The 144,179-nt window shown below is 42.4% G+C and overlaps 1 protein-coding gene across 3 annotated transcripts; it reads right to left on the bottom strand.

The window, feature by feature from the left end:
• Window positions 1-38,571: 38,571 nt before the first annotated feature.
• LOC126412220 (probable basic-leucine zipper transcription factor Q) lies at window positions 38,572-143,206 on the bottom strand. Of its 3 annotated transcripts, XM_050081708.1 has the most exons (6): window positions 142,874-143,206; window positions 142,158-142,276; window positions 141,829-142,066; window positions 141,155-141,798; window positions 81,065-81,274; window positions 38,572-44,842 (listed from the first exon to the last, which is right to left on the bottom strand). In XM_050081708.1, exons 1-6 carry the CDS (start codon window positions 142,905-142,907, stop codon window positions 44,615-44,617), a joined length of 1,473 nt encoding a protein of 490 aa, XP_049937665.1. In that variant the 5' UTR covers window positions 142,908-143,206; the 3' UTR covers window positions 38,572-44,614. The 3 variants fall into 3 exon arrangements, with proteins under 3 accessions (XP_049937665.1, XP_049937664.1, XP_049937666.1); XM_050081707.1 differs by having other exon boundaries at window positions 141,155-142,066; XM_050081709.1 differs by having other exon boundaries at window positions 141,155-142,066; window positions 142,158-142,272.
• Between the last annotated feature and the right edge of the window lie 973 nt (window positions 143,207-144,179).

The following is a 144,179-nucleotide window of genomic DNA, read 5'->3' as shown; positions in this document are numbered from 1 at the left end:
GAGACTGAATAGCTGGCCGAGGAAGAGAGACTGCAGCCTTGGCCGCTATATCGGCCGCCTCATTTCCACAGATACCAGCGTGTCCCGGGAGCCAGAGGAACGCCACTGAGACGCCCCCCAGGTGGAGCAAGCGCAGACAGTCCTGAATCTGGTGGACCAGAGGGTGCACAGGGTAAAGAGCTTGGAGACTTAGGAGAGAGCTGAGAGAATCGGAGCAGATTACGTACTGTATCCGCTGATGGCGGCGGATGTAGTGGACAGCCTGGAGAACAGCATAAAGCTCCGCAGTATAAACCGAACACTGGTCGGGAAGCCGAAAGTGATTTGGGGTGTCGCCAACAATATAGGCACTCCCTACACCTAACGATGTTTTCGAGCCATCGGTGTAAATAAATGTGGCTTCCGTCATTTGTGCACATAGCGCAGCAAATGCCCGACGGTAAACAAGTGTAGGGGTACCATCCTTGGGAAATTGACATAGGTCTCTGAGCAAGTCGATCCGGGGACGGAGCCAAGGCGGTGCTGTACCCCAAGTTGTCAAGAAGGTTTTAGGAAAGCGGAAGGAAAGAGAATGGAGCAGTTGACGGAAGCGGACTCCCGGGGGTAGTAGGGAGGAGGAGCGGCCTGCATACCCGACATCAAAGGAGGCGTCGAAAAAAAGTTCATGGGCTGGATTAGCAGGCTTGGAAGACAGATGGCTAGCATAACGACTCAGAAGGACTGCCCGCCGATTGGACAGCGGAGGTTCAGCAGTCTCAGCATAAAGGCTTTCCACAGGGCTGGTGTAAAAAGCTCCAGACACTAAACGTAATCCATGGTGGTGGATAGAGTCAAGACGCCGAAGAATAGACGGCCGAGCAGAGGAGTAGACTATGCTTCCATAATCCAATTTCGAGCGCACTAAGGCGCGATAGAGGCGGAGAAGGACCACTCGGTCCGCTCCCCAAGAGGTACCATTCAGGACACGGAGGGTGTTAAGGGAACGCAGACAGCGAGCCAAAAGATAGGAAACGTGGGAGGACCAGCACAGTTTTCTGTCAAACATAAGACCCAAGAATTTAGCGACGTCGGAAAACGGAAGGTTGACAGGACCTAGATGTAAGGAGGGCGGAAGAAACTCCTTACGTCGCCAAAAATTAACACAAACGGTCTTACTGGGTGAGAAACGGAAGCCGGTTTCGATGCTCCACGAGTGGAGGCGATCGAGACATCCTTGAAGACGTCTTTCAAGAAGGCTGGTCCGTTGAGAGCTGTAGTAGATCGCAAAATCGTCCACAAAGAGGGAGCCCGAGACATCAGGAAGGAGACAATCCATAATTGGATTAATGGCGATGGCAAACAGTACAACACTCAGCACGGAGCCCTGGGGTACCCCGTTTTCTTGGGAGAAAGTACGGGAGAGAGTAGTGTTCACCCGCACCCTAAATGTGCACTCTGCCATAAATTCGCGAAGAAAAAGGGGCAGCCGGCCTCGAAAGCCCCAAGAGAACAGTGTGCGGAGGATGCCTGTCCTCCAACAGGTATCGTATGCTCTCTCCAGATCAAAAAATATTGCTACGGTTTGGCGTTTCCGGAGGAAATTGTTCATGATATAAGTGGAGAGAGCAACAAGATGGTCAACGGCAGAACGATGCTTTCGGAATCCGCATTGGGCTGGTGTTAAAAGACTGCGGGATTCCAGCCACCAAGCTAAACGGTAATTCACCATACGCTCCAAAACCTTACAGACACTACTCGTGAGAGAAATGGGGCGATAGCTAGAGGGGAGATGTTTGTCCTTTCCAGGTTTCGGAACGGGAACGACAATAGCTTCCCGCCATCGCCTGGGGAAGGTACTGTCGGTCCAAATTCGATTATAAAGGCAAAGAAGGTAACGCAGGCTATGGGTTGATAAATGCAGCAACATTTGGACATGGATACCATCCGGTCCTGGGGCGGAGGAGCGAGAAGAAGAGAGTGCATGTTGGAGTTCGTGCATGGAGAAAACAGTATTGTAGCTTTCGCGATTTTGAGAGGAGAAAGCAAGATGTCGCACTTCCGCTGCACGTTTCTTCGGGAGAAACGCCGGCGGGTAATTTGAAGAGCTCGAAATCTCAGCAAAGTGCTGACCCAATGAGTTAGAAATTGCGACGGGGTCCACTAAGGTATCATGCGCGACAGTGAGCCCAGAGACCGGGGAGAAACTAGGCGCGCCTGAGAACCGTCGAAGCCGACTCCAAACTTCCGAGGAGGGAGTGAAGGTGTTAAATGAGCTAATAAAGAATTTCCAGCTTGCCTGCTTGCTATCGCGGATGACGCGACGGCATTGCGCACGGAGCTGCTTATATCGGATACAGTTGGCCAAAGTTGGATGGTGATGGAAAATGCGAAGAGCACGTCGCCGCTCACGTATTGCGTCACGGCATGCCTCGTTCCACCAAGGAACTGGGGGGCGCCGGGGCAATTCGGAGGTGCGTGGTATTGAACGTTCCGCAGCTGTGAGAATAACGTCGGTAAAATGTGTGACCTCATCGTCGACGCTGGGAAAGCGACGGTCATCGAATGTCGCTAGAGACGAAAAAAGTGTCCAATCGGCTTGGGCAAACTTCCAGCGTCGCGAGCGCATATATGGCAGTTGAGGCTGCAGTCGAAGAACACATGGAAAGTGGTCACTCGAGTGTGTATCATCAAGGGTGAACCATTCGAAGCGCCGAGCTAGCGGAACAGTACTGACCGCAAGGTCCAAATGAGATAAATTTGCCGTGGAGGCAGACAAAAATGTGGGGACCCCAGTGTTGAGGCAGACTAGATCCGCTTGGTGGAAGACGTCTAGCAATAGTGAGCCACGTGGACAAGGATGTGGAGATCCCCAAAGCGGGTGGTGGGCATTGAAGTCCCCAACCAGCAAATAGGGGGGTGGAAGCTGATCAAGAAGGTGAAGGAGATCAGCTCGTGCCATTGGTGTAGACGATGGAATGTATACCGTACAAAGAGAGAACGTGTATCCAGAAAGGGAAAGACGGACGGCGACAGCTTGGAAGGAAGTGTTTAAGGGGATTGGGTGATAATGGAGAGTATCATGGAGCAGAATCATGAGTCCTCCATGGGCTGGAGTGCCTTCAACAGAGGGGAGGTCATATCAGACGGACTGAAAATGAGGGAGAACAAAGCGGTCATGGGGACGCAGCTTTGTTTCCTGAAGACAGAAGATGACCGGCGAGTAGGATCGTAAGAGGATCGACAATTCATCCCGATTGGCGCGAATGCCACGGATATTCCAGTGGATAATGGACATAGGGTGAACAGAAAATGGAGGAATGTGACCAAGGGTGCTGTCAACTCAACGACTGCTCAGAGCTTGCGACCGACAGCATGGAGTGGCATTCAGTCGAAGGCAGAAGATCCTGATCCATAGGTTGGTCAGGAGCAGCTCCTGCCACCAACGATCGGCCAGTTGACCGGCCACCAGCAGTGCACCTCGGCGACACAGAAGATGGCCGAGGGCGATTTCCGCCAGGTGGTGCTGTAGATGGGACACGCCTTGGCGGAGAAGGAGAGGAACTGTGTTTCTTCGTAGCCTTCTTGGAGGTATGATGTTTAGATGAAGGAGGAACCGATGGTTGTGAAGTTGCAGTACGTAAAAACTCTTCACGAGAATGCTCTTTTTTCGAAGACTTGGTGTCTGACTTTTGGGCTCGAGATTTAGCAGAACCCGACGAAGGGTGAGCCATAGAGTGGGCAGGCGAAAGTGGTGAGGTTGAACGGGCGATCTTTGCGCTGGCCGATCTGACGACCGTGGTACTAAATGTGAGGTCGCAAGTCTGTGTGGCCGCCTCCTTTGTTGGCCGAGGAGAAGCAAGGACAGTGCTGTATTTTCCTTTCTGAGGCACGGTGGGCTGTCGACTGGCGAGTAACTTTCGAGCAGCAAAGGTCGACACCTTTTCTTTCACTCTTATTTCCTGGATGAGCTTTTCGTCCTTAAAAGGAAGCAGCGTGGTCACCCATACAGTTGATTCAGTGAGGGGATGGAGGTGGACAAGCACCCTCATGGGCATCCTTGCCACACGTAACACATTTGGCCGGATTGGAACAGGACTGGCTGGTGTGATTGAACCGCTGACATCGATAGCAACGCGTAGGGTTTGGGACATAAGGGCGAACGGAAATTATCTCATAGCCTGCTTTGATTTTTGATGGGAGTTGAACTTTGTCAAATGTCAAGAAGACAGTGCGGGTTGGAATGATGTTCGAGTCAACCCTTTTCATAACCCGATGAACAGCCGTGACGCCCTGGTCAGACAGGTAGTGCTGAATTTCTTCGTCAGACAATCCATCGAGGGAGCGTGTATAAACGACTCCATGCGAGGAATTTAAGGTACGGTGCGGTTCCACCCGGACAGGGAAGGTGTAGAGCAGAGAAGTACGCAGCAATTTTTGAGCCTGGAGGGCACTGTGTGTTTCTAACAACAGGGTGCCATTCCGTAATCTGGAACAAGACTTTACAGGACCCGCAATTGCGTCGACACCTTTCTGAATAATGAAAGGGTTGACCATGGAAAAGTCGTGACCTTCGTCAGACCGAGAAACAACAAGGAACTGTGGCAACGATGGAAGAACCATCTGTGGCTGAGACTCAGTGAACTTACGTTTGTGAGCAGACATAGTGGAAGGTGAGGAAACCATTGCGGAAGAATCCCCCATGATTACCGGCGTCTCCGATGGCGCGCTCCTCCCTTGTGGGGGCCCTCACCGAGGGCACACCCGCCTTAGGTGATTGTTCACACCTCAGGTCACACCTCCCGACAAACGGACGGAGGGACCAATCGGCACTTTCGGAAGGTATCAGCTCGGGTAATCACCCCTCCCTGGGCCTGGCCATTACCAGGGGGTACGTACGTGTCCTACCTGTCTACCCGGGGTGGGGAATTACGCGTTACCCCGTCACCGGCTACGCATGGAAGTGTGTGGGTCGGCCTTCAGACACGCACAGGGAGGAAAAAAGAGAAAGGGAAAGGAAAGAAAAGGGGGTCTCAAATGCCGCAGCGGAGAAAAGGGCAAGGAGAAGAGGGAAGGAAAAGAGAAGGACAGAGGAAGGACGAGGACTTGCAAGTGTAAAAGCAAGGAATTTGGAACAGTTTCGAGCGTCCGTCTCCGGACGTAGGCACAAACCATACTCCCAGAGGGGGAGAAAGGGAAGGAAAGAGCCAGAGGTGAGGGGGGGGGGGGGGGGCGAAGATGGGGTACGGGGAGGGATGCGGAAAGGGAAGGGAAGGTATGCAACCCGGAAAGGAAGGAGGGCCACATTAGCTCGGGGTCCCGTGCTCACTACGCACGTGTCCACAAAAGAGTTGTGGACCCCCTGGGGGAACACTGGTTGTGGTTGGGTAGTTGGTTATCTAGTTGTGGACAATATATTCTAATGCCTTGGATATTGCAGGAAGAATGTACATATGTTGGTAATCAGAGGGTGCTGTGGCAATGTCATTTTTAGGCAGTGGCTTAACTAGACCCTGTTTCCAGGCCTCAGAAAAAAAACACTTGTGGTTAAAGAGTGGTTGCAAATATCTGTTGTAGTGGACAATAGTAGGTCAATAATATGGTTCATGATTTGGACTGTGATGTCATTGTGTCCAGTAGATGCTGATCTGGTATGTGTGACAGCTTTTTTGACAGTATTGCACATAACATGCTGTTAATAACATTTTTCATGGCTATAGTTGTTTACTCCCATGATTTAATCAATGAGTCTCTGTTTAATTTGTGATCCAGCTGTGGTTGTAGGTAATATGAGGTACTAGTTCACTTCTTTCGTGAGGATGGTTGCATCAGTTGGAGTTTTTACTTTGCGTATACCAAGACCATGCAGGTTTTCTTGTAGGGCAGCTATTCTGTTTCTGTTGTCAGTTAATATACAGGCATGACTCAGAATACGATTTTCAGGCATGGGGTACAGTTTGTATGCCACATAAGATAGTTATCGTGTCAATGAAGAATGTGTATCAGAACAATTAAGATGGCTCTCAGGCTATAATTATTGCATGGGAAAATGGAACAACATCCCTCAGGTAAAAACTATAAGCTCATATTGTGGAGAACTGGATGAAAACAACTGAGCAATGTGGCGCAGTGGTCAGCACACTGGATTCGCATTTGGGAGGGTGACTGTTCAAATCTGCATTCAGCCATCCAGATTTAGATTTTCTATGATTTTCCTAAATCACTCCAGGTAAATGCTGGGATGATGCCTTGAAAAGGCATCGCCAATTTCCTTCCCCATCCTTGACCCAATCCAAGCCTGTGCTCCATCTCTACTGACCTCAATGATGATGGGATGTTAAATCCAATCTTCCTTCCTTCCTTCTGAATGAAACAGAAAAAATTGATGGTTTTGCAAACCAACTGTTGCTATCACAGATTTCTCATGATATTTATGTAAAGAGAGCAGTCAGTTTTGTATCTGAATGTGTCATTCTACAAAATTTTACTATTTCCAAAATCTAAGCAGAAAATTTAAAAAAATGTTGTGAACCTAAGAATTGTATGAACAGATAAAAGACAGAAATAATTCCCCATCACAAACTGTACCCAATAATATGTAAAGGGATAAATGACCTGTTGACCTTGATCAAAAATAGGGGAGGAGTTTTTCAATTTTTGGGGTCACAGGCTGTTGGTCCAAGTATGTGATGCTGTATCCTACTGATGTGGTAAATCCACGTATTATGACACAAAATGTTTTTATTAATCCAGCACTTGCACTTCTTTATACAGTTTCAGTTTTGTCTCAAAGCGTACCAAACACACCAGCCAATTCGGCAGCAAAGTAGGAGTCTCGAATACTTGGTGGAGTGCATGTGCTTCTACAATGCATATTCATCTGTTGATGCACCTACAAGCATGGCTCTCCTTGGATATGAGGCAAACATAAGCATACCTCTGAGAATCAAATCCAGCTCGAGGAGTATGTAAAATTTCTCAGTTTTTTGTCACATCAATTCAGGATAAAATCTTGAGCTTTCAACGATAACCTCCATCTTCATCATCATCATCATCATCATCATCATCATCATCATCGAGAGCAGCTGACTGTCTTCACTGCTGACGTGGTGGCCTTATATAGCCCTTGGATGGCTTCTGATTGGTTAGCTTGTAATTGGTCAGTGATTACGCACTGCTGTCACAGACAGTGTTAATGTCTGTGCTGGTGGCGTCACCACTTCCATGGGAATGCAAACACTGCAAGGAGTGTCTCTGCTGCTGCTCTGCATCGAGTGCTCATTTCTATGCACTGCTCAGATAACATCCGTTATCAAGGTTAAAGCTCTTCTCACTCATTCTTATTTCAACAGCCTCCTTAATAATATAATCCCAGTATGTGGAGACATGGGACAAAATTTTTGTTTCATTAAACAGTTTTGTTAGTGAAGCTGTGCGCTACAATTGCTGATTTCTCTAGTTCTCTATTTTTAATATGCCATTAGTATTCTGCATAGCAGTCAGAAATGGTAAAACTGGTCTGCCCTTTCACACTCACAGGAGATATTATAAATTCCAGGGACCCTGAGGCCAAGATTGTCCGTAACAGGGTGCATCATCTCCTTAATTTTCTTAGGAGGATGAAAAATCAGTCTTATCTCCTGCAGACCCAGGGCACTTCCTACTTTACTGGATGTAGCGCCACAAAAAGGATGAACCGCAATCAGTGGTTCATCCTGTATGTGCAGCATTTTCACGTTTCCTTTCCTTGGAGAATGCTGCCTTTATATCTCGTGCACCATAGTGATTCTTTCTGAACACGGACTTCAGATGGTTAATCTCAGACTTCAAGGGTCCTTGTCAGAAATAGTTTCCCCCCTATATACTAATGTGTCCAAAACAGCATTCTTCTGAACAGGGTGGTGGAAACACTGTACATTTAGATACAAATTGGTATGTGCTGGCTTGCATTACACAGAGTGGCCAAGATGCCCATCTACCTGTCGTTGTACTAAAACATCTAAGAATGGCAACCTTCATCCTTCTCCATCTCAACAGAGAACTGGATGTTCAGATGCGTGCCGTTCATGTGTTCCAAGAATTGTTTGAGAGCTTCTGCGCCATGTGGCCAGGCCATAAATGTATCGTCAACATAACGATAAAATAAGAATGGGTGGAGGGGAGCTAAATTTAATGCATGTTCCTAAAAATTCTCCACAAAAAAGTTAGCCAATGATTGAGACAATGGAGAGCCCATCCCCATACCGTCTGTCATTTCATAAAATTTACTACCATACAAGAAGTAGGTAGTTGTCATCACATGCCTGAACAACTTTATAGTTTCAGGAGGAAAAATATCCACCAGCATTTTCAAAGTGTCCTCCACAGGAACATTTGTGAACAGTGATACCACATCCAGACTGACTAAAATGTTATTTGGAGCAACTCTAATCTTTTGATTTTCTCAGTGAACATCTGGGAGTTTTTGATGTGATGTTCACAACGGCCAGCTATAGGGGTCACCAACTTTGTAGGTAGGAGAACCAATTGCACTGACGATAGGTCTGAAGGGAACATTATCCTTGTGGATCTTCAGTAGTCCATACAAGCAACACAGCATGCAGACACTGCACACTGGACCCCAACCTTCTGATCATGCAATGGTGTTTTGTGGAAGTTACGAGGGTTCTCCACTGCCCAGACCTTTGATTCCGACAACACTACATACAAAGTTTGCCACAGTAACCCCATTCTTGATGTCCAGGCGGAGCTTCAAGGAATCCTCAGAACCTTAGGCCCCCTACAAAACCTTTCACCTGCCTCCATCAACCTCCTGACCCCACCGACACCCCGCACCCCTACCTTCTACCTTCTTCCTAAAATTCACAAACCTAATCATCCCAGCCGCCCCATTGTAGCTGGTTACCAAGCCCCCACAGAACGTATCTCTGCCTACATAGATCAACACCTTCAACCCATTACATCCAGTCTCCCATCCTTCATCAAAGACACCAACCACTTTCTCGAATGCCTGGAATCCTTACCCAATCTGTTACCCCCAGAAACCATCCTTGTAACCATTGATGCCACTTCCTTATACACAAATATTCCTCACGTCCAGGGCCTCGCTGCGATGGAGCACTTCCTTTCACGCCGATCCCCTACCACCCTACCTAAAACCTCTTTCCTCATTACCTTAGCCAGCTTCATCCTGACTCACAACTTCTTCACTTTCGAAGGCCAGACATACCAACAATTAAAGGGAAAAGCCATGGGTACCAGGATGGCCCCCTTGCACGCCAACATATTTATGGGCCGCTTAGAGGAAGCCTTCTTGGTTACCCAGGCCTGCCAACCCAAAGTTTGGTACAGATTTATTGATGACATCTTCATGATCTGGACTCACAGTGAAGAAGACCTCCAGAATTTCCTCTCCAACCTCAACTCCTTTGGTTCCATCAGATTCACCTGGTCCTACTCCATATCCCATGCCACTTTCCTTGACATTGACCTCCATCTGTCCAATGGCCAGCTTCACACGTCCGTCCACATCAAACCCACCAACAAGCAACAGTAACTTCATTATGACAGCTGCCACCCATTCCACATCAAACGGTCCCTTCCCTACAGCCTAGGTCTTTGTGGCAAACGAATCTGCTCCATTCCGGAATCCCTGAGCCATTACACCAACAACCTGAAAACAGCTTTCGCATCCCGCAACTACCCTCCCGACTTGGTACAGAAGCAAATTACCAGAGCCACTTCCTCATCCCCTCAAACCCGGAACCTCCCACAGAAGAACCCCAAAAGTGCCCCACTTGTGACAGGATACTTTCCGGGACTGGATCAGACTCTGAATGTGGCTCTCCAGCAGGGATACGACTTCCTCAAATCCTGCCCTGAAATGAGATCCATCCTTCATGAAATCCTCCCCACTCCACCACGAGTGTCTTTCCGCTGTACACCTAACCTTCGTAACCTCTTGGTTCATCCCGATGAAATCCCCAAACCACCTTCCCTACCCTTTGGCACCTACCCTTGTAACTGCCCCCAGTATAAAAGCTGTCCCATGCACCCTCCCACCACCACCTACTCCAGTCCTGTAACCCGGAGGGTGTACACGATCAAAGGCAGAGCCACGTGTGAAAGCTCCCACGTGATTTACCAACTGACCTGCCTACACTGTGAAGCTTTTTATGTGGGAATGACCAGCAACAAACTGTCCATTCGCATGAATGGACACAGGCAGACAGTGTTTGTTGGTAATGAGGATCACTCTGTGGCTAAACAAGCCTTGGTGCATGGCCAGCACATCTTGGCACAGTGTTACACCGCCTGGGTTATCTGGATACTTCCCACTAACACCAACCTGTCAGAACTCCGGAGATGGGAACTTGCCCTTCAGTATATCCTCTCTTCTCGTTACCCACCAGGCCTCCATCTCTGCTAATTTCAAGTTGCCGCCGCTCATACCTCACCTGCCATTCAACAACATCTTTGCCTCTGTACTTGCGCCTCGACTGACATCTCTGCCCAAACTCTTTGCCTTTACAAATGTCTGCTTGTGTCTGTGTATGTGCGGATGGATATATCTGTGTGTCTGTGTGTGTGTGTGTGTGTGTGTGTGTGTGTGTGTGTGTGTACCTGTCCTTTTTTTCCCCTAAGGTAAGTCTTTCCGCTCCCGGGATTGGAATGACTCCTTACCCTCTCCCTTAAGCCCCACATCCTTTCGTCTTTCCCTCTCCTTCCCTCTTTCCTGACGAAGCAACCGTTGGTTGCGAAAGCTTGAGTTTTGTGTGTATGTTTGTATTTGACTGTGTGTCTATCGACATGCCAGTGCTTTCATTTGGTAAGTCACATCATCTTTGTTTTTAGATATATTTTTCCCACATGGAATGTTGCCTGAACCACCTGTTTCTTAGGCAAATATATCCTTTTAGAATGGGAAGAGTTACCCCAAAATATAATACCATATGACGTAAGCGAATGAAAATAAGCTTAGTAGACTAATTTTCGTGTCGAATGATCACTCACTTCAGATACCGTTCAAATAGTAAAAATGGCAGCATTAAGGCCCTGAACAAGATCCTGAATGTGGGCTTTCCATGACAGCTTACTATCTATCTGAACACCTACAAATTTGAACTGTTCAGTTTCAGTAATCATATGCCCATTCTGTGAAATTAAAACGTCAGGTTTTGTTGAATTGTCTGTTTATTTTCTACAAGCCATGAACTTAGGTCACAAACTGCTCTAATTGAAACTGAGCCAATGTTGCACACAACATCCTTTACTACCAAGCTAGTGTCATCAGCAAACAGAAATATTTTAGAGTTACCTGTAATACTAGAGGGTATATCATTAATATAAATAATGAATAGGAATGGCCCCAACACTGATCCCTGGGGCACCCCCCCCCCCCCCCCCCTTCCCCACGTGACCGTGCCCCATTCAGACCCCACATCACAACCATTATCAACATTGTGAATAAATAACCTTTTGCAGTCTGTTGCTAAAGAGGTGAACCAATTGTGAGCTACTCAATGTATTCCGTAATGGTCCAACTTCTGGAGCAATATTTTGCGATCAATACAATCAAACACGTTAGCTACATCAAAAAATATGCCTAGAGTTCGAAACTTTTTGTTTAACCCATCGAGTACCTCACAGAGAAAAGAGGATATAGCATTTTCAGTTGTTAAATGACTTCTAAAGCCGAACTGTACATTTGATAGCAAATCGTACGATATAAAATTATCAATTATCCTTACATACACAGCCTTTTCAATAACTTTAGCAAACACTGATGGCATATCCCTTTCTCCCTTTTTATAAAGCAGCTTTACTCCCGAGTACTTCAATTGTTCAGAAAACTGACCATTCCTAAAGGAAACATTACAAATATGGCTAAATACAGGGCTAACATGTGCAGCACAGTACTTTATTATTCTGCTAGGCACTCCATCATAGCCGTGAGAGTCCTTAGTCTTCTGTGATTTAATTATTGACTTAATCTCTCTCTTGTCTGTATCACAGATGGATATTTCAGACATTAGTCTTGGAAAGGCATTTGCCAAAAAAGTTATGTGATTCCCTGTAGAAACTAAATTTTTATTTAATTAACCAACAATGCTCAGAAAATGATTGTTAAATATTGTACATACATCTTATCAGTAACAGAAATATTTTTACTGTGAACTGACTTTATATTGTCGACCTTGTGCTGCTAACTAGACACTTCTTTCACAACTGACTATATGGTTTTTATTTTATCCTGTGAATTAGCTATTCTATTTGCATACCACATACTCTTTGCCATCCTAATAACCTTTTAAGCACCTTAATTATACTGTTTGTAATGGGCAACTGTAGCTTGATTGTGACTATTTCCAACATTTTGATATAATTCCCACTTTGTTCTACAAGATTTCCTTATCCCACTAGTCAGCCATCTGGGCTGCCTATTACTGCTAGTACCTCATTTAGAACTTTGTAATGGAAAGCAACTCTCAAAGAGCATGAGAAATGTGTTAATGAAAGCATTATATTTATCATCTATGTTATCAGCACTATAAACATCATGCCACTCTTGTTCCTTGACAAGGTTTAAAAAATCTCTCTATTGCTGTTGGATTAACTTTTCTACATAGTTTGTAATTAAATGTGACATTTGTTTGAATATTAAAGCCTTTTAGTGTTAAAATTTGTGCACTTGCCATTCACCCTTTTACTAACAGAATGCCCATCTAGTAACGAAGAATGAATGAAAATATTGTCTATTGCTGTGCTACTGTTCCCCTACACCCTAGTTGGAAAAAACACCATCTGTATCAGATCATATGAATTTATGAGATCTACCAACATCCTTTCCCTTGCATCATCATATACAAAATTTATATTGAAGTCGCAACATATAACTAATTTCTGGTACATCCTGCAAAGTGAAACAAGAACCCTCTCTAGCTTGAGCAGAAATGCTCTGAAGTTAGAGTTAGGGGACCTATAAACAACAACAATTAGAAGTTTAGTTTTACTAAATTCAATTGCCCTGCACAACATTCAAATATCTTTTCATTGCAGTGCTGTGATACCTCTATGGACTCAAATGGAATATGTTTTTTATGTACAGAGCCACTCCCCCTTGAAAAACAGCCAGCTAATCTGTATCCTGGTAAAGGAAGCCTCTGAATTGTCAAATTATTTAAGTGGTGCTCTGATATACCATTAATTTCAGAGTCAACATACATAAGCAGTTCAGTAACTTTAATACCTCTTATATTTTGATGAAATATGCTAATTCCTTCTATAATTGGAAACATTACATCCTCAGAAGGTGAGCCCTTAGTTAGAGGGACTTCCTTTAAGCAGATACACGTATCAGCTGACTTCAGTCTAAAAAAGGTGCAGCTCCAACACCAACTACTTTTCCATTAGTAATCCCACCCCCACCACCCATTACACTGTCACCTATAAACTTTGCCAGCCTCCCCTTCCCATACCTATTGAGGTGCAGGCCATACCTAGTGAATCCCAATCTACTGGCACCACTGAGATGTGACCCATTCCCTCTGCCGTCAGAACTCTCCCCAACCCCATGTTAATGCACCTGACAGCTGCATTAAGATGAGGCCGATCATGATGCTGAAACAGTTGCATGAAATGCGCATTAGCACCACGAGTTTGAGTAGCTATCTTTACCAGGTCACCACCTACATCATATTCACCGCTCCTATCAAGACTGTTCCCTGCTCCACCCACTATCACTACCTGATCCTCCTCCATAAAATTCCTACATTACTCCCCTATGCTGTCAGCCACCTGAACCAACCCTGCACTAGGTTTTGCTATGTTGGTGACCTGGTACTCACTTCCCAACACTTCCTGCAACTGCTAGCCCACACCTCTACCATGTGAACTACCTAGCAGCAGAACCTTCTTCTTTCTGTTAGACTTTGCAACTGACCTAGGTCTCCTAACTGCTGAGGACTGCTGCATGTTCCCTACATCTACAGCTACAAGAGGCTCCTCTCCATTCAACTCTGACATTTGGTCAAATCTATTGCATATACATGAAGTACAACTGTCTGAATACCTCGTCCTCCTAGTTGCCTTCTTGCCAACTGCCATTTCCCATTCCCAACCACCCTTCACCCTCCTCAACATATCTAGTTCCTTCTTTGCGCGTTGTAACTGCGCCTGAAGGGCACAGATCTTACGCTCCTGTTCCTCTAACAACTTATTTCTACTACAGATTCTGGATTCCCAGGAGAGGAATTCGCTAGAATCCCCACTGCATTCCCCCCCCCCCCCCCTCCAATTAAAATACTTTGAACAAATCTCACACCATGACAGAGCACACACTTCTCACTCATGGTAAAATTTTACAGTTTGCGAAAAAACTGTATGTCTACGTTACCGAAGTTCTGTTATACCAGTAGAACTATTTATAGAATTGACAATAGTGGTGTCGAAATTCTCTGTCTTCTAAGAAAGCAACTACTTATATTAATACTACTGCAACACAGCTAGTACCAATACCAACAAAACTTCACAAAATTATTATCTAAAACCAAAAATTCAAACAGCCACTGGAACACTCAACAAAGTTAAAACACTGAATGAAAATTTTACTGAAATATTTCACTTGAAACAATAAGAAACATCAGCTGAAAACTAAAGCACAAAATTTACTAAACGACTTCAATGCACAGAAAACTCAGAATTATTTTCCTACATTTATCACATGCCACCTGAAAACTGATCAGATAATCTCATGTATATAACCAGCCATCCAAGGCATAGATGGCCTGTGCCAGCTGAGCTACAGTCCTGGACATCGGCCATCTCTTCAAGCAGTCAAACTGTCATTGGCTGCAGCCACAGCACTGCCAACCACAGTCTCATAGGACTCTGCCATCAGCATGCTCCTCGAGCTGCCTCACCACTGCCTTGTGCCATCACCGCTTGCCACCAGCCACAGCCTCATTGGATTCCAGTTCTCTGGCGTATGCTCCACAAGTTACTACGCCACAGCTGTGTGCAGCCGCCATTTGTTACTGACCACGGCTTTGCTGGATACTACCTGCCATAAGTCTTCAAGCCACCCAGCCATCACCAGGTGCAGCCATTGCTCATCACTGACCACTGCCTTGTTGGCATTCAGCATTCATAGCCACTGTGAGAAATTCTTGTGATCAAATACAGATCCTGTGAAAACTTCCTATTGGTAGGATGCATTGGTAATCTTGCAGTGCATCTGTCCAATAGTGACACTATTTTCTTGTGTGGACAAACTCCATGTTAACAGTTGTTCATGTTCAAACAATGGAAAATCCAGGGTGGAATGTAACAATATTATGAAAAGGAAAGTAACTACTCGCCATATAGCAGAGATGCTGAGTCGCAGATAGGCACAACAAAAGGCTGTCACAAATATAGCTTTTGGCCATTAAGGCCTTCTTCAAAACTATCTCTCTCTCTCTCTCTCTCTCTCTCTCTCTCACACACACACACACACACACACACACACACACACACACACACACAGACTGCAGTATCTGGCAACTGAAGTCCAACTGAACAGCAGCACTAGTGCATGATGGGAGCAGTGACAGGGTGGGGTAAGGAGGAGGCTGGTGCACAGAGGGGGCATTGAAGTGCTGCTAGGGAGCAGGGCAGGGGAGAGGTGGGGGTGGGGTGGGGGGAGGTAGCGGAAAAGGAGGAGTAAACAACTGGGTACAATGGTGGAATGACAGCTGTGTAGTGCTGGAATGGGAACAGGGAAAGGGCTGGATGGGTGAGGACAATGACTACCAAAGATAATATTTCTGCTATCCCCCATTGAAATTTGACTATCTGACAATTTTATATAAAGACAAGGATTACCCTTTAAGTAATATCTGTAACCCTATTTTATTAGTCAATAAGAAACAATGGTCCTTTGTTCAACCATCAGAATAAATTGTTATTAATTGATTTTGGCAGTTTGACAACTGGGGCACTTTTGTTCATTTGTGCTAAAGGCCAGTTACAATGATTTCTTGTGCATGTGCTGTTGGCCTCCCACAGCACATAAAGGAGCTGCTGCACTTAAATTCAGTTCCATGAAGTTCATGCAACAGCATAATCACCTGAAGATGACAGCCAGGTGGACCACAGAAATATTGTGTCACTTTTATGAAAAGGATAGTTGCTACTCACCATATAGCGGAGATTCTGAGTTGCAGTTATGCACAACAAAAAGACTATCACAACATAAGCTTTTGGCCAACAAGGCCTTCGTTAGTCATTGTCCTCACCCATCTAGCCCCTTCCCTGTTTCCATTTCAGCACTACACAGCCCTCTATTCTACCAATGCACACAGTCTTTTCACTTCTCTCCTTTCCTGCTACCCTCCACCCCTCAACCTCTCCTCTGCCCTCCCTTTAACCTCCTGACTGCACCTAGGTGCCTTACCCTCTCCCAACCTCGTCCTTTCATGCTCTCCAGCAGCACATCAGCTTCCCCCACTCCTACCCTGCTATCCCTCCCCGTCCCCATCCCAACCTCCTCCTTCCCCACACTCAGTTGCTCTCCCACCATGCAATGCTGCTGCTGCTGCTGCTGCTCATAATGTGGCTTCAGCTGCCAGAGACTGTGGTCACGTGTGTGTAAGTTGGATTTGTGTGTGTGTGTGTGTGTGTGTGTGTGTGTGTGTGTGTGTGTGTATTTTTGACAAAGACCATATTGGCCAAAAGATCCTTTTTGTTATTCCTATCTGCAACTCAGCATCTCCATTATATGGTGAGTAGCAATTATCCTTTTCAAAATATTGTTACAGTCCTTCCTGGTTTTTCCATTGTTTGAAATATCGTGTCAAGATGACTTCACGATCCAGCTGCAGACCTGAGATGAATATCATTGGTTATTATGGTGGGGAAGCCTACATAGTGACAACATTGTGTGGTATTGACCAAAAATAATTAGATCTAGGAATTTTAAGTGCTACATATTAAATGTTTTGTTACTTGAATGGCTGTAAATGACACTTTGCAAAAAATACATTAAATAAATGCACCTAACGTGATTTTGTTGCACCTTTTTTCAGTGTAAGCAAGCTTTGCTGCAATTTTTCTTTATCTGCACCTTCAACTCATATGAGAGATTTTGTTTACTCTGTTTCTGAAATCAACTGCTGAGCCTAAAATAGCTGCTCTTCCTACGCATGTACTCAAAAGATGATGCATTATTTTCGTTTTTGAAAAATAGCAAAAAACAAATACATTCCACTGGACCTCAGGAGGAGTTCTTCTGAAAATTTGCATTATTTTATTCAGAATAATTAGTTTTTTTGGTCATTGTTAATGGTAAGCAAATACCACTAACATTTCATTGACAGATTTCCATACATCATTTACTCTTTTTTTTTCTTTTTTTGGAAGAATACTGTAAAGTGCAAACTTTGCCCGCCCCCCTCCTCCCCTTTTCCCTCACCCATTGTGAGTTGCTTTCCAGTTGAATACCTTTCTTCTAGATTATAACTTCGCATAAATTTTTCACACTATTGAGATTTGGTCTCCTTTTTAGCCTATTCATCTGAAGTGTTCATACATCCCTATCAGGAAACTTCAGCCTTATTAGATGCCCTGTTTAGCCCATCACGAAACATGTATTGTTGAAACTTTGCATCATGGTAACATGGTTTTCTCAAGAAATCATGGTAACAGTTGTGTGTTTTTCACCCATCCTCTGCTCAGGGGTCCCACTAAAACATTGAGTACATATCTGTTCTGTGCATCAATGCTATTTTCTAGGATAAAATACACTGCATCTGCATGTACTATTCAGTTGATTTGTGACATTTTTTCTTCATATACAGGCTGAAGACTCATCAAGAAGAGACTTTCGAACCCACTTCTTCAAATACAATTTCATAATGAAACAGTATAGCTTGGAAAGGGAAATACCATGCTGCAAATACCAACTCTATGTCATAAAAAATTTATTTCTACTCTTCAAACTTGGAGATTGAAGTGCCTCACCAATAAACTCCTGCCTCACGATACAGTTGCCATGTTGTACTTCCTTATTCTTGGCATGCTTTTCACATGCTGCTGAGCACAATTTTGTTACTGCTTCTTATAAATTCTCACTGAAATATTACAAATTATGCACCTTACTAAAGATAAGGCTAGAAACTTATCTGACATCTCCTTTTCACTCTCTTCCTAACTCATGCTCATTTCCAGAAAGAGAAAAATGTATTCAAGAATATTTTGCAGGAATATTTTTTACTCTAGACATATGCTGAAGAAAGAAATAGAATTTGGTAATACAAGACACTATAATGTCACATCATAATGAAGAACAAATCTGGGGGGGCGTGGGGGGAAAGCAACAGATTGAATAAGGTATGCAAGAGAAAATGAATGAATTCTAACTCTTCTTCTTCTTCTTCTTCTTCTATGAAGCAACAATGAATGAATGCCCACATATATTATTAATATGAATCAGTTTTAAAAATTATGAACATACCTGGCAAAGGCAGACTATTTAAGTACATCAGTTCTACAAATAGTTGCTATGCTGATTATTTTGCAGAGTGCCTGTCTCGTGACCACTCCTGAGCAGAAGCAATATGGGGCTCAGTACATTAAACACAGCAGTGAAGTAGTGAATATAGCTTGTGTGACTTTTAGTGCTCTTCTGTCTGTATGATTTTTGTAATTTGCCTACAAGATACCAAAATCCAAAATGGACACTGGGAAAATGAATGACACTGTTTAACAGTTTAGTAGTACAATCTTCAAGGGAATCAATCTGTTGTAAAGTGCATGTTTGTAACATCTCAATCACAATTTATAAAAAAAAAAGTTTTAATTGGATAGATAAAAGAATCTACTCACCAAGTGCCGGCAGAATGCACATGTACAAGACTGTTGTAATTGGCATGCTTTGGTAGCCAGTGGCTCCTCCTTCAGGCTGAAGGGTTGAAGGGGAAAGAAGAAGGGTGAAGGAAAAGGACTGGACAAGTCTAGGAAAAGGGGTACAGGGAAAGGGGTAGATTTTGGGAGGATAGATCTAGGAAAAGGAGTACAGGGAAAAGGATAGATTTTGGGAAAGTCAGCCAGACCCCAGGTCAGAGGAGACTTACCCTTTTCCTAGACCTCTCCAGTCCTTTTCCTTCACCCTTCTACCTGAAGGAAGGGCCACTGGTTCCAAAAGCTTGCCAATTACAACAGTCTTTTATATGTGTGTTCTGCCGCCGCTTGTTGAGTAGATTTTTTATCTATCCAATTACATAATTTTGGCAATTTATAACAAGCAACGATGAAGTCATATTCAGCAATATATGGAAATTGCAAAGAATGTGAAGAATAATTAACTACAGCATGACAACATTAGGGTGAGACAGAAGTTTATTGGCGAGACACTAGCATCTCCAAGTTCAAGTAGTAGAAATTAATTTTTGATACAGAGGCAGCTTTTATAATATGTGGTATTTCCCTTTCCAAGCTCTACAATTCTATTAAGAAATTATGTCTGGAAACGTAAACACTAAAGTCTGTTCTCAATGAGAGTACTTGAAAAAATACATACAGTGTGACTCACCTAAAACTTGCCCCACAAATATTGCAGAAATGGAAAGTGCTATCGTGTTACTGCTTTTGTTGACTGGATTGGTAGTCAGGGGCTCATACTGGTAGCCCATCAACAGACTGTAATAATGCTCAGAAAAGTACTTTTTTTGTAAACACACACTTTTTTTAAATGTAAAAAAGTCTATTGATATAAAAAAACTACAAGCAGGGTACAGTAGAATGTCAGTAGTATTTGTTGTAGGATTCTAGTACAAGTCGTTCACAAGATATATTTTGAAAAGTTCCCACACTGACGCTTGTACAATACCTGTGTTAGCACACACTAAAGAACAACTCAAGTGCATACACTAGTTATGTGAATTCTGACCAGTAACTAGACAACTGACCATAACAGCTTATGTTCAAAATGACCGCCGCCAGTGGAAATACACACTTCCAGTCTGGTATGGAATGACTGCTGCACACATGCTAGCATTTCAGGGGAGATATCTGAGCAAGCTGCACTAATACATTGATGTATATCATTGGGTTTAGTTGCTATGCCCACTTAGAGTGTGTCTTTCATCTTCACCCATAGAAAAAGATCTACAAGCATCAAATCCAGGAAACTGGCCAGCCAAGGTACATGTCCTCTGCATCCAATTCAACAATTTGGAAACAATTTGTGAAGATATGCTGTGGTACTTGATGCACCGTGGGCTGGACAGCCATCATGTTGGTACCACAGGTTCTTCCCAGTCTGCAGAGGAATGTCTTCTAGCATCCTTGAGAGGTGGTGTGTTAGGAGGCTGCGATATTTGTGCACTTTCAGTGTTCCACATGTGAAAAACAGATCTACGAGGTGATGGTCCACTACCCCACAGACTCCAAAGACACTGACATTCCACTTGACTAAGCCAAGGGAGATAGTCAACAGAACAATGGCGCATGTTTTGGCAGTTTACCTGGCCATGATTGGTAAATGTTGCTTCATCTCTAAACAAGATACACGATACATCTGGAGTATCCTGCCTTTAATGCTCATGTACAGAAGTTAACATGATTCTCATGATCGTTTCCATGCAGCTGTTGATGGAGAGAGATGTGAGAGAGATTTAACCATAGTCAATGGAGAATGCATTGGACACTTGCCTGACTCATGCCATTTCTGCAAGAGATTGTGCGGGTGCTAACATGCGGATCAATTGCAACAGTAGCAAAAACATTAATTTCCCCCTCTTCTGTCATCACCTCCCTACCTCTGTTACACCGTCTGTGTGTTACACTACCACTTTCACATAACTGGCTGAAGAGGTTGATAAATAATTACCAAGATGGTTGATATCTATTGAGAAATCTTGCCACATACAGCATACAAGAACGAACTGCATTCTTCTTATACTCGCACACACCATGAGCATACCAACTTTTTCTACAGTCGTAAATCCTATCATCCACTCACGACGTATGACTTGGACTGTTCCACACTAATTGACTAGCAAGTCACAATGCACTCAAGGAACACACAAGTACACTGTAAGTGAACATAACAACATCATTCCTAGCAACTAGGCAGATTGAATGACACAAACAAGTACTGACATGGAAATATTCCAAATACAATATTTCATAAACAACTCACTATAATCCTACAAAAACCACCAATGACATTTTAATTTATGTACTTTTAGTTTGCTAATGGCAATAGACATTCTTCCATTCAAACAAGTGTATGTTTGCACAGAAAATACACTTTCTAGTTATTATTACACTCTCTATTCGCAAACAAAACGAGCTCCTGACCATCAATCCATTCTGTGAAAACTGCATGTCAATAGCACTTTCCATTTATGAAATATTTATAGTGCAAGTTTTAGGCGATTCACCATGTATATTCAGCCCCTGTATGAAGAAAAACTGTCATAAATCACATGAACAGTAACTGGATATCCAGTATATTTTATTCGACATTTAACTATTGATAAAAGGGACAGATATCTATTGAATGTTTTAGTGGGACCACTGAATGGACAACAAGTGAAACCCACGCAATTATTAACTTGATTTCTTCAGTAAAAAAGAAAACATTACCACAACACAAAGTTTCAACAATGCACATCTTTGTGTTGTGAACATATGAAGTAAAATATCAAGTACGGTTAGTGATTAGAGATCAAGCTTCTTAGATGTTGCTTGCATTTTTGGAACTCAGGTCTATGTTCTGTAACCCAAAGTGCACAACGTTGCACCATGAACACCATTCATTGTGTTTGTGAGGCCTTAAAAGGAGTGTGCTCACATGTGAATGAATTTAGATCTTGCTTCAAGAAAATCTTGGAACAGCTCCTACTAAAATACGGAAGTACATACAAATTCCTGGACTCCTTTTATCGTCCTCTGTCTATCCTCACTAGAAGCCTCATTCAACTTGTTGAAGAGACTATTCCAGAAGCCACTGAGAGAATGGGTTGCACAAGCTGCAGATTGTGGCACACACAGAAATAAATGATACCTGTCGTCTGGGCCCCAAAGTCATACTTGGGTCATTCCAGCGACTGACAGAGAATGTTCAGAGGAACAGCTTCATGAATGGAGTTTCAGTGAAGCCCACAGTTTCCAGTATTGTCCCCAGAACTGATCATAGCCCATTGGTCCTCACTAAAGTGGAAGGAGTGAAACAGAGCCTTCGAAGGTTCTGAGACAAGCTAGGCTGTAACTTCCTGGACTTGTGCCATAGGATTGAGAACTGTAGAGTCCACCTAAATGGGTCAGGTGTGGTCTATACATCAGAGGCTGCTACTAAGGTAACTAACTGCATGAAAAATGAAATGATCATATGGCACTGTTGGCCGGGAGGCCCCATGCGGTAGAGTCTGGCCACCGTATTGGAAGTCCTTTTCAGTTGACACCACTTCAGCAACTTGCTAGTCAGTGATGATGAAATGATGATGAAGGACACACAACACCCAGTCATCTCGAGGTAGAGAAAATCCCTGACCCCACCGGGAATTAAACCTGGGACCCTGTGCACGGGAAGCGAAAACTCTACCGCAAGACCACGAGCTGCGGACACTAACTGCATGTAGTGTGCACACAAGGTTTTTGTTTTTTTTAGATCAAGTAACTTTCCATCTGATCCAGCTATAGGAAACCCAGAAATATCAGTGTAAGATTGAAAGAAATGCCTCCCATAGTTGAGAGTATTAAAATCCTGATGGTTAGCTGCTGAAATACTCGCAACGCCAGAGTTTGAAGCACTCACAGAAAGCAGTGAAGCTCACATAATACTAGGTTCAGAAAGCTGGTTGAAACCTGAAATTGATGGCAGTGAGATTTTGGGAAAAATTTAAGTGTATATCAAAAGGATAGGCAAATGTGAAATGGATGAGGCGTATTTGTCACAGCAGACAAGACACTCAAATCCACTGAGATTGAGGCTGTATGTGAGATTGTTTGGACAAGACTTTGTATCAAGGGTGGGTATAAAATAAGTGGATCCCTCTATTACTCACCAGACTTATCTCCGCATGGAACCGAAAACTTTAGAGAAAACCTCAGTTCGTTTGTAAGTTCCCCAATCTTACTGTACCCATCAGTGGAGACTTAAATCATCCAACAGTTAATTGGAACATTAGAGTTTTGTTAGTGGTGGGCATGATAAAGACATCCGGTGAAACATTGCTAAATGCCTCCTCTGAAAACTACCTAGTGACGATAGTTTGGAACCCCACTCATGGTGGAAATATATTGGATGTAACGGCAACAAATAGACCTGATGTCCTTGAGGATGTCCACATCGAAACTGGTACCAGTGACCATGACACTATGGTGGCAACAATGATTACTGAAGTACAAAGGTCAACTAAAACACGCAGAAAGGTTCAGTAAAATGTTCAGTAAACAAGATAAAAAGAATCAGTAGTGTCATATCTCAATGAGGAACTTGAAACTTTCAGCACAGGACAGGAGCATGTTGAGGAGCTATGGCTCAAGTTTAACAGAATAGCTGATCGTGCACTGGATGGATACATACCCAGTAGAACAACTCATAATGGGAGGAAACTTCCCTGGTATACAGCCGCTGTAAAGAAACAGAGGTTATTGCATAACAAGTGTAAAACGAAGTGTAGGGCTACAGATAGGGAGATGCTGAATGGAACACATAAATGATAATTCATAAAACCCAAAGAAATTCTGGTCACATGTAAAGGCTGTTAGTGGCACCAAAGTTAGCGTCCAGTCCCTAGTGAATGAGACAGGAACTGAAATTGAGGTTAGCAGAGCAAAAGCTGAAATGCTTAACTCAGTTTTCAAATGTTCCATTACAAAGAAAATCCCAAGAGAATTGCCCCAATTTAATCCTCATATCACTGAAAAGAAGAATGAAATTAGTATTAGTGTCAGTGGTGTTGATAAACAGCCGAAATCATTAACATTGGACAAAGCTCCAGGGCCTGATGGAATCCCCGTCACATTCTATACTAAATTTGTGGCTGAATCTCTCTTCTATCTGTAATCTATCATACAGCCCTAAAAAAAAAACCTGCTGTCCAGCATCCGTGATACTGATTTGTTGTGGAATCTTAGAACATATTCTGAGCTCAAACATAAAGAGGTTTCTTGAACAGTCTCAATGTCAACCAGCATGGATTCCAAAAACATTGATAATGTAAAACACAGCTTGCACTTTTCTCACATGATATACTGGAAACTATGGTTCAACTGGATTGAGGATTTTTTTGTATGGAGGAAGCCACATGTTATCTTAGAAGGAGAGTCATCAGCAGATACTGAAGTAACTTCATGTGTGCCCCAGGGAAGTGTGTTGGGACCCTTGCTCTTCATGTTGTATATTAATGACCTTGCAGGCAGTATTAATAGTAAAATGAGGTTTTTTTTGCAGATGATGCAGTTATCTAAAATGAAGTAATAACTGAAAGAAAGTGCATCAATATTCAGCCAGACATTGATAAGGTTTCAAAATGGTACAAAGATTGGTAACTTACTTTAAATCTTCATAAATGTAAAACTGTGCACTTTATAGAAAAAAAAACCATAGTATTCTATGACTGCAATATCAATGAGTCACTTTCGCGATCAACCAACTCATACAAATACCTGGGTGTAACAATTTGTAGGGATGTGAATGGAATGGTCACACAGGCTGAGTGGTGTGTACACCATGTGGCAGATTCGGTTTATTGGCAGAATACTGAGGAAATGTAATCAGTCTATGAAAGAGATTGCTTACGAATCACTCATGTGACCAGTTCTAGAATATTGCTCAAGTGCGTGGGACCCATACCAAATAGGACTGATAGGGGATATTGAGTGTATACAGAGAAGGGCAGCTACAACGGTCATGTTTATTTGATCTGTGGAGAGTGTTGCAGAGATACTGAAGGAATCGAACTGGAAGACTCTTTAACATAGACATGAAGTATCCTCAGAAAGTTTATTAATAAACAGATCAGGAATCGGCTTTAAATAATGACTCTAGGAATATCCTACAATCCTCTACATATCACTCACATAGAGTCATGAGGATAAGATCAGGATAATTACTGCATGCACAGAGGCATTGAACCAATCATTCTCCCCATGTTCCACATGTGAATGGAAGAGGGAGAAACCCTAATAAGTGGTACAATGGGACATAGCCTCTGCCACGCACTTCACAGTAATTTGCAGAGTATAGATGTAGATGTAGAAGCGATGTTTAAGTAAAAGCTGCAGTGCCTACCTGTATTAATTTCCACGCAGTATGCAGATTTTTAAATGCTCTGTCTGATGATATTTCAGCTCTAAGACAGGTTGAAAAACTATAACGTAAACAAAGTTTGCAACATGTATGTAAATGAATACACCTTCCTATCAACAGCAGTGAGGAAAATGAAGGAAGAAAAAAGACACAGTGGACCATTTTGACATATGTGAAGGTACTGAAATGTAAAAGCTACAGCAGAGGTTAGCCAAAAAGCTTCATGTGGAAAACATGGCAATAAACAAAATGTTTTTTACCATATGCACTTCTTCAGTCTATCAATATGGAACATTCCCGTTCAAATAACTTATGAGAAAGCAGCTGGGTGATGTCATCCACAGCCACAGATATTTGAACAGATGCACAACCTGTCATTTTCATGGCAAAACTGCAGCAAGTAGGGTAATGTTGGTAAAGCCCCATGGTTTTCATTTTTCCAATTATTGTGGCCAATGAGGAGTTGATTTTCCCACAATTTCAAAGTGAAGTCACAGCTTGGATTGTTACCTATAACCCATCCAAATTCGAACTCAATCTCACTACAAATTACAGAGAATTTACAATATAGCAAAAACGTAAATTGCGGGTTTCACACCACAAAATGGGGTGATAAACATTGATGACTGCATAATGAAAACATTTGAAATAACTCTTCGTAACATTACTGTACACAGTCAAGATATTCACCACAATATTGAACTGAAATGTCTCAAATTTGGACGTAGTGCTTAAAAATACTTGTAAATAAATTATACTTTCTCCTCCATGAAAGAAGTAGTTGTTGTGGTCTTCAGTCCTGAGACTGGTTTGATGCAGCTCTCCATGCTACTCTATCCTGTGCAAGCTTCTTCATTTCCCAGTACTTACTTCAACCCACATCCTTCTGAATCTGCTTAGTGTATTCATCTCTTGGTCTCCCTCTACGATTTTTACCCTCCACGCTCCCCTCCAATGCTAAATTTGTGATCCCGATGCCTCAGAACATGTCCTACCAACCGGTCCCTTCTTCTTGTCAAGTTGTGCCACAAACTCCTCTTCTCCCCAATTCTATTCAATACCTCCTCATTAGTTATATGATCTACCCATCTAATCTTCAGCATTCTTCTGTAGCACCACATTTCGAAAGCTTCTGTTCTCTTCTTGTCCAAACTATTTATCGTCCATATTTCACTTCCTACATGGCTACACTCCATACAAATACTTTCAGAAACGACTTCCTGACACTTAAATCTATACTCGATGTTAACAAATATCTCTTCTTCAGAAACACTTTCCTTGGCATTGCCAGTCTACATTTTATATCCTCTCTACTTTGACCATCATCAGTTATTTTGCTCCCCAAATATAAAACTCCTCTACCACTTTAAGTGTCTCATTTCCTAATCTAATTACCTCAGCATCGCCTGACTTAATTCGACTACATTCCATGATTCTCATTTTGCTTTTGTTGATGTTCATCTTATATCCTCCTTTCAAGACACCGTCCATTCCATTCAACTGCTCTTCCAAGTCCTTTGCTGTCTCTGACAGAATTACAATGTCATCGGCGAACCTCAAAGTTTTTATTTCTTCTCCATGGATTTTAATACCTACTCTGAATTTTTCTTGTGTTTCCTTCACTGCTTGCTCAATATAAAGATTGAATAACATCGGGGAGAGGCTACAATCCTGTCTCACTCCCTTCCCAACCACTGCTTCCCTTTCATGTCCCTCGACTCTTATAACTGCCATCTGGTTTCCGTACAAATTGTAAATAGCCTTTCGCTCCCTGCATTTTACCCCTGCTACCTTCAGAATTTGAAAGAGTATTCCAGTCAACATTGTCAAAAGCTTTCTCTAAGTCTACAAATGCTAGAAACATAGGTTTGACTTTCCTTAATCTAGCTTCTAAGATAAGTCATAGGGTCAGTATTGCCTCACATGTTCCAATATTTCTACGGAATCCAAACTGATTTTCCCCGAGGTCGGCTTCTACTAGTTTTTCCATTCGTCTGTAAAGAATTCGCGTTAGTATTTTGCAGCCGTGACTTATTAAACTGATAGTTCAGTAATTTTCACATCTGTCAACACCTGCTTTCTTTGGGATTGGAATTATTATATTCTTCTTGAAGTCTGAGGGTATTTCGCCTGTCTCATACATCTTGCTCACCAGATGGTAGAGTTTTGTCAGGACTGGCTCTCCCAAGGCTATCAGTAGTTCTAATGGAATGTTATCTACTCCCGGGGCCTTGTTTCGACTCACAGGGTGTATACGTGGACAAGGAAAAAAAATTCCCGGATTTTTCCCGGATCTCCCGGTTAAAAATACATTTTCTCCCGGGTGAAAATACACTTTTTCCGTGTTAAGTGAAAGTATACTTTCTCTCTGAACTGTAAAATTTATCCTTTGAACGGACATGGTTTTATACAGCAGCGTAGAATTTCCGGGCACTTAAGAAAACGAAACTCGGGGGAGAGGGGGGGGGGGGGGGGGGGCGGAAAAGATCTCTTATGTGCAACAACATGTACGCTGCATATTTTCGTATTACGAAAGTATAAATTCGAATTCCACCAACAGGAAAAGTTAATGGTTTAAATTAATATACATAGTGTTGCTATAGGAAAGGCAAAGCTTTCACATATAATATTTGTCTCAAAGATTAATAAGCTACAAGAGAAGCTAAGCTTTCACATATAATGTTGATCTGTTTAGCCCATGCTACATCACACAAATATGACAGTAAAATTTTTAATACCGACATAAATCTCTGACCTTCTGGGCTCGAAATTCTTCTAAATGGCTCGTCATCAAAGAGTAGATTTTTAATAGAGAGGAAAGGCTCTGTGATTTAAGAAATTCATCGTACATTCTCGCACCTAGTTCATCTTGCCTAAAAGGCAAATTTACTTTGAAAATAACGCTTTTCGAACAACAATTCGCAATATTCTCCCGCGACCTGTTAGAAATAGATTCATTTCAGTAGTTGCCAGAGAGCGCCAGGTAAAAGGCGTTACCGCGCTTGTGCAGCTTCGGTAATGTAGGGAGCCCGTATGTTTGTACGAGTAAAACATTAAAGGACCTCACATTATGTCATAAAAGAAACAAAACATCAGAGGATACTCCAAGAGCATCGGAATTTCGTGAACCATACTAAAATGCATAGTTCGCCTTATAGTGCACATTCGTATGTCCAGATTCCCAATCACGTAGGCCTTGACCTGATATGAAGCTTTTCAGTGTGGTTTTCGGGACGTAAATTTTCTTGGAGTACCAGTACTGTATTATCTCATGGTTGGTTCTTTATTATGTCATAATGCCATCCGTGCTAGAAGATGAAAACGTGCACTAGAAATGCAGCGAACAGTTGAAGCTAACCAATAGTGTGGAATTAAACACTTCGTTCCAAATAAATTGAGTGCCTCAGCAGGAAAGCTTACGAAAAGCCAAATTTCTTTAGCAAACCGACAAAAATAACTTTATTGTTCTGCAAGACGATTCATGCTTGACTGTCAGAAAGGTGGACGTCGAATCAAATCTAAATGGTTCAAATGGCTCTGAGCACTATGGGACTTAACATCTGAGGTCATCAGTCCCCTAGAACTTAGAACTACTTAAACCTAACTAACCTAAGGACATCACACACATCCATGCCCGAGGCAGGATTCGAACCTGCGACCGTAGTCGTCGCGCGGTTCCAGACTGAAGCGCCTAGAACCGCTCGGCCACCATGGCTGGCCAAATCTATAACTAGTAACATATTTTAGCCTTCCGTAATCACGCGAATGTATTTTAATTCACTTGATGTAAGACATTCAGCATCCTTCTATCGCACGTCATTGTACTTCGATCACTGGAATTCAAACATATAATATTTTGTATTGGATGCCATCAAACTATATTCAGGACAAAGGAAATTAAAATGTCATGTCATGTCTCTCCTGTTTCCAGTCAGCCAGTTTGACATCCAGCCTCCCTTTTTTTAAGGAAAAAAAAACAACCCCCACAATTAGGACTGGGTAGGATTATTTGTAACCAGGAGAGTTCTTGCTCTTCAGAAAATCTGGACTCTTTATTACCTTTTACCTAATAACTTGCTCTTCTGTGTGACATAAAATTAAATATAGGATACCTAAAACCAGTAAAGACAAGAGACAGACAAGACAACACACATTTCTTCAATCCTTAGGTCCTAGCGATTTTTCTCATTAATCTTGCTACAGCTTTACATGGCGTGCTTTCCTTTCAGCAAAAGAACTATCACCTTATCAAAGTTCGTCAAACGTTTTGCTACATGAAAAATAGAAATGTCGTTGTCTAATACCGAAAAAGCTGTTGATACAAATAGTACCCAAGACTGGTGTGGTTTCTCGATCTGATTATGTCTATTTTGTCAGTGTGTGCTGGATAAAACAAAATAGGCCTTTCTAATATTGCATCAATTGCAAAACACACCAAATAAGTGGCAATAATGATCATTTTTATAATACGACAGAATGTAATTCACTTAGTATCAGTACGAAATACCTATTTGGCCCACTACAAGCAAAAGGCTTTACCTTAGGAAATAGTTTCACATTTCATTCATACACTCCAGTTTCTCATGCACAAGACAGAAAAGTAGTAGGACGGAATTTTTGTATAAATTTGGAATCATCATATTCTTCCATAATTTGTGCAATGTCCCCGTTTCTTCTTCTTCCTCGTTCTAACAAAGTCTTGTCATCACTAATTCTGTAACGATTTCTACCACTGTCAAAACTCATTCTCCGGTTAACTTTATTAACCCTGCCACAATCATGGGTTTAGTTTTCCAGCGATTATTCTCCAGTTAGGCGTTATTACGTGTTCGTACAATGCGTTTCCCGCACTACTCTCAGAATGGAACTTCTGTGGCTGCTAGCTGGGGACTACAATTGGTCCTGTCTAGTGTAGCGATCTGGCCAAATATTTTCTGTCAAAATTTCACTTTCTTGTATACACCGAGAAGATAATACGTAATCTTTCTTACCTGTTATTCCTGTTAGTCATTTATTTCCACTCTGGTAATCTGAATCTAGGATTTCACTAGTAATTATAACGACCCTGAACATTCACAAACCGAATCAACCACATAAACAAGCAGCAGTTGGCATTCACCGGTTCGGCTTTATTCCGCTCAGCTCGCATAGCCCTGTCTCGTGTTTTCGGACGAGGATTCCACTGGCAGAGACATTACGTACACTATGCACGCATTTAAAAATCAACTTATAATTCATTCAGAAACCAACTTAGAATTTGTCCAAAAATCAGCATGGGTGCGTTCCAAAATCATATGAATAATCGATAGACAGACGTGCGCTGGATGCTAGGTGCTTAGTGAAACAAGGTTTTTTTTCCTCAAGAATATGAATTTGCCCCCTGCCACCGAAATTGCCGCCTGATTCAGATACCCCAGTTTTTACACAGCAGAATTAAATCTTCAGGTGGGATAATCTGACACAGTGTGTGCTGAATGTCATCTGTGTGTGTGTGTGTGTGGGGGGGGGGGGGGGGGGGCTACGGGGAGGATATCACTGAGAAATTATCATCCCATTGTTGGCACTGCTGCGAGGATTTCCCCAAAACACCTGCACTGACTTGCCGCATTTCACCCGTTCCTGACAAATGCACCATTGTTGATCGTGCAGACCAAGTGGAACAATTATTTCTGCACAAAAATGAAGTTTAAATCAGTAGCATCAAAAATGTGCAAATAAATCAGAAAAGTTACTTACAAATAGTAAGAAACAGTCTTACTCGGTTTTCTCACCCTTGGAGCAATGTACGAGTACGAAATTTCATGGAACAATAATTTACAATGATCAACTCTTGAATCAATGACAGTCAATTATATATATATGGGTGCAGCAGCATTAACTCTGTCTCCCCGTTTTATGACGAGGGAGATAGCAAGATTCCACGCAGAACTTAAACAAAAATCTCCATCTGTACTTAAAACATTACTTACTAATTGAATTTCAACTACTTCTTCAATAACACCATCACAATAGGTGGAAGTGTATGCCAGAATATCCATGTTGTTATATACTTTAGGGTGACTGATGCCAAGACAATGTTCTGCAATAGGAGGTTTGCACAGCTGTTGAAACGTGTGAAATTTATGCTCAGGACACTGATCCTCCACAGTCCTGATAGTCTAACTGATATATGGCATGCCATGACTGCAAGGAATATGGTAGACATCGACCTTACACAAACCAAGATCACTCCTTATGGGTCCTAATAGGGCCCTAATCTCAGACGGTATTAAAAAAAAAAACACATTTCACATCATATTTCTGAAAAAATATGACCAATGTTGTTAGAAATGCTTTCTGTGTAAGTAAAAAGGCCATAGATATTCGTGCCACCTCATTACTATCATCGCTCACCCAGTGCGTGGTTTGTCATTAGTGCAACTTGCGTCTGATCTGTCTTTTGCTATATATCCATTCTGACAAAAGGTGACCCAAAAAGGGCTAACTCAGCTGACATACTCTCAGAGTCCAAGCTGACATGGGCCCTGAGAACCAAGGTACGAAAGACCCCTTCACACTGAGTTGGATGGTGACAATTGTCAGCCTGTAGGTACAAGTCAGTGTGAGAGGACTTCTTGTAAATGGCGTGTCCCAAGTTATCATTATCTTTACTCCTGACCACCCATCAAGGAAGGGAAGGGAGCCATCCTTTCCCACCTCCACTGTGAAACAAATATCTAACTGAATTCAAGTGTTCTAAAAAGTTGTTCAAATTCTCACTGCCACGAGGCCAAACAATGAAAGTATCATACACAAATCTAAAGAAAACACGCTGGCATCAAAGCCACCAACTCCAATGCATGTTCCTCGATGTTTTCCACACATAAACTGGAAATAATAGGTAACAATAGGTTTTCCACTGCAACTCCATATGTCACTGAACAAAAAGCAAGCACAAGTCAACTCACGAGTACATAGATTCATTAATTCAAAGTCCAACCTAACCACAACGAATCAGACAGAGGAACACAAGTTAAGAGACAGACCACATCAAAACTTTCTAGAATATCAGAGTCATCCAGAAACATTCCCTCTAATCAAAATAATAAATCTTCCAATCTTAATGTGATGGTCACATTAATGTGTTTACATTGGCCAACATTTGGATTTCGTTTCCAGAGAACTGTTTTGGATTCATTTTAAAACTGCTTGAAAAATAACAGCTTTTTCTTGGAACTGGCTGGAAGGTGCCACATGGTCGCAGTCTGACAAGGAATTTCTGCAACTGCCTGGTATTTGAAAAGTTTCTGTGGTTTGAAATCTAGTACTATATCTCAACATTCTGCGATGAATCATGTGGAGAAAGCAGCTTTATCCATGCTAGGGAATGGTTCAAATTTTGAACTGATGCCCAAGAATTTGCCAGTGGTTGATTGTATTAGTTCTGTGGCAAAGGGTGTTTTTAAACTATCTTCTGATGTTGCAGAGGAGGCTAGGAGGGAGACATGTCATGAGTTGACTGGGACACATCCAGCCAAGAGTAATACAACAGCAGCTGAGGGAGCTGTTTTACATTCACTTAGAGTTAATCCAAATATTGTTATTTTATCTATGGACAAGGGCAATGCTACGGTTATTTTGATCAAGCAGGATTACATTAAAAGAAATGCAGTTTTTAGTGTATGATACAGTGTTTGGCAGCATTGGTGCTGACCCCCAAAAAAAGTGTACAGAGGAAAACAGGTTCCTGGAGAAAAGTACATTGTGGCAGGAGACGAGTAAGAGTCTTAATTATTTGAGAAACATGCACTGGAGTTGACTTTGAAATCTGTGTGCTTTTTTTTCAGATATGCATATGATGCTTTTGTTGTTTGGCCTCACGACAGGGAGCATTTGAACGACTTTTTAGAACACCAGAATTCAATCCAGCCGAATATTTGTTTCGTGACAGAATTGGAAAAGATAGCTCCCTTCCCTACCTTGATGTGTTGGTCAAGAGGAAGGATGATGCTACCTCGTACCATGCCATTTATAGGAAGCCTACTCACAGTGTATTTACAGGCTGCTACTTCTCACCACCCACCTCAATGTGAAGGGGTATTTCATACCTTGGCTCACAGGGCCCATGTCATCTCAGACTGTCAGAGTTTGTCACCTGAGTCAGCCAATCTTTAGTGAAAGACAGCTCAGACTGTGTAGCACTATTGACCAAACGTGCACTGAGTGAGTGGCACCAAATGTTATGTCCTCTTTACCTTACCTCAGAAGCATTTACAACAGAATTGGTCATATTTTGCAGAAATACGATGCAAAATGCATTTTTTAAATCATCTGAGTTTAGGGCCCTGTTAGGTTCCATAAAGAGTGATCTTGGTTTGTGTAATGTGAGTGTTTACCACATTCCTTGCAGTTGTGACATGTCATATATTGGTCAAACTATCAGGCAAGTGGAGGATCGATGTAAAGAGCAGTTTTCCCACATGCTTACAACAGCTAAATAAATGTGCTATTGCAGAATATTATCTTAGCATATGTCGTCCTATGGAATAAAACAACGCACACATTCTGGCATGCACTTTCAGCTGTGTGATAGTGTTATTAACAAAGTCATTGGAATTAAATTAACAAGTATTCTTATAAATATAGGTGGAGGTATTTGTTTAAATTCTGCATGGAATCCTGCTCTCTCCTTTGTCAGAAAACACACACAAGCATAAGAGTTAATGCTACGTCAGCTGTGGGTTATTAATTTTTCAGTATCAATAACTTCCGACGCTGATCTGTGGTTGTGTGACGGTGCTAGTGTTAGCAGAGACTGTGACTGTGTGTGTGTGTGTGTGTGTGTGTGTGTGTGTGTGTGTGTGTGTGTGCGCGTGTGCGCATCTTTTGGGAATTGCTTCGCAAACCAAGTTGTTACATTTCCTTGCATGGTTGTTACTTGCTGCAGTTTTCCTTTTAAAATGACACTGTGTGCGTTTGTCAAAATATCAGCAGTTGTCGATGATGTCCCCAGACTATATCCCCATAAGTTACTTAAACACTGTATATGCCAGGAGAAATTTGGGGAAAACATTCCTTCCTATACACAGATGTTTGCTGCTGACTGCAGAAGCAGCCCCACTCTTAAAAAAAAAAAAAATAATAATAATAATAATAATAATTAATTAAAAAAGAAAAACACTGAACTGTTGAATGTTGCTTGTTTCAATAGTTTTCTGAACGAATGACTTATATCAGTGTGTCCAATGCCCGAGTGAATTCTTTTGGGAGGCTTCTGATTTAATGACTCATATAAGCTTTCCATAACAAAATTTTCTTTTTCAATATTAGCATTTCTTCAAATGAGACATTATACCTTTTCGATAACATTTTTGTACCTAAAACTCCTAGGTTAAATAATAATATAACTATGATAATATTCACTTGCAAATAATTTGAGGAACAGCAAAACATTTAGCCCCCTCCTGCTAATAGTCTGCCATGCTGACAGATGAAAATAATCTGAAAACAGCAGCCTCTAAATTCAATAAACATTTCTTCCCTGTAGCTGAAAATATAGGAACACAAAACACCCACCCTCCTTTGGAAGCCAAAAAACAATTTAATCTTACTCAATACATACCAACAGCAGTGCACTTCAAATGAACCTAATGAAATTATATCATATGATCCCTAAAAAGAATCAGCTCTTCTGGCTACTGTTGAATATCAGATAGGACATTAAAATTATGTGGTGTCTTAATCAGCAACACAATATGCTATTTATGTAACCAGTTTCTGAAAACTGGGCTATTTCCTTATAGACTAAAACATGCTATAGTGATGCCAATACACTATGGTGATGAGAGACATGTTAATACCCAACTACCAGCTTACCACTCTGCTGCTAGTTCTTCCAAAAACATCTGAGAATGTTTACAACAGGCTACATGTACATCTAACACAACATGGCTCACTGACACCCTCCCTGTTTGATTTTCACAGTCAACTCCCCAGAAAGAACAATATTCACACTTTCACAAAAGAAATTCTAAGTAAATTAATTATAAAAGATATCCTATGAGTGTGTTTTGTGATCTCGAAGCTTCTGACGGTGTAAAAAACTTTCACACTATGGCATCAAAGACCAACATTAGCTTGGGTAGAATCCTACTTACATAACAGGAAACGATGAATTGACCAGACAGGTGAAAGTCAAATAATAAAATCAGAGTGGAGAACTATTAAATACAGTGTTCCTCAAGTCCCTAAACATGGAACACTATAATCTTCTTAGATAATACTAATGACCTACCAGCACTCGTAAACAAGGCAAATACAAGAATGTTTGCTAATGATATAACTGCCTTGATAAACAGTGTGAAATCCTCAAGACAAATTACAACTGAAACACCAGGTATACAAATGGTTCACAGAAAATAGTCTATCATTAAACCTCTCAAAAACAAATCTAATACAGTTTCGGACAGCAAATAACAAGCTACAAGGTTTCGGAGGATGTATCAATGGTCAAAAAATTCATGAAACTCCATCTATAAGATTTATAAGCTTACAAACGGATTATCAATTAAAATAGAATGTACATATTGATCAGTCAGCATGCTTTAAACTAAGAGATATTTTGCCCTATAGAGCCAGGAAAGTAATTTTTGTCATATTATGCTTATTTCCACTCTCTGATTTTCGTTTGGTGTAATATTCAGAGAAAATGCTGCAAATTGATCTGTGGTTGGACATCCTGTAGGCACCTATCCAAGACCCTTGGGCTACTGACTCACAAGTCAGTATATCTGCTCACTGATGATATTTGTAATTAATAACAAAATGCTTACCCAAACCAACTGTGACACTATCCCAAATTATTCGCTGAATGCGGATTTCATGACATCAGCTGCAATGAGTACAGATGTACTACCCAGTTGTGACATATGAAAAATTTTGTCAAACTGGGACTCAAACAGTTATCGGTTTAGGCTAGAATATGTGTTTGGATAGCCAAAGAGGTTAAGGCAACTGTTTGCAATAAGTGGGAAATCCAGGTTTGACTCCCAGTCTGGAAAAAGTTTTCATATGTCACAATTGGGGAATATATCTATACGAATTGTCATGAAATTCACATTCAGCGAATAATTTTGAATAACCCTCAGCCATAACACAAAGCAGAAGCAAAGCCTTCACAAAAGCTCAGTAACTCAATATAGTGCAAAAATAGTTATAAAGTCTTTAATATGGGTTTGCAATAAGCTTATACTGAATATAAAACGGGACATTGACAGGCCTTATACGCTCACGAGAAAACTGACAATTCCTCATAAACCATATTTAATTAAAATAAATTTCTAGAGCTGTAAGTTGTGTAAAACACATATCATTATAAATGATATTGTAATATTGTATGCCTTGTATGTAAATTGTTTGCCATATTGTTTTCATTCTCTTATTATCCATACAATATTGTATTCTCTGACTTCCCCTACATTACACGACAACCTTTGTCCAGAATATAATTTAAGATCATGAAGTAAAAATCAAATCAAGTTAAGAAATGGACCCTGTTGCAACTAAATTATTTGTACAAATTAAATGTCTTTTTTGTCCTGATCTCCAAGCAGAAGGAACATATTCCCTTCCCCAGTACATTTTAGTACTTCCTGAAAAGGCAGTGGCCATCAGACAAGCTCGTCACTTCATAAGGCCACTGGGAACAAGTTCCTGATCCTGTGTCATTAAGTGTATTATAGCATCAGCTCCCCAGCAAGCTGGAAAGGCAGCAAAGTTCATCTTATGAATATGATGCAGAAGGTTGTTGAGCCACACTAATATGGAACATGGGTGAACTTTCTCTGAGTACCTATGCAATGCAGCAAGGCATTCAAAAAAAAAAAAAAGTATGTGGACCTCCTCCCTAATGGATGCAACACACTTCACTTCAGACTTCTGATTAACCCTTATTTCAGTGCACCCGGCCGTTACCGTAACTTAAAGCATGGACATAATAATGCAAAGAAAGAAGAGTTGGAGAGAGGAAAAGAGAGGGGGAAACCACCAATGCTATAATTTACAACATATTTCCCCAAAAGAATGTGGGTTATGGAGTGGACATGAGCTGGATAGCACTTAACATACATTAGGAATACGTGATCCCATCATGGGAAATTTTCCAATCACCTCCACAGGATAAAAATGAATGACACTCAACTTTTTTGTCCAATTCAACTTCAGAAATTGGTAATTGGTTTAAATCACTTATTCTTGTAGTGTATGGTTTTTCCTCTTGAGAAAAGTGTTTTCTCACATATTACCAAAGCATCTAGTTTTGGTTAATTTAAATACTTGTGGTATGAATGCCAGCAGTTCTATTCACAGATTTTGAATTCTCAGTTTTTCCTCAAATTCTTCTATCCCCAAAAATGTCCTATGTGTTTCCATATAATTCTATCCATTTATTGTCAGAAGTACACTTCTTGTGTCTTCGAGTGTAACTAAATCAACAAAATCTTCTCCCTCATTCTTGAGAAGATAACATAAACTGCAACCTCTTACTTCCAGTCACCTTCCATCTATAGCTCACATGTAGAGAAAATTACATTTCGTAATCCGCAGATTGCTTCTGTTTTAATATTCTCTAAAATCAGTAATTACTGGTAGGTAAACTTAGTTATCCAATACACAAATACATATTCCAGTGTTTGTCTACAGCAACCCAAAGAAAATGTAGCAGAAGACAGGATTTCCAAATCTCCTCTCCCTTAATAAGAATGCAGTGACTCAATTACTGCATGACCATACTCAGGTCCATTATGTATAGGTATATTAATGTCTGATAATGTCTCCACCAAACCTAGAATCTAGCAGCCCCCTTTATTATTAATTAACACTATCATCTTACCTCATAAAATTCTGTACAGTGTGTTGGCTGAACACACAATGCTGGAATGCTGGGGTAGCTGTTTGGCAGGTCGACTTGGGTGAGTGGTTGAGTCAGACGGAGTAGAGTGGAGTGGAGTGAGGAAGAAAGAGGAGGTAAGCAGGATGAAGGGTGGGGGAGGGGTAGCTGGCACTTCAGATGGAGGCATCAGGTGGGTTGGTTAGGAATGCAGGAGAGAAGGTAACAAGTGCACGGGTCAGGAATGTGACAATACAGGCACTGGACCAATTGAAATTGTGCACTCAGCAAACACGATGACTCGAAGACATGGATTGGGATGCAATGATAGGACAGAGGAAGGAGAAAACATAAAACTGAACAACAACAATGGTGAAATGATGTGTATTGGGAAAACACAAAACTCTCAATGGAAGAGAAAACAGCCATGCACAATCTCATAACAGACCCAATTTAATCATCTTCCCTGCAGACAAAGTGTCCACCACTGTTGTGATGAATAGCAGTGCTCACCAGCAGAAGACTTCTGACTCCCTCACCTACAAGCTCTGCCATAGGTATACTAGAAGTCCAACATAACTTCCAAACACTGATCAAATCCCTAAGCCAATTCCAGAATCTCTCTCCTGAACCCATCTCTCTCATCACCCCAATGACATCCCTGCACACCCACCTTCTACATGCCTCCCAAAATCGACGAACTGAACAATGCTTGATGCCACATTGTACCTGGTTACTGAGCTCCCACTAAAAGAATCTCCACTCTTGTTGGCTTACAGCTCCAACCAACTGCCCATATATCGGTATCAAAGATACAACCCACTTCCTTCACTGACTTCCTGCTATCCCCACCCATTACCACACAGATCACTACTCATCTCTGTTGATGCCACTTCCCTATACACCAAGGTCTCTCATGTCCACGTCCTTCCTAATATCAAATGTCCTCTCTCCCAAAGTTCTTCTGACTCCAAACCTACTACCTCTTTCTTTATACACTCTATCAATTACATTCCCATATACTATTACTTCTCCTTTGGGTGAGTGGGGGGAGGGAATTATAAAGTGTGATTCACCTGGCTCTACCGCTGTCACTTTTGCAACCCACAATGTTATAATTGGCGTTCATAAACCACACTTGAGATTTTTGTATTCTCTCATTTCTATGCATTATTAGTCTTACAAAAAAATTAACAGGACCTTTTCATAGGAGTTTTAATGTATTTAAATTTTGTGTTGGGATACTTTTTCATCTGAGGCTATAGTTTTTGAGTTAATTCAAGAAAAACGTACAAAAATAACCAAAAACAACCCCATTATCACACACAGCCCACACCTGCCATGGCCTGTTGCTGTCACACACTTATTCCACACCATTAGAGACAGTACCAACTTGTCATATACCACTTATACCAGCTCTGCTACAATTATTGCACAGAATTTTATGTGGGCATGACCATCAACCAGCTGTCAACGTGAAAAAAAAGGCCACTGCCAAACTGTGGCCAAGAACAGAGTTGATCACCTAGTGGCAGAATGTGCTGCCAAGCACAACATGCCTTAATTCAATGACTGCTTCACAACCCATGGCATCTGACCCATTCCTCCAGTACCAGCTTTTCTGAACTACACAGATCAGAATGATCCTTGCAACACATCCTTCACTCCTGTAATTCTCCTACCTTCAATCTCCGCTAACCCACTGCATGCACAGCCTCTACTCAATGGAATCCTCCCCTCCAACCCACACATGCAATTCACATAATCTTCTTTGTGCACTGCATGAACTCACCAGTCTGATGCCCATGTGCCATATTCCTATTCCATATCACTGCTGTTTCTCCCTTCCTCATTCCTAACCCCTGCTCGTTTCCTCCCATCTGACAACTACCGCTTCCCAACCCCTCATCTCACTTCCTACCTCTACCATCCCAATCAACTCAACTCCTCACCCCAGACTGTCTGCTGAACTGCAACCCCGGCTTTGCATGTTCAGATGACACAACGTAACAGCATAGGTGTGTGGGGGTGGGGAGGTTGGGGGGGGGGGGGGGGGGGAGGAGCTGAGGATGGCATGGAAGCTAATTGGATAAGTATGGTGACATGGGTGATGTGCAAAAATTATAAGATGGAAAGTAAGTAAAGGAAAATCTAGTGCTGAAATAGAAGAGGGAGCAGGAGTTACTGTAGATGATGACTGAATGACTCTATTGAGACCTAAAAATCAGCAGCTATCCCACATAAAAAGTAATGCTTACTTAGTTCACCAAGTGATAAATATATATATATATATATATCTCTTTTTCAGATTACACATTTGCAGACATTCAAAGGCTCTGACAGAATCACAAGCATCAAGCAACTTTACAAAAGCCAACAAGTCTTTGCTATTCCATTACTTACAAGATAAACATAGATCCTTGATGGATTATTTACACTAATGAAGTCAGCTCAAGCTTTTATAGTTGGTTATCTGTACTGACATATATATACTCTAAGTATTGCCAGTTTTAACACACAGAGACAGAGAAACAGTCCAAAATCTGCATGGGATATGATGTATCCCATATGCCAGAATGACTTAAAGGAAGCTGTAAGAGAGGAAAAAATGTAATGACTCACAATAGTGCAAATTTTCTGCAGTTTCAAAATTCAGCATAACATTCTGACACAGATCTAATGACTGTTCCCCTATCATAATATATTTTAAACCAGGCTTATTTAGCCTTCCATTCAACTTATCAAAATAATACAATGTCCACAACAACACTTTAGCACATAAGCTATGGTAACATATTGTTACAGCAATGACAACTTCACCATTTATATAAAACTGTTTACAAAATTCTTATAAGTACACCGAATTCCATTTTCAGCATTAACTTAATGCCGACCACTATCTCCCATAGAAAATATCACAGCTGCAATTATGAATTGACTAACAACATTAAATTGTAACAAGAGATTACCTCTTGTACTGAACATCATCAAACTGTTCACTCAAAATTCCACAAGATAAATTGTGAATACATGCAATGAATACTATATGTTCTCTTTGATCCATTCCTGTTAGAATTTGTTGGTCATTCTTATTTTCACCATGTTTTTATTCATTCAGAAGAATATTTAAGATAAATTCTAAATGCAATCGTAATCGCTCAACATCTTTAACATGACAAAGTAACATATCAAACAGACTGTTACAAGTGCATCAGTGTCATGATGTCTACGCAGTCTTTTTGTCAGAAGCATTTTTTTCTGGACCAATAAATACTATTAATTTGCTAGTGCATCAGATTGCAGAAAGTGGAGTTATATACTAATCTGATGGTATGAACACAACATATAATCACACTTTACAGGAATGGATTAAACAGTAGGAACTTCTAATACAATGATGGTTATGCTTTTCACCATTTTTCAATTCTTTTTCATTCTATGTCCCACATACCATATATTACTAAAGAGAGAAACCTCTTGCGTACACACATTTAAGTTGCTTCAAATACTCTCTGCTGACTTAAAACATTAAATGAAATTTGGTCAGCTTATGAAACACAATTTTCACAAGATTAATGCTAAATTAAATAATGTTAAAATCATTACTTCATTTGTCTTTCTAAACTTTATGAGAAATAATTTCCTTTTCAGTGCACAAGTAACACAACCTGAGAATCAGTTCAGCAGTCTTACAAAGAGCAACATTATCAAACAAATATAGTTCATTCCACAGAGTAATAATACAGCAACTTTACTGATCATGCCTGAACCATGGCTGTTTAACAAAAATCAGAAGAGACTAATACCAAGTCACAAAGCAAAAACATGATATAACATTTTAACACTCTATAATGTCCTTTACAGAAAAGGACTGCAAAACAAAAGCAACATTCAGTAACAGTTTCTGAGTATTGCTACACCTACTTCATTACCTTTCCCTGAACATCCTTGTTTAACAAGAAAGCAACAAAAAGTTTCAAAACAGCAAGTAAAACAAAATGTTTGAAAATGACCATAATAAAAGACACAGTCTAAGAATATTAGATTTTTAAGCGTATCCAGAAGTGTTCGTGTGAGCACATGATCACTGACAAGGCAAGGAAGAAATAAAAGGAACAGTGAAAAAAGGTCTTATATGTTATAAAATGCCAGAATGTTAAGAACTGCACAATAAGCATTCTTATAGCAAGTCTTTTATATGAACAAAAATTTCATGTGATTTTTTTTTTTCTGTCCTTCATTTGGGTTCCCTCTCTTATGAGTGGTGTATCATCTTCAGTAAAATTAATTAAAACCAAACAACTGCATCCTATATTTCAGTAGAAGGGAAGGATAAGAAAAAGAAGGGAGTGGTGAAGAAAGGAAACAGAGAAAAGTCACAACCATCCTAAAACTAGATGTAACTAAGCAACTGGACATTTGCTTCAACAAAGCAAGAAAGAAATGCAAACACATCGAGCAATGAACTTCATAGGAGATGTGTAGTACGTATTTAGATAACAGACTTTTTTCCATCAGCTTTTACCTATTAATGCATGGAACTGCACAAACTGCTGACAAGTATCTCAACAATCTGCAAAAGCAAGTTAACACCACATTTCAAGCCAGGTGTCACTAGTTTTCGTGATTTCATCTTAGCAACAGAATACAAACCTACTTTATGAAAACAACCAAGCAACTAAACACAGATGAATACTACATACTGTGCTAATAGATTCCTTTTCACTCCAAGACCACCGGACAAGTAATTAAAGAATAAAATTATTTTATAGTTGGTGAAACTTATGTTCTGATATTTATATGGACTTAGATGTGGACACTACTCATCATGTAATAAGCCTTTATAATTCCTAGGTTCAGATGAAATTAAAATGCACTTTTAAACTTTGTAAGAGGGTGAAAGGCAATGACATGGAAAACAATGAAATTTGTCATATTAGTGTTCCACTCTAAAAAGGATCCAAAACAGATACAAAAATTGTTATTAACATGCCAACAGCTGGAACTACAGTCATGACATACAGATGAATGTAGCAAGATATTTGCCAAGATACGTACACTTCCTGCAAATCAAACACAATCAAATGAGTTTACGTGCCTCATCAAAAGGTAGGATTCAGTCCCAGTGGGTATCACATTATCCTCTGAAAAGGAATAAGCAGTACACGCTACAGACGTAGACGGGACAGTATAAGGTACCAACCTATATCCTTCTTACCGTTTTGCAATAATTCATTGCACAAAAAGAGATAATTAAACAATTTGTAAAAGCACATTTCAGATGATTATAAATACTGTCAGTTAAGTAGTACCAGTAGCAGATTCTGATCCCTTTTCAGAAAAGGGATGATAATAACAGTACTTAACTGTGAAGAAGAGCAGTGACACTAACATGACACATCTCTACCCTTTCTGTGATGATAACACCACCACTTGTTAAAACCGTAACCTATATAAATTAAATTTTCTGAAAAATATGAAAGGTATAAAATGTCACTGTGCAGCACAAATACTTTGATGCCTGTGTATTGAAAAATTAAATTGAAGTTAAATTGGTATAATTATACAGGAAGTAATATTAATATTGATCCAAAATGGCCAGTAGTTAAAATGTAGCCACAATCATAAAAAAGGATCCACATCAAGCCTCCTTTGCAACATGGATGTCAAACACAAGCAATCTGGATGTCAAATAATGAGGGCTGACTAGTATTTTTCTCTAAGGAAAGAAAAAAGATTAAATACATCAATAAAATATCATAACAAATTTTGTGTGTGTGTGTGTGTGTGTGTGTGTGTGTGTGTGTGTGTGTGTGTGTAGGAATATTGACATCAGACACTGGTTGTATGACAAACATTGACTATAATCGAAGGAGCAACCTTAACACTTCCAGTTGTTTCAGTGGTTATGAATACACATTGTACAATAAATTAAAAAATATGAAAATAATATTTCTAGAGAACAGGAAAACAGTGAAAGATCTTTACACACATATCAAGAAAGCAGTATAAATATTCATGCAAAGACTAAGTTTGCATAACACTATCACAAATATCTTCAGTGATACTGTGGTAATCATTTCAGATATTTACTTCATTTGTCACACCATTCTTCTGGCAATATCAGAGTACATCAACACTTCTTCTGCTGTATAGCTTATATGCATACTTTCACAAGGAACAAAAATTATTTGCAAAGGAACTAATGAACCTCTTAGGGACTGAAAGTCTTACTTCATATCTCAGATGTCTTTGGGTTCACTTCTAGTGATCTTGCCACTATACTACCATCATTTAGCAGTCCACTTATATAGTATGTGATTAAGTAAAACTTTTAAAAACAGAGTATCCACAAACGATTTGCCCCATTTATTATATACTCCAGTACCATTAAAGCAATTATGGAAGTGAAATACACAATGAGGTTGGCAGTAGCAACATTTCATTTCACCTGCAGGTTTTGGCTGTCTTTTTTATGAGATAAGATGTTCAAGTGCCTGATCTCTGTCATTGTTACAGTTTGCCAGAGCTTCGGCAACACGGTCCTCAGGAAATCCTAGGTCAAGAAGCTGTGTTGTGGCCTCCAAACAACGTTCAGCTTCTTTCAGATCACATTCATTCACCGTCAGTGCTCGTTCTGCCCTATCTCCTGGATACCCTCTCTCCTCCAGTGCTTGCACCAATAACAGGAACTCAACCATCTATAAAACAGAACTGCTGTTAGTGATGACTAACCAACTTAACCAACTAACAAATAAATAAATTAAATACTTCAAACCATGAGATATTATTGTAAGGTGTAATAATGACAGTCAACGTATGTATGAAGAATTATCTGTATAATTCTTTAATCTGCCTGTTCCAAAATACTGTTCACAGCCAGAGGATTTACCACTCAAATTGTGAATACAAATATTCTTCTGCAAAAAGCATAGTAGCATATGCAGAAAACCAACATACAGAGAACTAAGAAATAAAAATCTCCTTCAAATTAAATTTTTAGGTTTTTACTATCAAAAAGAGAAAATTTTGAGGAAGAAGCAAGTGATCTGAGACTGTTTTCAACCAGTTACAGATAGATCTCAGTTAAGTGTGCAACTTGGCATGCATCAGACGTACATACTTCAAACACTCTTGGAATGAACTGAAATTCCAACCTAGGATCATTACACTCTTTCCCATTTTCAATTGACTGTCTCATCAAACTTGTCATAAAATATAAATATTATAAAAGTAATTATTTTAATAAATATTTATTTAGAGATGGTGATCTTTTGGAGGGCTCACTACTTGCATACTTGTTTCTTTGAACACTAAACATATTTTGAGGATTATTCCCTGAGCAAAATACAATTTCTTGTTTTTCCTCTCTTTATCCTTACACGCTTTGGTTATATAACACAATCATGTTTACCACTACCACTGACTGTTCATGTTGCTTCCTGTCTTGCACAGATTGCCATCTGCAATTTTGTCGTTGGCGGTATTGGTTTTCAGATTGTCACAACTCTGTAAACCATATTCACAACACAAGAGTTTCAATGCTTTTTGGTTATCCAGTAGTCACGAAAGCACTCTGTGGTGGATGACAGAGAGTACATAAATTCAGAACAGCAGCAAATGTAGATGCACAGAAGTAATCTCCTTAATGCTTTACTTACAGAGCTAGCAACTGGTAACAGGAAAATCATTAGGCAGCAGTTCTGAAACCTCTCCGAGCTAAACATAGTCATGCACATAAGAACTAACACATGTTGTCTTCTTTCTTTTATGGCATCTTTTTCCAGCAGTCATAGCTATACAAATTGTCCATTAAACTGATTTTTGTGATTGTAAGAAAAGTCTTATTATGACCAAAGGTATTTCACTTTAAAATAAAGCATCTTCAGTGGTCACTGCAACAATATGGCCTTTCTTAGAAATTTGTTTGCTAGGATCATGAATAATTATTATGCTTTGGATATCGACTATAAACAGAATTAAGTAATTATTGTTACTCAAGCCCAAGCCCCCCTATACTTCTACACACGTTACGTAGATTTTAGCACACATCACTTTCACTAACACTAACAATAATAATTTAACACTGTTTATAGAAGACAGTGAAAGCATAAGAACTACTTGTGATCCTAGCAAACAAAATTGTAAGAAACAACACATTGTTGCAGTGACCACTGAATGGGCTTTAAAGTAAAGTGATACACATTTAATCATAAGAGACTTTTATTACAGTTGCAAAAGTCGGTGTTAACCTATATAACTCAAATAAGAATTAAGTTTTGATGAAATTCAAAATTTTCATACATATGTTGTGCTTCATACTTCTAACATACAATAAAATACTTTAGGTCTTTCCGCCAATCTCATGAAAAAGGAAACAGCCTAAGACATACATCATTTTAAAAATGTCACCTAAGGACAACAACCATTGTGTCTTGTAATACATAAACTATCTGAGACTCTCAATTACACTTTACTTTTCAACTTTATGAAAACTGGGGGGATCAAATGACGAATTTACAGTGGTAGAAGTTGGAAAAAGTTACAGCTATTGAAAATGGTTAAAGGGAAACCTCATTAATTCCTATTTCTACTTTGTTCAGAACAGTTCCTTGAATTATTGGTTTGATGTGGGCCGCCACAAATTCCTCTCCTGTGCCAACTTCTTCATCTCAGAGTAGCACTTGCAACCGATGTACTCAAATTATTTGTTGGATGTATTTCAATTTCTGTTTTCCTCTACAGTTTTTACCCTCTACAGCTCTCTCTGGTACCATGGAAGTTATTCCATGATGCTGTACCAGATGTCATACCATCCTGTCCCTTCTGCTTGTCAGCATTTTCCATATATTCCTCCTCACTCCTTACCTTATCAGCCTACCTAATTTTTGACAGTCTTCTGTAGCACCACATCTCAAATTCTTCATTTGTCTTCTGTGCCGGTTTTCCCACAGTCCATATTTCACTACCATAAAACGTTATGCTCGAAATGTACATTCTCAGAAATTTCTTCCTCAAATTAAGGCCTATGTTTTATACTAGTAGACTTCTCTTGGTCACAAATGCCTTTTTTGCCAAAGTTCATCTGCTTTTTATGTTCTCCTTGCTATGTCTGTCATAGGTTATTTTGCTGTCTAGGTAGCGTAATTCCTTAGCTTCATCTACTTCTTGATCATCAAACGTGATGTTAAGTTTCTTGCCATTCTTATTTCCAGTACTTCACATAACTTTCGTCTTTCTTCAATTTACTCTTAATCCACATGCTGTACTCATTTATACCATTCTACATCCTACATCTATACTCTGCAAACCACCATTAGGTGCATGGCAGAGAGTATATCCCGTTGTACCAGTTATAAGGGTTTCTTCCTGTTCCATTCATATATGGAGTGCGAAAGAATGACTGTTTGAATACCTCTTAGAGAACTGTAGTAGGTTCCTAGAGACACTAAAGCTAGTTCTGGAAACTTTGTTAATAGGCTTTTTCATGATAGTTTATGTCTATCTTCAAAAGGCTTCCAGTTCAGTTCCCTCAGTATCTCTGTTCCACTCTACCACAGATTAAACAAACCTGTGACCATTCATGCTGTTCTCCTCTGTGTACATTCAATATCCCCCATTAGTCCTCTCTGATACGGGCCCACACACTTGAGCAATATTCTAGAACTGGTCATCCCCCACCACTCCGCTTTATTTATTTATTTATTTATTTTTTGGTTGGTGCTTTAGGGTGTAAAACTGCTAAGATTGCAAGTGCCCATATCGTAAGAAAACACAAGCGATAAATAAAAACCTGAGGCGAAAAAGGCAAAAACCCAATCAAGCAACTTTAAAAGAGGAGCTGCTAAGGACAAAGACATCCCTACAGAAAATTTCTCAGAATATCGTGAAATGGCAGAGGTCCCCACCAGGGGGATCAAATTTGCTTTGCAATGCCACTGCGGAAAATAAAAAGTGAGACACGATCAACAAAACACACATCATCATCTGCTAAAACATCTGACAAAGTAGACACCAAGCATAGATGTGAACATAAATATTTAAAAAACAGGCACTGGGTCAGAAAGCGGTACACCATCAAAGGCAGAGAGCAGTACGCAGAGTGTGGGACATGGTCACCCCTTAACAAATGGCATTGACTAAAATGACAGTGTCAGACAGGAGCCGGGCTAGAATGACCTCCTCGTGATATGAGGGCCTAGGGGAAGTCGACCATACTATTGGGAGAGATTTAATGTCCCGGAGTTTGTTCCCCAGGAGAGAAGACCATTGTGCACTCCAAAAGGAACCTGTATCATGCCGACACACAGCAACACAAAGATCATTCATGGGAACAGAATGACTAGCAAGCTGAGGAAGAGAGCTGCAGCCTTTGCAGCAGCACCAGAAGCCTCATTCCCTGGCACGCCACCATGGCCAGGAATCCACACATACACCACGTTGGCTCCAAAGGGTGAACTGAGTACAGTATGCGACAGCTCTGATGAGTACTGAGAGAATCCAAACAAATGACTAAATTTTGAAGCCTGTGACGCCAGACGTACTGGTTGGCCTGATGAAGGTCATAGAGCTTTGTGGTAAAAAAAATCTAGCAATAGTCAAAATAGCATCACCAAGTACAAAGACACACCTAACACAATGGTTGGTCTTGGAACTGTTGGTGTAGACGAAAACACTGTCCCCAATCTGCATACGAAGTGCAAGAAACTCACTACAATACACCAGGCCAGGACTGGTGTCCTTAGGAAGCAAATGGAATCCAAAATGAACACATACCTTGTCAAGAAGCCAGGCCAGTGTAGAGCTCACACCCATGGGGAACGTGGCAGGAAGCGTAAAGATACGCAGTGAACTCCTGGAGTCAACAGAGACAACAGGCAAAGCCCATATGGTGGTCTAGAGAATGATCAAAAAGAGTATAGGATGGGTGACTGGGCACAGAAGACAGACAGCTCATGTGTCTGAGGAGAACATCCTGCTGGTAGGGCAACAGTAAGTCAGCAGTCTCAACATAAAGACTCTCAATGAGACTAGTACAGAGGGCACCAGTGGCTAAATGTATTCCGTTATGGTGGATGGCATTAAGACGACGTACGATAGACTGACATGCACATAAATATACAATACATCCACAATCCAGTTTCGAACGGACAAGGGACTGGTATAAATGGAGGAGGATGGTCCGATCTGCTCCCCACAAGGTACCACCAGAAGTTCATACAGACAGTGGAAAACCAGAAGCCATTGCTGATGCTCCATGAGTGAAGATGATCGAGACACCACTGATGACGCCGTTCATGTAGACAGGTTCATTCTGAGAGCTGCAATAGATCGCAAAGTCATCAATGAAAAGAGAGCTTGAGATACCTGGCGGGGAACAACCCATAATAGGGTTAATGGCACGGCAATTACGACCACGCCGAGCACAGAACTCTGATGCACCCAGTTCTCTTGAATAAAAGTATCTAAAAGAGTCAAGCTCACGTGTACCTTAAAAACAATGCTTGATTTGTGCATAATACTGAGGATACTGTCTCCAAATCAAAAAATGACCACAGTCTGGCACTTCCACAAAAAATTGTTCATAATATGACAAGATGACAAGAGGATCAACTGCAGTGTGGTGCCTACAGTATCTACATTGGGCATTAGTGAGGAGGTTCTGAGGCTCGAGCCACCACACCATTTGACTATTAATCATACGTTCCACCACCTTGCAGACGCTACTGGTGAGGGAAATTGGGTTGTAGTTTGAAGTAAAATGTTTGTCCTCACCAGGCATGGGAATGACAATGGCCTCACACCAGCGATTGGAAAATGTGTCATCTGTCCAACTGGGTTACATGTATGGAGGAGAATGCGTAGACCCTTAGGAGATAGGTGTTGCAACATCAGAATGTGAATGCCATCTGGTTCTGGAGCAGATGACTGGGACGAAGTTAGTGCATGTTTAAACTCCTTCATAATAAAAGCAGTATTATAACATTCACGATTCTGGGAGGAGAAAGATATTGTTCTTCTCTCCATTGCCCATTTCAGAGGGATGAAGGCAGGATGGTAGTGGGTGAAACTCAAAATATCTGCAAAATACAGACTCAAAGTGTCTGAGATACCATTGTTCACTATGGTCAGACCAGGAACCGGGAAATAAACTGTGGTTCCTGAAAGTCAATGCGTTTACCCCAAACAACTGAAGAGAGCGTAAAACTGTTAAAACAACTTTGAAAAGAAAGCCAACTAGGTTTTTCACTATCCCTGAAAATGCGGCAACACTGTGCATGTATCTGTTTATAACAGATACAGTTTGCCATTGTGGGATGGCATCTAAAAAAGTGCAGAGCTTGTCTCCACATGTGGATTGCATCGTCGTATGCCTCAGTCCACCAGGGGATGGGGGCATGTCACGGCGAGGAAGAGGTAAGAGGTATGGAAAATTCTGTGGCAGTAAGGACTGCATTTGTAAGGTCATCAATGCAGGGGAAATGGTGTTCACTGAAAGTAGCCAGTTAGGAGCAAAGCTGCCAGTCAGTTTTGTTAAGCTGCCCGTTGGTTGGATGCACAGATGGGATAGGCATTATCAAATGAATGAGGCAAGTGCAATTGTTACTCGGGTGTGTGTCGGAGAGAACAGACCACCCGAGATGATGAGCAAGCTGAGCAGTGCAGATCAAAAAGTCCAAATGGGAAAAGGAGTGTGTGGAATCAGAGAGAAATGTGGGTGTACCTGTGTTCAAACAGATTAGACTGAGCTGGCTAAAGATATCTACTAGTAGAGAGCCTCTCAGACAGGGGTGTTGAGATCCCCTAAGGGGACAGTGGGCGCTGAAGTCACCGAGCAACAAAAAGAGAGGAGGAAGTTGAGCAATAACTTGCAAAATGTCTGCCACAGTGACAGCAGAAGACAAGGTTGAGTAAACGTTGCAAAGAGAGAAGGTGAAACTGGGAAGGTAAAGATGGAGAGCAACAGCTTGAAGCTGGGTGTGCCAGGAAATGGTGTGACTACAGACATCATCTCGAATTAGCAATGTGACTCACCCACATGCCGGAGTCCCTGCCTCTGGGGGTAGGTCAAAATGGACTGGAGTGAACTGCCGGAGGTGAAAGTGATCATGAGAATGTAATTTTGTTTCCTGGAGGCAGAAAACTGCTGGACAGTATCTGATGCTGTGAATATTCCATTGGAGAATAAACATATCCAATGATAGACAGGAGGTGGTCAAATAAGGGGGCAGTAACTGTGGTGGCTGCCAAGTGCCAGAATTTGAACATGCACAATGACCAGGTTCAGAGGCTGGAGGATCTTCATCTATTAGTTTGACAGAAGTGTCTGTAATCACCTCCAGTTGGCCAGTGAACTAGTTGTTGGCAGTGCGTCCTGGTGAAATGAAGGTCAGCCAGGTGAGGGTATCGAATGGTGACACTGTTGATGAAGAACATCGAGGTGGGCAAATGGAAGATCGTTTGCCTTTGTTTGACTGGTTAAAACCTTAGTGTTTGTCAGGTGCAGACCCAGACATTGCCTGGCTAGATGTGCGCACAAAGTCATTGTACGGAACTACTAATTTTTTAATTTCCATGTTCCTGTTTGCGAGGCATGTAATTTCGCTGGTGCAGGCAGAGGTTTGTTGGTATGGTGTGCACCCATAGCAGGTGAAGACAAGGACGTGAGCTTGGAGCTGGACAATTTCAAAACTAGGCACTAAACTGGAAATCGCAAGTCTGCATAGCCATCTCCTTCATAGCTCGGAGTGTAGTTAGAACTGTGCTACAATTGCCAGTGGGTGGTGTACAATGTTTGTGGCTAGCCAATATTTTCTGTGTAATACGAATAGGAATCTTGTTCTTCACCTGGATCTCCTGAACGGCTCTCTCATTGAGGTAGATTGGACAGTCACATGAGGAAGCAGCATGATCACCCTTGTAGTTGATACAGTGAGGAGGAGGAAGAGGAGACACGCACCCTCATGAGCATCCATGCCACTGGTTATGGATTTGGCTGCATTTTCACAAGATTCATGGGTGTGGTTGTAGCACTGAGATTTATAGCAATGCGTGGGATTCAGGATATATGGTCTGACAGTAACGGCTTTGGAGCCACCATTAACTTTTGATGGAAGTACCACATGGTCAAATGTGAGGAAAAGAATATGGGTTGGCACTAATTCTTTATCAACTCTTTTCATGACACAGTGAACTGCAGTGACTCCCTGTCAGTGAGATAGGCTGTTATTTCAGCCTCGGTCAGGCCATCAAGTAGCCAAGTGTATATGACAACATGGGAGGAGTTCAGAGTGTGGTGGGCCTCTACTTCAACAGGAGAGCTGTGAAGATGTGTTGCATTAAGCAGTTTCTGTGCCTGAAAAGCTCTATCCATCGCCAAAAGCAAAGTCCCATAACTGCAATCTAAAGTACGTTTTCACAGGACCCCTTCTGTATAACAAACTGATTAACTGTTATGAAATTGTGACCGTCTTCCATGCGCAACACCACCGAGGTATTGGGGTGCAGGCGGGAGAGCTGTCTATTCTTTCATCTCAACCCATTTACGTTTGTGAGATGAGGGACTTACTGCAGAGAAATCCCCCATGATTTCCAGTGTTTCCAATGTCACACTCATTCCTGCTGCCCCCACCCCTCAAGGCAAGGGGAGGGGGGGGGGGGGGGGGAGGGGAGGCTCACCTGCCTTAGGTGATAGCCCACACTTCAGGTCACACCTCCCAGACTCCACAGAGGGTTCAATTGCCATAGAGGGAGGTTCCAGCTCAGGCAATCACCCCTCCCTGGGCCTGGCCTATACCAGGGGGAATGAACGGGTCCTACTTGTCGAACTGGGGCTGGGAATCATGTGTTGCCCAGTCACCTTTTATGCATCAAATGTTTGGGTTTGCCTTCTTGGACGCACATGAAGGAAGAAAAAAGTAAGGAAAAAAGAGACTACAAATGCCAAAGCAGAGAAAGGGTAAGAAAAGGATGGACTAGGAAAGAAAGATGGATGGACAGGATGAAACCATACACAGTTTTACCAAGAACTTTGGTTTCCTGAAGAAGGCACATGACTCATTCCCCAAGGGATGGGAAAGGAACAGGAGGGGGATAGACAATGCAGCACGGAAAGGGAAGTAGCACTGCAAAGGCTGGGGCCCTGTGGTAGCCAAGCACGTACTCACCAAAGAGTGGCGAGCCCCATGGGGTAGAACTGGTCGCATGAGTGATTTGTAAGCAATCTCCTTTGTAGGTTGATTGCACTTCCCCAATATTCTACCAATAAAGCGACATCTACCACATGCTTTACCCACGACTGAAACTATGTGCTCATTCCATTTCACACCCTCACAAAGTGTTACACACAGCTATGTGTACAAGTTGGCTGATTCCAACAGTGATTCAGTGATACTCTGCTTTTTCATTTTGTAAAGTGCCCAATTTTACATTTCTTAACATTTAAAGCAAGTTGTCAATCTCTGCAATACTTTGAAATCTTATCAAGATCTGACTGAATATTTATGCAACTTCTTTCTGATATTACTTCATTATACACAACTGCATCACCTGGAAAAGGTGTGATTTTACTATTAATATTGTCTGCGAGGCCACCACAACGTGAACAACAAGAGCCCCAAAACACTTCCCTCGGACACACGCGAAGCTATTTCTACATCTGAAAATGACTCTTCATCCTAGATAACATGCTGCATCCTCCCTTCCAAAATGTCCTCAATCCAGTCACAAATTTCCCTTGATACCCCATGTGATTGTACTTTTGACAATAATCATAGGTGTGGTATTGAGTCAAATGCTTTTCGGAAATCAAGAAATACAGCACCTACCTGACAGCCTTGATCCAAAGCTTTCAATACATAATGTGAGAAAAGTGCGAGTTGGTTTTCATATGGTCGATGTTTTAGAAATCCATGCTTGTTGGCACTGAGGAGATCATTCTGTTCAAGATACCTAATTATGTTTGAGCTCAGAATATGTTCTCAGATTATACAACAAATCGATGTCAAGGGTACTGAACAGCAGTTTTGTGGATCACTTCTACTACCCTTCTCATAGATGGGTGTGACCTACGCCTTTCTCCAAGAACTGGGCACGGTTTCTTGTTCAAAGGATCTAAGGCAGATTATAGTTAGAAGAAGGGTTAACTCAGCTGCAAATTCGGTATAGAATTTTACAGGGATTCCATCAGGCCCTGGAGCTCTGTTCAACTTTAACAATTTCAACTGTTTATCAACACCACTGACACTAACACTTATTTCATTCATCTTTTCAGTGGTACGAGGATTGAATTGGGGCAAGTCTCCTGGGTTTTCCTTTGTAAAGGCACATTTGAAAACCAAGTTAGCACTTCAGCTTTTGCTTTGCTACCCTCAATTTCAGTTCCTTTATCAATTGCTAGGGACTGAACACTACCTTTGGTGCCACTAACAGCCTTTACATACGACCAGAATTTCTTTGGGTTCTGTGGAAGATCATTTGACAATGTTCCGCTACAGTAGTCACTGAAGGCTCTCTTGACAGCCAAACATGTTTTATTTAGTGTGTCTCTATCTACAGCCCTACACTTTGTTTCACACCTATCATGCTGTAATCTCTGTTTCTTTACAACTTTCTTTTCAGTGCCTGTATACCATGGAGGTTCCCTGCCATTATGAGCTGTTATACTGGGTACATATCTATCCAGTGCATGGTCAACTATTCTTTTAAACTTGAGCCATAGTTCCTCTACATGCTCCTGGCCTGTGCTGAGATATGACACTACTGATTTTCATCTAGTTTACTGAACATCCAACAGATGCTGTAATTCTTCTTCACTTTCAATGAGGATAGCAATGTCATCAGTGAATCTTATAATCAATATCCTTGCACACTGAATTTTAATTCCATTCTTGAACCTTTCTTTTATTTCCATCGTTGCTTCTTCGATGTACAGATTGAACAGCAGGGGTGAAAGCCTACATCCCTGTCTTATACCCTTTTTAATCAGAGCACTTCATTCTTGGTCTTCCACTCTTATTGTTTCCTCTTGGTTCTTGTACATATTGTATATTAATCATATGTCCCTGTAGCTTGCACCATTTGATACTGTCTGACACTGTTTCCAGGTCAACAAGTCCTATGAACGCGTGTCTATTTTTCTTCAATCTTGCTTCCATTATCAACTGCAATGTCAGAACCGCCTATCTGGTGCCATTACCTTTTCTAAGGCAAAACTACTCAGGAGGACGTCGTTATCAGGAGAAAGAAAACTGGCATTCTACGGATCGGAGCGTGGAATGTCAGATTCCTTAATCGGGCAGGTAGGTTAGAAAATTTAAAAAGGGAAATGGATAGGTTAAAGTTAGATATAGTGGAAATTAGTGAAGTTCGGTGGCAGGAGGAACAAGACTTTTGGTCAGGTGATTACAGCGTTATAAATACAAAATCAAATAGGGGTAATGCAGGAGTAGGTTTAATAATGAATAAAAAAATAGGAGTGCGGGTTAGCTACTACAAACAGCATAGTGAATGCATTATTGTGGCCAAGATAGACACAAAGCCCATGCCTACTACAGTAGTACAAGTTTATATGCCAACTAGCTCTGCAGATGATGAAGAAATTGATGAAATGTATGATGAGATAAAAGAAATTATTCACGTAGTGAAGGGAGACGAAAATTTAATAGTCATGGGTGACTGGAATTCGTCAGTAGGAAAAGGGAGAGAAGGAAACATAGTAGGTGAATATGGATTGGGGGGAAGAAATGAAAGAGGAAGCCGCCTTGTAGAATTTTGCACAGAGCATAACTTAATCATAGCTAACACTTGGTTCAAGAATCATGAAAGAAGGTTGTATACCTGGAAGAACCCTGGAGATACTAGAAGGTATCAAATAGATTATATGACGGCAAGACAGAGAGTTAGGAACCAGGTTTTAAATTGTAAGACATTTCTAGGGACAGATGTGGACTCTGACCACAATCTATTGGTTATGAACTGCAGATTGAAACTGAAGAAACTGCAAAAAGGCAGGAACTTAAGGAGATGGGACCTGGATAAACTGAAAGAACCAGAGGTTGTGCAGAGTTTCAGGGAGAGCATAAGGGAACAATTGACAGGAATGGGGGAAAGAAATACAGTAGAAGAAGAATGGGTAGCTCTGAGGGATGAAGTAGTGAAGGCAGCAGAGGATCAAGTAGGTAAAAAGATGAGGGCTAATAGAAATCCTTGGGTAACAGAAGAAATATTGAATTTAATTGATGAAAGGAGAAAATATAAAAATGCAGTAAATGAAGCAGGCAAAAAGGAGAATACAAACGTCTCGAAAATGAGATCGACAGGAAGTGCAAAATGGCTAAGCAGGGATGGCTAGAGGACAAATGTAAGGATGTAGAGGCTTGTCTCACTAGGGGTAAGATAGATACTGCCTACAGGAAAATTAAAGAGACCTTTGGAGAGAAGAGAACCACTTCCATGAATATCAAGAGCTAAGATGGCAACCCAGTTCTAAGCAAAGAAGGGAAGGCAGAAAGGTGGAAGGAGTATATAGAGGGTTTATACAAGGGCGATGTACTTGAGGACAATATTATGGAAATGGAAGAGGAGAGACAGCAATGGACTTGGAAGAGCAGTTGATTGGAATGGACAGTGTCTTGAATGGAGGATATAAGATGAACATCAACAAAAGCAAAACGAGGATAATTGAATGTAGTCAATTACGTCAGGTGATGCTGAGGGAATTAGATTAGGAAATGAGACACTTAAAGTAGCAAAGGAGTTTTGCTATTTGGGGAGCAAAATAACTGATGATGGTCAAAGTAGAGAGGATATAAAATGTAGACTGGCAATGGCAAGGAAAGCGTTTCTGAAAAAGAGAAATTTGTTAACAGCAAGTATAGATTTAAGTGTCAGGAATTCATTTCTGAAAGTATTTGTATGGAGTGTAGCCATGTATGGAAGTGAAACATGGACGATAAATAGTTTGGACAAGAAGAGAATAGAAGCTTTTGAAATGTGGTGCTACAGAAGAATGCTGAAGATTAGATGGGTAGATCACGTAACTAATTAGGAAGTATTGAATAGGATTGGGGAGAAGAGAAGTTTGTGGCACAACTTGACCAGGAGAAGGGATCGGTTGACAGGACATGTTCTCAGGCATAAAGGGATCACCAATTTAGTATTGGAGGGGAGCGTGGAGGGTAAAAATCGTAGAGGGAGACCAAGAGATGAATACACTAAGCAGATTCAGAAGGATGTAGGTTGCAGTAGGTACTGGGAGATGAAGAAGCTTGCACAGGATAGAGTAGCATGGAGAGCTGCATCAAACCAGTCTCAGGACTGAAGACCACAACAACAACAACAACATACCAACATTGGTTCACCACCCCTCTCTCCAGCCCCTAAGCGCCTACTGGCATACAATAAGCAAGAGATAGCTCTCCTAGGGCAATTCACGGCTCAAGTCAAGTACAAATCGGTTCACCATCCACTCATGTTTCTGGTTGTAAACAATTCCTCCACAGCAGACTTATTTGGACTGGACGCCTTCTGCTTATTCGGATTTTCCATTGTGAACAATGTTCACCTAGTGTCTCAGCATGTTCCTTTTCCTGAAGTTGATGCACTCTGTAATGAATTCCTGGACCTGTTTTCACCGGGCATAGGCTGCGCCAAGGACTTTGAGGCTTCGCTCCAACTCCGTCCCACCGCCCGGCCCCGCTACTTCAGGGCACACCACGTACCAGTGGCGCTACAACAGCCACTCAAAGAAGAACTCCAACGTCTTCAAGATGAAGGGGTTCTCCAGCCCATGTGGTTCAGCTTGTGGTCCACACCTTTAGTCATCATGCAGAAGCCAGACCGCCGCCTTCGCCTCTGCGGTGACTAAGTCTACAGTCAACCCACAGCTTCTCGTTGACGACTATCCCCTTCCACGACTGGAAGATCTTTTTCACAAATTGGCAGGGGGCTCCTACTTTACCAAAATTGACCTAGCAGAAGCATATCTCCAAATTCCTCTTGATCTTTCATCCTGACGATACACTGTTATAAATACTCCTTTCGGCCTCTTCCAACTAAACCGACTAATGTTTGGTTTACCCAGTGCTCCTGCAATCTTTCAAAGATACCTTGAACAACTTCTCACTGATATTGCGGGCTGTATAAATTACTTAGACGACATTGTCGTCATGGTGTCCTCCTCCGAAGAGCACATAGCCAACCTCCGCCTCCTCTTCCTCCGCCTTCGAACTGCAGATCTGAAATGTAATATTTCTAATAATTCATTTTTCCAACAATCTATTTCCTATCTGGGTCACATCATTTCCCAGAATGTCATTTCTCCATCTTTCTCTTATATCGACACCATGAACAACCTGCCCCATCCCCGGGACCTTCATCAGTTGAAATCCTTCTTGGGCAAAATTTCGTATTACAGGAAATTTGTTCCTTCTGTAGCTTAAGTGGCAGCACCCCTGTACCCGTTCTGTTGGATCCCAGTCTGCGAGACCGCCTTCCATACCCTCAAACAGCATCTCCAATCCGCTGCATGTCTTATGATCCAAATCTTCCTTTGATACTTGCTACAGACGCCTCTGAGTATGGTGTGGGAGCTGTCCTGTCTCACAAATTGCCGGATGGCACAGAGCGTCCCATAGCATACGTCTCAAAAGCTCTCTCCACAGCACAAATCAAATATTCCCAAATCGAGAAAGAAGCACTTGCCATGGTTTTTGCCTGTTCCAAGTTCTATCCCTTTCTCTATGGCAAGTCCTTTCACATTATTACTGACCACAAACCGCTCCTCTCTTTATTTGCGCCTTCCGTGCAATTACCGACCAAAACATCCATCTCCAGCAGTGGCCATTGTTCCCATCCCAGTTTCGCTACACCATGCATTTCCGTACCACCTCCCAGCATGCGAACGCGGATGCCTTGTCGCATCTATCACAAGGTCGGGACCCTGCTTTTGACCATTTGGACCTCCTCGTTTTTCAGATTGATGATGACGTCCAAGAGGCCCTGAAGGCATTTCCCGTTACAGCTGTCAAAGTAACTGCACCCACCGCAGAAGATTCCCTCCTCCGTGTCGTCCGACACCGCGTTCTCCATGGTTGGCCATCCTCGCCGCATAATCAGGATCAACACCATCTCTGGTTGTACTATTCCATCCGACACCAGCTTTCGGTGGTGGATGGAGTCCTCCTCCGCTTAGCTTCAGCAGAACCGAGGGTCATCGTTCCGAGATCCCTGCAGCCGACAATCCTCCACGTTCTTCACCAACGGCATTGAGGGATTGTTTGCACCAAATCCCTCGCAAGAAGGCATGGTTTTTGGATCGGCCTCATGTCTGACATCACAGAGATGGTGCAGCGCTGTACCGTTGTGCCCAACAATTGCCCCGTCCCCCCCCCAAAAATTCCTTCTCTGGCCTATGCCGAACGGTCCCTGGGAACGCATCCACCTTGACTTCTTCAAAACAAACAGAACTTGCTAGAGACTAATGCGAACCTTTTTCTACAGAGGTTGCCTCACAGATACAGGGAAAGTTGGAGTACTCTGCCGGCCTCTGCGGGCTTTATAAGGCCAGCACAGCAGCAGTACAGCCAGTTTCTCACCGAGCTAGGACCAGCTCCGACGGACCTCACCGACGCTCTTGATGAATGGTCGTCTTACAAGTTAGATGTTTTTGTGTGTATATAGTGATTGTTTGAGAAGAGTAGTTCAGTTTCAATAAACGACATTATACCGAGTGTTCTACAATACTGAGTATTCTCCAGAGACGAACCTCTCGAAACCCTCCTGCTTCAGTCATTTGTTAAGGTAGCAAACACGGGCACGGAGCCATTTAAAATCTATGAGGTTCTCCAGGGAAGAATGCCGCTGTAGAGCTCACTGACGCTCCTTAATCGCTTCAGTGACTTCAGGCAACCACCGAGGGACTGCTTTACGCCTCGAGCACCCTAAAGAGCGAGGGATCGTGTTTTCTGCCACAGAAACAATTGTTGTTGTTACCCGCTCAACCATCACATCAATGTTACCATGTGGGGGAGATTCAACAGTGACAGCAGAGGTGAAAGTTTCCCAGTCCACCTTGTTTAAAGCCCATCCTGGCAGGTGTCCGTGAGCCTGATGCTGGGGCAGTGACAGGAAAATGGGGAAATGGTCACTACCACATAGGTCATCATGTGCTCTCCAGTGGATAGATGCATGAAGTCCTGGGCTGCAAATTGATAAATCAATGGCCGAGTAACTACCATGAGGTACATTGAAATGTGTGGTGGCCCCAGTGTTTAAGAGGCAGAGGACGAACTGAGACAGTAAATTTACGACATCTCTGCCTCGACCAGTAAGCATGGTACCACCCCACAAGGGGTTATGGGCATTAAAATCTCCCAGAAGTAGGAAAGGTTTAGGGAGTTGATCAATCAGTGCAGCTAATACATTCAGGGGTACTGCACCATCTGGAAGACGATATACATTGCAGACAGTTATTTCCTGGGTCATCCTTATTCTGACAGCCACAGCTTCAATAGGGGTTTAAAGGGGCACATGTTCACTACAGACTGAGTTTAGGACATAAATGCTATCTCCACCTAACACTTGGTTATAGTCACTACGGTTCCTGTAATATTCCTTATAGCCCCGGAGGGCACGGGTCCGCATTGCCAGGAACCAGGTTTCCTGGAGGGCAATGCAGATAGCAGGTGTAAAGCTTAACATTTACCGCAGCTCAGCCAGGCGGTGGAAAAAACCGCCACAATTCCACTGGAGGATGAGGTCATCATGATACTGGGAAGGCATGGAACATTCAATGAGGCAGTTCATGCCTCAGGGTCACCTGCTGCTACTGATTTCCTGAGCAGTGTATATACATTTTGTCTGAGGATCTGGAGAGATCTAGGCCCTCAGCTGACACCGAAATCTCCACCCCATCCTCAGACGCAGAGCTTGTAGGTAGTGGTGGTGTGGGTGCCAATGCTATTTCCTTGGTCATAGGGGTTTTCTTTTTTAATTTCTCTCGCTTCTACTTGGGTTTCCCTGGCTGGGAGGACTTCACTGGATCAGTCTCGGGAACTGAGGATGAGCGTGAAGCCCTACGACCAGCTGCTTTTGGGCTCTTCAGCCACTGGTGGGTGTCTTCTTTCCCACTAGCAGAAACCTGGGAAGGGAGTGACCCAAGGGATCCTTCCTAGCAAGAGAAACCAAAGAAGACTTATGCTTCTCCAGCTTAGAAGTGGGGACAGACGTCCCCGATGGTTGGGGGGGGGGGGTTGCTCCCAAAGTGGGTGGTGCAGGAGCAAGGGGCAGGTGTAGTCTTCAGGCTCTGAGAGGTGACTTGGGTTGGCGGAGCTGATGGAGCCAGAACTGTTGTAGCAGCGACGTAAGACAATGTCATATGCACAGGATGCAGGCATTCAAATTTTCTCTGAGCCTCAGTGTAGGTCAGTCGGTCCAGGGTCTTGTACTCCATAATTTTCCTTTCTTTCTGGAGAATCCTGCAGTCTGGCAAGCAAGGTGAATGGTGCTCTCCGCAGTTGACACAGATGGGAGGTGGGGCACATGGAGTATTGGGATGTGATGGGCGTCTGCAATCTTGGCATGTGATGCTGGAAGTACAGCGGGAATACATATGGCTGAACTTCCAGCACTTAAAGCACTGCATTGGGGGAGGCTTTACATCACAGCGGTAGATCATCACCTTGACCTTCTCGGGCTATGTATCGCCCTCAAAGGCCAAGATGAAGGCACTGGTGGCAACCTGATTATCCCTCGGACCCCGGTGGACACACCGGACAAAATGTACACCTCACCGCTCTAAATTGGTGCGCAGCTCATCGTTCGACTGCAAAAGAAGATCCCTGTGAAATATGATACCCTGGACCCTGGACCACACTTAAGCTCTTATGGGGCATGATGGTTACAGAAACATCCCCCAGCTTTTCACAAGCAAGTAACTCCCGTGACTGGGCAGAGGATGCTGTTTTGATCAAGACTGACCCTGATCTCATTTTGGACAAGCCATCCACCTCCCCAAACTTGTCCTCTAAATGCTCAACAAAAAACTGAGGCTTCATCATCACGGAAGATTCCCCATCACCTCTCTAACGTAGAAGGTACCAGGGTGAATAATATCCGCTGTCATCCTTAGCCTGATATTCCTCCCATGGTGTGGCGAGGGAGGAGAACGATTTGAGATTGTACTTCTGTGTGTTGAATTGAGCTCGGTATTGCTCAGAGACTGCTGGTGTTTCACCACCAGCAAGAGTTGATGGACTACGCTTCATCACGTGTCATCTGCCCTGATGCCACCCACTCCGACCAGGGGCCCTCCCCACAGGTGACACCCAGCTGCAGCAAAGGCCACCTGGCAGGATGGACATTGCTGGGAGTCCCGATGCCCCAGGGGGATGGGCATCTACCCCTTGGCATACTGGGGAGTTTATGGCGCAGGCATCAGCAGAGCGATCCCTGTGTGGTCACAGGGCTACAACCAACAGGGTACATGGCGGCCCCACAACAACGGACTGGCTACCGTGCTGGATATCAGATGCAAAGAAGTCCATTGTCATTGTCAACGCAGAAAGTGACACTGCATAGCGCACGGTGGAAAACGCATGCAGGAAGGTGTCCTCGCCCAAGAGATGGAGAATGGGCGGGACTGCAATGTGACGACAAGAAAGTGGGCTAAAGATCTCAATGCACAATAGACATGATGCACCCTGTAAGGTGTCCTTCCCCAGTTGGCTCGCTCTTCGGGAAAATTTTGAAGAATGGGGTTCAAACCCTACAGGGGACCATCACATAAAGGCCGAAACATGTGAAACTCCTTTAGTTGCCTCTTACGACAGGCAGGAATACCTCAGGCCTATTCTAACCCCTGGACCTGCAGGGGGAGGAAAGGCAATTGTTGTAAACCACTGCTGCTGTGTTTTGCAAGTATTCCAGCATGCTCAGACATAGGTGTAAATGACATAATATGTGCCCACCAAATGACAGTCGCCCATGCTGTGGTATTATCTGTGATGACAAAATTTTCACTGTTTGTTTGTCTGCAGGCAATGATGATAGTGATGATGGATTAGCTCACTAAACTGGTGCTCAATATGAAGCCATTATGGCAGACATAGAGACTGCAATGCAGCTGGACCAAATAATTCTTTATTTATTTATTTGCAAACAACTTTGGTCAAACTAATGCTGATGAAACTCCTGTGTGTTTGTGTTGCACATAACCAACATATGGAACTGGCTCAGGCGAAACTTCCCAACTATTCAAGAGCACAAAAATCACTGGTTTTTTTCCAGTATATAGTCAACATTTTTGTGAAAAAAATTATTATTTTTTTGTGAAATTAACATAATGTATGTTTTTGCAGCATGCAACCCATGTCATTCTATTTATGACTTTCTGGCCTTCTGATTATCCAAATGACTTATGGTCCCATATAAATGAGGTACCACTGGACTCCTGTCTCATCCTAGAACTTAGTATACCTCCTATTGCTCTAACAGTATGCTCATTTCAAAAAATAGCCACATAATTCTTTAAAGATGATGAGAGCACCATACATGAGTGGAGTCATACCATCTGGCAGGAAGACATCCTCAACAGTAGCATGCAGAGCACCTCAAGTATGAGAGCAGATGTCCTTCCACTAATAAATTCTCATGTGCCTTGCACCCTCAGAGCTGCACAGAACTGTACTTTTAAAATCAAGTTGTTCAATTGAAAAGTTACAGACGTTCTTATTGTTTTCCCATTATATTCCACCAATTGTGTCACGCTCATGTGTATCATGATCTATTCCATATTTTTCAGTTATACAAAATTATACAATATAGTCATTTGTAAACTACATTTGTGCTTCTGTGGAAGTTGTCTCATAGAGTTCATACTAATGAGAGGTTTACCTTTAATTCTATTTATCTTCTCAGAACATTGATAACCTTATGATCGTGGTTTCTTTTCATGGAAGCCTGTGCCCCTTCTTGACAAAAAGCAATGTTCCTTGCTTCCCCCCCCCCTACCCCCAAAATGTTCCTTGCTCCCCCACCCGCCCCCTCCACCAGCAACGAATAAAATGTTCCAAACATGTGATATAATAAAGTACTGCACTCAAATCGAAACTGGAAAGGCCTGATTCCCCCATCAGATGTCACATTTAGGTTTTCCATAGTTTCCCTAAATCTATTAAGGAAAAGGTTTGGATGGTTTCTTTGAAAAGGGCACAGTTGAGTTTCTTCCCCATCCTTATCTGATCCGAGCTTCTGCTTCATCTCTATCATACTTCCTTCCATACAGTTTTCCATAACAAACCCAATGATCACAGCTGAAACATATACGTGGATTAGAATATTCTGGAAATGATGGGTACAACCAGTCTCCAGATCCTGGGTGGCTGCATTCTCCCAGCTGACAGTAAATAGGCCCCTCAGAGACTTTCTGGTCATATAATCCTCTTTACCTTCTGTAACTAATTTCGTTTGTACTGATATGACTCTCTTTCACTATCTTGATGTCATATTTATTCATTTCTTTATTGACCAGATCAGGGCCTTACGGTCCACTCTTCCACTGGAGTGGAGAGCACACAAAAAAATTAGAGACCATTCTCAATTTCAGTGAATACTTTTGGTTTGCTTCTGCACAGATGAGAAATAATTATGAGAGCAATTATAATTATGAATACAAATAATAATAATAATAATAATAATAACAGACAATAATATTGGCTGACAAATATGGAAATGACAGACTGCTACTCATGGTAAAGATGAACACATTGAATTGCTGACAGGCACAATGGAAAGACCATTACACATTCAACTTTCGGACAAAGACTTCATCACATGCATTCACATGATTAAGCATACCTCAGTCATACAGAACTGCTACCTCTGTCTGCTCAGGGCAGATAAACTGAAATGTGTGAAATGGAGGCAACAATCCATAGTGGAGGGGGAAAGGAGAGGGATAACAGGGTACAAGTAGTAGTGGAAGAGGAAACAATGCTGCCTGGCTGAGGGTGCATGAACTTACCAGGTGGCAGACAAGGTTACCTAGTACAGTGCTGGGAGGCTGTGGGGAAGGGAGGGAAGGGGAAAAAAAAGAGTGGAAAGAAGGGGCACAGAGAAGGGGAACAGATCGGTGGAAGCACTGGTTAGAGAGCAGTGCGCAATGATGGTGAGAGGACGTGAGTTGGGAGGATATGATAGGACAGGTGAGATGGATTGGGAGGAGGGTGTGGGGTAAGTAGATTACACAGGTTGAGGCTCAGATGATTTCAGGAGTGGAGACCATCTGAGCATTTCAGAAAAGCTCGTGGTGGAGAGGAGGATCCTTATGGTCAGGGCTGTGAAGCAGCCATTGAAAGCAAACATGTCTTGTCCGGCTGCATGTTATGCACAACAGAGTAATCCACTTTGCTCTTGGTCAAAGTTTGGCAGTGGTCGATCATCCTGGTGGATAGCTTATTGGTCATCACACCAATACAAAAAGCTGGGCACTGGTTGCACCACAACTGATACACAACATGATTGCTTTCATAGGTTGCCCAGTCTCTGATGGGGTAGGATATGTCTTAAAAGGACTGGAATAGGAAGTTTCTTTTTTTTGGGAGGGGGGGGGGGAGGGGGGATTGGGCAGGTCTTGCACCTGGGTCTCCCACAGGGATATGAGGCCTGTGGCATGGTGGTAGGATTGGATTGGGAGATGCACAGGGATGGGCTAGGATGTTGCGGAGGTTGGGAGGCCAGCTGAACTCCATTTTTGGAAAGGTGGGAAGGATCTTTGTTAGGCTGTCCCTCACATCAGGGCATGATGATAGCTAATCAAAAACCTGACAAAAGATGTGGTTCCGTTCTTCCAGTCCGGGGTGGTATTGAGAGCCGAAGGGGAGTTGCTTTGTAGCTGGTTGTCTAGGGTGATGGATGGATTTGGGGTGTACACTGATATGGCACAAGCAATCTGTTTGCAAACTATGTCTGGCTGGGGTTAGTGTTTATCTGTTAAGATCTGTGGGAGGACTTCAGAATATTGGGCAAGGGAGGTGCTGTCACTGCAGATACCCCATCCTCTGGTGGCTAGGCTGTATGGGATGAATTTCTTTGGAGTGGAAGTGATGACAACTGTCAAAATGCAGGAATTGTTGGTGGGTGGTGGATTTATTGTGGACAGAGATGTAGATGGAGCCCCCAAAGAGGAAGAGATCATCATCCAGGAAGGTGGCACAATTGATGGAGAAGGATCAAGTGAATTGGATGGAAGAGAAGGTGTTGTGGTTGTGAAGAAATGGCCCTGAGTCCAGGTCTTGATGATATCAACAATGAACCTGAACCGGACTTGGGCATTTTGCGGGGCTAGGAAAGCCGCCTCCTCTAGGTGGCCCATAAACAGGTTGGCATTGGAGGGTGCCATACAGGTGCCCATGAATGTATTACAGATTTGTTTGTATACATTTCCTTTGTAGAAGAAATAGTTTTGTGTTAGGATACAGTTAGTAAAGTGCATAAGGAATGAGGTAGAGGGTTTGGAGTCTGAAGGACATTGGGAGAGGTAGTGTTCAATAGCATGAGCATGAGGGATGTTAGTGTATAGTGAAGCGTCATCAACAGTGACAAGTAGGGCTATCTTTGATGTGGAAGACTAGATTTTGGGCAATTGTTTGGAAGTCTTGGTCAATCAGGGTCAAAACTCTTTCAGTGGAAGCACAATAACCAGCTCCAATAGGGTGTCTACTATTGTAAAGTTTGTGGGCTTTGGGGAGCATGTTGAAGGTGGGTGTGCAGGGAGTGACCGGAGTGAAGAGGAAAATGGCTGCAGGGAAGAGGTTCTGGGAAGGGTCTATGGTTTTAACCAGGGATTGGAGGTTATGTTGGACTTTCGGGATGAAATCTCTCTGGCAGAGTTTATGGATGAGGGGGAGGATCAGAAAATTGGCAGAGGCCTTCGAGTAGTTAGTCACTGAGATTCATGACAACAGTGGTGGAATCTTTGTCTGCAGGTAGGATCATTAGGCCAGGATCTATTTTGAGGCTGTGTATAGTTGTCTTCTGTGAAAATGTTTGCATTCTTAGTATGGTGGGGCCCAGCTGGAGGTAAGGAGTCCCTGGAAAGTGACAAGGGTGTGGTTAGGTGGTGAGGGGAGAATCATGGTTACATGGTGGTATGAATTGGGAGAGGTAGGGTTCAGTGTTGGAATTGGGATTAGCTTCAGTTGGTGCGATTGATGGCAAAGAAGTTGCAGTGGTAGGGAGAAGGACACTAGGTCTTTGACAAGCCCAACATGATTCAACTTGGGTGTAGGGTTAAAGGTGAGGCCTTCAGAAGGACTGAAACTCTGTTGGTCTGAGGATTTTGATGGAAAAGTTAACAACAGTGTTCTGGGACTGGTTCAGCTCTAGGTTTGGTGAAGTGTTGGAAGGGATATTTGGGGGACGTGGCAAGTTGAAAAGGTCAGCTACCAACGTCTGGATGCTATGAGGTGGTGGTATGGAGGAACGCGGCGGGTAGGACAGGTGTTAAACAGTGGTGTCCCAAATGGCAGCAGGTTTTCAGCAGGCTGGGTAACTTATGGATGTAGTGCTACGAGTGCTCTTCCAGGTGCAAGGCATCAATTTCAGAGATGTGATGTACATAGCAGGGACAGCACACTATGAGTACATTGCAGAGGGAGCAGAGATGGTTGTGGGATGTATGTACCATGGAGATGTGTTTTTGCATTACCAGGTGCATGAGGAACAGGGACTGACAAAATCTGAAAAGGTAAAGGTGACTGTGAAAGGTGAGGTGGGATCCAGAGAAAGGAATTTTTATAGTTATGCCACTGGAGGGGGGAGATTCCATAGTGCAGGCAGCATTTAAGGAACACGATGTGAGACTGCATTTTTACCCAGGATCAGGGATTCTTTGTGAGGGAAGCTGGTTACCAGAAGAAGTAGTACATAAATACATAAAAATACACAGAAATAAGCAACAATATATAAAAATCTGCACAAATAAATATGTAAAAAATGTTCACATATGGAAAAAAGAATGGAACGAATGATATACGGGAATATGAGCATGGTGGGATCAGGGGAGAGGAGGGGGGGGTGGGAGGGAAGTTGGTCGAGGTTCACACTTTCGTATGGCTGGGTAGGTGTGGATGACACATGCGAAAATATGTGACAATGAGGAAGGAAATGTGCTCACTACAAACAATAAAAATATCAGTGGGAAGAATTTAGGACAAGAGAAAGTGCACCAACAATCTGCACAGTCATGTAAGCATGTGTTCTGTGTGGACAAGACCACTGATACAGTGTGGCTCAGAAGTCAAAGCATATGCAGTTTGTAAGGGAATAAAAAACACAGGAAAGAAGACCCGGGACAGTGAGGAGAGTAATGCTCTAGAGAATAGTACAAAAGAAAACATCATAGGATTGTGGTATAGAAGAAAGGCTGTTAGGCAAAATCAAAACAATGGAAAGCAACTCAAAGTGTCATTATGGTAGAAGAAATCTATCTTTTCCATAGTTATTGGTACTCCAACATGGGCAAAGGATCCACTACTGTTATCATGAATCACTGCGACTACCTGGCAGAAGGCCTCCATCGATTGGCTGACCCCTCCCCCTATAAACTATGCCAGAGTGATCCCATCCAGGAAGTCCAACATAATCTCCAATCCCCACCGAAAGCCTTAGGGGCTTCCCAAATCTGAATCCACTTCCCTCCTCAGCCCTATCACACCTCACATGTCCACCTTCTACAATCTGCCAAAAATCCACAAACCCAACAATCCTGGATGCTCCATTGCAGCTAATTATTGTGCTGTCAATGAAAGAATATTGTCCCTCACTGACCAACATCTCTAACCTATTGCCCAAAATTTAGCATACCACATCAAAGATACCAACCATTTCCTTCACCGACTTTCCACTATGCTGCTTCCCTACACACTAACATCCCTCATGCCCATGGTCTTGCCACTACTGAAAACTTCCTCTAGCAACGTCCTTCAGATTCCAAACCAGCTATGTCATTCCTCATACACGTTACTAACTATATCCTAACACACAAACAAATACATGGCGCAGCCATGGGCACTAGCATGGCATTCTCCTAAGCCAACCTGTTTATGGGCTGTCTAGAAGAAACCTTCCTAGGCTACCAACACCCCAACCACTGATCTGGTCAGGTTCACTGTGATATCTTCATGATCTGGGCTGAGGGCTACGGCATCCTATTCTCATCTCTTCAGAATTCCAACACTTCCTTTCCCACCAACTTCACTTGGTCCTTCTCAACCCAGTGTGCCACATTCCTGTATGTTAACCTACACAGCCACACCTCTGTCCACTTTAAACCCACCAACAGTACCTGTATTTTGACAGTTGCCGTCCCTTCGACACCAAGAATATACAGCCTAGGCACCTGGAGATGGCATACCTGCAGTGATGGCAGCTCCCTTGCCCAGTACACTGAAGGTCTCACATAAGCCTTCACAGATAAGCACTGTCCCCCCAGTCCTAGATCCAAACAGATTTCCCATGCTATATCCCACCACACCCCCAACCTTCCCACCACCTCCAAGAACCAGCTACAAAGGAGCTCACCCCTCTCCACCAATACCACCCCAGACTGGAACAACTGAATAACATCCTTCTGGAACAACTGCACCACATCCATCATCAGGGCTTTGATTATCTACCACCAAGCTCTGAACTGAGGGACATCCCAACCAAGGTCACTCCCACCCCACCTAAAGTAGTTTTCTATCACCCACCCAACCTCCACAACATCCTAGTCCATCCCTACCTCACTCCAAATCCCAACCCCTTGCCACAGGGATCATATAACTGTGGAAGACCTAAGTGCAAGATCTGCCCAATCCACCCACCCAGCACTTCCTGTTCCAGTCCAGTCACAGACTTATCCTACCCCATCAGAAGTGAAAGCTGCAATGTTGTGTACCAAAGCTGCTGCAATCATTGCACACCTTTTTATATTGGTATGAACAACAACCAGCTATCCACCAGGATGGGTGGCTACTCCCTAATTGTGGCCAAGAGTAAAGTGGACCACCCTGTTGCATGAACATGCTTGCTTTCAATGGCTACTTCACAACCTGGTCCATCTGGCCCCTTCCATTCATCACCTGCCTTTCTCAACAGCACAGGTAGTAGTTATCCTTAAAACTCATTCTCTGCTACCGAAGTCATTCTGGCCTCAACCTGTGTGTTCCCACACAGTCTACCAAACAGTTTCAGCCCCCTCTGTCCTATGACCCAACTCACATCCCCTCCCCCTCATTGTGCACTGCTCTCTGCCAATTCATCCTGCTTCCTGCTTCTGTGCTCCCCCCCCCCCCCCCCCCCTCCCTCCCACTCCCCACTGCACCAGTTAGCCTTGTCTGCCATCTCCCTACACACTTTGCCAGGCAGCACTGTTATCTCTTTCCCCACCCATACCCTGTTACCCTTTCCCCTTCCTCGCTCCACTATGGACTGTTGCTTCCTTTTTGATGCATTTAAGTATGCCTGCCCTCAGCACCCAGGGATAGTAGTTATGTGTGTGTGAGGTGTGCTTGCTTGTGTGAATGTATGTGGGTTTCTCTTTTCTGATTAAGGCTTTGGCCAAAAGCTTAATGTGTGAAAGTTTTTTCATTGTGCCTGTCTGCAATACAACATGTCATCTTTACGACGAGTAACACACTGTCCTTTCCATAAATGTTGACAGTCCAACCTGGACTTTATCTTTATTTATTTATTTATTTATTTACACATTAAGTTCTGTAAGATCTAATTGAGGAGCAAATCTCCAAGGTAATAGAATGTGTCAGTACATGAAAATACAACATAAAAGAAATAACAGGTAAAAAAATGAAATGTTTACGAACCTGAAAAAGGTCAATCCATAAGTTTAAGTAAACGCAATCAACAATACAACAAGAATCAGCTTAATTTTTCAAGGTTCGTGAACTTACATCACTTATTGCCCCAACCCCCCGTTTCTGAGTCAAAAATATCTTCTCAGAATGGCAAGAATTGTGCCAAAATATAATACCATATGACGTAAGCGAATGAAAATAATCAAAGTAGACTACCTCTCGTGTTGAATGATCACTCATTTCAGATACAGTTCAAATAATAAAAATGGCAGCATTAAGTCTTTGAACAAGATCCTGAATGTGGGCTTTCCACAACAGTTTACTATGTATCTGAACATCTATAAATCTGAACCGTTCAGTTTCACTAATCATGGGCCCATTCTGTGAAATTAAAGTGTCAGGTTTATTGAATTGTGTGTTAGAAACTGTAAAAACTGAGTCTTGTTCTGATTTAGCACTAGTTTACTTTCAACAAGTCATGAACTTAGGTCATGAACTGAACTATTTGAAACTGAGCCAATGTTGTACACAACATCCTTTACTACCAAGCTAGTGTCATCAGCAAACAGAAATATTTTAGAGTTACCCAAAATACTAGAGGGCATATCATTCATATAAATAAGGAACAGGAGTGGCCCCAACAATGATCCCTGGAGTACCCTCCACTTGACCATACCCCATTCAGACCCCACAGCCCAGCCATTCTCAACATTGTGAATAATGACCTTTTGCTGTCAGTTGCTGACGTAAGAGGTGAAACAGTTGTGAGCTACTCCCCATATTCCATAACCGTCCAGCTTCTGGAGCAATATTTTGTGATCAAAACAATCAAACACCCTAGTTAAATCAAAAAATATGCCTAGCATTCGAAACCTTTTGTTTAACCCATGGAGTACCTTACAGAGAAAATAGAATATAGCATTTTCAGTTGTTAAACGACTTCTAAAGGTGAACTGTACATTTGATAGCAAATTATGTGATATAAAATGATCAATCATCCTTAAATACACAGCCTTTTCAATAACTTTAGCAAACACTGATGGCATAGATATAGGTCTAAAACTGTCTACATTATCCCTTTATCCCTTTTTATAAAGTGTTTTCTACTGAGTACTTTATTCGTTCAGGAAACTGACCATTCCTAAAGGAAAAATGACATATATGGCTAAATACAGGGTTAACATGTGTAGCACAGTACTTTATTATTCTGCTAGGCACTCTCATTATTACAATGAGAGTCCTTAGTCTCCAGTGATTTAATTATTGAACCAATCTCCCTATTGTCTGTATTACAGAGGAGTATTTCAGACATCAATCTCAGAACAGCATTTGCCAAGAAAGTTATGTGATTCCCTGTAGAAACTAAATTTTTATTTAATTCACCAACAATGCTCAGAAAATGATTGTTAAATATTGTACATATATCTGATTTATCAGTAACAGAAATATTTTTACTATGAACTGACTTTATATCATCGACCCTATGCTGCTGACCAGACACTTCCTTCACAACTGACCATATAGTTTTAATTTTATCCTGTGAATTAGCTATTCTATTTGCATACCACACACGCTTTGCCTTCCTAGTAACATTTTTAAGCACCTTAATACACTGTTTGTAATGGGCTACTGTAGCTCGATTGTGACTACTTCTAACATTTTGATATGATTCCCACTTTGTTCTACAAGATATCCTTATCCCACTTGTCAGCCACCCGGGCTGCCTATTACTGCTAGTACCCAGTTTAGAATGTTCTAATGGAAAGCAACTCTAAGAGAGCACGAGATATGTATTAAGGAAAGCATTATATTTATCATCTATGTTTGAAGTCACCACATATACCTAATTTCTGGTACTGCCTATCAAGTGAATCAAGAACCCTCCCTGGCTTGAGCAGAAATGCTCTGAAGTCAGAGTTAGGGGACCTATACACAACAACAATTAGAAGTTTAGTTTTACTAAATTCAATTGCCCCTGCATGACATTCAAATATCTGTTCAGTGCAGTGCTGCGATACATCTATGGACTCAAACAGAATACTGTTTTTTCTTATATACATGGCCACTGCCCAACCCTGCAATGAACTCCTTGAAAAACAGCCAGCCAATCTGTATCCTGGTAAAAGAAGCCTTGAAATTGTCAAATTACGTAAGTGGTGCTCCAACATATCAATAATTTCATAGTCAGCATCTATAAGCAGTTCACTAACTTTATCTCTAATACCATTGTTTAATAAGTCATCAGTTTAGCACACCTGAAGCCACCTTACCATCACCAAAAACTGAAGGGACAATGAAAGAGGATAAGGTTGAAATGACAGTGATAACTGCTGTTAAGGAAAAACAGACTTTCAATACAGAAATTTACAGACAAAGGGGAGAGAAGAGTGTTTCTTTTTTTTTTTTTTTTTTTTTGGGGGGGGGGGGGGGGGGGGGCAGGAGGGTGTTCTGACAAGAATTTGGAAGAGATAGCTATTGTGATAGTAGGTGTCTTTGTAAGTTTGAAAAGCATTTAATGTGTCTGATATATTGACAAAGATCATTCCAAAGTTGGATTCCTGAGGTAGAAAATTACACTGAGAAAATGACTGTGTTGTTTTTGTGTTCTTCAGTCCTGAGACTGGTTTGATGCAGCTCTCCATGCTACTCTATCCTGTGCAAGCTTCTTCATCTCCCAGTACTTACTGCGTTTCTGAAGAAGAGAAATTTGTTAACATCGAGTATAGATTTAAGTGTCAGGAAGTCGTTTCTGAAAGTATTTGTATGGAGTGTAGCCATGTATGGAAGTGAAACATGGACGATAAATAGTTTGGACAAGAAGAGAATAGAAGCTTTCGAAATGTGGTGCTACAGAAGAATGCTGAAGATAAGGTGGGTAGATCATGTAACTAATGAGGAGGTATTGAATAGGATTGGGGAGAAGAGAAGTTTGTGGCACAACTTGACTAGAAGAAGGGATCGGTTGGTAGGACATGTTTTGAGGCATCAAGGAATCACAAATTTAGCATTGGAGGGCAGCGCAGAGGGTAAAAATCGTAGAGGGAGACCAAGAGATGAATACACTAAGCAGATTCAGAAGGATGTAGGTTGCAGTAACTACTGGGAGATGAAGAAGCTTGCACAGGATAGAGTAGCATGGAGAGCTGCATCAAACCAGTCTCAGGACTGAAGACCACAACAACAACAACAACAATGTAGTGATATACAGAAGATTGCTGTGTTTCGTATTGGTACAGAGAAGATTTGACTTTAATGAGAACCAGTACGAGGACCACTATTTCTGCTGTGCTGTGCTGAGATCGTGGAATAAGAGCTGAAGATAAACAACAGGGAGTGCAATAACTGAAAAGAAGGTACAGTAAACACAGAATATGATAATATCTATGCTTATTGGCATGTATTCATGATAACTATTTGTAGGCAGGAGTAATACAGTTGAAATAGTGAACTTTACAAATGTATCACACACACGCCTTCATTGCCAGTTCCAGCTGGCACGAGCTCTCATTCGAACGTTCTTGAAGAATAGAATTACCATACTTATGTACTGGAAGTATTAGTGATTATAACAGTTTGGCTCTAAGCCTGAAAGGAAACACATTTTTATGCTTCTGTAGTAAATTATTCATAAGTTATTTGCAGTTAGTTCTGTAACATTTAGGACTAAGGGTGGATGAGATTCATGAATGAAGATGTGATACGTCTTTTGTCAGCAACTAAGACTGCTTGCATTTTAGATCTGTATGCTGTGACCACTCTGATATAGTAAGCAAGCATGTAAATGCTGGCAGGCTGTGCACAAGTTTGCTGGACTTTTACTTATATACAACTGAAGGTTGTTAGCAAATAAGTGAACATGTAATGAGGAAAGTAATGGACTCCCTACTGATCCTCATACTACATTTACCCCTTGTGACCTTTTTGTTCCAATCATTACACACTGTTGGTGGCATGTAAGGTATGCGTGGAACCACTGTACAGCACTTGAAAAAAATTTCTGTTTTGGGGATTTAGCAGCTAGAACATCAAAGCTGACAGTGTCAAAACTTCGCTGAAGTCCAAAAAGCACAAAATAGTTGCCTCTTGTTTGTCCATAGCTCGTTTCTATTCTTCAGTCACTTACATAAAAGCAGTTGTCATGCTGAGATTTTTGGCTGGTATTCGTAAGCAATTAGTAACTCAATAGTGAACTAAGTATTCCAAAGCTTTAGATAATGCTGACAGGAGGTAAATGAGCCTGTAGTTGGAGGGTCCTTTGGCAGATTCCTTCCTGGATAATTGTTTCCTTCCAGGCTGTTGGGAAGATGCTAGAGATCAGAAAGTGGTTAAAAATGTTATTTTGGGTAGTAGTTGATCAATGCAGAAAGTGATCATTTTCACTGTAACATCATTGTATCCTGCAGCTGTCGAACAAATTCGTACAACTGACTTACTGACTATATTAAACATCAGAGCTGCAGTATTTTTTTTTTAGTTTGCACCCTTGTGCATTGATCAAGTAAAGATGCTGGTGTGGCAAGATACTGATTTAGATCCTCAACAGCAGTTAGAGGTTCAGATGTAGGTTTTGGGTTGTCAATTCCTGTATGTAAGATTTTTCCATGAGATATCAGACATGTAAGAAGTCCTCAGTTAAGAAATGAGCATATCTGAGTTTTCAATTTCTCTCAGACTGAATAACTTGGTTGTGTATTTGCTTGCAAGCAAGAAAATTATCAAAAGTCGGCGTATTTGGGATCATCTTTAGGCCATGGTGCAGGCTCTATCTTTACTCTTACAGTTTTTAGAGAAGTATGTTTATCCTATAAATTATTGAATCTTTAAGTGAAATTATATACTACATGATTTATAAGAGCATTTAAATCTACATACATACCATACTATGCAAGCCACTGTATGGTGCACGGCAGAAGGTACATTGTACCACTACTAGTCATTTTCTTTTCTCTTCCACTCACAAATAGAACGAGGGAAAAACTCTCTTTAAGCCTCTGTAGGAGTCTTAATTTCTCTACTCTTATCTTTGTGGTCATTATGCAAAATGTAAATTGGTGGCAGTAAACTTATTCTGCAGTCTGCTTCAAATGCCACTTCTCTTAATTTCCTCAATAGTGCGTCACAGAAAGATCGTCTTCTTCCATCCAGGGATTCCCATTCGAGTTCACAAAGCGTCTCCATAGTACCTGTGTCCTGACTGAACACACTGGTAACAAATCCAGTAGCATGCCTCCTTCAAGCTGACCTGGTAGGGATCCCAAATACACTAACACTACTCCAGAATAGGTGATGCTAGTGCTCAGTACATTGTTTCCTTTATAGATGAGCTACACTTCCCCACAATTCTCCCAGCAGAACGAAGTCAACGATTCACCTTCCACACCAACCTTACAAGCCCATTCCATCTCGTATTGTTCTAGATGTGTGTCAAGCAACACACTATTAAAGACATATTTAAATGTTTCATGATTTTTTTTTCTTACTCATCTGCACTAACTTACAATTTCTGCAAACTGCCATTCATCGCACCTACTAGAAATTCTGTCCAAGTCATCTTGTATCCTCTTACAGTCACTCAGCTATGACACATTCCTGTACATCATAGTGTCGTCACCAAACAGTTGCAGACACCCAGCCAGTCAAATCATTTATGCCTATAGTAAGAGCAGTTCTATCACACTTCCCTGGGGACTCCTGATGATACCCTCATTTCTGATGAACACTAGCCATTGAGGACAACACACTGGGTTCTGTTATTTAAGAAGTCTTTGAGCCACTCACATATCTGGGAATCTTACATTGAAGCTATTTCCTGCTGTTGCTTGCCAAGAAATACCACAGGCATCAGCTGTAAGCTCACACATATTCATGTACTTGAAAAAAGCCACTTCTTAGTGTTTATTCTTTGCACATTGCAAAAAGTCAGTCATGAATATCACATCATGAACAGATATGCCAGGCACAGATATCTTATCAGACAACATCACTCTATTTGGAGATATATCAATGAACATACAGGGTGTTTCAAAAATGACCGGTATATTTGAAACGGCAATAAAAACTAAACGAGCAGCGATATAAATACACCGTTTGTTGCAATATGCTTGGGACAACAGTACATTTTCAGGCAGACAAACTTTCGAAATTACAGTAGTTACAATTTTCAACAACAGATGGCGCTGCAGTCTGGGAAACTCTATAGTATGATATTTTCCACATATCCACCATGCGTAGCAATAATATGGCGTAGTCTCTGAATGAAATTACCTGAAACCTTTGACAACGTGTCTGGCGGAATGGCTTCACATGCAGATGAGATGTACTGCATCAGCTGTTCAATTGTTTCTGGATTCTGGCGGTACACCTGGTCTTTCAAGTGTCCCCACAGAAAGAAGTCACAGGGGTTCATGTCTGGCGAATAGGGAGGCCAATCCACGCCGCCTCCAGTATGTTTCGGATAGCCCAAAGCAATCACACGATCATCGAAATATTCATTCAGGAAATTAAAGACGTCGGCCGTGCAATGTGGCCGGGCACCATCTTGCATAAACCACGAGGTGTTCGCAGTGTCATCTAAGGCAGTTTGTTCCGCCACAAATTCACGAAGAATGTCCAGATAGCGTGATGCAGTAATCGTTTCGGATCTGAAAAATGGGCCAATGATTCCTTTGGAAGAAATGGCGGCCCAGACCAGTACTTTTTGAGGATGCAGGGACGATGGGACTGCAACATGGGGCTTTTCGGTTCCCCATATGCGCCAGTTCTGTTTATTGACGAAGCCGTCCATGTAAAAATAAGCTTCGTCAGTAAACCAAATGCTGCCCACATGCATATCGCCGTCATCAATCCTGTGCACTATATCGTTAGCGAATGTCTCTCATGCAGCAATGGTAGCGGTGCTGAGGGGTTGCCGCGTTTGAATTTTGTATGGATAGAGGTGTAAACTCTGGCGCATGAGACGATACGTGGACGTTGGCGTCATTTGGACCGCAGCTGCAACACGGCGAACGGAAACCCGAGGCCGCTGTTGGATCACCTGCTGCACTAGCTGCGCGTTGCCCTCTGTGGTTGCCGTACGCGGTCGCCCTACCTTTCCAGCACGTTCATCCGTCACGTTCCCAGTCCGTTGAAATTTTTCAAACAGGTCCTTTATTGTATCGCTTTTCGGTCCTTTGGTTACATTAAACCTCTGTTGAAAACTTTGTCTTGTTGCAACAACACTGTGTTCTAGGCGGTGGAATTCCAACACCAGAAAAATCCTCTGTTCTAAGGAATAAACCATGTTGTCTACAGCACACTTGCACATTGTGAACAGCACACGCTTACAGCAGAAAGACGACGTACAGAATGGCGCACCCACACACTGCGTTGTCTTCTATATCTTCCACATCACTTGCAGCGCCATCTGTTGTTGAAAATTGTAACTACTGTAATTTCGAAAGTTTGTCCGCCTGAAAATGTACTGTTGTCCCAAGCATATTGCAACAAACGGTGTATTTCTATCACTGCTCGTTTAGTTTTTATTGCCGTTTCAAATATACTGGTCATTTTTGAAACACCCTGTATGAGTGTCTGCTGCATGGTTAGTTGGTCCAAGTGGAAGCAGTGTAAGGCTTAAGCAGGGATGTATAGGCCTGAATTTTTAAACAAATGGACAGTCATTTAGAAGATTTATGTTTATATCTCCAGCCACAATTACACGTGCATACAAGTTTGTGTATATATACTGCCACACCATCCTCTCATCTGCTACATCTGTCTCATGCTAGCTGGAGGTGGTACTCAGCTCCTCCAACAGGAGTATGATATGAATGCAAGGGTTCTGAAACATGTAGTGTAATTCTGACAAGTGTGCTGGTAAAGACTGCACATTTGCATCTGTGAGTTCTAGCATAGAACCATCATGAGTCACCTATGTGAAAAGCCAACATGTAGGATGGACAGTTGTCTGACAACTGGAATGGCCCAGTGTTTGCAAAATGTGAGGAGAATGAGAAGGGAGGGGTGCACAAAGCCAAAACAGTCAGTGCGAAGGGCAGAGAAAGAGTGGAATGGTCAGAGATGTTTAATGTCAGGTTAGCTTCCATAAGAGAGTGTGTGATATTCAAAGCTGCATTAGTTATATGAAAAGAAAGATCAGTTGATACAATAGCAACAAAGTAAACAGTATATCGAAGTGTAAGGAAGTAACAACAACAACAGCAGTTTTACTGAACCAGAATAAAAAATAATAATGTAAAAGGAAATAGTAAGAACAATAGAGAAAGAGTATCTAAGACTATGTTACTAATGAATAAAATTATAATTTGAAAGTAAATTAATAATCAAGATCAAATAACTGTGAGAGCAATGAGAAAGTACTGAAATTCAAACTATGTTGGTACTGAAAGTATGAAAATTGAACAGTATATTGAATTAATTAGTAGTACAAGTAATAATAAAGAAACAAATGATAATAACAGGAAACTATTTTAAAGGAAAAATTAGAAAGTTCAACAGTTTTTAACAAAAGAAAATAATTTGGGGCTCACAGTTGAGATTTTTAAGAACCGTGTTGCCGCTCACTGACTTCTTTCCTGCAGCTGTCTTTACAATTATCCTGCCCTCACATTCTGGATCCATAACTAGGAGATTGCAATGTTAAATATTTTCATCATTTCATATGTAAGCTCCTCTCACCTAGTCACTCATGAGTTTGATAGTTTCCTCTTTGCCCTAATGGCTTCAGATAAGTCAAATAGGATATGAACTTTATTATGATAGGTCTATGTTTTGTCGAATTTACCAGCCAGCACCCTATTCTCTAGCTCCTATCAACAGCAGGTTCTAAAAGCTATACATGAAATTTTTCAGGAGTAATACTAATGAACACACCCATATTTTCACCAAGTTATTCTGGTATTCCAAAGACTCTCAGATTATTAATTTGTTGATACCATTCTGTCGCAACTGATCTCTGGATAGTCCTACAATACAAAGTGAAGATACAACGTATCTTGTCATACATTGTAACATATAATCAATACGTACTATTTATATTTATTTCTGATTCTCATCATGTCATTATGCAAAATTTGTTAATAGTATAATGTGATCCGCAGAAATGCTGATTATAAAAATAAAACAGTTACACTGAGCTGAAACAACTTGAGAGCAACAAACTAAAATACATAAAACCCCACATGTAAGACTACTACAGCACACTCAGCACTCTAGTTAAGAGTCTCTCAACATTTCTGTTAGACTGTCTATGTGGCACGTTGGCAAGTGAAAATGACTGCAAGCCCACAAGTATGCTACAAATTGTGCTTGCAGCCCACAGGAGACTGTGAACAGCACAAGCAAAGAGCTTGTGCTGTAAATTGGTACAACGTTCACTGCCAGCCTGAAAAGGATCCCAGGCAATAAAAATTGATGAAATTGTCACGGCAAAGGTCACCTGTATATAATACGTGCCGCTAGAGGCTCACAAATTTACACGAGTGCTTGAAGAAACAAAAATACCATATTCTGATAATGTCGTGCAGATATTAGCACTAACTGATTTGATTTGTAAATATATTTTTCAGATGCTCTCATGAAGATGGCATTTATGCCACAGACCACTTCTGCTCAACTTATGTTTGAATGTGCACACACTGTATGAAAATCTAGAATGTACAGTAAAAGCCAAAGACCTGTTGTGGAGTGAACCCCAAGTCCTATGAGTGTAACAAATTGCTGTCTAATTATAATGGACAAAGCTTACTCAATCTAATTCAAACCATTAATGATAACATGCTGCTTGTAGTGTTTGAACTCATCAACACAGATAAACAACTTCGTTGTTCCATCAGTCTATCATTTCTTTTGAGATCAGTTTCAGTAACAATTTTTTCTTAAAAATATAACAATGCTGAAGATTTAACACTTTAATTCATATCAGTACTCTAACAAAAAGGACAGGAAAAATATATATAATTACATATAGCTATCCTACTAAACAAATTAATTAGGGAACAATGTTTTATTACCAGTAAAGTCTGTATTCATTACGATACTTATTTGCTATTAATTTTTCCATCTACTCACCTTCTTGTCATCACTTCCCACGAGTTGACAAGCTCTTGCTGTACGTGGTAAAGGAAAACCCATTTCACTTATGTGTATGGCAAGATTTTGTTCTTCAACACTGAGTTCAGCAAATGGATTAGGTAGTGGGCATGCACATTTTTCTTTGTTAGTGGTCTTCAAAGCCGCAGACTGGTCTGGGCTATCCAAATCTGGCCAAGGTTTCCAGTTCTGTGTTAGACACACAATCACAATTCATTATTGAATTGATCTTCTCAAGACCAATAGCCTTTGAATAAATGCATAAAATTTTCAGATTGGTAAGTCACTAATAATATTATTACTGTAACTAGATTTTTCAACACACTTTGAAGATGACAGCTGCTGGAACAGGCTGCTAATTTTTCATGCTATTTTTACCAAAAATTCCAGATTACATATCCTTATGGTAAGTCTTAAGCCTGCATTGAAAAATAAATTAGAACAAATAAAAAATTATTTTAACAAAAATGTAGGAGGCCAGAAATTAATCACTGTATGTACTACAGTACTAAGCAAAGGGCATAACAACCCATTCTCATCCCCTTACTTAAATGTGCTTCGAATTTCTGTACCATCACTGGTGAGTTCTTATTTTATTTAATGCTTGATAATTTCAGATTAAAGAGTACCAAGCAACAAAGAAACCCAAACCCACTCTTTCAATATACCTACTGCAATGTTGGTGTCTTTTTTATATTAACTGATGTTTGTTATTGTTTATGCAATTTTTAACTGTAGTATCTAGTTAGAATTTAACATGTTAAAGTGCGTATGAAAGCTACCACATCATCCAAATACTTGGTTGCTAACAGCTCATAGTATTCTGTATAATGGTGGCAGAACTGTATTAATGTGATAAGACAAGATTTAGAGAACATAGGAATATTTTAAGATTAAGTTAGATAGCCAAACAGAACCAAAACATTAGTTCCAAACTTTCTGTACATTCATTAGCATCCAATGAAGTAACTTCCTGGTAGGATTCTCATACAAGGCATGAAGTAGTTACTCTACAAAGAATAAAATTTGATGTTTGTCCTTAAAATTTCTAGCATTAGCTCTTCATCCAATTCATTAATGAGAGATCAGTTTCATAACATAGCTACTTCCTAATTAAATACGTTATCAGCAGTCAATCACACTTTGAAAACAGGAGGAACACTCATAACAAAGGTACAACTAACAAAGAAGGACAACTTTCACAAGGATTTTCAAGTTTTCATTAGTGAAAGAAGTGTAATTCACAACCTTGCATAGAAGTTGGTAAATAAACACCAATAGGTGATAGTAAAGCATTACGTGGGGAATCATTTTCTGATTTTTGGTTGTGGCATCAACAGTCAGTGTCTACAATGGCTCAATAAAGCTGATTACATACTAGGTCAATGAGATAGGAGTGCGAACTTAAAGTATTCACATTACTGGTGGTGGTGTTTTTAGTAAATACGAACAAGTTATTAGTATCTGGGCTGCACCAGTATTAAGGAAGCTGCAGATTGTTGATGAATTTAGTGTCACCAACTCCGAGGAAATAGCTCTCGGACAATATATATAAGAAATAGAAATGTCATACAATTGCACCAAAAACAGACAAATGTGTGGTTTCCGAAGAGCAGCAGCAACATTTTCAGTAGTTGCATGGGCAACAGCCTAGATGATTGACTGATCTGGGATCATAACATAAATCAAAATGGGTTTGCTTTGCTGGTCTGTGAATGGCTGAAAGCAAGGGCAAACTACAGCCACAATTTTTTCCAAGGACATGCAGCTCTACTGTATGGTTAAACGATGATGGTTACCTCTTCAGTAAAAAATTCTGGAGGTAAAATAGTCCCCCATTCAGATTTCCGGGTGGGGACTACTCAGGACAATGTAGTCATCAGGAGAAACAAAACTGGCATTCTACAGGTAGGAGTGTGGAATGTTAGTTCCCTTAATCGTGCAGGTGGATTAGAATATTTCAAAAGGGAAATGGATAGGGTGATGTTATAAATAGTTGGAATTAGTGAAGTTTGACTGCAGGAGGAACAGGACTTCTGGTACAGGGTTACAAAGACAAAACCAAATAGGGGTAATGGAGAAGTAGGTTTAATAATAAATAAGAAAACAGGAATGTGGGTAACTTACTATGAAGAGCAGTGATCGCATCATTGTAGCCAAGACAGACAAGAAGTCCACACCCACCAAGCAGCACAATTTTATACACCAACTAGCTTCGCAGATGAAGAGACTGAAGAAATGTACAATGAGATAAAAGAAATTATACAGATTGTTAAGGGAGATGAAAATTTATATTTGACGGTGGACTTACATTCAACAGTAAGAATGCTGTAAGGTGCGGAGCAAGTGAAATACAATGTTTACTGTGTGTGCTTTTAAAAAGAGAATAGAATAGTGCTTAACATCTAAGAGTTTATATAAAAATAAAATATATCTGTAATGCAGGTTGACTTAGCAACATATCAAGTGTGTATAGTTTTTTTTTCTTTTTTTTGTGTCTATGTATGTGTGTTATTACATTCACATAAAGTTACAATAAAATTAAGATAAAAATCACAGCACGTTATGGGCCCAGAGCAATAAGAAAATAGAAAAGCTAAAAACTGGAAGGCATGAATAAGGAAGAAAAGCAGTTAAAGATGTTTCAAGAAAACAAAGAATTTTGTGATATACAAGTGCTTAAAAATAGTAGTACATTCCATTTGTGGGATGTCGAAATTAGAATATTATTTAAAACGCAAGACCTGTGTGATATTGTGGATGGAACTGTAATACTGTAAAATTACAAAACTTTAGAAAAACAGAAAAATGGCAGAAAATGGGTAGCAAGGCAAAACATTTTATAATGAGAACAATTGATACTGTGTTCTGAAACTTCCAAGGCAATGTATGATAAACTTGTAGCGACGCTCCCGCGCGCTAATTCAAGCTCGCCGGTGTGTGTGTGTGTGTGTGTGTGTGTGTGTGTGTGTGTGTGTGCTGTGCGCGTTTGTCAGTGCAGTGCTGTGCGGTCGTAATTACTGTACACGACGTCAGTGTAGTTCCGCGCTCAGCCTCTAGAGGCGCTTTGTTTTCTAGCTTTTATATACGTTCTGTTTATTGTTATTATTCCTTGTTTTTTGAGTTAGTGAGTAGTTTCGTGCCTCCTGACTTGTGTGGACGAGTACTGTTTCCTCTCCTAACTACGGAAGTTTCCGTGGATTAAGGATCCTCTGTATAGGCCGGAAGCAAATTTTATAGCTCCGATCTGTCCATGCATGCCGCGCGTCGTCAGATACGCGCTCGCAATAAAGTTATTGTTGTTCAACTGAAGGTCTTCATTCTTCTGAATCACCTTAAGCAAAGGTCGGACAGCCACCAGTTTAGCTGAACTCGACAAGTGGTGACCCCGACGTGATTCAAGCAGAGCCGGACGTGATTCAAGCAGAGACCGACGTGATTAAGAAGAAGCAGCCGTGAGCTACGTAAGTAACGAGTACATAATGACCGAACAGCAGGCCGTCTCCAGGATTGCAGTCCGTTTGCTGCCGTTCTGGCCCGACAACCTGGTACTCCGGTTCGCGCAGGCAGAGGCAAGTTTTAGCTGCGCTGGAATAACGGTCGAAGCAACTAAATTTGCGCTGATTGTGAGCCAACTCGACCAAAGTTATGCAGCCGAGGTGCAGGACATGATCACAGCACCGCCCGAGGCTGGAGCTTATACCAGGCTAAAATCAGAGTTGATTCGACGGGTGGCCGCGTCGCAAGAGGACCGGATACATCAGGTTCTGACACAGGAAGAAATTGGCGACAGGAAGCCTTCTCAATACCTGCGACATCTACGCAGCAAAGTTGACACCGTTACTGTGCCAGACAGTCTGCTCAGAACGCTGTGGAGCAGTAGGTCAACGCCGCAAATAAAAGCCATAATCGCCTCACAAACGGACATGCCGCTGGATGACGTGGCGCAGCTAGCAGACCGGATTCAGGACGCGATCACACCGGCTCCAGTCAGCGCAGTTGGACAACAGTGCAAACAGTACCGCGTCTGTAGCACGAGCCGACCATGATTCTCTCGCTGCCAAGGTTGAGCGTTTGTGCGCCCAGGTCAGTGCGCTGCTGGCACGTGACGACGACAATAATAGAAGAAGCCGATACAGACGGCGGCGTTCGAGATGCAGATCTTCCGGCGGTACTACCACTCCGCAAGGCGAGGTACCGTTGTGCTGGTACCACCGACGATTCGGCGATCAGGCAAGGAAGTGCACATCACCATGCTCGCACCCAAATGCCACCGGCAGTCGACAATAGGCGCAACCAACTGCCAGTTATCCTCCAAGCGCCTGTTCGTTACCGACAGGAGTTCCGGCGTTAAGTTTTTAATTGACATACCACGAACAGCCATACATTGTTGCCGGCCGCCAACTGCCTTCCGTCTGACGGCTGCCAACAATTCTTCCATCGCAACATATGGCACACAGAGGATGGAGCTTAATCTCGGCCTACGTCGCGCGTACGAGTGGAATTTTACAGTGGCTGACGTCACGGAGGCGATCGTTGGGGCTGATCTCCTCGCGCACTACCACCTGCTGCCGGACGTCGCGAACGCTCGCTTGGCAGACAGCGTCACTGGCTTAGCAGTCACGGGTTTCCGTCGCAACACCGCAGCGCACAGTGCCAAGTTGGTCCATGCTACGGAGGGTGAGTACACTGAATTACTGCTTAACTATCCGAACTTGACCAGGCCGCCCGGCGCTCCCAGGTTCATACCACATGACACGGTGCATCACATTCAAACGACTGATGGTCCCCCAGTAGCATGCCGACCTAGGCGTCTCGCTCCGGACTGATTGAAGATAGCGAAGGTAGAATTTGACGCCATGATTCGCGAGGGCATAATGCGGCCATCTAAGAGCCCGTGGTCCTCCGCATTACATCTTGTTCCGAAGAAGGGTGCAGCTTGGCGCCCGTGCGGTGACTACCGTGCGCTTAACGCGCGAACAGTGCCGGACAGATATCCCGTTCCGTTACTGAGGGGTTATAATCACGCTTTACATGGTGCCACGGTGTTCACAGTTCTGGACTGCGCTAAAGCGTATACACAGATTCCAGTGGCCAATGACGACATTCCAAAGACTGCAATAATAACGCCTTTCGGTTTATTTGAAAGCAAATTTATGACTTTCGGTTTACGCTCAATTTTTATCGACGATACCTTCCTCACGCTACGGAGCTGAAGGAACCTTTGACGGCGGCATTATCAGGCCCTAAAGTAAATAGCAAGTCTCTGATACAGTGGACAGAGGACATGTGTTCTGCGTTCGAGGCAACAAAGAGGAGCATGGCCAACGCGGTGCTTCTCGCACACCCACGGCTCGACGCGCCATTAGCAATAGTCGTAGATGCGAGCCAGACGGCGATCGGTGCCACGTTACAACAATGGTCCGACAATGCATGGCAGCCACTGGCTTATTATTCCCACAAGCTTTCGCCTGCACAGAGAAAATGGAGCACATATGACCGTGAGCTCCTGGCAGTATACCAGGCAGTGAAATATTTTCGCCCCCAAGTGGAAGCGCGAACTTTCACGATATATACAGACCACAAGCCACTCACGTTCGCCTTCCGTCGGAATAGTGTCAACTGCTCTCCCCGTCAATTTCATCACCTTGAGTTCGTGGCCCAGTTTACTACCGACATTAGACATATTTCTGGGATCGACAACATTGTTGCGGATTGCCTTTCACGGATCAGCAGTGTTTCCAGTACCATAGACTTTCCTGCACTGGCACAGGCACAGAGAGACGACGAAGAACTCCTTGCCTATGTTAAAGACACGGCTTCCGCATTGCAACTGAAACTCGATGATGTTCCGGGGGAAGATACACAGCTATACTGCGACGTTTCTCGCGGCCGACCTCGTCCCTTTCTGACGCCGGCTTTTAGAAGACAAGCCTTTGATATAGTACATGGATGGTGCCATCCCGGGGTACGCCCGACATTCCGCCTAGTATCGCAACGTTTCGTGTGGCCAGGCATGCAAAAAGACTGCCGCGAGTGGGTCCAATCTTGTCTTCAGTGCCAATGCTGCAAGATTAACCGCCATGTACACGCACCGATCGGCGATTTTCCGGATACCACCGCCCGCTTTGCCCACGTTCATTTAGATGTAGTCGGACCACTTCCACCTTCGAACGGGCAAAGATATCTGTTTACAATGATCGACCGTTTTACACGTTGGCCGGAGGCAGTGCCGGTGGATAATATCACAGCAGACACATTAGCTTCCGCTTTTGCAATGACTTGGTTGGCAAGATTTGGATGCCCACTACATATTACCACTGACCGCGGACGGCAATTTGAATCAGACCTGTTCTCACAGCTGGCCAAGTTTTGTGGTTACACCCACCATAAGACCACAAGTTATCACCCAGCAAGGAACGGAATGATCGAACGCTGGCACCGTTGTTTGAAGGCCGCGCTGATGTGCCACGAAGAAACCTGGACAACCGCACTACCAGTGGTCTTGTTAGGCTTACGGACAACTTTCAAACCAGACCTGGGGTCGTCAGCGGCAGAACTGGTTTATGGAGAAACACTGCGCCTTCCTGGTGACTTTGTAGATGCTGATGCCACAGAGACAGTTGCTACTGGCCAGCCGGATTTCTTGCGACGATTGAGGGACCATGTATCAAAGATTCGCCCTCCGAACGCCACACGTCATGGCAAGCCGCCCACTTTCATGCACCAGGACCTGGAACAATGTCGTCACGTCATGCTCCGCACTGAGGGCGTTACACCGCCTCTACAAGCTCCTTATTCTGGTCCATATGAAGTGCTACGACGCAGTGCCCACACCATGGATATCCTAGTGAACGGCAAAACCACGACTGTCGCGTTGAATCGGGTTAAACCTGCGTATGTTTTTCCTGACACCCCACTAGCGGCACCTCGTCGTAGGCGTCCACCTACCGCTGTTCCAGACACTGACGCCACATCTCCGGCGCCGGCTCTTCAACATCCGCCGCCCAACGCAGCACAACATCCGCCCCCTGACGTTGTTCCTCCTCCTCCTCCGAGGACGACCCGTTCAGGACGTCGGGTGCACTTTCCGACGCGGTATCTCGACGCCGACGCTCCGATTCCGCCCGGGGGGCTGATGTAGCGACGCTCCCGTGCGCTAATTCAAGCTCGCCGGTGTGTGTGTGTGTGTTTGTGTGCTGTGCGCATGTGTCAGTGCAGTGCTGTGCGGTCGTAATTACTGTACACGACGTCAGTGTAGTTCCGCGCTCAGCCTCTAGAGGCGCTTTGTTTTCTAGCTTTTATATACGTTCTGTTTATTGTTATTATTCCTTGTTTTTTGATTTAGTGAGTAGTTCCGTGCCTCCTGACTTGTGTGGACGAGTACTGTTTCCTCTCCTAACTACGGAAGTTTCCGAGGATTAAGGATCCTCTGTATAGGCCGGAAGCAAATTTTATAGCTCCGATCTGTCCATGCATGCCGCGCGTCGTCAGATACGCGCTCACAATAAAGTTATTGTTGCTCAACTGAAGGTCTTCATTCTTCTGAATCACGTTAATCAAAGGTCGGACAGCCACCAGTTTAGCTGAACCCGACAAACTTAAAGCAATTTATAAAAGAGATGCGTCTCAAAGAACTCAGCAGTTGCTTTAAGAATTTTATAGTTTCAAGTACGATAAAACCAGACACATAGCTAGTAATACAAGTGTGCTACAGAATATAGTATTTTAACTGAATTGTCTCCAGTCAGAAAAGATGACAGATATTATGATCGTAAGATATTGTCTATTTTGCCAGAAGAATACAAACACTTTTCTCCAGCATGGGATTTGTCACCCAGTGGTGAGAAGACTATGGAAAATCTAATTGCAAGGCTTATAAGAGAAGAGGAATGATTGAAAAACAATAATCAAGAAGAGAGTATTGCCTTTGATGTTGGGTATAACAAAAATAAAATAAAAGATATAATTTGTAAAAATTGTGGTGGTCGTGGGCATTTTGCAAGAGAATGCAAGAAGCCTAAGAAGAAAGAACACTGTTCTATATGCAAGAGGAATAACCAAAAAGAAGAAGAGTGTTACTTTAAAAATAAAAATAAAATTCAAAAACCAAAACTGAGATCTTTCAAGCCCTGTCCTCATTGCAAAAGACTAACCACAAAGAAGATTGTTATTTTAAGAAAAAAGACAGCAAAAGAATATCTTTTGCACTTTTGAAGACATAGAAGAAGATCTAGTCACTCAAGAAAACAAGAAACAAGACACTGATGAACAAAAGAAGATGGAAGACACTGCACATATTGCATATGAATTTAACAAAGGAAAGATTTCACAAGACGACAATGAGAAAGAAGACATGATCATGGTTGTTTATAGTGCATGTACAGGACATTTGTGTAGTGAAGTGGACAAGTTAACAAATGTGAGACAGTATGATAGTATCGTAAAAGTTGCCAAACAATGTGGATCAATGAAAATAGTTGCAACAGGAAACTTTGTAGGGGATAACTGTTCCAAAAGATGTCATGTATGTTCCTAAACTGAGCAGAAATCTAATGTCTGTAAATGCAATCACTGAAAAAGATTGTACAGATGTATTTATTAAACATGCTGTTCAAATCTATAAAGGTGAAATACCTGTTTTGGAAGGACAAAAAGCAAGAAATGGGTTGTATAAAGTGAACATTAAATCAGGAATGCAATCACTACTGACACAAGAAGAAAAACAAGAATGGCATAAGACAATAGGTCATCCAGGCATAAGCTGTACTTCAAAAATCAAGAGAATGTGTGAAGGAGTTCCTAATAGTTTATGCTCAGCAGAACAATTGTGCGAAGCTTGTGTGAGAGCTAAATTAACAAGAAAACCATTTTCTACTGTGAGAGAAAGAGCAACAATACCTCTTGAAATCATACATACTGATATTTGTGGAGAGATAGAACCCCCAACATTTAATGGATATAGGTACTACATGACAATGTTAGATGATTTCACTCATTTCTGTGTAACCTACTTGTTAAGATATAAGTCAGAAGCTGAAAGATTCACAAGAAAATATGTGTTAGAAAGTGAAAATAAGTTCAATACAAAAGTGTCAAAAATAAGATGTGATAAAGGTGGTGAATACACCAGCCGTGAGTTTAAGAACTGGTGTGAAGGAAAAGGAATTGTGCTAGACTATAGTATTCCTTATAGCCCTCAGTTCAATGGGAAAGCAGAGAGACTAAATCTGGCAATAATTAACAAGGCAAGAGTTATGATATTCGATAGCAAACTAAAGAAAGAGCTATGAGGAGAGGCAGTGCTCACAGCTACATACTTAATCAATAGAAGCCCAACTATCAAAGTGCCACACCTGCAGAGAAGTGGTTTGGGAAAAGACCAGATCTGTCAAGACTTCAAATTTTTTGATCAAGAGTTTTTGCCAAAAATTAAGTCTATTTGAAGAAACAAGATGTAAGAAGTAATGCATACATGTTTGTTGGTTATGCACCAAATGGCTACAGACTGTTTGATGCAGAAAGAAGAAATATTGTTGTGTCGAGAGATGCTGAATTTGAGCAGAAAGTGACAAAAGAAACTCTACAGAAAAATCTTGTTAATGGTGAACTACCAAATGCTACTAGCAATCAAGAAAATGAAATAGAAGACCATGAAAATCAAGGAGAAGAAAATCAAGAAGTAATAACATGCAATGAAGACACAAGAAACTACAACCTTAGGAAAAGAACTAGTTTGAAAAAAACCTGTAAAATATGATGATTATGAAACAGCTTTACTTACCTATGAAGAATGTATGAGTGGTCCAGACAAAGAAAATTGGTTAAAAGCAATTGAAGAAGAAAAGAGATATCTTCAACAGAATGAAACATGGAAGTTGGTTAGTCCAGAGGAAGCAAATGGGAAAGAAATCTTAACAAGCAAATGGATCTTTAAAGTCAAAGATGATGGACAATATAAGGCCAGACTAGTTATCAAAGGTTGTCAACAAGAAAAGGATATAGATTTCAAGGAATTATTCAGCTCAGTAGTACATATATCCCCCCCCCCCCATGAACCATGGACCTTGCCGTTGGTGGGGAGGCTTGCGTGCCTCAGTGATACAGACAGCCGTGCCGTAGGTGCAACCCCAACAGAGGGGTATCTGTTGAGAGGCCAGACAAACGTGTGGTTCCTGAAGAGGGGCAGCAGCTTTTTCAGTAGTTGCAGGGGCAACAGTCTGGATGATTGACTGATCTGGCCTTGTAACACTAACCAAAACAGCCTTGCTGTGCTGGTACTGCGAACAGCTGAAAGCAAGGGGAAACTACGGCCGTAATTTTTCCCGAGGGCATGCACCTTTACTGTATGATTAAATGATGATGGCGTCCTCTTGGGTAAAACATTCCGGATGTAAAATAGTCCCTCATTCGGATCTCCGGGTGGGGACTACACAAGAGGATGTCGTTATCAGAAGAAAGAAAACCGGCGTTCTACGGATGGGAGCGTGGAATGTCAGATCCCTTAACCAGGCAGGTAGGTTAGAAAATTTAAAAAGGAAAATGGATAGGCACAAGTACATAACAGCGATCTCAGAAAGGTACCAGTTAGTTGAATGTAGTCAATTACAGTCATTGGAAAAGGAATGGACAAGGTACAGGGACACAGTACTAGAAGTGGCTAAAGAATGTCTTGGAACAGTAGTGTGTAAAAGTAGGATGAAGCAAACAGCTTGGTTGAATGATACAGTCAAGGCAGCCTGTAAAAGGAAAAAGAAAGCGTATCAAAAATGGCTACAAACCAAAACCCAGGTAGACAGAGAAAATTATGTTGAAGAAAGAAACAAAGCCAAACAGATAATTGCAGCATCCAAGAAGAAATCGTGGGAAGGCTTTGGAAACAGGTTGGAGACTATGGGTCAAGCTGCTGGAAAACCATTCTGGAGTGTAATTAGCAGTCTTCGAAAGGGAGGTAAGAAGGAAATGACAAGTATTTTGGAAAGGTCAGGAAAACTGCTGGTGAATCCTGTGGATGCCTTGGGCAGATGGAGGGAATATTTTGAAGAGTTGCTCAATGTAGGTGAAAATGCGATCAGTAATGTTTCAGATTTCGAGGTAGAATGGGATAGGAATGATGATGGAAATAGGATCACATTTGAGGAAGTGGAAAAAATGGTCAATAGATTGCAGTGCAATAAAGCGGCTGGGGTGGATGAAATTAAGTCAGAACTCATCAAATACAGTGGAATGTCAGGTCTTAAATGGCTACACAGGATAATTGAAATGGCCTGGGAGTCGGGACAGGTTCCATCAGACTGGACAAAAGCAGTAATCACACCAATCTTTAAACATGGAAACAGAAAAGATGGTAACAACTATAGAGGTATCTCTTTAATCAGCGTTGTGGGTAAAATCTTCTCAGGTATTGTTGAAAGGAAAGTGCGAGTATTAGTTGAGGACCAATTGGATGAAAATCAGTGTGGGTTTAGGCCTCTTAGAGGTTGTCAGGACCAGATCTTTAGCTTACGGCAAATAATGGAGAAGTGTTATGAGTGGAACAGGGAATTGTATCTATGCTTTATAGATCTAGAAAAGGCATATGACCGGGTTCCTAGGAGGAAGTTATTGTCTGTTCTACAAGATTATGGAATAGGAGGCAAACTTTTGAAAGCAATTAAAGGTCTTTACATGGATAGTCAGGCAGCAGTTAGAGTTGATGGTAAATTGAGTTCATGGTTCAGAGTAGTTTCAGGGGTAAGACAAGGCTGCAACCTGTCTCCACTGTTGTTCATATTATTTATGGATCATATGTTGAAAACAATAGACTGGCTGGGTGAGATTAAGATATGTGAACACAAAATAAGCAGTCTTGCATATGCGGATGACTTAGTTGTGATGGCAGATTCGATTGAAAGTTTGCAAAGTAATATTTCAGAGCTAGATCAGAAATGTAAGGACTATGGTATGAAGATTAGCATCTCCAAAATGAAAGTAATGTCAGTGGGAAAGAAATATAAACGGATTGAGTGTCTAATAGGAGGAACAAAGTTAGAACAGGTGGACGGTTTCAAGTACTTATGATGCATAATCTCACAGGATGGCAACCTAGTGAAAGAACTGGAAGCGAGGTGAAGCAAAGCTAATGCAGTGAGCACTCAGCTACGATCTACTCTCTTCTACAAGAAGGAAGTCAGTACCAAGACTAAGTTATCTGTGCACCGTTCAATCTTTCGACCAACTTTGTTGTACGGGAGCGAAAGCCGGGTGGATTCAGGTTACCTTATCAACAAGGTTGAGGTTACGGATATGAAAGTAGCTAGGATGATTGTAGGTACTAGTAGATGGGAACAATGGCAGGAGGGTGTCCACAATGAGGAAATCAAAGAAAAACTGGGAATGAACTGTATAGATGTAGCAGTCAGGGCGAACAGGCTTAGATGGTGGGGTCATGATACACACATGGGAGAAGCAAGGTTACCCAAGAACTCATGGATTCAGCAGTAGAGGGTAGGAGGAGTCGGGGCAGACCGAGGAGAAGGTACCTGGATTCAGTTAAGAATGATTTTGAAGTAATAGGTTTAACATCAGAAGAGGCACCAATGTTAGCACTGAATAGGGGATCATGGAGGAATTTTATAAGGGGAACTATGCTCCAGACTGAATGCTGAAAGGCATAATCAGTCTTAAATGATGATGATGATGAATGGATAGGTTAAAGTTAGATATAGTGGGAATTAGTGAAGTTCGGTGGCAGGAGGAACAAGACTTCTGGTCAGGTGACTACAGGGTTAAATGCGGGTAAGCTACTACAAACAGCATAGTGAACGCATTATTGTGGCAAAGATAGCTCTGCAGATGACGAAGAAATTGAAGAAATGTATGAGGAAATAAAAGAAATTATTCAGATAGTGAAGGGAGATGAAAATTTAATAGTCATGGGGGACTGGAATTCGTCAGTAGGAAAAGGGAAAGAAGGAAACATAGTAGGTGAATATGGATGGGGGGTAGGAAACGAAAGAGGAAGCCGCTTGGTGGAATTTTGCACAGAGTATAAATTAATCATAGTTAACACTTGGTTCAAGAATCATAAAAGAAGATTGTATACATGGAAGAAGCCTGGAGATACTGACAGGTTTCAGATAGATTATATAATGGTAAGACAGAGATTTAAGAACCAGGTTTTAAATTGAAAGACATTTCCAGGTGCAGACGTGATCTCTGACCACAATCTATTGGTTATGAACTGTAGATTAAAACTGAAGGAACTGCAAAAAGGTGGGAATTTAAGGAGATGGGACCTGGATAAACTGAAAAAACCAGAGGTTGTACAGTGTTTCAGGGAGGGCATAAGGGAACAACTGGCAAGAATGGGGGAAAGAAATACAGTAGAAGAAGAATGGGTAGCTTTGGGGGATGAAGTGGTGAAGGCAGCAGACGATCAAGTAGGTAAAGAGACGAGGGCTGGTAGAAATCCTTGGGTAACAGAAGAAATATTGAATTTAATTGATGAAAGGAGAAAATATAAAAATGCAGTAAATGAAGCAGGCAAAAGGAATACAAACGTCTCAAAAATGAGATCGACAGGTAGTGCAAAATGGCTAAGCATGGATGGCTAGAGGACAAATGTATGGATGTAGAGGCTTATCTCACTAGGGTTAAGATAGATACTGCCTACAGGAAAATTAAAGAGACCTTTGGAGAAAAGAGAACCCCTTGTATGAATATCAAGAGCTCAGATGGAAACCCAGTTCTAAGCAAAGAAGGAAAAGCAGAAAGGTGGAAGGAGTATATAGAGTGTCTATAAAAGGGTGATGTACTTGAGGACAATATTATGGAAATGGAAGAGGATGTAGATGAAGACGAAATGGGAGATACGATACTGCGTGAAGAGTTTGACAGAGCACTGAAAGACCTGAGTCGCAACAAAGCTCCGGGAGTAGACAACATTCCATTAGAACTACTGACAGCCTTGGGAGAGCCAGTCCTGACAAAACTCTACCATCTAGTGAGCTAGTTGTATGAGACAGGCGAAATACCCTCAGACTTCAAGAAGAATATAATAATTCCAATCCCAAAGAAAGCAGGTGTTGACAGATGTGAAAATTACCGAACTATCAGTTTAATAAGTCACGGCTGCAAAATACTAACACGAATTCTTTACAGGCGAATGGAAAAACTGGTAGAAGCCGACCTCGGCGAAGATCAGTTTGGATTCCGTAGAAATGTTGGAACACGTGAGGCAATACTGACCCTACGACTTATCTTAGAAGCCAGATTAAGGAAAGGCAAACCTACGTTCCTAGCATTTGTAGACTTAGAGAAAGCTTTTGACAATGTTGACTGGAATACTCTCTTTCAAATTCTGAAGGTGGCAGGTGTAAAATACGGGGAGCGAAAAGCTATTTACAATTTGTACAGAAACCAGATGGCAGTTATAAGAGTCAAGGGGCATGAAAGGGAAGCAGTGGTTGGGAAGGGAGTGAGACAGGGTTGTAGCCTCTCCCCGATGTTATTCAATCTTCATATTGAGCAAGCAGTGAAGGAAACAAAAGAAAAATTCGGACAGGTATTAAAATCCATGGAGAAGAAATAAAAACTTTGAGGTTCGCCGATGACATTGTAATTCTGTCAGAGACAGCAAAGGACTTGCAAGAGCAGTTGAACGGAATGGACAGTATCTTGAAAGGCAGATATAAGACGAACCTCAACAAAAGCAAAACAAGGATAATGGAATGTAGTCGAATTAAGTCGGGTGATGCTGAGGGAATTAGATTAGGAAATGAGACACTTAAAGTAGTAAAGGAGTTTTGCTATTTGGGGAGTAAAATAACTGATGATGGTCGAAGTAGAGAGGATATAAAATTTAGACTGGCAAAGGCAAGGAAAGCATTTCTGAAGAAGAGAAATTTGTTAACATCAAGTATAGGTTTAAGTGTCAGGAAGTCGTTTCTAAAAGTATTTGTATGGAGTGTATCCATGGATGGAAGTGAAACATGGACGGTAAATAGTTTGGACAAGACGAGAATAGAAGCTTTCGAAATATGGTGCTACAGAAGAATGCTGAAGATTAGGTGGGTAGATCACATATAGATCACATAACTAATGTGGAGGTATTGGATAGGATTGGGGAGAAGAGGAGCTTGTGGCACAACTTGACTAGAAGAAGGGATCAGTTCGTAGGACATGTCCTGAGGCATCAAGGGATCACCAGTTTAGTATTGGAGGGCAGCGTGGAGGGTAAAAATCGTAGAGGGAGACCAAGAGATGAATACACTAAGCAGATTCAGAAGGATGTAGGTTGCAGTAGGTACTGGAAGATGAAGAAGCTTGCACAGGATAGAGCAGCATGGAGAGCTGCATCAAACCAGTCTCAGGACTGAAGACCACAACAATAACAACAGTAGATATATGTTCATTGAGACTGTTGTTTGCACTGCCAGCAGAGAAATTTCCATATAAGAGTGTTTGATGTCAAAACAGCTTTACTCTATGGGAAACTGGGTGAAGAAATTTGTATGAAGATACCTGAAAAATACAAAGAAGCTGGAAAAATCTGTGTTTTGAAGAAAGCTCTGTATGAATTTGAACAAACCCCATCCAGATGGAATAAAACTTTGACAGATTTCCGAAAATCAGAAGGACTAATTTAGTTGAAATCAGATCAGTGCATATTTAAAGATGCAACTGAAGAAATTTACATGGCTATACATGTTGATGATGGAATCATAATAGGAAAAGACTTGGAGAAAATTGAAAATATACTGAAGAAATTTGAAATGGTTGTGGTACAAAATCCAGATGTGTTTATTTATTTATTTATCTTACAGCTCAAAACATGCATTTAACATGCATGGGCAATGTTACAGTAATTACATTTAGATTATTGATACACCATATCTATAGATTACATGCTATTAAGTAAAAGATCATTTAAGTATATTTAACATAGCATCCCTGAGGTCAAATCATGTCAGCACCATTTTGTATGGGCACTTCAATATAACCCATTTTTAACTCATTTTTAAAAATTCTAACAGAAAGCTGTTTCAGGCTGTTTGGCAGAGAATTGTAAAATATTGCTCCCTTAATGAATGGGGTATCTGTTGTTAGATTCAATCTTCTGCTCACCATATGTACTTAGGGATACAAATAATGAAGACAGAGGATGGAATATTTTTACACCAAGAACAGTGTGCAAAGAAAGTACTAGAAAAATTCAATATGACTGACTGTAAGGCCATGAAGACTCCATTAGTTCCACAGGGAAAGACAAATGAAGAAAATCAAGAAAACAAACACACTGAATTTGCATATCATGAAGCCATAGGAAGCCTTCTTTATTCGTCATGTAAATCCAGATCAGATGTTGGATTTACATTAAAAAATGGGAGCAGCTTCACAGAAGACCCCAAGAAAAAAGATTACAAAAATGTAAAAAGAGCACTTAGATATCTACAAGGTTCCAAGAATTATGGTCTTTTCTATAAGAAAAAAGAAAGTGAAGAAGATGACAGTATTCATCTAAATGTTTATTGTGATGGCGATTATGCACAAGATTTAAGCGACAGAAAAAGTACAAGTGCATACATAGTTCTTTATAACAGTGATCCCATTAGTTGGTGTTCCAAGAAGCAAAGTGTGACAGCTACTTCATCAACTGAAGCAGGATACATTTCAGCAGCAGAATGCACCAAAGAAATAAAACACATCAATACCCTAATACAAGAGTTTACCAGAAGAAAAGTGAAAATCATTCTTCATGTAGACAATCAAAGTGCTATCCAAATGATCAAATAAGCACAGTTGGTTAGACGAGGCAAACATATAGATGTAAAATTTCACTATGTTAGCAAACAATACAGAGAAGGTTTGTTCGAGATAAAATATTGTAATACGGAAGAACAATTAGGAGACATACTGACCAAAGCTCTACAAAGATCAGAGTTTGAGAAATTTAGAAATGCTATTATGAAACAATTACCATAACTGTGTGATACCTAAATTTGTGAAGCTTGTGATTTAGAGTCAGTAAAAACAAACACTGTATTTTAAGGGGGGATGTTGAAAGGTGCGGAGCAAGTAAAATACAATGTTTACTGTGTGTGCTTTAAAAAAAAGAACAGTGCTTAACATCTAAGAGTTTATATAAAAATAAAATATATCTGTAAGGTAGGTTGACATAGCAACATATCAAGCGTGTATAGCGCTTATTTTTCCTTTGAGTCTATGTATGTGTGTTATTACATTCACATAAAGTTACAATAAAATTAAGATAAAAATCGCAGCAAGGAAAAGGAAGAGAAGGAAAAATAGTAGGTGAATACAGTCTGGCAGAAACGAATGGAAGAGGAAGCCGACCGGTAGAGCTTTGCACAGATCATAATTTAATCATCGGTGACATCTGGTTTAGGAATAATGAAAAAAGGTTGTATGTGCAGAACAGATCTGGAGACATCATAGGTTTCAGATTTTGAAGAGTTGTGGGTGAGAGTGCTAAACAGCAAGTTAATCTTTTATCTGAAATACCTGTCCAAGCTGAAAGAATGTGTCATAGTGGGTAGAGGCCCATGGAGTCCTCACTTATAGAGCTACAATAAAATGTTATGCCTCCAGATAGTATTGCAGGCCTTTCTCAAATCAAAGAAGACATCAATAAGGTGTTGCTTACAGAAGCAAGTTTTATGAATTGCTGCTTTGGGCAGGGTCAGGTTATTTACTGGGGAGTGATATCTCCTGAACCTGCACTGGGACCGACTAAGTAGGGGCTTGGTTTGAAGAACCCACTCTAGGCACCAGTTGACCATATACTCCCTTGTCTTTCCTATGCTGCTTGTTAGACTAATTCTGCGATAACTAACGGGGTTGGTCCAATCCTTCCTTTGTTTTAAAATCGTGATTAAAATAGATGCTTTCCACAAGTTGGGAAAATCTCCTGTCACTCAAATTTAATTAAAAAGCTGGAGAAGGATATCCTTCAACCACGGATCCAACTGTCTCAACATGCTGAACATTATCAGGTCATGATTGGGTGTAATATCACAAGCTACTGACAATGAAGAACCAACACCCACAGAGTGAAAGACTGGTTATATTCCTCAGTGTTGGTGGAACAAAAATAAAAACCGACCCTCTCCTGTGCCTCCTGATGACAACAGATGGCTAGAATTGGCTGTAATGGTCTTATGTGATTGAGCCACTGTACTACTGGTAGTCGTGAGTTCTGCCTTCAGATGCTCCTGATGGTTTCCCATAATTTATCTGCATATGTGGACCAACTGATGGAGCTCAGGAACTTTTGCAAAGGCCTCTGTTTATTTTCTCAAATTATTTTCCTCACTTTTGCCCATGCCATTTCAAAGATTGCAAGATTCGCATCTGTAGAGCACCAATTAATTCTATACACAGCTGCCTCTTGTCTCTGACAGCAGACCAACACTCATGACTCCACCAAGGGACATTCTGCCTCCTAGGTGTTCCCATTGACTTCAGGATGGACTCATCAGCAGGATTAGATTAGATTCAGTTTTTGTTCCACAGATCCAAAAATGAGATGATTCTCACCCTCAGAAAATATAAAATAAGAAACGTAAAACATTTGAATATATTACTCACTTCCATGATCATATTTCAGGAGATTGTCAAAATATGTGAATTCGTTAATGTAAACTCGAACTGCAAATATTTACAGAATTAATACACTGTCAGAATGAAACACAGTTATGCACTTTTCATAAATTTATCATACTCAAAAAACCTAATCTTGATTACTGTGACCAAGTGCTGTCAAAACTGAAATCCAACAGACATTTTTACTTTATTGAAAATACATGTTTCTGACTATTGAATCTCTTTTTGAACCAAGGTAAGTTATTTTAGGTTTTTGAGTAGATTGTCCGTATTCCTAGTACTGATACTATGTGTTGAGCTATTGGTTAGAAACAGAGACATAATACTTACAACCAATTTCATTAAGGAATAATTACACTCAGAAACAGTGGTTAGAATACCCATTTCCTTGAAGAGATTTCTACATTATGTTCTTTAATTTATGCCAAAAATGTGTCTTACTACAGGCACTTCAAAACAACCTTTTCAAATATTTCTGAAAAAGCTATCAAAAGTGGATGCAATGTGATACTCCCAGTCCCACACTGTCACACTCCTCAAAATCAGCCAACTGCCTGCAAAACATCCTGTTAGCATTTTGAACAACTATCTCAGTGGCTTCCTTTTGGGATATGCTTCATCAGGCAGATACGGTTCAGATAGGGTATAGCTACTACTGTAAAGGTCGTCCACTCCCTATTCAGCACTACGTGCAAGGACTGGCAAGCAGAAGGAGAGGTCTACGGCATTAGATGAACCCATAGCAGTGGTGAGTTGTGTAGCTTGACCCACGTTCATCAACATGATGTCTGTAATCCACGTTAGATACTCAATGATCCGAGCCATTGGGGAAGTGGTGTTAGAACCCCATGGCGCACTGTGTGAACTAAAGTCCCCAAAAGGAGAGAGGGATGGGTTAGATTACCAAGAAGATGTGTGAGGACCTCACTGTCAATTATCTCATGAGTCCGTAGTACACAAAGCACACCGTGACAGCAATATGCACCACTATCCGAGCAGGGATTGCTTGTAATGTTGTGGTTAAGGGCACAGGTGAGGAGTGGAATGTGTCTTTGATGAATTTGCTACCCCATCTTTCATCCTGTCACCAGTATGATCGTTTTTTCTATAGAAGTGATAGACTCCAAGAACAGGCACATCAGTCTGTTTAAAATTAGTCTCTTGGAGACAGAGGCAAAACAGTCAGCCCTGTACCCCTGTACAAGGAGTCTCATTTCCTGCAGATGAGTCCCATATCTATTCATATGCCACTGGAATATGGGAGCCATTTCAGCAGTGTGGTTTTCATTTACCTCTGCCCTTGCACTTGGGTGGTGACACACTTGTACATCAAGGGGGAGAGGAGGGACTGCTTAAATCTTGTGGCAAGGCATCGAAATCCGTGATATCCTCATCAGTCAGACGTACCAGAATGATGTCCAATGGTGCCTGGGACAGCTTTTGACGCATACGTTGTGACCTCCTTTGCTTTCTTTCCCTTCGAGGACAGTAGGCAAAGGGGGCTTTTGGGGTGCCTTCTCAACACTACTTCTGTAGCTGTAGGTGTTGGTGGTACATTGTACATTGTTAGTAACAAGGCATAATCTTTGGAACAGGCTTCTGAACTGTGGAAGCATACGAAGTGGCAAAGGCAGGGGGTTTTGTCACCTTATTTTCTTTTTTGACTTCTGCATACGGGATCTGCTTGACTTCTTTTATTTCCTGACCAGGGTGTATATGTGGATGACGAAAAAAAAATTTCCGGATTTCCCTGTTAAAAATACACTTTCTCCCGGATGAAAATACACTTTTTCCTTGTTAAGCAACAGTATACTTCTCCTCGGAACTGTAAAACTTATCAATCCTTTCAGTGGTTGTGGTCTTACACCGGCGTAGAATTTCCTGGCACTTTAGAAAACTAAACTCAGGGCGAAAAACACGTTTTGGAAAGATGTCTGATGTGCAGCAACATTACACTGCATATTTCGTATTACGAAAGTATAAATTCAAATTCCACCAAACACCGCATGTTACTTTCTGTAGAATTGAAATCGAGATTGCAATGCGCTTTTGTAAGCCGGTCGTAGCTCATGTCAAGCGATCTCACCAGCCGATATTCAGAGCATAGGACATGTGATGTAGTCAGCCAATAGCAACATCTCTGTTAAGCAGCGCGAACAAACAAATCGGGAAAGGTAATGGTTTAAATTAATATACATAGTGTTGCTAAAAGAAAAGAAAAGCTTTCACGTACTCTATAATATTGGCCTCTAAGGTTATTAAGCTGCAAGAGAAGCTAGGCTTTCACACGTAATGTTGATCTTTTGTGCGCGTGTTTCACTTCAAGTTACATCACAGAAATGTGCCAGTAAGTTTTTTAAAAACGACATAAATGTCTGACCTTCTGGGCTCGAAAATATTCGAAACGGTCGTTCTCAAAGATTTGAATTTTGAATGAGAGTCAAACGCTCTGTTTTAAGAAATTCATAGGACATTGGCGCACAGAGTTCATCTTGTGTAAAAGGAAATTTACTTTACTTGAAAGTAACGCTTTTCAAACAACCATTCGGAATATTTTCCCGTGACGTTACATTCGTTTCAGCAGTTACGCCAGATGACAAGCGTCGCCGTGCTTGCGCAGCTACGATGACGCAGGAAGCTCCTACGTACAGACGTGTAAAACATTAAAAGATCTTACATTATGTCATAAAAGAAACAAGACGTTAGAGCAGGCCTTCCCAACCTGTGGTCCGCGGACCACTTAGGGGTCTGCCGGCTCTTTCTAGGGGGGTCCGCGGCCACCTTTCACCAAATCGTGTAAAATGATGAGTAAAATTATTGAATAAAAATGTGGAAATCAAATTCATAACTACTTTTATTCGTGTGATAAACGTGTGTACTTTTACTTCAGGTCGTATCCCCAAGCAGCCTTTGCGGTTCCTAAGTGAGAACGCATATACAGTTTAGTGCCGGAGGATGCAGCTTCTCTGATCGACTGTTTTGCAACTATACGGGGGTCGTTTGTGCACCGGCTCACGACGCTAGATGCGCTGAAACCTTTTACGCATACGCGGAGCGAGCTTTGTCGACCAGCCACAGTGCTCGCTGGCATGTATGCGGCCCCAGGCATAATTAAATGTTAATCTTGCTTTGTCAGTGCACTACATATTTCATAAGTCGATTTTCGATCAGTTTATTACTCCTAAGATGGATCGGTGGATGAAGTCAGGATCATTGAAGCAGGGTGCAGTTTCTCTATCGCCTTCACAACAAGGGAAGTTTCCAGTTGAAACGAATGAGGAGGAAGGACGACCAAAGGAAGACTTTACATACATTTGAACATTTTTCTTCGGATTTCATGAAAAACCACACACACACACACACACACACACACACACACACACACACACACACACACACACACCACTGTTACGAAATATATGCATGCTCCTTACACAACAGTAGCCAAATAATGGAAGTGAACAGACCATAAGCGGCAGCTTGTCAACAGCAAACAGTTTGGATGTGACGTTGATTGCACTTGGAGGAAGACAGCTCCATCGTGTGAAATTTCAATTACCAAGTAATTTTAATCAGGCTATAGTGTGTTGAACAAAGGGAGTAAATCCACTAGTAAGTATCTGGATAAAGTGGGAATTGAAATTGGATCGTTAATTTCACGTTGTTTTCATTCATCTCTAAACCAAAGACTATTGATACATCAGGGGAGGGGGGGGGGGGGGTCACTGGGAACATGGCACTTGCATTAAGAAGTTTTCAGTTCCCATGGGTTTCGCTCTGAAATTTAAAGTTACTGTGCTCTTGACTGACTAGGGGTCCGCCATGGATTTTCGACTGAAGAAGGGGTTCGCCAGCTGAAAAGGGTGGGAAGCCCTGCGTTAGAGGATACTCCAAGAGCATGGGAATTTTGTGAACCCTACTAAAATGCATAATTCGGCTTAAACTGCACATTCGTATGTCCAGATTCAGATGTACCAGTACTGTATTATCTCATAATTGGTTCTTTATTATGGCATAATGCCATACTTGCTAGACGATGAAAACGTGCACTTGAAATGTAGCGAACAGTTGAAACTAGGCAATAGTGTAGAATTAAACACTTCGTTTCAAATAAATTGACTGCCTCAGCAGAAAAAATTAATTAAAATCAAATTTCTTTAACAAACCAACAAAGATAACTTCATTGTTCTGCACGGCGATTAACGCTTGACTGTCAGAAAGGTGGAAACAAAACAAAATCTGAAACTAATAACTTATTTTAGCCTTCCGTAATTATGAGTATGTATTTTAATTCACTTGATAGCTCCCGACTACAGAAAACCGTTTTGTTTTCGTTTGACGTGGGAGCAATAAACGAAGAGGAAACACCAAAATCACTTAACGTAAACACAGGTCACGTAGAGACTACCACCTCCCCACTAGAACTCAGACTGCTCTGTGCACCAGGTTCGGATCTACGATATTTCCTAACCGGGCCAATATTAGATAGTGGCGCTCCCCATCCCTCGAGCGTTTGAGGTAGGAATATTGTAGCGCACGTCTTTCTGAAGTGTCTGATACATAAAACGTATATGATCGAGGCAACGTAAGACACGTTATTTGGTCTTAAGCGTGTCGAAGTGCAATGTCACGCCTCTTCATACAGCATTCTTCTACGGCACGTCACTGTATTTCGCTCTGTGGAATTCAAATACTGGGTGGGATTATTTGTGACCGGCAGAACAAGAACTCTTCAGAAAATTTGCAGTCTTAACTGCCTATTAGCTAATAACTTGCTGTTCTGTGTGACATAAAATTATATATAGGATACATAAAATGAGTAAAGACAAGAGACAAGCAAGACAGTACACATTTCTTCAATCCTTAAGTCCTAGCTTTTTTTCCATCTCTAATCTTGCCGCAGCTTTATATGGCGTACTTTCCTTTTCTGGGAAAGAATCTATTACGTCATCAAAGTTCGTCAACATTTTGCTAAATGAAAAAACGAAATGTCGTTGTCTAATATCAGAAAACCTGTTAATACAAGTAGTACCCAAGACTGGTGTGGTTTCTCGATCTGATTACGTGTATTTTGTCACTGCCTGCTAGATAAAACGAAATAGGCCTGCCTAATATTGCAGCAGTTGTTACACACACCAAATACACGAGACTGTTTTGGCACAAATGGTCATTTTTATAACACGACAGAATATAATTCAGGAAGCACCAATATCAAAAGCCCATTAGGCCTACTACAAGCAAAAAGTTTTATGTTAGGAAATAATTTCATATTTCATTCAGAAGCATGAGATCGAAAAATAATAGTATGTAATTTTTATACAAATTTGGAATCGTCATATACTTTCGTAATTTGTGACAGTCTCCGTTTGTTCTCCTTCCTCGTTCTAACAAACAATCTTGTCATCACTAATTCTGTAACTATTCCTGCCAGTGTCAAAATTTTTCTCTGGTTAACTTTACTAACTCTGCCACAATCACCGGTTTAGTTATCCCGCATTTGTTCTCCGGTTATGCATTATTAAGAGCTCGTGCAACGCTTTTTCCGCGCTACTCCCAGAATAGAACTTTAGCGGCTGCTAGCCGGGGACTGTAGTGTATCGGTCTGGCCAAAAATTTTCTGTCAAAATTTCATTTTCTTGGATACACGGAGAAGACAACACGTAATCTTAGTTGCCTGTTATTCCTGTTAGTCGTTTATTTCCACTCTGGTAGCCTGAATCGATGGAATTCGCTAGTAATTATAACAATGCTGATGATTTGCAAACCCAGTCAACCAGGAACAGTTTACAGCGATTGTCATTCAGCCTTTCGGCTTTATTCGCTCAACTCGTATAGACCCGTCCCCTTTTGTCTGCAGGAAAGTATTTTTCTAGATGCGACAGGGATTCCCCTGGCAGAGACATCACGTACACTACGCACGCATTCAAAAATCAATTTACGATTCACTCAGAAATCAACTTAGAATTTGATAAAAAAAATGTTCAGAAACCAATAGGGATGCGTTCAAAATCATATGAGTAATCGATAGACTAACGTGCGCTGGATGCTAGGCGCTTTGTGAAACGAGGTCTTTTTCCTCAATAATATGAATTTGGTGCATGCCATGATGCCGAGAGTTGAGTTTGAGTTCGATGCTTCCGTCTCAGTCCCACAAGTGGCAGGTGAAATAAGTGTCCCCTCACATAGAGCCCCACTTGCCTGAGGTGCATCACTTTCCCCAGAGGTTGCCCACTAATGACTGTCCCACCCCAACAGCCATGTATCTCATAGGCACGCAGCACACCCTGAGACTGAAGTTCTTTTTTTTTTTTTTTAACCATCCTCACGATCCAGGTGGCCAAGCCAAGATTCCCATTCCCTCTGGCACACAATGATACACTGCCATATCCTGAAGTGATCTCTGAAGCATGCCCAGAGCTTACGGAAACAGGAGTTGCAGTGCTTACTAGTACCCAGTTCAGGATCCCTGGGGTCATCACGCCCATACCCAGCAAACAAATGCTGAGCACCTGAGGGCAAAAGAACCAGAGGTTGTTGAACCCAAACACAGAAAATGACGGATGGAATGTAACAATATTATGAAAAGGAAAGTTGCCACTCACTATATAGCGGAGATGCTGAGTCACAGATAGGCAACTGTAGCCACACTCAGTGGCTACAGTTGCCTGAGACTGCAGACAGTCTTTTGTTGTGCCTATCTTCCAACTCAGCATTTCCACTGTATTGTGAGAGGTTGTTGAGAGTTTCAGGGTGAGTATTAGGCAACGATTGACTAGAATGGGGGAAAGGAATACAGTAGAAGATGAATGATTACCTTGAGAGATGAACTACTGAAAGCAGAGGATCAAATAGATAAAGATACAAGACCTACCAGAAATCTTTTATTTATTTATTTATTTTTATTTACATTTTCTTTGCGTGGAGCCATCGTAATGATAGCTTTTGCAAACGTCAGACTTAATACTATGGTTATATTTACACCTATAAAATACACTATATTCTGTAGCTGTTGCTTTTTATGTCTATTTTTTACATTTATCAAATTACAACTGATATGCTAATGCCTCATGTTACAATCACTATCTTAAAATTCGTTGAAAGAATGTAAACATTTTTCTATTAGAAAACATTTTAATTTTGTTTTAAAAACAATTCCCTTGTACGTTCCTAGAGAGTTTGGTAGATTGTTATACCAAATCAAACCACTGATATATGGCCTTGGATCAGTGATTTTTAACGTTGTTCTGTTACGGAAATAGTTACACTTCGTTCTAGTGTTGTGATCATGTACATCACTGTACTTGATAGCTTCTGTTGGTTGACTTATAAAAAATACAACTATTTTGAAGATGTACAGAGAACATATTGTCAGATATTTGCGCTGCACAAACACTTCACGACATGAATCTCTATGTCCCATCCCATGTATATGTCTTATTGCTCTTTTCTGTAGTAGTTGTAGTATTCTTTTTAAATGTACATTAACTGCACAGCCCCATAGTTCAATTCTGTAATTGAGAAAGGGGTAAAGTGTTCCATAATATACTAATTTCAGTGCTTGGCTAGGAACTATCTTTGCGAGCTGGCTGAGGAGATATATGGCCCTACTGACTTTTCCACATACGAAATTAATGTGGTACGTCCACCGCAAATTTTCATCTACATACACACCCAGGAATTTACAGTTACCATTTTCTGTTGCAGAGATATTACACACACTATTCATATTACTGTGGTGAGAACTGCCTGTCTTAAATGTCAGTAGTTGAGATTTGGTGACATTCACCTTGAGTCCCTGATCATTGAAGTATTTTGTTACTTCTGTTACACCACTAGTAGCAAGATATTCTAGCTCATTACATGCACTCCCATAGAATAAGAGTGGCATGTCATATGCATAGCTTACAATATGGGAGTTAATGGGTTGTGCAAGGAAGGGTCCAAGGATTGAGCCCTGTGGTACACCTTGTAATACAGGTTCACTGGTGGACTGGGAGTTCATGATTTTTTTATCTAGTTTGTTTGACAATTTAGTGCTTTGCTTACGATTCAGCAGGTACATGGTTAGAAGATTCATGGCTCGATCCCCAATACTATAAGATTTTAGATTTTTAAGAAGTACCCAATGGTTTACCGTATCAAATGCTCTAGTCACGTCCAAAAATATACCTGCAGTCTGCATCTTCTGGTCCAACAGACAGTAAACTACCTGGATGAACTGTGTAATTGCTGTGGTTGTACTTAGCACTTTTCTGAAGCCATGTTGCGAATCTACAAGCAGTTTATGTTTTGTGAAAAAGGCACTTAGCTGAGAAAGGATAATGCTTTTGAATATCTTACTAAAAGTGGGAATTAATGATATTGGTCTATAGTTGGAGACATCTTCCTTACTTCCCTTTTTATACACTGGTTTCACTACACTCATTTCTAGAACCGTTGGATACATGTTCTCTCTAATACTACAATTAATCAGGTGAGTAAGAGGTTTATAGATTTCTTTTAGGCACACTTTAGTAATAGCACTAGATACGCCATCCCATCCAGATGAAATTTTTTTCTTCAGCATGTACAGTGCCCTGCGAACCTCCTGCTCATTCACTTCCACAAATTCAAATTCGGTACACTGGGTGAGATGGCATCGGGTCTCTATCTGTGAATCTATAATATGGGTTGATTGTTCACCAGAAATGTAGTAGTTATTAAAAATATTACATATAGTATCTGGGTTTTTTATAATGTTACCATCATGTCTTACGCTGAGTGGTTCCATGTTCATCTTGTTGGGACCTTTTCGGTATTTGTCAAGATGCTTTGCTTATGTTGTGAGACTGTTCTATTGTTTTGCTGTTAATCTGCTTCCTTAGGTTAACAATTTCAAGTTTTCTTGGCCCTATTGTATTTTTCCTTGAAAACCTGCATAGTAGTATCTGGTTTATATCATGTACTTGCTACCTGAGCCTAATCAGATTTTTTTTTTTTTTTTTTTTTTTTTTTTTTTTTTTTTTTTTGTGGTTTTAGGGCGCAAAACTTCTATGGTCATTAGCGCCCAGCCCGTGACGTAAGACAGTAAGAAACCGAAATTTAAAACCAGCAGCAAGGGGAACAAAGTCAGAAAATTGGAGAAACTAAAAATAGAAGACTGCTTAAAAATCCACTACAGAAAGGGGGTGATTGTCCCCAAAAAAGGCTTCAAATGACTGACGTCATTTCACTGTCACTAATAAACTGGAGAACGCGGTCGGCGGAGCGCGAGTCATCTGCTAAAATCGACGGTAGATCAGGCGATAGCTGTAGACGGGAGCGTAACTGATTAAAATAGGGGCATTCAATTAAAAGGTGTCTTACCGTCCACAGCTGAGAGCAGTGGGGACAGAGTGGGGGAGGAGCGCCGCTTAAAAGATGTCGATGGCTAAAACGACAGTGCCCTATCCGGAGTCTAGCTAAAATTACCTCCTCCCGACGACGCGTTCGGGAGGAAGAGGTCCAAGCGCAGGGAAGGGCTTTCACTTCCCGCAATTTATTACAGGAAAGTGCCGACCAATGGGCATGCCATAATTGAGCAACATGGCGACATAAATCGTTCCGAAGATCGGTGAAGGGAAGCGACTGAATAGCTGGCCGAGGAAGAGAGACTGCGGCCTTGGCCGCTACATCGGCCGCCTCATTCCCACAGATACCAGCGTGTCCCGGGAGCCAGAGGAACGCCACCGAGACGCCCCTCAGGTGAAGCAAGCGCAGACAGTCCTGAATCCTGTGGACCAGAGGGTGCACAGGGTAAAGAGTTTGGAGACTGAGGAGAGAGCTGAGAGAGTCTGAGCAGATAACGTACTGTATCCGCTGATGGCGGCGGATGTAGTGGACAGCCTGGAGAACAGCGTAAAGCTCCGCAGTATAAACCGAATACTGGCCGGGAAGCCGAAAGCGATTTGGGGTGTCGCCAACAATATAGGCACTCCCTACACCTAACGATGTTTTCGAGCCGTCGGTGTAAATAAATGTGGCGTCCGTCATTTCTGCACATAGAGCAGCAAATGCCCGACGATAAACAAGTGTAGGGGTACCATCTTTGGGAAATTGACAAAGGTCACGGAGCAGGCAGATCCGGGGACGGAGCCAAGGCGGTGCTGTACCCCAAGTGGTCAGGAAGGTTTTAGGAAAGCGGAAGGAAAGAGAATGGAGCAGTTGACGGAAGCGGACTCCCGGGGGTAGTAGGGAGGAGGGGCGGCCTGCATACCCTACATCAAAGGAGGCGTCGAAAAAAAGGTCGTGAGCTGGATTAGCAGGCATGGAAGACAGACGGCTAGCATAACGACTCAGGAGGACTGCTCGCCGATTGGACAGCGGAGGTTCAGCAGTCTCAGCATAAAGGCTTTCCACAGGGCTAGTGTAAAAAGCTCCAGACACTAAACGTAATCCACGGTGGTGGATAGAGTCGAGACGCCGAAGAATAGACGGCCGAGCAGAGGAGTAGACTATGCTTCCATAATCCAATTTCGAGCGCACTAAGGCGCGATAGAGGCGGAGAAGGACCACTCGGTCCGCTCCCCAGGAGGTACCATTCAGGACACGGAGGGTGTTAAGTGATCGCAGACAGCGAGCCGAAAGATAGGAAACGTGGGAGGACCAGCATAGTTTTCTGTCAAACATAAGACCCAAGAATTTAGCGACGTCTGAAAACGGAAGGTTGACAGGACCGAGATGTAAGGAGGGCGGAAGAAACTCCGTACGTCGCCAAAAATTGACACAAACGGTCTTACTGGGTGAAAAACGGAAGCCAGTTTCGATGCTCCACGAGTGGAGGCGATCGAGACATCCTTGAAGACGTCGTTCAAGAAGGCTGGTCCGTTGAGAGCTGTAGTAGATCGCAAAATCGTCCACAAAGAGGGAGCCCGAGACATCAGGAGGGAGACAATCCATAATTGGATTTATGGCGATGGCAAACAGTACAACACTCAGCACGGATCCCTGGGGTACCCCGTTTTCTTGGGAGAAAGTACGGGAGAGAGTAGTGTTCACCCGCACCCGAAAAGTGCGCTCTGCCATAAATTCGCGAAGAAAAAGGGGCAGCCGGCCTCGAAAGCCCCAAGAGAACAGTGTGCGGAGGATGCCTGTCCTCCAACAGGTATCGTATGCTCGCTCCAGATCAAAAAATATTGCTACCGTTTGGCGTTGCCGGAGAAAATTGTTCATGATATAAGTGGAGAGAGCGACAAGATGGTCAACTGCAGAACGATGCTTCCGAAATCCGCATTGGGCTGGTGTTAAAAGGCTGCGGGATTCCAGCCACCAAGCTAAACGGTAACTCACCATACGCTCCAAAACCTTACAGACACTACTCGTGAGAGAAATGGGGCGATAGCTAGAGGGGAGATGTTTGTCCTTTCCAGGTTTCGGAACGGGAACGACAATAGCTTCCCGCCACCGTCTGGGAAAGGTGCTGCCGGTCCAAATTCGATTATAAAGGCGAAGGAGGTAACGCAGACTATGGGTGGATAAATGCAGCAACATTTGGACATGGATACCATCCGGTCCTGGGGCGGAGGAGCGAGAAGATGAGAGGGCATGTTGGAGTTCCCGCATGGAGAAAACAGTATTGTAGCTTTCGTGATTTTGGGAGGAGAAAGCAAGAGGTCGCACTTCCGCTGCACGTTTCTTCGGGAGAAACGCTGGCGGGTAATTTGAAGAGCTCGAAATCTCAGCAAAGTGCTGACCCAACGAGTTAGAAATTGCGACGGGGTCCACTAAGGTATCATGCGCGACAGTGAGCCCAGAAACCGGGGAGAAACTAGGCGCGCCTGAGAACCGTCGAAGCCGACTCCAAACTGCCGAGGAGGGAGTGAAGGTGTTAAATGAGCTAATAAAGAATTGCCAGCTTGCCTTCTTGCTATCGCGGATGACGCGACGGCATCGCGCACGGAGCTGCTTATAGCGGATACAGTTGGCCAAAGTAGGATGGTGACGGAAAATGCGAAGAGCACGTCGCCGCTCACGTATTGCGTCACGGCATTCCTCGTTCCACCAAGGAACTGGGGGGCGCCGGGGCAATTCGGAGGTGCGTGGTATTGAACGTTCCGCAGCTGTAAGGATAACGTCGGTAATGTGTGTGACCTCATCGTCGACGCTGGGAAAGCGACGGTCATCGAATGTCGCGAGAGACGAAAAAAGTGTCCAATCGGCTTGGGCAAACTTCCAGTGTCGCAGGCGCATATATGGCAGTTGAGGCTGCAGTCTGAGGACACATGGAAAGTGGTCACTCGAGTGTGTATCATCAAGGGCGAACCATTCGAAGCGCCGAGCTAGCGGAACAGTACCGACCGCAAGGTCCAAATGAGATAAGGTTGCCGTGGAGGCAGACAAAAATGTGGGGACCCCAGTGTTGAGGCAAACTAGATCCGCTTGGTGGAAGACGTCTAGCAATACGGAGCCACGTGGACAAGGGTGTGGAGATCCCCAAAGCGGGTGGTGGGCATTGAAGTCCCCAACCAGCAAATAGGGGGGTGGAAGCTGACCAAGAAGATGAAGGAGATCAGCTCGTGCCAGTGGTGTGGACGATGGAATGTATACAGTACAAAGAGAGAACGTGTATCCGGAAAGTGAAAGACGGACGGCGACAGCTTGGAAGGAAGTGTTTAAGGGGATTGGGTGATAATGGAGAGTATCACGGAGAAGAATCATGAGTCCTCCATGGGCTGGAGAGCCTTCAACAGAGGGGAGATCATATCGGACAGACTGAAAATGAGGGAGAACAAAGCGGTCATGGGGACGCAGCTTTGTTTCCTGAAGACAGAAGATGACCGGCGAGTAGGAGCGTAAGAGGACCGACAATTCATCCCGATTGGCTCGAATGCCGCGGATATTCCAGTGGATAATGGACATGGGGTGAAAAGAGAATGGAGGAATGTGACCAAAGTTGCTGTCAACTCAAAGACTGCTCGGAGCTAGCAACCGACAGCATGGAATGGCATTCAGCCGAAGGCAGAAGATCCTGATCCATAAGTTGGTCAGGAGCAGTCCCTGCCACCAGCGATCGGCCGGTTGACCGGCCACCAGCAGTGCGCCTCGGCGACACAGAAGATGGCCGAGGGCGATTTCCGCCAGGTGGTGCTGTAGAGGGGGCACGCCTTGGCGGAGAAGGAGAGGAACTGGGTTTCTTTGTAGCCTTCTTGGAAGAATGTTGTTTAGAGGAAGGAGGAACCGATGGTTGTGAAGCTGCGGTCCGTAAAAACTCTTCACGAGTATGCTCTTTTTTGGAAGACTTGGCGTCCGACTTTTGGGCTCGAGATGTAGCAGAACCCGACGAAGGGTGAGCCAGAGAGTGGGCAGGCGAAAGTGGTGAGGTTGAACGAGCGATCTTTGCGCTGGCCGATCTGACGACCGTGGTACTAAAGGTGAGGTCGCAAGTCTGCGTGGCCGCCTCCTTTGTTGGCCGAGGAGAAGCAAGGACAGTGCTGTATTTTCCTGTCTGAGGCACGGTGGGCTTGCGACTGGCGAATAATTTTCGAGCAGCAAAGGTCGACACCTTTTCCTTCACCCTTATTTCCTGGATGAGCTTCTCATCCTTAAAAACGGGGCAATCTCGAGAGGAAGCAGCGTGGTCACCCATACAGTTGATGCAGCGAGGGGATGGAGGTGGACAAGCACCCTCATGGGCATCCTTGCCACACGTAACACATTTGGCTGGATTGGAACAGGACTGGCTGGTGTGATTGAACCGCTGACATCGATAGCAACGCGTAGGGTTTGGGACGTAAGGGCGAACGGAAATTATCTCATAGCCTGCTTTGATTTTCGATGGGAGTTGAACTGTGTCAAATGTCAAGAAGACAGTGCGGGTGGGAATGATGTTCGTGTCAACCCGTTTCATTACTCTATGAACTGCCGTTACGCCCTGGTCAGACAGATAGTGCTGAATTTCTTCGTCAGACAATCCATCGAGGGAGCGTGTATAAACGACTCCACGCGAGGAATTCAAGGTACGGTGCGGTTCCACCCGGACAGGGAAGGTGTGGAGCAGAGAAGTACGCAGCAATTTTTGTGACTGGAGGGCACTGTGTGTTTCTAACAACAGGGTGCCATTCCGTAATCGGGAACAAGACTTTACAGGACCTGCTATTGCATCGACTCCTTTCTGGATAATGAAAGGGTTGACCGTGGAGAAGTCGTGACCTTCATCAGATCGAGAAACAACAAGGAACTGTGGCAACGATGGAAGAATCGTCTGTGGCTGAGACTCAGTATGCTTACGTTTGTGACTAGACTTAGTGGAAGGTGAGGAAACCATTGCGGAAGAATCCCCCATGATTACCGGCGTCTCCGATGGCGCGCTCCTCCCTTGTGGGGGCCCTCTCTGAGGGCACTCCCGCCTTAGGTGATTGTTCACACCTCAGGTCACACCTCCCGACAAACGGACGGAGGGACCAATCGGCATTTTCGGAAGGTATCAGCTCGGGTAATCACCCCTCCCTGGGCCTGGCCTTTACCAGGGGGTACGTACGTGTCCTACCTGTCTACCCGGGGCGGGGAATTACGCGTTACCCCGTCACCGGCTACGCATGGAAGTGCGTGGGTCGGCCTTCAGACACGCACAGGGAGGAAGAAAGAGAAAGGGAAAGGAAAGAAGAAGGGGTCTCAAACGCCGCAGCGGAGAAAAGGGTAAAGAGAAGAGGTAAGAAAAGGAGAAGGACAAAGGGAGGAAGAAGACATACAAGCAAGGAAGAAGAAGAATGCGGTACATTTACAAGCGTCCGTCTCCGGACGTAGGCGCAAACCATACTCCCAGAGGGGGAGAAAGTGAAGGAAAGAGCCAGAGGTGAGGGGGGGGGGGTGAAGACAGGGGACGGGGAAGGATGCGGAAAGGGAAGGTATGCAGCCCGGAAAGGAAGGAAGGCCACATTAGCTCGGGGCCCCGTGCTCGCTACGCACGTATCCACAAAAGAGTTGTGGATCCCCTGGGGGGGTAATCAGATTTGTTGAGAGTTTTAGTCTAGGATTACTTCCATTTTGACAGTGTTTAACTACCTTCTGGATCTCTCTGACTGGACAACTATATTCATAATGATGCAGTAGGATTGAGTAGAATTCATTCCATTTCTCATCCGACCCTTTTACCTGGTACACAGAATACCATTTCTCATTCGCTAGTTTGTCTTTAAGAGCATTAATATTTGAGGTATTCAGCATTCGTTTCTGTAGCACAATTTTTGTTATTTTAGGCACAACTGAATTTTTGTATTCTATCACCTGACAGAAGTGGTCAGAATAAAGAAAATCTAAGTTACTGTAATTTACCTTATCTATAACATCTTTGTTCATTATAGCATAATCTATTCTAGTGGAACATGTGTCCGTCACTCTGGTGTCAGAGTTAACTATATTTACAAGATTGTATGAGGTCAGTACATAACTGCATTTCAAGTTTACTATACTATTCGAGTTTTCATCTATATTAAAGTCACCTAATATAGTAAGGTCATTAAACCAGCCTGGCCAACAACACTACTAAATTTATCCATAAACAACATCACATCAGCATTTGGTAGCCTATATACCAGTACTCCAATCATTTTATGCTTTGGTAACGTAAGATCATTACTGTGGAGTACAATACCTGTCATTTCAATTGATCCTTCTTTGGTGTGGTGTTCAAAAAGGAAATTTTTTTAGCTTCTATATCCTTATTAACACAAACCGACACACCACCACCTTTATGGTTTTGCCTACAATAACAATTTGTTAGTATGTAACCTTCTAATTTATAATATATTATTTCACTGCATTTTAGCCCATGTTCTGTCATTACTAGTACATGTGGCAAGTGTTTCTCTATGAATATTTGTAGAATGTCTACTTTGTTCCCGAAATATTGCACATTTAAGTGCATTAACTTTAAGGGTGTTATCCCTTCTTGTTTATTTACCATCTTGCATGAATCAAAATTGTTTGAGTTACATTTTGCATACACTGATTTTTTAGAACTGCCTGCAATGACTGATCACTTATTTCACAGCCTGGGTTTTATTTGGTTCATATCTGAAATACATCCCTGAAAACTATTATTATGGTCCACTATTCTAAAAAAGTCTCGTGGTTGTAGCCCAGAGCAATTGGAGCTTTCTCCACACTGTCTTTCTCGCACAGTTTGCTTATGTGGGAAACTAGCTTGGCCTTCCCTTTCCTGTTTAAGTGGAATCCGTGTTTTGTGTGTTCATCACGACTCATCTTACTAAGTCTATCAAATGTACATGGCTAAATTTATCACACAGTTTCTTTAGCTCAGAATTGTTGTGTCGAATCTCTTTGTTTACACACGACCACAGTGGTAAATCACGCCGCACTGGCACGTTTGTGATGACAATGTTCGTTTGAAATAGTTTTGGTAATATGTTACGGAAGCATCGCAGGGCTGTCTTGCTTTCGTTTTTTTTTACGTCGTTGCCATCGCCAACAATCACAATGTGAGCGTCTTTGTTCACTTGACTTGTTTCTGTTGTAATATTCTCCACCACTGCATTTAACATTGCACCAGGTTTGATTTTCGTGAAAACTGAATGCTTTGAAAGGATACTTTCGCGAAAAAATTTAGCTAGATCTTTTCCATGACTGTCGGCAAACAGAAGGAGCCCTTTGGTGCATCTTAAGGTTGGCAAGTTCTTTTTTGGTTCTTTAGCGGGAGTTTTGTGTTTACTTTCTGGTTCGTTTATGTCTGTTGTGTTACCACAATCCGCTACTAGTGCTGAGAATATGTTTGATAATGGTATCACTGGGGCTGTACTTACATGTAGTTCTTGTTTGTTTGCTTTTTGGCACACGCCACATTTTCTGCGTGGAATGACTATTAACAACGGCGTTCTCTAGAGTTAGGCGATAATTCCGATCCACTGCTTTACATTTAGTTTCCAGCTCTTGATATTTCCTCAAAGTTCTTGATATTTTGTATTGATTGACACTAAAATCGTCTGTTACTATATTTATTATTTTTTCTTTTGTCTTTAGCGTGTTCATTATTTCGTTTTCCGCGGCACTTACAAAGCACTGTCGGCATGTCCAGTCATGTTCGTCTTTTATATATTTCAAATTGACTTTGACACATTTATCTTGGTACCAGTACTTGCAGTCGGCACACAGGATACCTCTTTTGACCTTCTTCACGCAAATTTTACAAACCTCACTATCACTTTTTAAAGAAACTGAGACATCACTACACAAAAAATGTTCACTCAATGCTGCCAGTTAATTCTTGGATGTCACAGGAGATGTTGTTGTTGTTGTGGTCTTCAGTCCTGAGACTGGTTTGATGCAGCTCTCCATGCTACTCTATCCTGTGCAAGCTTTTTCATCTCCCAGTACCTACTGCAACCTACATCCTTCTGAATCTGCTTAGTGTATTCATCTCTTGGTCTCCCTCTACGATTTTTACCCTCCACACTGCCCTCCAATACTAAATTGGTGATCCCTTGATGCCTCAGAACATGTCCTACCAACTGATCCCTTCTTCTGGTCAAGTTGTGCCACAAACTTCTCTTCTCCCCAATCCTATTCAATACTTCCTCATTAGTTATGTGATCTACCCATCTAATCTTCAGCATTCTTCTGTAGCACCACATTTCGAAAGCTTCTATTCTCTTCTTGTCCAAACTATTTATCGTCCATGTTTCACTTCCATACATGGCTACACTCCATACGAATACTTTCAGAAATGACTTCCTGACACTTAAATCAATACTGGATGTTAACAAATTTCTCTTCTTCAGAAACACTTTCCTTGCCATTGCCAGCCTACATTTTATATCCTCTCTACTTCGACCATCATCAGTTATTTTGCTCCCCAAATAGCTAAACTCCTTTACTACTGTAAGTGCCTCATTTCCTAATCTAATTCCCTCAGCATCACCCGACTTAATTAGACTACATTCCATTATCCTTGTTTTGCTTTTGTTGATGTTCATCTTATATCCTCCTTTCAAGACACTGTCCATTCCATTCAACTGCTCTTCCAAGTCCTTTGCTGTCTCTGACAGAATTACAATGTCATCGGCGAACCTCAAAGTTTTTATTTCTTCTCCATGAATTTTAATACCTACTCCGAATTTTTCTTTTGTTTCCTTTACTGCTTGCTCAATATACAGATTGAACAACATCGGGGAGAGGCTACAACCCTGTCTTACTCCCTTCCCAACCACTGCTTCCCTTTCATGTCCCTCGACTCTTATAACTGCCATCTGGTTTCTGTACAAATTGTAAATAGCCTTTCGCTCCCTGTATTTTACCCCTGCCACTTTTAGAATTTGAAAGAGAGTATTCCAGTCAACATTGTCAAAAGCTTTCTCTAAGTCTACAAATGCTAGAAACGTAGGTTTGCCTTTCCTTAATCTTTCTTCTAAGATAAGACGTAAGGTCAGTATTGCCTCACGTGTTCCAGTGTTTCTACGGAATCCAAACTGATCTTCCCCGAGGTTGGCTTCTACTAGTTTTTCCATTCGTCTGTACAGAATTCGTGTTAGTATTTTGCAGCTGTGACTTATTAAGCTGATAGTTCGGTAATTTTCACATCTGTCAACACCTGCTTTCTTTGGGATTGGAATTATTATATTCTTCTTGAAGTCTGAGGGTATTTCGCCTCTTTCATACATCTTGCTCACCAGATGGTAGAGTTTTGTCAGGACTGGCTCTCCCACGGCCGTCAGTAGTTCCAATGGAATATTGTCTACTCCGGGGGCCTTGTTTCGACTCAGGTCTTTCAGTGCTCTGTCAAACTCTTCACGCAGTATCGTATCTCCCATTTCATCTTTGTCTACATCCTCTTCCATTTCCATAATATTGTCCTCAAGTACATCGCCCTTGTATAGACCCTCTATATACTCCTTCCACCTTTCTGCTTTCCCTTCTTTGCTTAGAACTGGGTTTCCATCTGAGCTCTTGATATTCATACAAGTCGTTCTCTTATCTCCAAAGGTCTCTTTGATTTTCATGTATGCGGTATCTATCTTACCCCTAGTGAGATAGGCCTCTACATCCTTACATTTGTCCTCTAGCCATCCCTGCTTAGCCATTTTGCACTTCCTGTCGATCTCATTTTTGAGACGTTTGTATTCCTTTTTGCCTGTTTCACTTACTGCATTTTTATATTTTCTCCTTTCATCAATTAAATTCAATATTTCTTCTGTTACCCAACGATTTCTACTAGCCCTCGTCTTTTTACCTACTTGATCCTCTGCTGCCTTCACTACTTCATCCCTCAAAGCTACCCATTCTTCTTCTACTGTATTTATTTCCCCCATTCCTGTCAATTGCTCCCTTATGCTCTCCCTGAATCTCTGTACAACCTCTGGTTCTTTTAGTTTATCCAGGTCCCATCTCCTTAAATTCCCACCTTTTTGCAGTTTCTTCAGTTTTAATCTACAGGTCATAACCAATAGATTGTGGTCAGAGTCCACATCTGCCCCTGGAAATGTCTTACAATTTAAAACCTGGTTCCTAAATCTCTGTCTTACCATTATATAATCTATCTGATACCTTTTAGTATCTCCAGGGTTCTTCCATGTATACAACCTTCTTACATGATTCTTAAACCAAGTGTTAGTTATGATTATGTTGTGCTCTGTGCAAAATTCGACCAGGCGGCTTCCTCTTTCATTTCTGTCTCCCAATCCATATTCACCTACTATGTTTCCTTCTCTCCCTTTTCCTACACTCGAATTCCAGTCACCCATGACTATTAAATTTTCGTCTCCCTTCACAATCTGAATAATTTCTTTTATTTCATCATACATTTCTTCAATTTCTTCGTCATCTGCAGAGCTAGTTGGCATATAAACTTGTACTACTGTAGTAGGCGTGGGCTTCGTATCTATCTTGGCCACAATAATGCGTTCACTATGCTGTTTGTAGTAGCTTACCCGCATTCCTATTTTCCTATTCATTATTAAACCTACTCCTGCATTACCCCTATTTGATTTTGTGTTTATAACCCTGTAGTCGCCTGACCAGAAGTCTTGTTCCTCCTGCCATCGAACTTCACTAATTCCCACTATATCTATCTTCAACCTATCCATTTCCCTTTTTAAATTTTCTAACCTACCTGCCCGATTAAGGGATCTGACATTCCACGCTCCGATCCGTAGAACGCCAGTTTTCTTTCTCCTGATAACGACTTCCTCCTGAGTAGTCCCCGCCCGGAGATCCGAATGGGGGACTATTTTACCTCCGGAATATTTTACCCAAGAGGACGCCATCATCATGTAATCATACAGTAAAGCTGCATGCCCTCGGGAAAAATTACGGCTGTAGTTTCCCCTTGCTTTCAGCCGTTCGCAGTACCAGCACAGCAAGGCCGTTTTGGTTATTGTTACAAGGCCAGATCAGTCAATCATCCAGACTGTTGCCCTTGCAACTACTGAAAAGGCTGCTGCCCCTCTTCAGGAACCACACGTTTTTCTGGCCTCTCAACAGATACCCCTCCGTTGTGGTTGCACCTACGGTACGGCTATCTGTATCGCTGAGGCACGCAAGCCTCCCCACCAACGGCAAGGTCCATGGTTCATGGGGGGTCACAGGAGATATTGAATTTAATTCACGAAAGGAGAAAATATAAGAATCCACCTTATGGAGCAGGTGGAAACCAACACTAACGTCTAAAAAACAAGTGTGGCAAAAAGTGAAAAACAGGTAAGCAGGAATGGCCAAAATATAAGGATTTAGAAGCACATTTCACTGGGGAAAATATAGATGCTGCCTTCATGAAAATTAAAGCGAGCTTTGGAAAAAAGAGAAGCAGCTGTACAAATATCAAGAGCTCAGATGGGAAACAAGTACTAGGCAAAGAAGAGAAGCTGAAAGGTGGACGGAGAGTATATGGTGGCGAGTCTATAAAAGGAAGATGAACTTGAAGGCAACATTTTAGAAATGGAAGAGGAATCAGATGAGAGACATGATATTGCGAGAAAAACCTGACACAGCACTGAAGACTCAAGTCAAAACAAGGCCCCTGGAGTACACAACATTCTGTAAGAACTACTGACAGCCATGGGAGAGCCAGCCATGACAAAACTATTCCATCTACTGGCAAGATGTACGAAATGGGTGAAATACTCTCAGACTTCTAGAAGAATGTAATAATTCCAGTTCCAAAGAAAGCAGATGCCATCGAGTGTGAATGACACTGAATTTTTACTTTAATAAGACACAGTTGCAATACTAAGACAAATTCTTTACAGAGGCATGGAAAAACTTGTAGAAGCCGACCTCGGAGAATATGAATTTAGATTTCGGAGAAATGTAGGAATATGCAAGGCAATATTGACCCTATGACTTTTCTTAGAAGATAGGTTAAAGAAAGGCAAAGCTATATTTATAGCTTTTGTAGACTTAGAGAAACATTTTGACAATGTTGACTGGAATATGCACTTTGAAGTTCTGAAGGGAGCAGGGGTGAAATAAAAGAATGAAAGGCTAGTTACAACTTGTAAAGAAACCATATATGCCAGTTATGAGAGTCAGAGGGTGTGAAAGGAAAGTAATAATAGAGATGGGACTGAGAAAGAGTTGTAGCCTATCCCCGACATCAATCAATCAGTCCACTGAACAAGCAGTAAAGAAAGGAAACCAAAGAAAAATTTGAAGAAGGAAGTAAAGTTCAGGGAGAAGAAATAAAAACGTCAAGCTTTGCTTATGACACTGTAATTCTATGAGACACAGAAAAGGACTGGGAAGAGCAATTGAACAGAATGGACAATGTCTTGAAAGGGGGCCGTAAGATGAATATCAATGAAAACAAAACACGGGTAATGGAGTGTAGTCAAATTAAATCATGTGATGCGAGGGAATTAGTTTAGGAAACGAGATACTTAAAGTTGTAGATGAGTTTTACTATTTGGGAAGCAAAATAACATGGTGGCTGAGGTAGGTAGATATAAAGCGTAGACTGGCCATGGCAAGAAAAGCGTTTCTGAAGAAGAGAAATTCGTTAACATCGAATATAGATTTGAGTGTTATGAAGCTTTTTCTGAAAATATTTGCCTGGGGTTTACGCATGCAGAAGTGAAACAAAAATGATAAACAGTTTACACAAGAAAAGAATAGATTGGTTGGTTGGTTTAAAAGAGGGGGGAAGGGACCAAACGGCTAGGTCATCAGTCCCTTGTTCCGAATAAAACAATGCCACAAGGCTGAGATTAAAACAAGTGAGTCTGACAACACAAAACAGAGAGAAAGGAAAAACCACAAGAATGACAGAAGGGCAACAAACACTTAAATGCACAAAAGGGGAGAAGAAAACCACAGAAACGCAAGAAACAGGTAGAAAAGATTAAAACGACAAAACAGATTACCATAGCTGTCTGACCATCAGAATAAAAAGGAGAAGCCAGCCACTCTGCGACACATTAAAACCTCCACCCTAAAAGCATTCGGGTGGGGGACACAAAGTGACAAATAACATGCGCTAAAACTTAGATCAAATGATAAAACCCACCTTTGCGAATAAAATGTAAAACAAAATTAGCCGCTGAGGCATTGTTAGATAAAATTAGCGGCAACAACTGAAGATTTCATCGCAGGGCAGTCAGAGTGGGACAGTGCACCAGAATATGGGCCACTGTCAACCAGGTGCTGCATTGACACTGAGGCGGGTCTTCATGGCACAGGAGGTAGCCATGGGTCGCCCAAGCGTGGCCAATGCGGAGCCAGCAGAGAACCACAGAGTCCCTGGGAGAGGCCCGCATGGAGGGCTGCCACACATTTGTTAGTGGCACGCAGGTCGTCGTGTGTACTGAGACTATGCCATTCTGTATCCCAAAGCCAAATAACCTGGCAGCGTAAAAATGAGTGCAGGTCAGTTATTGGAATGCCGATCTCCATAAGCAGTTTCCGAATAGTCTGCTTGGCAAGCCTGTCAGTGACATGTCCTAGGGTGTACACACACACACACACACACACACACACACACACACACACACACACCACTGAATGACTGGGCTGTTCAAGGGCATAGATGGACTCCTGGGTAGTCGCTACTAAAGGAAGACGATCGTAGCACTTGTCGATAGCTTGTAGGCTACTCAAGGAGTCAGTACACAGAAGAAATGACTCCCCAGGCCATGAACAGATGTGCTCAAGAGTACGAGATACAGCCACTAGCTTTGCAGTGAAAACACTGCTGCCATCAGGCAAGGAATGCTGTTCAGTATGTCCTCCATGGACATACGCAAAGCCGACGTGACCATCAGTCATCGAGCTGTCCGGGCAAACCACTTCACGGTCCCGGTACATATCAAGAATTGAGAGGAAGTGACATTGGAGAGCCGCGAGGTGAACTGAGTCCTTTGGGCCATGTGAAAGGTCCAGACGAAACTGCAGCCTAAATGTACACCATGGAGGTGTATGCAAACAGACCTCGAGTATAGGTGGTAAAGGCAAGGACTACAGTTCAAATAGAAGGGATCGGACATGAACTGCAATTGTAAGTCCTGACTTGGCCACCGATGCAGGAGATGAACTGCCATGGGTGGTAAAAGGAGATGGTAATTCGGATGCGCAGGAGAATTACAAACGTGTGCAATGTAACTGGTGAGCAGTTGTGCACGTCTGACCTGCTGTGGATGGACTCCAGCCTCCACCAGGACGCTGGTCACCGGGCTCATCCTAAAAGCTCCCGTCACTAGTCGAACGCCACAGTGGTGCACTGGGTTGAGTAAACGCAATGCTGACGGTGCCACAGAACCATAAACCAGATTCCCATAGTCAAGGTGGGATTGAACAAGGGCTCTGTAGAGATGCAGCAGTGTAGAGTTGGTGTTGCGCAGACAGCAGAGGGCACTGAACTGCTGCCAGAACTTCCGCTTAAGCTGACAAAGGTGAGGAAGCCAAGTCTATCAGGCATCGAAAACCATTCCTAAAAATCAATCTGTCTCCACTACAATGAGAGGATCATCAGTTAGGTAAATTTCTAGTTCCAGATGAATGGTACGATGTCAACGGAAATGCATAACACACGACTTTGCAGCCGAAAACTGGAAGACATGGGCTAGAGCCCATGACTGCGCCTTGCAGGTGGCTCCCTGTAGGCGCTGCTCAGCATCACCAGTACTGGTGGTGCAGTATGAAATGCAGAAGTCATCTGCGTACAGAGAGGGTGAGATGGACGGCCCTACAGTTGCTGCTAGACCGTTAATGGCCACTAAAAATAGAGATACTCAATACAGAGCCCTGCAGGACACCATTCTCCTGGATATTGGGGGAATTATGGAAGGCACCAACTTGGACATGGAAAGTACAAAGCGACAGGTAATTCTGGATAAAAATTGGGAGCAGGCCTCGGAGACCCCACTCATATAATGTGGCAAGGATATGATGTCGCCAGGTGGTGTCATACACTTTTCATGAATCAAAATAGACGACAACAAGGTGTTGGAGTCTGGAAAAGGCTGTTCGGATGACAGACTCTAGGGAGACAAGGTTATCAGTGGTAGAGCGACCATGGCAGAAACTACCCTGGCATGGAGTCAGCAGGCCATGTGACTCCAGGACCCAACCCAACCGCCAACACACCATACGTTCCAGCAGCTTACAAAGAACGTTGGTGAGGCTGATGGGGCGATACCTGTCCACATCAAGTGGGTTGTTGCCAGGTCTGAGCACCAGAATGATGGTGCTCTCCCGCCATTGCGATGGAAAGATGGCATAGCACCAGATCCAGTTGAAGATGATGAGGAGATGTCGCTTGTAGTCAGATGAGAGATGTTTAATCATCTGGCTGTGGATCCGATCAGGCCCAGGAGCTGTGCCGGGGCAAAGTGCAAGGGCACTGAGGGGCTCCCACTCTGTAAATGGGGCATTATAGGGTTCACTGTGGCGTGTAGTGAATGAGAGGACTATCCCTTCCATCTGCCACTTGAGAGTACGAAAGGCTGGGGGGGTAATTCTCCAATACAGAGGTGCGAGCATAGTGCTCAGCAAAGTGCTCGGCAATCTCGTTTGCATCGGCGGATAACACACCATTTAACAGCGGGAACACCAGTTGGGGTCTGGTACCTAAAAACTCATTTGATCTTTGCCCTGACTTGGGAAGGTGACGTATGGCACCCAATGGCCGAGACGTATCTCTCCTAACACTCCTGTTTACATTGTTTGATGAGCTGGTGAACATGGGGATGGAGCCATTTAAAAACGACAAGGTTTTCCAGGGAAGGGTGCCGCTTATGCCGCTGTAGAGCTCACCGATGCTTCTGAATTGCTTCAGCGACTTCTGGCAACTACCAACGGACTGTCTTTCACCGATGGCACCCTAAAGAACGAGGGATCGCGTTTTCTGCTGCAGAAATGATTGTTGTAGTTACCTGCTCAACTACCGCATTGATGTTACTATGTGGGGCAGATTCAATGGTGACAGCAGAGGTGGAGGCTTCCCAGTCCACCTTGTTTAAAGCTCATCTGGGCAGGCGTCTGTGGGCCTAATGCCAGGGCAGTGACAAGAAGATGGGAAAGTGGTCACTACCACATAGTGTCGTCATGTGCTCACCAGTGGATAGACAGGAGAAGGCCAGGACTGCAAACTGAGAGATCAATGGCCAAATATGTGTCATGTGCCACCTGTATTTAAGAGGCACAGGTTGAGTTGTGACAGTAAATTTTTGACATCTCTGCCTCGGCCAGTAAGCACGTTGCCACCCCACACGGGGTTATGAGTGTTAAAATCTTCCAAAAGTAGGAAAAGTTTAGGGAGTTGAGCAAATGGTGCAGCCAATGCGTTCAGGGGTACTGCACCATCTGGAGGAAGACATACGTTGCAGAGAATTATTTCCTATGTCATCCTTATCCTGACAGCCACAGCTTCAAAAGGGGTTTGAAGGGGCATAGGTACACTGCATACTGAGTTCAGGACATGGACATGGACATGGACACAGATTCCACTTGACACTATTATAGTCACTACGGTTCTTATAATATCCCCTACAGCCATGGAGGGCAGGGATCAGCATTTCCAGGAACCAGGTTTCCTGAAGGGTAATACAGAAAGCAGGTGTAAAGCTTAAGAATTGCTGTAGCTCAGCCAGGTGGCGAAAAAACCACCGCAATTCCACTGGAGGACGACGTTATCGTGAGGCTGGAAAGGTATGAAGCGCACAAGGAGGCAGGTTATGCCTCAAGGACACCTGTTGCCAGCAGTTGAGTATTTGTACCCATTTCTATGATGGAAGAGGCATCAGCAATATCAAGGTCTGCAGGGGACACTAAAATCTTGACCGCATCCTCAGATGCAGAAGTGATAGGAAGTGGTGGTGTTGGGGCCACCAGAGGGTCCTGTTTCTTAGCAGACGACTTCTTCTTAGTTTGCTTGCTCTCTCGCTTCTCTTTGGGGGCTTGCTGGGAAGACTTCTCCGAAGCAGCTTCACGCATGGAGGAAGTCCATGAATCTCTCTGTCCAGCAGCTTTTGGCTCCTTGAGTCACTGGTGAGTGTCCACCATGGCATTAGTGGAGACCTTGGGAGAGAGGTCCCCAAAGGACCCCTTCCACATGAGAGGAGCCAGAGGAGGTCGTTGCTTCTCCAGCGGGGGCGGGGGGGGGGGGGGGGGGGGGCGATGTCCCATTCGTTTGGGGTTGGGGGCGAGGGGGCCTTGCTCCTGAAAAATATGCTTTGGGAGCAATGGAGGCGGATGTATTCTGGTGGCCCGGAGGGCCCACTGTTCATGGCACAGAGTGAGGAACCGCTGCCACTTGGGACGGTGATGGTGATGTAGCTGCAGCATATGTCAATGTCAACCAAATCGGGTGTAATCTTTCAAATTTAAGTTTAGCCTCTGTGTAAGTCAACCGGTCCAGGGTTTTTTACTCCATAATTTTCCGCTCCTTTTGGAGTACTAGGCAGTCTGGCGAGTAGGGATAGTGGTGCTCTCCACAGTCGATGCAAGTGGGAGGTGGTGCACATGGAGTGTCTGGGTGCAGTGGTCGTCCACAGTCTTGACATGTGGCACTGGAAGGGCAGCGGGAAGACACGTGCCCTAACTTAAAGCACCGCATAGGGGGTGCCTTTTCAGGCAATGAATCACCCTCAAAGGCCAAGACGAAGGCACCGGTAGCAACCCTGTTGTCTTTGGGTCCCCCGTAAACGTACCGGATGAAATGAACACCCCACTTTTCTAAATTGGTGCAGAGCTCGCCGTCAGACTGTAAGAGGAGATCGTGAAGGAAAATGATTCCCTGAACCACATTGAGGCTTTTATGGAGAGTGATGGAAACAAGGAGTATCACTACCACCCAGCTCCAAACTTATCCTCAAGGTCAACAGAAGAAGATCACATACCCCGGACTGACTCTTTGCCTTTACAAATGTCTGCTTGTGTCTGTGTATGTGCAGATGGATGTGTGTGTGTGTGTGTGTGTGTGTGTGTGTGTGTGTGTGTGTGTGTGTGTGCGCGCGCGCGTGCGCGCGCGGATGCCTGTCCTTTCCCCCCCCTAAGGTAAGTCTTTCTGAGCTTGAATTTTGTGTGTATGTTTGTGTGTCTATCAACATGCCAGCACTTTCGTTTGGTAAGTCACATCATCTTTGAACCACCTCCTGACAAACGGCAACACAGAGATCATCAGAGGGAATATAAGAACTAGCGGGATGAGGTACGACGAATGTAGCCTTGGCAGCAACGTCAACAGCTTCGTTTCCTGGCAGACCGATATGACCAGGAACTCACATAAACATCACAGTGGCTGCATCACGAGTGAGCAAGTGGCAGTTTTCCTCAACTCATTGTACTAAGGGATAGGCGATGTACAGCGCACATAGACTTTGAAGGATGCTGAGTGAGTCTTAGCAGATGACACAATTGAGAAGCCTATGTTGCCGGACGTACTCCTGGGCCTGATACAGGGCGAAGAGCTCTGCTGTAAATACTGAGCAGTGTGCTGGGAGCCAATTATGAAGGCACACCTGACACCGCGACCAGTCCAAGAGCTATCCATGCACACAAAGGTACTATCTCAAAGATCAATGTGAAGTTTGTGAAACTGAAGGTGATAGAGCGAGGCTAGAGTAGTATCCTTAGGAAGCAAATGAAGGCCAAGGCGAACACGGACCACTGCACGAAGCAAAGGTGGTGAATTGTTCACACCCACCAGGAAAGTTGGAGGCAGCGTGAAGTTAAGCTGCCAGAGCAAGAGCCAAAGGCGAACTCCAGGAAGTAACAGAGAAGAGAGACGCACCCCATACTGGTGATCACCAGAGTCATCGAAGGAGGTGGCACAGGATGGGTGGCCATGCATGGCAGACAAACGGCATGCATACCTGGCGAGGTGAAGTCACAGGGGTAGGACAGTGGTAATTCAGCAGCTCCTGCATACAGAAGACTCTCGACTGGCCTAGTGTAAAACGCGCCAGTGGTCAAACGGATGCCACGATGATGGATAGTATTGAGACAGCATACAAGGGACGGATGTGCAGATGCATAAACAAAGCACACAGTCTAGTTTCGAACAGACAAGGGACCAGTACAAACGGATCACTTGAATCAGCAGTTGTCTTGTGACAGCCAGAGCGAGAGTACCAGCAGCAGCGAGTACTGTTTGTATAAAGCGTTTATTTTGCATTTGGTTTACGACCTTCCACTAAGGAAGGGATTCTATTTGTGTTTATCTGCTCTGCATAGTAACTAACAGTTCTTGATAAAACTTTACGTAGTTTTCGTGTTAGATTTCTTAGTGTTTTCTTGATCGTTTAGAACAGAAAGCGCCCTAAAACCGTCTTTTGTTTGTTTTGCGGCCGTTAGCCACTAGTCACTTGAATCAGCAGTTGTCTTGTGACAGCCAGAGCGAGAGCACCAGCAGCAGCGAGTACTGTTTGTATAAAGCGTTTATTTTGCATTTTGTTTACGACCTTCCACTAAGGAAGGGATTCTATTTGTGTTTATCAGCTCTGCATAGTAACTAACAGTTCTTGATAAAACTTTACGTAGTTTTCGTGTTAGATTTCTTAGTGTTTTCTTGATCGTTTAGAACAGAAAGCGCCCTAAAAACCGTCTTTTGTTTGTTTTGCGGCCACTAGTCACTTGAATCAGCAGTTGTCTTGTGACAGCCAGAGCGAGAGCACCAGCAGCAGCGAGTACTGTTTGTATAAAGCGTTTATTTTGCATTTTGTTTACGACCTTCCACTAAGGAAGGGATTCTATTTGTGTTTATCAGCTCTGCATAGTAACTAACAGTTCTTGATAAAACTTTACGTAGTTTTCGTGTTAGATTTCTTAGTGTTTTCTTGATTGTTTAGAACAGAAAGCGCCCTAAAAACCGTCTTTTGTTTGTTTCGCGGCCGTTAGCCACTAGTCACTTGAATCAGCAGTTGTCTTGTGACAGCCAGAGCGAGAGCACCAGCAGCAGTGAGTACTGTTTGTATAAAGCGTTTATTTTGCATTTTGTTTACGACCTTCCACTAAGGAAGGGATTCTATTTGTGTTTATCTGCTCTGCATAGTAACTAACAGTTCTTGATAAAACTTTACGTAGTTTTCGTGTTAGATTTCTTAGTGTTTTCTTGATCGTTTAGAACAGAAAGCGCTCTAAAACCGTCTTTTGTTTGTTTCGCGGCCGTTAGCCACTAGTCACTTGAATCAGCAGTTGTCTTGTGACAGCCAGAGCGAGAGTACCAGCAGCAGCGAGTACTGTTTGTATAAAGCGTTTATTTTGCATTTTGTTTACGACCTTCCACTAAGGGAGGGATTCTATTTGTGTTTATCTGCTCTGCATAGTAACTAACAGTTCTTGATAAAACTTTACGTAGTTTTCGTGTTAGATTTCTTAGTGTTTTCTTGATCGTTTAGAACAGAAAGCGCCCTAAAACCGTCTTTTGTTTGTTTCGCGGCCGTTAGCCACTAGTCACTTGAATCAGCAGTTGTCTTGTGACAGCCAGAGCGAGAGCACCAGCAGCAGCGAGTACTGTTTGTATAAAGCGTTTTTGTACTTATTTGCTGCGCTTAGCTTTTAAATAGTTTTTCTGGGAAAACCTAGCGTAGTTTTCGCGTCTCGTATTTCAGTGAGTGTTTCTTGATTATCAGAGTAGCTCATCAGAAGATTATCTTGGGAATTTGTCACCGTATAGAGTAGGGTAAACATAGTCATGTGTAGGGACTGTGGTTGTTGTGAGCGGACGCAAGGAGAATTGGCCACTCTTCGGGGGCAGGTGGAGGCTTTGTCTGTTAGGCTCATCGAGCTCGAGGCGCAGGCCTCGGCTCGTAGTGGCGTTGGGGCAACTGTGGTGAGACCTATGCCTACTTCGGTGGCCTTGGAATCACATGGAACCCCTGATGTCGCTGCGTCTTCCGGCAGTGAGCATCTTACCGGTCAGCCATCACTCCAGGGTGAATGGCGGACAGTGGTGGGCTCGCGCGTGCATGGCCGAAAGGCGAAGGTGGGATCTGGCCGTGTGGCAGCTGCCTTACCCCTTTCCAACAGGTACGGGGTGCTTCCTAGTGGTGATGACATCGTTTCCGAGCCACCACAGGATGCCTCGCCTGTTGGGCCAGTGGCCGATTCTCCGGCAAGGTCCCGACAGTCACAGAGGGCGGGCCTATTAGTTATAGGGAGCTCCAACGTTAGGCGGGTTATGGAGCCCCTCAGGAAAATAGCGGGTAGGTCGGGGAAGAATGCCAGTGTGCACTCGGTGCGCTTGCCGGGGGGTCTCGTCCGTAATGTGGAGGAGGCCCTTCCGGCAGCTATTGAACGCACTGGGTGTGACCGGCTGCAGATAGTAGCACATGTCGGAACGAATGACGCCTGCCGCTTGGGTTCTGAGGCCATCCTTGGTTCCTTCCGGCGGCTGGCTGATTTGGTGAAGACAACCAGCATCGCATGCGGAGTGCAAGCTGAGCTTAATATCTGCAGCATAGTGCCCAGAGTCGATCGCGGTCCTCTGGTTTGGAGCCGTGTGGAGGGTCTAAACCAGAGGCTCAGACGACTCTGCGACTATAATGGTTGCAAATTCATCGACCTCCGTTATTGGGTGGAGAACTGTAGGGCCCCCCTAGACAGGTCAGGCGTGCACTACACACCGGAAGCAGCTACTAGGGTAGCAGAGTACGTGTGGCGTGCACACGGGGGTTTTTTAGGTTAGAGGGACCCCCCCTTGGGCGAAACGATAAAATACCTGACGGCTTACCAGAGAGGACATTATCATCGTTGATAAAGAACGTCCGTCCTCAGAGACCAAAAACAGGAAAAGTTAACGTAATATTGGTAAACTGCAGGAGTATCCAGGGCAAGGTTCCTGAATTAGTATCTCTTATTGAAGGAAATAGTGCGCATATAGTATTAGGAACGGAAAGTTGGTTAAAACCGGAAGTGAACAGTAACGAAATCCTAGACACAGAATGGAATATATACCGCAAGGATAGGATAAACGCCAATGGTGGAGGAGTATTTATAGCAGTAAAGAATTCAATAATATCCAGTGAAGTTATTAGCGAATGCGAATGTGAAATAATCTGGGTTAAGTTAAGTATCAAAGGTGGGTCAGATATGATAGTCGGATGCTTCTATAGACCACCTGCATCGGCAACCGTAGTAGTTGAGCGCCTCAGAGAGAACCTGCAGAACGTCGTGAAGAAGTTTCGTGATCATACTATTGTAATAGGGGGAGAGTTCAATCTACCAGGTATAGAATGGGATAGTCACACAATCAGAACTGGAGCCAGGGACAGAGACTCTTGTGACATTATCCTGACTGCCTTGTCTGAGAATTACTTCGAGCAGATAGTTAGAGAACCAACTCGTGAAGCTAACGTTTTAGACCTCATAGCAACAAATAGACCGGAACTTTTCGACTCCGTGAATGTAGAAGAGGGTATCAGTGATCATAAGTCAGTGGTTGCATCAATGACTACAAGTGTAATAACAAATGCCAAGAAAGGAAGGAAAATATATTTGCTTAACAAGAGTGATAGGGCACAAATCGCAGAATATCTGAGTGACCACCATCAAACGTTCATTTCTGAGGAAGAGGATGTGGAACAAAAATGGAAAAAATTCAGAAACATCGTCCAGTACGCCTTAGATAAGTTCGTACCGACTAAGGTCCAAAGCGAGGGGAAAGATCCACCTTGGTATAACAATCATGTACGAAAGGTACTACGGAAACAAAGAAAGCTTCATCATAGGTTTAAGAGTAGTCGAATCATAGCTGATAAGGAAAAGCTGAACGAAGCGAAAAAGAGCGTAAAGAGAGCAATGAGAGAAGCATTCAACGAATTCGAACATAAAACATTGGCAAACAATCTAAACAAGAACCCTAAAAAGTTTTGGTCATATGTAAAATCGGTAAGCGGATCTAAATCCCCTATTCAGTCACTCGTTGACCACGATGGCACCGAAACAGAGGACGACCGAAGAAAGGCAGAAATACTGAATTCAGTGTTCCGAAACTGTTTCACTGCGGAAAATCTTAACACGGTCCCTGACTTCAGCCGTCGCACGGACGCCAAAATGGAAAATATTGAAATAAACGATATCGGAATTGAAAAACAACTGCTATCACTTAGTAGCGGAAAAGCATCCGGACCAGACGAGATACCCTTAAGATTCTACAGTGATTATGCTAAAGAACTTGCCCCCTTTCTATCAGCAATTTATCGTAGATCGCTGGAAGAACGTAAAGTACCTAGCGACTGGAAGAAAGCGCAGGTCGTTCCCATTTTCAAGAAGGGTCATAAATCAGATGCGAATAATTATAGGCCTATTTCGCTTACGTCAATCTGTTGTAGAATAATGGAACATGTTTTGTGTTCTCGTATTATGACGTTCTTAGATAATACAAATCTCCTTCATCATAACCAACATGGATTCCGCAAACAGAGATCATGTGAAACTCAGCTCGCCCTATTTGCCCAAGAAATTCACAGTGCCGTAGACACTGGCGAGCAGATTGATGCCGTATTCCTGGACTTCAGGAAGGCATTTGATACGGTTCCGCACTTACGTTTAGTGAAAAAAATACGAGCTTACGGAATATCGGACCAGGTTTGTGATTGGATTCAGGATTTCCTAGAAGAAAGAACACAACATGTCATTCTTAACGGTTCAAAATCTGCAGATGTAGAGGTAATTTCGGGAGTACCGCAGGGAAGCGTGATAGGACCTTTATTGTTTACAATATACATAAATGACTTAGTTGACAACATCGGTAGCTCCGTGAGGCTATTTGCAGATGACACGGTTGTCTACAAGAAAGTAGCAACATCAGAAGACTCGTACGTACTCCAGGAGGACCTGCAGAGGATTAATGCATGGTGCGACAGCTGGCAGCTTTCCCTAAACGTAGATAAATGTAATATAATGCGCATACATAGGGGCAGAAATCCATTCCAGTACGATTATGCCATAGGTGGTAAATCATTGGAAGCGGTAACGACCGTAAAATACTTAGGAGTTACTATCCGGAGCGATCTGAAGTGGAATGATCACATAAAACAAATAGTGGGAAAAGCAGGCGCCAGGTTGAGATTCATAGGAAGAATTCTAAGAAAATGTGACTCATTGACGAAAGAAGTAGCTTACAAAACGCTTGTTCGTCCGATTCTTGAGTATTGCTCATCAGTATGGGACCCTTACCAGGTTGGATTAATAGAAGAGATAGACATGATCCAGCGAAAAGCAGCGCGATTCGTCATGGGGACATTTAGTCAGCGCGAGAGCGTTACGGAGATGCTGAACAAGCTCCAGTGGCGGACACTTCAAGAAAGGCGTTACGCAATACGGAGAGGTTTATTATCGAAATTACGAGAGAGCACATTCCGGGAAGAGATGGGCAACATATTACTACCGCCCACATATATCTCGCGTAATGATCACAACGAAAAGATCCGAGAAATTAGAGCAAATACGGAGACTTACAAGCAGTCGTTCTTCCCACGCACAATTCGTGAATGGAACAGGGAAGGGGGGATCAGATAGTGGTACAATAAGTACCCTCCGCCACACACCGTAAGGTGGCTCGCGGAGTATAGATGTAGATGTAGATGAGGGTGGTTCAATCTGCACCTCATGAAGGGCACGTAGGACATTGAGGGACTGCACACAGTGAGCTGCCAGGTAAGACACGTGGGAAGACCAAGAGTGTTTCCTATTGAGCATGAGCCCCAGGAATTTCATAGTTTCAACGAACGGAATAGCAACAGGCCCAAGATGTAAAGATAGTGGGAGAAACCAATTGCACCACCAGAAATTCATACGAACGGTTTTGTAAGTGGAAAAACAAAAGTCACTGTCGATACTCCACGAGTAACGATGATCGAGACATCGCTGAAAATGGCGCTCAATGATACAGGTCTGTGGAAAACTGCAATAGATGGCAAAATCATCAACAAAGGGGAGTCTGAGATGCCTGGCGGGAGACAGACCATTATAGGGTTAATGGTGATAGCAAAGGGGGCAATGCTCAGGACAGAACCCTGAGGCACACCGTTTTCCTGAATAAAGGTGTCCGACAAGGCAGAACCCACACTGGCCTTGGAAATTCTGTCTTTTAAAAATTCCTCAAGGAAATGGTACAGGCAACCACGGAAGCCTCATGTGTAGAGAGTACGGAGAATACCATTCCTCCAGCAGGTGTCACAGGCTTTCTCCAAATCGAGAAAGACGGCCACAGTCTGGGATTTCTGCAGAAAACCATTAATGACATACGTGGACAAAGTGAAGAGATGGTCAACTACAGAACAGCGCACTCCAAATCCACACTGCATTCATCAGTAAATTGTGAGACCCAAGCCACCATACCAGCTGGGCATGAATCATACATTCCATTACCTTGCAAGCACAGCTGGCGAGAGAGATGTGGCGGTAGCTAGAAGGAAGGTGTTTGTCCATACCAGGCTTAGTATGGGTATGATAGTGGTTTCACGCCAGCATCTGGGAAACGTTCCCTCTGCTGTACGTATTAAGCACAAAGTGCTTGTCCACAAGAGAAAGGTGGTGCAACATCTGAATGTGAGCAGCTTGTGGCCCTGTAGTGGAGGATCAGGATGACGTCAGAGCATTATCTAGCTCCCTCATAGTAAAGGCAGCATTGTAGCACTCACCTTCTGAGAAGGGAAGGGTATCACCCGAGCCGAACCTCCACCGCTCATTTCCAATGGAGGAAGGCAGGGTGATAATGGGAAGAGCTCGAAATTTCTGCAAAAAAGTAGCCCAAGGTGCTGGAGATAGCAATAGGGTCAGTGATGAAATCGTCTGCTACTGTCAGGCTGGAAATTGGGGAATGGTTCTCAGTACCAGAGAGCTGTTGGAGTTTGGCTCACAAGACAGACATTGGGATGGAACTGTTAAAAGAACTAGTGAATGAAATCCAGCTAGCTTTTTTGCTATCCCAAATAATCCGATGACACTGTACACGCATCTGTTTATAATGAACACAGTTTTCCATCGTAGGATGACTGTTAAAAATGCAGAGAGCAATCACCACACACAAATTGTGACACAACATACTCCAGACCGCCACGGGACTGGGACAGGGCGTGGTAAAGAGCATGTGCGAAAATGGAACATTCTGCGGCAGTAAGGATAACATTTGTAAGATATTCCACCTGGTCATCACAACTGGGGAGAGAGGGAGGAGTCAATCTGCCCGTCAGCCTTAGTAAGCTGCCATTGGGGAGTGCACGAGTTGGGGTAGGAGTCAGTAAGTGGACGGGAAATGGTTGCTTGAGTAGGTGTCAGAGAGAACGGACCACTTGAGATGATGGGCAAGCTGGGCAGTGCGGAAGGATAGGTCCAAATGGAAACAGGTGTGCAAGGAATCTGAAAGGAATGTGGGTGCTCCTATGTTAAGGCAAAAGAGGTTAAATTGATTAAGAAGGTCAGCCAAGAGGGCACCTCTCTGACAGGTTCTGGGAGAACCCCAAAGGTGATGGTGCGCAATAAAGTTACTGAGCAACAGAAACAGGTCAGGTAGCGGTCCAGTAAGATACAGGAAGTTTGTCCTGGTGACGGCAAATGACAGAGGGACATAAATGGTACAAAGGGAGAAGGTCAAGTGAGGAAGAAAGAGGCAAACTGCAACAGCTTGAAGACGGGTAGTCAGGGAGATGGGTTGACTGTGATTATCATCCTGTATGAACAGCGTGACTCCCCCATGAGATGGAATGCCGACCTTGGGGGGAAGGTCAAAACAGACTGGGAAGAAATGCAAAAGATCAAAGAGGTCTTGAGGGTACAATTTCATTTCCTGAAGGCAGAGTAGAAGTAGACACTGCAATTCTAAAAGCAACCATAAATACTCTTTGTTGGATCAAAGGCTGTGAACGTTCCATTGGAGGAGAGCCATGAGGAAAAAAATGAAGAGGTGTCACCTCGGCGGCTGCAGAGCGCCAGCCTGTGAAGACTCGCTGCTACAGGGCACAGAGGCAGGAGGATCCTGCTCCATGAGGTCCACAGATGCATCGGCTTTCTTGTACTGTTGGCCTGCAGAGTCCTGCACAGAAAAATGGTTGGTGGTGTGCACCAACAACATGGAGACCAGCCGGGCGAAGGTTTCACGTGGCGATGCCATCGAAGAGGATCTTCGAGTCGGTAAAGGAGAAGACCGTTTGCCTTTTATTGACTTCTTTAAGCCTTTCTGGATAGTAGAGGAAGACTCAGGTGTCGGTTGGCTGGAGGGATGTAGGAAGTCTTAATAGGAGTATTCCTTCTATCCTTTCCAGCCTGCCAGTTGCGTAGCTGCTGACTTCGCCACGTGAGGCGAGTTTGAAGGTTTGTTGCACAGCTGGACGAGGGGACGGCGAAGCTATGATGACACTGGGCAATTTCACAACCTCAGAGCTGAATTTGAGGTTGCATGGCTGCGTGGCCATGTCCTTCATGAAGTGAAATGTAGCAAGAACAGTAGACTACTATAAGTGCTAGATGGTACATCGCAGGGTTTGCGATAGCCAATAACTTGCAAGCGACCAGGTAAGGAACTTTTTCCTTTACCTGGATCTCCTGGACAGCCCTCTCATCGAGATACACTGGATAATCTTGAGAGGAGACAGCATAGTCACCATTGTAGTTGATACAGCTGAGAGAAGGAGGTGGACAACCACCCTCGAGCGCATCCCTACCACAGGTTACACACTTGGCTGGGTGTCAACAAGACATTAAGAGCGTTGTTGAAATGATAACACTGGCAGCAGCGCATCAGGTTTGGAATGTATGGTTTGACTGTGATAACTTCATAGCCTGCTTTGATCTTGTACGGAAGCACCAATCTACAAAAGATGAGAAAAAGTGTGCGTGTGGGGACTAAGGTGCATCTATCGTTTTTATCACCCAATGGACAGCAATGACACCCTGATCCGGCAGATATGTTTGGATTTCGCAGGAGGACAGACATGTAGCATGGAAGGGAAAAGATGTTGCAAAGGCTGACAAGCAAGAACCTGTCAAAGTGCGTCGAGACCCCTGGGGGGATGGGGGGGAGGGCTGTTTAAAGGTATTACGTGCTTTAGAATATATAGGCCAAACCATCTAATTTTGCATAAATTGGACAAGTGAAAAAATTGAAATTTATTTTTTAAAAAATCAACAAGTATCATTTTGCACCATCGTGGAGGTAACAATGTCAAAACTTCATAACTATGAAATGCTATAAAATGAAAACAGAGAGATTTGAGGTAGGCTTATTAATATTTCAGTGAAAACATGTTTGTAGACACAAATAACACAACATACATAGAATTACAAGCATATAAAACTATACGCACTGACAATATTTCCCTCAAACTAGGTAATCCAGTTCTCAAAGATGTAGAGAATCAAGTTTTTGGTTGTCATCAGTGATAAATACATGAAGCGGGAGGACCATACCAGCAAATTATTCCCATTGTAAGCACTAGCCTATTGAGAAATATGTCTAGGACAGCAAATACACTTAACAATGACAGTGTTTGTTGGTAATGAGAATCACCCTGTGGCTAAACATGCCTTGGTGCATGGCCAGCACATCTTGGCACAGTGTTACACCATCCGGGTTATCTGGATACTTCCCACTGACACCAACCTATCAGAACTCCGGAGATGAGAACTTGCCCTTCAGTATATTCTCTCTTCCCATTACTCACCAGGCCTCAACCTCCGCTAATTTCAAGTTGCTGCCCCTCGTACCTCACCTGTCAGTCAACCACATCTTTGCCTCTGTACTTCCTCCTCGACTGACATCTCTGCCCAAGAACATCCCCTAGGCTGTGGCTAAGCCATGTCTCTGCAATATCCTTTCTTTCAGGAGTGCTGGTTCTGCAAGGTTCGCAGGAGAGCTTCTGTTAAGTTTGGAAGGTAGGAGACGAGGTAAAGCTGTGAGGACGGGGCATGAGTGGTGCTTGGATAGCTCAGTTGGTAGAGCACTTGCCCGCGAAAGGCAAAGGTCCCGAGTTCAAGTCTTGGTCCGGCACACAGTTTTAATCTGCCAGGAAGTTTCATTTCTGCCCAACTTCTTTGCATTTACATATGTCTGCCTGTGTCTGCATATGTGCGGATGGATATGTGTGTGCGCGCTAGTGTATACCTGTCCTTTTTTCCCCATAAGGTAAGTCTTTCTGCTACCGGGATTGAAATGACTCCTTACCCTCTCCCTTAAAACCCACATCCTTTCGTCTTTCCCTCTCCTTCCCTCTTTCCTGATGAAGTAACCTTGGGTTGCGAAAGCTTGAATATATCAACATACCAGCGCTTTCTCGTTTGATAAGTTACAGCATCTTGTACAAATAAATTCACAAAACTTAATAACATGACTGTCCCTTCACTACATACATTTGCAATAATTATGCACATGAAAGCAAATAGTACTGCATAGTTAAGTAGAGACATGTATGATTACAATATGAGAGACAGAGAGAATTATTACCTGCAGAGGAAATGACTCAAGTTCACCAAAAAAGGTCCCATAACTGTTGGGCAAATTTTTTACAATAAATTACCACTCAGAATCAAATGCAATGAAAAGTCATTTGTTTTCATAAATAACTTAAGATGTTATTTTGTATAATCATCTCTATGTAGCCTAAAAGAATATCTGGAAATTTAACAGCAGAGAGGAGCTCCTTCAAACAAGAAAGACATCATTAACTGTCCGTATATCTGTAAACAAGGAAGCACAAATATGCAATACACGTACTTCCAATATTGTGAAAAGAATAGGCTGTTACATGCCATATAGTGGAAATGTTGAGTCTCAGAGACGCATAAGAAAAAGCCTGCTAAACAAGTAAGGGAAATACGGAAGCGTCCGATCCCGCCCGTCTGCTTTGATCCGTGACGTCATAAATATGGCGAAAACAAAAATAAACATACACACTTTCCACAAGAAGCCTAATGACACTAACAGGACAAGCGCGGGAAATGGGATGTTTTGGGTGGGGGGCAAACTAAATATAAAGAAATTTAGACGCCTTGCGTAGCTAAAACATGTAAGTGAAGACAGCCGTGCATGAATACCCACCCACCTCCCCAGGGGTCGTTACCCCTGCAACCCATAGAAGATAAAGATGCTTCAGTAGCTGACTAGTGTTTTTTGTCTTTTTAAAAAAAAAATCTCACGGGATAAAACGAACAGATCAGAAAGATAAATATAATAAACTAAAACAGAAATTGGAGGAAACAGATAATTAAAATAAGTAATAAGTGTTTTTAAATTAAAAAAAAAAAAAAAATCTCACGGGATAGAACGAACAGATCAGAAAAGTAAATAAAATAAGATAAAACAGAACTGGAGACAGCCACACTCAAATCAAACTCCGCGCCGTCATGACGTCACACACGACATCACCGTTACGTCACGGGTCAAAGCCGACGCGTGGGATCGGACGCTTCTGTCGACCCCAAGTAAGCTTTTGACCAAAAAGCCTTCTTTTGACCCCCCTCACCCGCCCCCCACACTCACTTCAGAAGAAGGCTTTTTGGCTGAAAGCTTACTTGTTTAGCAGTCTTTTTGTTGTGCCTGTCTGTGACTCACCATCTCCATTACATGGTGAGCAGCAATCTATACTTCCCATAATATTGCCGTTACCCCATCCTGGATTTTCCATACATGTATTTTCTCATTTTGAATCATCCTACTGCAGCTTCCTCTTTTTTGTTTGTTCCAGGTACCTTGGACAGACATGGTGCTACAATGTGATGCTGCCAGAGTACAAGATAGCGGAGATTAGTGACAGCATGGCGCACACTGTAGAACTGAAGCGTAAAACTGCAAAAATGTGAAGAGGGGTGTGTGAATTTCGTGTGCACAATGTGTTGTTAGTCATGTTTTTATCTTATTCACCTTCTTAAAGGAATTTTTGTTAGGGTTGCATATTTACCTAAGTGCAATAAATTACATTTTGACTAAATCACATATGTCTGTTTATTGTTATAACTGTATAAATGTAATTGAAACCGTATGTCCTGACCACATCTATAGTATGGATTACTGAATAAATAAATACACAAATATGCTAGGTTTCATCTAAATCTGATACAGTGGCTGAGGATTTTTTTTTTTAAGTTGAAGTGACATGGAATGATCCCACGACTGGTTCCAGAACTGCTTGGGATATACTACACGCATGCTGGCAAGATTCAACATTCTGCTATATCATCTAATACAAAGTTCCCCGATTAATAGCCAGAAAGACCCTCTGAATGTTAGAAAATATACCCTTCTGAGTCAATATAAATGTACTACATTTTGTCTGCTAAAATATCCTGAAGGAGACGTGTGTCCTCTCTCTTATACCAAATTGGTGTATATGTAATATGAGGTAAGGGTTTTGAAAGAAAGCTGAAGCTCTTATACAACAACACAAAACTATCATGCAAAGCCGAGAACACGTCATGAATAGAGAATTACAAAGCAGTTACCTGCAGCTGTGATGAAATGCTTTGAAGCATGTATGACTGAAATTCAGCCTGAAAATGGAGCAATTTGGTCAAACTTTAATTGTAAACAAATTTATATCTACTGAAGAACTGACACCACAAACATATGTTGCCACAGATTAACAGCTAATGAATGAAGGATTCCCACAATGACTGCAATTTTACAATAGTAAGAACCAGGTTATTTTGATTTAATTATACATGTGGCAACTGATCCAACACACACCAGGTGTTACCTTCATCCTGTGACGTACAGTAATGATGCTGTCGTGTGCATGTAACGTAATTCACTGGCAAACAGGAATAGAACAATGACTTCTTTTTGCCATCTATATTATGTTTGCAATGTATGCTGTAGAGACCTATGGATCCCAAGCCCGAGGTATAGGATAGATTGAAAGTTAACAATTTGGGAGAGAGTTGGGGAAGCCAACAAATGTGAATACAAAATCTCAGACCTGCATTCACAAAGTGCAATGTGCATCCAAAATCTGATCACCAATCATATCAAAATGCAAATATTTACATAAAATTAACAAACTTAACTATGAATAGAATTTATCTTACCAAAAACACACAAATATATGTCTGTCTATGATAACTGGCACTAACCTCTAATCCTGTGGAACCAAGACTTGCTGGTCTGCTTGACATTACTGTAGGTGGTGTTGGTCCTCTTCGTTTTTCTTTCAGTTCTCTATCAAGTTCTTTCATAATATCTGGCACACTTTTAGACAGAGCACCATAGCCAGCACCATCCTGCTGGGAGGATCGCTGGTTAGTTGTTGCTTCATTATAACTGTCACCCCATAAATTAGGGTAGTTGCCATTAGCACTACTCTTCTGTTGGACTGGTAAAGTTGCGAAACCCCCATCCCTCATCATTCGATAACCTGTGAGGCCATTCAGATGTGGTAGTATAACAGAGTCCTTATTGCTTTCCACCACCATGCCATAGTGTTGAGAAGAGTTGTAGGGCAAAGTGTAACAATTAGGCACAGTACTTGTTACTGGTATTGTTGGTTGAAGAACATGAGCCAACTCCTCCATATCATTTATTGTCTTTAATTCAACTGTATCAAAAGGGTCTGAAGTGTCTGTTTCAAAATCTGACAGATTGAAGTGGTGAGAGTGATTTTTATGATGGGTAGTTGTACTGAGGGGCATGCTAATGGGAACTGGGGTAAGTATTGATGCATATTGTTGTAGTTGTTGTTGTTGTTGTTGTTGCTGCTGCTGTTGTGAAGCCTGTTGTTGTTGTTGTTGTTGCTGCTGCTGTTGTGAAGCCTGTTGTTGTTGTTGTTGGCAATGTGAGGTGGAAGCATCAGCACTATTAGCTGTAACACTCACTGATGTAGAAACAGTTGCTGGGACATTCCAATCAGTTTCTCCCTTTGAACTTGCGTCTTTCTTTTCAGCATTATGTTGTCTGATGTTTTCCCTCCTCCTTGATACAAGTTGTTCTTGCAGTTTTCTCCATTCTGCAATCTTTCTAAGCACAGTATTTTCTAAAGAGAAGTCATACTGCAACAAAATTCAAAAATGCGTTAATTAGTATTCTGTTTACAGATATTTTGCAACTGTTTCATGCTGATGTACAAACTAAAATGCTCACCACTTCATCCACTGATGCTAGAGGTGCTCTATTTTGATAGCCAACAGGTAGGTTGATTTTTCTTGGTGGCTTGTATTTTTCACTTATTTTAACAGGAACCCCATCCATAAGAGAGCTGGCTGAATAAAAAAAATATCTCATAACAGCACCAACGAAAAACATAACACTGCTTGAGCAAAAGTATATTCAATGAATTCGGTGAACACTGAATAGTCAATTTGGAGAATGAAACAAAAGTGATCCTTTGAGATGGGCTATTTCCTGTAAGACTTTATAATTTTCTAACCAACTGAGGCTAGAATTACGTTTTCCAAAAGCTGTCGTTAACAATTACTAATACTTATTATGCCCCCACTGAGATAAAGTATACATCCTAAGATTTTTTCTTGTAGAAAGGAGGAGAGAGGGTGTGGAAGCAAAGGGCATCTAACAGCGGTGCATCATAATCCAAAATTATGAGACGTCAAATGCAATTAACGTTATTCCAAAGGTCACAAGAAAAACATACTTTCGTATGCATTGTGAATGGTGTATAAATATCACATACATCCTAGTATAACATGAAGTCACAATATCCAACTCACGTGAAACGTGGTCATATCACTATCTACTTTCTAAGCATCACACTTTATAATGCTGGAATTTATTCATAAAAACTAAGTCACTGTTTGAAATTTTCAATATAAAACTAAACATAGTCAGAAACTAGAAAATACCTTGTTTGTCATTATCTTGTCCATAGTGAGACATGGCAATTTAATTACATCCACCACGAAAGTAATAGTAAATCATTTCCACTAATTATTTGTAGATTTAATCACGAACTTTCAATACTGTACGTTCTCCACTTGTAATTCGCCTTCACTCCTCGATCTAGTTGGGCGGAAGAAAATCTCTTTACCATTACGTTATTAGAAAAAGTAATGCCATCACGTCCAAATCTGGTAACAAAATTTTATGATCCAAACACACGCTAATTAAATTATTTACTTAAGCAACAGAATGTCATACACGAACGATACAAAACATTTTTCACTCTTCCCAGCTGACAAATGTCATCTGTTACGTTAGCAATCTGTGCAACTCTGCAAAATGAATTTCCCTATAATCGATAATGGAAACTATATTTTATTTTCAAAAGTTGTCAACCTATTTCCATCCGCAGTTTTAAAAGAAATAACAAACGACTGAAAAGATATAGGACATTGGTCACTGCGCAGTATATGATTCTATCACATTGGTCACTGCGCAGTATATGATTCTATCACTAGACGAAAGTCTTATTACTTATAATTTCTTAAATGAGGTGCACAAAGGCCAATTAACACCCGCCGTCATGTCATATCACGTCAAAATATTCTATAATGCATTTCAAGTGACAGCATTCATACAAATCATTAGCGATATAAAATATAACGACACGTCAGGTCAAGGTTTCTCCGGTAGCAAATTTTGGCGGTGTCGTCGTCTGCTAACATCGTACATCAACATCTACATCTACATTGATACTCCGCAAGCCACCCAACGGTGTGTGGCGGAGGGCACTTTACGTGCCACTGTCATTACCTCCCTTTCCTGTTCCAGTCGCGTATGGTTCGCGGGAAGAACGACTGTCTGAAAGCCTCCGTGCGCGCTCTAATCTCTCTAATTTTACATTCGTGATCTCCTCGGGAGGTATAAGTAGGGGGAAGCAATATATTCGATACCTCATCCAGAAACGCATCATAAGGTAACATATTATCGCCGCGCTCATTCACGTTACAGTAGTGGATTTTGTGTCTTCCTAAATCGTTATCTTCTTAATGCGCTTTGTAAATATTTTTACTAGTCACTAAATGTTGATGTTTTAAACTGTTTCACTTCTCAACAGTTTACCACACAAAACTGACCAAGAACATTCGTTACATAGTTTACTTTGACCATTAATAATGTTTATCGTTGTTAGTACCTCAATTCCGATTCTATATTTCAAACTTTTGCATCACGGATGGTATCTCGTAACCTAACTTTCATTTTCGGTAC

Source organism: Schistocerca serialis, chromosome 7, assembly GCF_023864345.2.
Source record: "Schistocerca serialis cubense isolate TAMUIC-IGC-003099 chromosome 7, iqSchSeri2.2, whole genome shotgun sequence".
Lineage (NCBI taxonomy): Eukaryota > Metazoa > Arthropoda > Insecta > Orthoptera > Acrididae > Schistocerca > Schistocerca serialis.
The sequence above is the reverse complement of the archived record's forward strand: the minus strand, read 5'-3'. Positions and strand labels throughout refer to the sequence as shown.

What these genes read in the sequence shown, in the direction of transcription:
- LOC126412220 (XM_050081707.1), bottom strand. Translation starts at nt 142,907, where the DNA reads ATGTCTCACTATGGACAAGATAATGACAAACAAG. An exon ending in TTGGTTCCACAGGATTAGAG is followed by an intron (nt 81,275 to 141,154) that starts GTTAGTGCCAGT and finishes TGTCTAACACAG; the next exon opens with AACTGGAAACCTTGGCCAGA. An exon ending in TGGGAAGTGATGACAAGAAG is followed by an intron (nt 44,843 to 81,064) that starts GTGAGTAGATGG and finishes TCTGTTTTATAG; the next exon opens with ATGGTTGAGTTCCTGTTATT.